General features: G+C 44.9%; 2 protein-coding genes across 5 annotated transcripts; one reads left to right on the top strand and one right to left on the bottom strand.

Annotated features, from left to right (window-relative positions):
• Positions 1-34277: 34277 nt before the first annotated feature.
• On the bottom strand, positions 34278-76557 carry MCOLN3 (mucolipin TRP cation channel 3). Of its 2 annotated transcripts, none has more exons than XM_073544415.1 (14): positions 76438-76557; positions 57968-58197; positions 56171-56338; positions 53712-53865; positions 52985-53063; positions 52810-52906; positions 50907-51006; positions 50330-50442; positions 49056-49205; positions 44401-44502; positions 43302-43424; positions 43021-43227; positions 36099-36229; positions 34278-35069 (listed from the first exon to the last, which is right to left on the bottom strand). In XM_073544415.1, the coding sequence occupies exons 2-14, from the start codon at positions 58193-58195 to the stop codon at positions 35066-35068; spliced, it is 1656 nt and encodes a 551-aa protein (XP_073400516.1). In that variant the 5' UTR covers positions 58196-58197; positions 76438-76557; the 3' UTR covers positions 34278-35065. The 2 variants fall into 2 exon arrangements, with proteins under 2 accessions (XP_073400516.1, XP_073400515.1); XM_073544414.1 differs by lacking the exon at positions 76438-76557 and adding an exon at positions 65567-65777.
• Positions 65889-137074, top strand: DNAI3 (dynein axonemal intermediate chain 3). Of its 3 annotated transcripts, none has more exons than XM_073544411.1 (24): positions 65889-66005; positions 85161-85265; positions 86065-86169; positions 87247-87285; positions 90884-91068; positions 91159-91263; positions 91802-91945; positions 93002-93201; positions 93583-93699; positions 94330-94520; positions 95868-95992; positions 96070-96159; positions 96632-96709; positions 115195-115317; positions 121777-121850; positions 123200-123347; positions 130031-130118; positions 132365-132495; positions 133203-133266; positions 133535-133665; positions 134473-134677; positions 135317-135408; positions 136412-136534; positions 136665-137074. In XM_073544411.1, the coding sequence occupies exons 2-24, from the start codon at positions 85163-85165 to the stop codon at positions 136806-136808; spliced, it is 2805 nt and encodes a 934-aa protein (XP_073400512.1). In that variant the 5' UTR covers positions 65889-66005; positions 85161-85162; the 3' UTR covers positions 136809-137074. The 3 variants fall into 3 exon arrangements, with proteins under 3 accessions (XP_073400512.1, XP_073400514.1, XP_073400511.1); XM_073544413.1 differs by having other exon boundaries at positions 65992-66014; XM_073544410.1 differs by lacking the exon at positions 65889-66005 and adding an exon at positions 66283-66364.
• Positions 137075-144179: the final 7105 nt, after the last annotated feature.

The following is a 144179-nucleotide window of genomic DNA, read 5'->3' as shown; positions in this document are numbered from 1 at the left end:
CATACTGTGTCTACATTCATCACATCCCCATGATCCCCATACTGTGTCTGCACCCATTGCACCTCTATGCTCTCCATATTGTATCTGCACCCATCACCCCCCATGCTCATCATATTGTGTCTCCACCCACCACACCACCATGCTCACCATACTGTGTCTGCACCCATCGCACCACCATGCTCACCATACTGTGTCTGCACCCCCATGCTCCCCAAACTGTGTCCTCAACATTCTTCCCCCTTCTCTAAATTACAATAAATCTTTGGTGTCTTCAGCTCCATTGGATCACTTACCACACCAATCCTCTGCCACCTATGCGGTGCCGAGGAGTGACGTCAGCAGTGTGATCATATGACCTGATCCCGCTGCTGACATCGCCTTGACCTGGAAGTGCCGGTGATCAGAGCTTCAATTGTACTCGCACCTGAAAAATGCATGGAAGGAAGGATGCATGGGAGTCTTTGAAAAAAAAAAAGGGATGATGCCTCGCAGCAGTGCTCTGTGGTACGGCAGGGAACACGAGTAAAGGTAACTGGGGGGGCAATCTGGTCAGACAAGAACTTAGAGAATCTGTATCTTTTTCCTATCTATGCAACTATGAAATGTTGGGAGATACTATATTATGAGTTTATAGAGGTAGCGTTCTGTAGAATACTGTATCCCCCCATTATTTATTAAATGGGGTGTCATAAGGGTCATAAATGTCTGATTGGTTGGGGAACAGCATCCAGGAACCCCCCTGCCAATCAGCTGTTCCCGGTGTCGGTCAGCGGCGGACGGAACTGCAGAGTTCCAGAACAACTCTGTAGACAGAATAGTGGCCGCGGTTGAGTACTGTACAATCCCCCTATTGATTTGAATAGGGGGCGGAAGTGGAGTAACCAACCGCTGCCACTATACAGTTGTGCTCTGCAGCTCTGTAACTGAGCAGTCGACACCGGGAACAGATGATCGGCCGAGTGTTGGACCCCCACCCATCAGTCATTGATGACCTATCCTACAGAGAGGTCAATTTTAAAGTCCCAGACAACTCCCTTTAAAATAGCGGAGTCTATGTGCACACAGAATGGGTTCACTCAAGAAAAAGACTGAAAACGCTGTTAAAAAATGTTTGAAAGACTCTTCCCGTTAATTTCAATTGTAAAACCACTTTGCTGTTCATATATTTAGCATTCTATGCATTTTTTTCCTCTTCAGGTTTTGAAAAACGATTGCTAGGAAAACAGAGAACGCATTTTGGTTCTTTGAAGCTGTTCCTGATAGAATCCACTCCAAACTAGACATTGCCCAATCAGAAATCTGCAACAACAAAACTGTTCAAAACTAGTTCAGAAAATAAAAAAAAAATCACCAAAAGGTTTCCTGTGCTAGTTTCAACTTTAAAAATGCATAATTTTTTGACAGTCTCAAAAAAACTGTTAGTAGCAGATGCAGGACACTTTAGGCTATATTCACACATGGCATGTTTCCAGCATTTTTTTCTGCAGACAAAACCTTTGCTCTTGGCAGTAAAAACACGACATGGAAAAACACAATTTCCATGTGGATTACACATATGATTTGTCTACAATACATGTTAATAAAGTTTGATTTATTCACCAAAAAAAAATGCAGCACAAGTGTTATGCTCCTTTTTTTCACACTTTCTCATTGCTTTTTATGGGTGAAAAAAAGCAGAAAAACACTGAAGTAATTGACATGTTGTAGATTTTGAAAACGCTGCAGTGCTCAAATTCCGACTTTTTTTTTATTCTGACTGAATTGGAAAAGTTCAGCGTTTTTTTAAATCTGCAACATGTCGATTAACTCAGCGTTTTGCTGCTTTGTTTCACCCACGAAAAGCAATGAGAAAGTGCAAAAACGCTGAAAAAAAAAGCGCAACAATGCGTTTTTTGGTGAATAAAACTATCTTTGTTAATCATGTGTTTTAGACGAATGACATAAAATCTGCAGACAAAGAAAAAAACTGGTGCAAAGTGCAATATGTGAACATAACCTTAGGTAAATTAGTTTCTTTTTCTCATTGTGTTTTTGAGGATGCTGTTTTACAACACCTTGCCTAAAACCCACAAAGGCGTGTTCCCTCCACCCTTTAGGCCCATAGTGGCCGGCATTGGAGGGGTTAATGAAAGGCTCTCAGAGTGGATAGATCAAAAACTACAACCATTGGTTTTGAGGACACCAGGTCACATTAGAGATACTAAACAGCTATTGAATGCACTCCAGGAGGTCACATGGGGGCCACATCATACAAGAAATGGCCGGACTCCCAGCCCCCCATAGGAGGTGTGGGCGGAGGCCATCATGACGGGGGGGGGGGTGGGGGGTGGAGGGTTTAATGGCTTGAGGAGTTAACAGGGAGGGGGAGCCAGGGGGTATTTAGGTGAGGGTTGGGGGTGTTCCCGCCCTCTGTTCCCGCTCTCCCAGCTCCAAAGCAGTATCACCCACTCACCGGGATGGCAGGAGTAGAAGAGACCCTTGATCGGCTGCAGGCTGCAGCGCTGGGGCAGCCTCCGGGATGGTTGGAGGCACAAGTCGCAGGCCTGCTTCCAGGTACCTCTGGGCAGGCCGATGGAAGGGAGAGCAGATCAAGGCGGGTGAGGCCTCCGGAACGGCTCTCACCCGACACCGCTCCCCGGGCCTCGCGTCGCCGCAGGAGCCCCTCCCGGGACCCTCCAGGTCGCGCGACGCTCACTCCCCCTTCCTGTGTGTCGCGGCCTGGGAGGAATCCTCGGGTGCAGCGAGGCCCTGCGGCGGTGTCTGGGCCTCCACCTCGGTTCAGGAGGGGGGCGGAGCCAGCACGCGCCGGGCATCACACTTCCCCTGCTCCTTCGGGGGGCCGCGGCGGTGACAGGCACGCCGCGCGGCCTGCCTCCCCAGCTCCGAGGGCCTGCTTCATCGTCCCCCAGCGGTGTGGGGGCATTGTTTTCGGCGGGGGGGGCGCCGCTGCGCAGGCCCCTCAGCTGTGCCTGCCTCAGAAACGGCGACCAGAACTTCCAGCTCTGGGGCTGCAGCGGGAGTGCCAGGCAGCATGGCGGGGTTGGTGCCTGCTGCAAGAAGCGTAGGAGACAGGAGGACGATTTCGGGCTCCCAGCTTTCGTGGGGGGCCCAGGACGCCCGGGTGCGACAGGACGGCACACCGCCAGGAGCCGCCGGCGGGGGGAGCCAGGAGGCTTCAGCTTTTGGGGTACCGCTGCCTGGTTCACTCCAGGGGTTCAGGCCTCCCACCCCAGTCCTCACTGCGGGGATTTTCGGGGGCCAGCAACGCGGCAGCGAGTCCACTACCGTGAGTCACGAGGTCCGCGAGGCTTCGGGGGATCCAGGCTTTCCGGCTGGAGGGCACACAGCCCCCTCGCAGCCCTGTGAGTATGTGTCCATGTCCCCTGTTTGTCACCCGCTTTTGTCTTCCTCAGTGGTGGAAAGGGGGCCCTTGGCTGAACCTAGTGGTGTTGGGGTGGGGGCTGGGTTGAGCGGTCTATGTTCTGCTAGGGGAGTGTGTGTTTTGCTTGCGGATGTGCGTAGTTTGCTGTCACGCTTGGAGTGGGGCTTTGTCGGGTCATCGCCGGTAGCAGCGTGGGTTGGGTCGCAGGTTGGGGGGTCATCTGGTCAGAGCGGTCTAGAGCCGGGCCCCCGCTCTGGCGAGCCAGTATCTCTGTTGATACAAACCGAAAAAGAGAAGGAGTGTCGCGTGCATTTAGATGATCGGGCGCATGGAGAGGTGTACGTGTGCTTTGAAGGTTCGTTGGGGGCTCACTTAAAAAAAGAGGTGAACGAGCGGATTTGGAAGGATGACTATGTGGAAATATTTTCGTTGCTGCCTCTTGAGAAGTTTAATTTAGACAAAAGCAAGAAAGAGGATAGCAAGAAGGAGGAGGAGGAAAAGTGCAGGTGGCGTTTGATTCCTCAGACATTTGTGAATTGGCAACAAGCTTTTGCCATTTTGGCAAGCGTTATTGGGGAAAAGGCCCCTGACAATTGCTCAGCGCTGTTTTGTTATCTGGACGCTATAGGGGAGGCTTACAGAGTGTATGGCGGTCAGGCGTGGCTGAGGTACGATGAGCAATTCCGTCAGAGGAAGGCTGTGCGTCCGGCTATTCGCTGGGACCAAAAAGATATTGGATTGTGGATGCGCGTGATAGCTCAAAATAAGTTTGGAAGCTCCTTTCATGGGGGGGCTGGAAGCACCAGCCAGAGTAGCGGCAACTCCAGCTCTACGGGTGGCAGAGGTCAAGGGCAGACAGGAACGCACAAGGCGGGGGTGTGCTGGCAGTTTAATGACGGCCAGTGTAAGTTCGGGGCGAATTGTAAATTCAAACACCTCTGCTCTAATTGTAATGGCGCCTGACATGGAGCGTCAAAGTGTTTCAAGAAAGGGAAGTCCAGAGCTGGGGGTGGAAATTCGCAAGGGGGAGACTCCAGTGAATCTGGAAAGGATGGTTCCCTATCTAAATAGGTACCCGGATAGGGAAAGAACGGGGTTGTTGTATACGGGTTTTAAGGAGGGTTTTCGCATTCCGGGTCCTCCGTTTGAAATCCTGTTAGTTTTAAAAAATTTGCGCTCAGCCTTGGAGCATTCCGCAGTTGTTTCTGAGAAACTCAGAAAGGAAGTTTTGTTGGGCCGCATGGCTGGCCCTTTCGTTTCCCCTCCTTTTCCAGATTTGGTGGTTTCCCCTTTGGGGGTGGTTACGGCTCATTCAACATTTGTCCTACCCACGTGGGAGGTCGGTTAACGATGGCATTGATCCGGAGATTTGTTCGGTGGTATACTCTTCGTTTGACGAGGCGGCTCAGTGGGTGCGAAAATGTGGTCGCGGTGCCCTTATGGCAAAAACTGATGTCGAATCCGCTTTTCGTCTATTACCGGTTCACCCCGAAAGCGTGAAGCTGCTGGGCTGTTTTTGGGAAGGCAGGTTTTTTTGTGGATAGGTGTTTACCTATGGGTTGTTCGTTGTCCTGTGCGTATTTTGAGGCGTTTAGTTCCTTTCTCGAGTGAGTCGTGTGCGACGTTTCCGGTTTCGACTCGGTTATTCATTATTTGGACGACTTTTTGTGTGTTGGTCCAGTGGATTCGTGGTGTTGTTTCAGGATTTTGAAAGCCATTGAGTGTGTGGCTGATCGTTTCGGTGTCCCGTTGGCGTTCGGAAAAACAGAGGGCCCTAGCATGTGTTTGCGTTTTCTGGGGATCGTCATCGATACAGTTGAATGGGAATTCAGGTTACCTGAGGACAAGCTAGTGGATTTGAGGTCTGAAGTGGTCCGAGCGCGTCGTTTGAGGAAAATATTGTTGCGAGATCTTCAGTCACTGTTGGGGAAGCTTAACTTCGCTTGTCGGGTTATGCCGATGGGTCGCGTTTTTTCGCGTAGGCTGGCTAGCGCTACTGCGGGGATTCTGGCTCCCCACCATTTTGTTAGGTTGTCATCGGAGCTCAGGGCCGATTTGGCGGTCTGGGAGTCCTTTTTGGAGGAGTACAACGGTCGCTCTTTGGTAATGGCGGAGGTGGTAGGTAACGATGCATTGGATTTGTTTACGGCCGCGGCTGGCGGGATTGTTTTTGGCGCCTATCTCAGAGGGAAATGGTGTGCGGCTCAATGGCCTGACACGTGGGTTTCGGCCGCTATGGTGCGCAACATCATGTTGTTGGAGATTTTTCTGATACTAGTGGCGGTGCATTTGTGGGGGCAGGATTTCAGGAACCGGCGTGTTCATTTTAATTGCGACAACATGGGCGTTATGAGCGCGATTAGTGGTCTTACTGCGTCATCCCCTCCAGTTGTTCGAGTTTTACAGCAATTGGTGCTATTGTGTTTGTCTTTGAATGCCCATGTAACCGCGACGCACGTGCCCGGCGTGAGGAACGAGATAGCTGACTCTCTCTCTCATTCGCAGTGGGATCGTTTTCGTTCTTTGGCTCCGGAAGCAGAGATCGAGGGTCTAACTTGTCTGGAGGAGCTGTGGAGGGTGGCTTACTGGCCGCAGAGTCGCTGATTGAATCGTCACTGGCACCAAAAACTTGGGAGGCTTACCAGGCAGTGTGGCTGATGTGGGAAGAGGTCCTTACGGCCGGCCAAACCAGTTGGGCCAGGCTTGATCAGGAGAGAATGTTGTTGTCCTGGTTGGGGCAAGGTGTGAGGGAGGGTTGGTCCCGTGCAAAGGTAACGCGCTTGTTAGCGGGTTTGTCTTTTGGTTTTCGGTTGCGCGGGAGCAGGGATTTGACGAAAACATTTTTGGTCAAACAGGCGACAAAAGGTTTCCGCCGTCTCAGAGGCTGGGATGATTTAAGACGGCCTGTATCTTTTAATCTATTGGAGCAATTGGGTCGGGTTCTGGAGTCTGTTCGGATCGATATGAGGTTTTGTTGTTTCGCCTGGCCTTCTCGTTTGCATTTTTTGGGGCTTTGCGGGTGGGGGAGCTTGTGTCTCCCAATAAAGAGTCGATGGGTGGCTTGTTAGCCAGGGATGTATTGACCTCACGGGGGGTTGAATTCTGGCTTCGACGGTCCAAAACGGACCAGTCCGGGAAAGGCCGCCGGGTGGTGTTGGGTGGCGTGTCTGGTTCGTTAATGTGCCCTGTTCAGTGCTTGCAGAGTTTTTGGGAGCTTTGTCCCAGTTTGAGTGGTTCCTTGTTGTGCCACGCAGACGGGGGCAGTTTGTCTCGGTATCAGTTTGGCGCGGTTTTTAAAAAATCCATTCGGTGTTTGGGGATAGATGACTCCCGCTTTGCCTCTCATTTATTCAGGATAGGAGCGGCGACCGAGGTGGTTTAGATCCCTCTTTAATACAGCGCATTGGGGGGTGGAGGTCCAATCGGTACCGCAGTTACGTTCGACTTTAATTTGTAAAGGGAGGGGGGGTTTGGTTGGTCGTGAACATGGGACGAACAGAAGTTTGAGTGGGTTGGCGTTAAATTTATGCTGCAAGTATATTTTTCTGTCAGTGTCGTTTTATTGTTTCAGGTGCTGAGCCGCTGCTGGTCTGGATTTTTGGTCACTCCTTTGTTTATTGGGGAGCATTGCGAGCCAATGTCAGGAACGAAGCCAGACAGCTGGGGATTCCCAGGGCCGTGACGGTGGTGCGGTGGCTCGGGTTCAGGGGCCTGGTGTGGCGAAGGGTGTTGCCGGAGATCCATGAATGATCCCGGTTGGACTGGGAACCAGATATTCTCGTTATTCACGCTGGGGGTAACTATCTGGCGGTTCGGCCCTTTTGGGAGTTGATCAAGGACATTAAGCAGGATTGCTTAAGGTTGTGGTTGATGTACCGGGGGGTCACTATTGTGTGGTCTGAGATTGTGCCACGCAGGCGTTGGCGGTCTATGAGATCGTTGGAGAAGGTTAATCGGGCCAGGATAAAAGTTAACAGCGTTAACAGGTGTTCAAGGCCCCCTCGTTGTGGCGGTTTTGGAGGAGGGGGGAGTCCTTGAAGTCGGTGGAAATTGGTTTTGGAGACTCGGTGTGTAGGGTCTCCTTCGTTAAAAGGTATGCTGGTCGTGATCTGGTGAAAGGTGGATGGGGAGTTTTCCGTCGGAAGTGGGCGGATCTCCAAGTAGTTCGTGGACAATATCTATTGGTGTGCTGGTGCTCCTGAGCCTGTGGGGTAACGGCTGGGAGCAAATGGACAGGGTTTGTTCACAGTATTTTGGACTACTTCACCATGATCTTGTGGCTTCAAGGACTACTCCTTTCAGTGCTCAAGTCATTGTACTTATGTGTTATGTGTTATTTATGATACAGTGTTTACTGTTGTTTTTTGTTGGTTTAATAAAAGGCTGCTGTGGCCATAAAAATTCCAAAGAAAATACTCGTGTCCGTGTCTTTGTTGGCGCCGATGAAGGGGTGGGGGTTTTCATGGTCACGCAGGGGTAACGGGGGAAAGTCAAGATGCTTGGTCTCCCCTGAGGTAAATCACTTGACAATACCAACGTCATGGATAACATGTGATGTTGTTGCTTTATATTCATGTATACCTCACGATTTGGCATTATCTGCTGTCTCCACTATTCTGACTGAGAGAAGCAATTTCAGTTCTGATCTTAAAAGATTCATTATCATGGCATTGCAACATCTTTTGAGCACAAATTTTTTTAAATTTGATACTCAGTATTATCTTCAGGTGTGTGGTTGCCCGATGGGGTGTAAATTTTCTCCTACTTTAGCCAATTTATATATGTCCTTTTGGTAAAATAAATACATATATACTATGGATAATCCCTTTTTGGATAATGTTCTGTGGTGGGGGAGATACATTGATGACGTGATAATGTTATGGTTCGGTTGCAGCAATCATAGAATCATAGAATCATAGAATCGTAGAGTTGGAAGGGACCTCCTGGGCCATCTGGTCCAACCCCCTGCTCAAAGCAGGATTCGCTAAATCATCCCAGTCAGATGTCTGTCCAGCCTCTGTTTGAAGACTTCCATTGAAGGAGAACTCACCACTTCTCGTGGCAGCCTGTTCCACTCATAGATCACTCTAACAGTCAAAAAGTTTTTTCTAATATCTAATCTGTGTCTCCTCCCATTCAGTTTCATCCCTTTCTTGCAAATAAGTTGTATCCTTCTAGTCTTGTATTCCAATCATGTGTATTGTCCCACCAAGTTTCAGTGATTCCAATGACATCATATTTCTTTTCCTGTGTTAGTAGTTCCAATTCTCCTTGTTTGTTGCCCATGCTTTGTGCATTAGTATAGAAACATTTTAGTTTGTGATTGGTTTCTCTTTCTCCAATATTTTTATTAATTAGATTCTTTCGTCTTTGTTCTTCCTTTCCACTTCTAATAGCAGAGTTCTCAATAGCATTTGTCAGGTGTATGGCTTTTTCTGGTCTTTTGCTTCCCTTCCCATGTTGTTCTAGTTTAAAGCTCTCCTTACAAGTGTAGCAAGGCGACTTACAAATACCTGCTTTCCAGTCTTCGTAAGGTGCACCCCATCTCTAGCAAGTAGTCCATCGTATAGGTAATTCACTCCGTGATCCAGAAATCCAAATCGTTGCTGACGGCACCATCGACGTAGCCAGTTGTTCACCTGCAGAATCTTATTCCACCTCCTTGTTCCATGGCCATCCACTGGGAGGATGGAAGAGAAGACCACCTGCGCTCCCAGTTCTTTCACTTTCTTGCCTAAGTCTTCAAAGTCTCTGCAGATGGTTTCCAGGTCGTTTCTTGCGGTGTCATTTGTCCCCACATGTAGTAGCAGGAATGAGTAGTCATCTGTAGGTCTGAAGAGTCCTGATATCCTGTCAGACACATCTTTAATTTTTGCACCTGGAAGACAGCACATTTCTCTTGAAGTTATATCCGGTCTGCAGATAGCGGCCTCTGTTCCTCTCAACAGGGAATCCCCCATGACCACCACTCTCCGTTTCTTCTTCACATTTTTCTTTCTCCATCCAGGAGGACTCTGAGGGCGTACAAGGTTGCTGTTTGTTGGCAAAGTCTTATCCTGATGTATTTCTTCATCGTTTTCCTGCGTGAGAGCCTGGTACTGGTTTCTGAGCAGTATGGGTGCTGACTGCCTCCTGATCCTCCTGCTTCTCTGGGTCACATGTCTCCATTCCTCTGTTTCTTCAGGTGCACTTCGAATTTCTTCTCTTTCTGTAACATGAAGAGATAATTCTGCTCTGTCCAAGAACTCTTCACCTTCCTTAATGATCTTCAACGTAGCTAACCTCTCTTCGAGATTTTGCAACTTTTCCTCCAACAGGGTCACAAGCTTGCATTTGTGGCATGTGAAGTTTGGCTTTTCCACTGGTAAATCTGTGAACATGTAGCAAGAAATGCAGCTCACCAAATGGCTCCTGGCCTCTTCCATCTTGAGATTTCTTAAAAACGATGAAAGATGAGCCCCGGTTTTTCCGATTTCCTCTTTTCAGCTGCAACGGCCAAAACCCAGTGATCGTTGAGCTCGCGGAGACTCTTCACTTATCCCAGAAGGCACTGGGAATATGCAAATGATCTCCTCAAGACTCTTCCCCTGTATCTCCCTCTCCTGGCATGCTTGATTTTTTCAGTTACATTGGAAATAACACCTTAAATATCAGGTTCACCTATGAAATACTCGTACATGGTGCTTGTGCCACATTTCTTGATGTTAAACTTACAGGAGATGTTAACACGGGGAATATATATACCTCCATATTTAGAAAGGAAACTAGTGGCAATGCTATATTGCATGCGGAGAGTTGTCACCCGCCACATGTGATACGTAATTTACCGTTGGGTGAACTAATCCGTGCCAAGAGAACGTGTTCTAATGATGCTCTTTAGGCTGAGTGCAGACGGACTTTATGGCCCTGCGGATTTTTCCGCGCAGAATGGAAGAAATCCGCAGGTCAAATGACCTTCATTTTTCCTGCGGATTTCTTCCATTTTTCATGCGGTTTTCTTGCGGTTTTTGTGCGGTTTTCCATCGCGGTTTTCCCCCTGCGGATTTGGTGACAGAGGAAATTAAGTGAGCACATTACTGCCTCTAATCCAGAGTCCATGTCCAGTCGCAAGAATGTGTCTGGTTTATCTAAACATTTTTTTAGAAATACATGGGGGCAATTTACGTAGTCTCAAAGTAAAGGGAATAGAACGGGTAGCGAAACCCCCCAGAGGGGGTGACTGGGAACATTTACTACATTGTCGGGAAGCGTTCTGGATACTATAGCAATAATCTCATGTATTTTTATTGAGCACTGAGGTTTTTTTTTTTATTTTGTGTTTTCTTTTTTTCTCTCTTTCTTTTGAGGATTGTGGATTTCTATGTATTATGAATAAGATTAATGTGTTATCTGTAATTTGTCATGTATTTGCATGTTTATACGTACGTAATGCATACATATTTTTGTATATTTTATGTGTTTTTTTCTATTGGTGTTCAGGTGTCTTTTCAAGCAAGGGAGTGACTTCACCAGTAATCTGAGGGTTTAATTGCCTGCCTCCTTGATTATACACATGTGCGGAGTCTCTCGGTTGGTTGAGAATGTTTATAACTTGTTTGCAATTTATTTTGTTTTATGCCTCTGAAGAAGAACCTGTTGTGGGGTTCGAAACGCGTAAGGCGTGGGGGTCTTCCTCCCCTTTCTGTTTTTATTATGAAAATATGTGAATAAAGTTTCCTGTGGATTTTATCAAGTCTTCAGTGCCGGATCTTCCTTCTCTTCTTACATTTGCTGTTTTACAAGCTTTTTGGACGCTGCATTTTTGTCTTTTTGTTATGTTGTGCTTTTAAGTGGTTACGCTGAATAACAAAAAAGAACAGCGAGGATTAGATATCTATAAATCCCATCCACTTTGCTGGAATTTTCAAGACACTGCGCAAAAAACACAGCATAAAACTCTCATTGCAGGAGCTTAAAATAATACTAAACCAATAGTTCATAGGTTAAGATGACCATACACCTTAGATAAATATGATCCAGACCCCGGCTCAGGGTTGTGGGGCAGATCCTGATTTATTTCCTCCACAATACAAGCACCTTCATCTGACGGCCATATAAGATTCTAACTTTTGTGGTAACAACATAACAAACGTTGACCCCACACAATGATGTATATATCTTTAAAATTTTTTAAATTTTATTAGACATAAAAATACGACATTACATACAAATACACACAGTAGAAGTGCTGGAACACAAAATAGAAAAGGGACTACAGTCCATGTAATCCCACATTGCGGCATCAGAAATAACCACCCACCAAAGTGGGGTTATACAAGAGGGACAAAAGCCACTATCATTATATCATTATTATCAAAATCAGATTACATGTATTAGAATACAACGTTGTAATTATTTGTATGGTTGCGCAAAAACCGCAGTTAATTAAGACCAAATTGCCCACAGTAAAGTATCAAACTACAAGAAATAGGCCATAAACACCACAGTAAGGCATGAACCCTGTAGTGCCCCCTATAGCATAACCCCCATCGGGGGCCAGTTATACATACATAAATAATGGCTAGACTGTTCCATACCAGAATGTGCCAGTGGAGATGCCTGGACGTCCCTCTGCCCCGACGCGCGTTTCGCACTGCTTCTTCGTGAGAAACGCGCGAAACACGCGTCGGGGCAGAGGGACGTCCAGGCATCTCCACTGGCACATTCTGGTATGGAACAGTCTAGCCATTATTTATGTATGTATAACTGGCCCCCGATGGGGGTTATGCTATAGGGGGCACTACAGGGTTCATGCCTTACTGTGGTGTTTATGGCCTATTTCTTGTAGTTTGATACTTTACTGTGGGCAATTTGGTCTTAATTAACTGCGGTTTTTGCGCAACCATACAAATAATTACAACGTTGTATTCTAATACATGTAATCTGATTTTGATAATAATGATAGTGGCTTTTGTCCCTCTTGTATAACCCCACTTTGGTGGGTGGTTATTTCTGATGCCGCAATGTGGGATTCCATGGACTGTAGTCCCTTTTCTATTTTGTGTTCCAGCACTTCTACTGTGTGTATTTGTATGTAATGTCGTATTTTTATGTCTAATAAAATGTAAAAAATTTTAAAGATATATACATCATTGTGTGGGGTCAACGTTTGTTATGTTGTTACCACAAAAGTTAGAATTGGTTTCTGTGGTGTATATAGATTGTATCATATACTGGGCCATTTTGTGATTTTGGCCATATAAGATGTATGACCATGAGTGGAGAACAGCTGAAAAGTCAGGAGTTTGCTAGAGGCAAATAATGAGGCCTGATAAACGGTATACAAGTCAATTGGGGCTCTTTAAATTATCTGCTCCTGAGGGCCTACACAATGGGAGAATGATAGTAAGGGAGCAGTCTGACGGCCATATAACACGGACGACAATCGCATCGCATCTCTCGGACTGGCCGGTGGTTCTGTGCAGCTGTCACATGCGGATCTAGAGAGCTGCCGGCCAGTACAAGCACTGTGATGCGATCGTCGTCTGTGTTATACGGCCCTTCAGGTGATCGTTGTGTCCCCAGAGAGCGTCACGTGCAGAAACTTTCCCACGCTCATTGGTTCATCTCCGGGCAGCCAGGGAGGCTGTGCAGAGATGAAATAATTCATTCTGGCAGTGATTTACAGCGGGCTGGTTGCATTACCACCGGTCGAGAGCTGCCGGCCAGTCCAAGCACTGTGATGCAATCGTCGTCTGTGTTATACGGCCTTTCAGGTTGTCGTTGTGTCCCCAGAGAGCGTCACGTGCAGAAACTTTCCCACGCTCATTGGTTCATCTCCGGGCAGCCAAGGAGGCTGCGCAGAGATTAAATAATTCATTCTGGCAGTGGTTTACAGCGGCCTGGTTGCATTAGCACCGGTCCCATTGTAAACCAGTTAACCCTTTCTGATGGATTGCAGCAGGGGACCTGACTGACCAGCGGAGAGGTAAGGATATTTTTGCTTTTTTGTTGTATTTTTTTTTACAGGTCGATGGTTTATTTAAGTATTAGCAGAGGAATAAATATGGTCAAAAACTTGGTGTCTTTATTTCAATAAAAGAATTTTTAATTAATGTCTGTGTGTGTTTTTTAACCCTTTAATAGTCTAGGGTTAATAATGGATAGGTGTCTTATTAACACCTCTCCATTATTAATCGGCTTAATGTCACCTTCCAATAGCAAGGTGACATTAACCCTTTCTTATTAACCCATTAGTCACCGCTACAAGGCAATGGGAATAGAAAGGATAAGTGCCAGAAAAGGCGCATCTTATAAATACGCCTTTTCTGGGGTGTCTGGAGGCAGATTTTTGTAGCCAGGGGGGCCAAAAACAATGGTCCCACTCAAGGCTATTAAAATCTGCCCTCACTCACCTGCTTTACCTCTCTGGTTGCGATTTTGCCGCCGGAGCTCACACATTTTTTTTCAACGAATTAACCCCTTAAATTAAAGGGAATCTGTCACCTGAATTTGGCGGGCTATTTAAATGACTCCTGTCCGGTCCGATGGGCGGTGTTTGCTATCCATTCCTCCTCCCCATCCTTGGCCGCCTTCTGTAATATTTTCTGGAATTTGAGTAGGTGTACGCCATAGTCCGCACGTGTGCAATGCAATCTTGCCTCGCGCACACGTAGTATGCTTTGCCCAACGAAATACTTCCGGGTCATAGTTAACCGGCGCATGCGCAGTAAAGCTTTTAGGCTTTGCCCGCAGTTGGGGGAAAGCAATTGATTTAGAGGCTATTCTGCTATGTAGATCTCTATGAAATATTAATTTAATATATATATGTGTCTCAATAACATGTATATATCTATTCTTTCGCTTCTTTATTAAACATGTCAGTGTGATTTTACTGTATTGAGCACTGAATTGCCGGCTTTTGTAAAGGACACCGGGTGCGTATTTCTCGCAAGTCACACGCACGGTCCGTGTGTAATCCGATTTTTTCTCGCACCCATAGACTTGCATTGGCGAGTCCGATCCGATAATCGGTGACAATCGCAGCATGCTGCGATTTTCTCAGACGGATTAAAGCGGCCGAGAAAAAATCGGATGATGGGAGCTGCCCCATAGATTAACATTGGGCCGAGTGCGATGCGATTTTTTATCACATTGCACTCGTCCGTTTTTTTTCGCTAGTGCGACTCCGGCCTAAGTCACATAGGCCACAGCATCATTTCATTGCAGAGATCCCAGACAAGGAATTTGCTTCAACATCCAGTTACTTACTCTCTTGCTCCCCTATTACTACATAACAAGGATTCAGCATTTAGGACTTAAAGGGTTATCTTTCCCTACTTCAGTGATGGATATTGTCAGATAGAGCTTCTAAAAATAAGCACTTTTGCAATTTACTAATTAAAATTTGCAGCTGTTCTTGAGATATTAGCACTTTTTTTATTTTGTTTACAGCTCATTACCTAGGAGACCGACCACCACTGCTGGCTAACTTGTAAGCAATGCTCTGAAATTGGCCCTGATTAGGAGGTAACAGTGCGCTCAAGTGATCCTGGTCATTTCCAAAACAATGCTTACAAGCTCATTAGAAGAAGGCTTGTAAGCGCTGCGCATGTTCTGCAGCGTTGATCGGTCTCCCAAGCAACAAGCTTAAGAAACAGTGAATTGCAAAATTACTTGTATTTACAAGCACTATCTGGCCATACCCATTTATGAAGATGAGCATAAACTGTGGGGTCGCAACCCTTGAGGAAATATCACAGCTAAAATGCTGGAATATAGGTGGTCGCTGAACTTTCCCAGAGCTAGAAAATGTGTCTGAATTCAGTCTTACTTGCAGTATCATTGTAGTTGTTACAGTGTAATCAGTTACAGATAAATTTCCATTTTTTCATGACCTTTGGAAATATTGAGTCGGGAGATTTCAGCCAGCAGAGCTCGTGTCTGTTATGTCTGAAACAATAGGAAAGGAAGTGAAAGAGAGAAATGAGACTAGTGACAGATTACGCGACAATCAGTACCGGGATTTTGGAAGTTTTCTTTAAACAAGGCAGGATTTCCAATGTGGGCGATAAAAAGGACATCATAGGCCATATACAGCTGGGGCAACAGATGTTATATATAAAGCACCACAGCAGCAGGTACGCATGTGGCACCGCGCAGATGTTACATATAAAGCACTGCAGCAGCAGATGTTACATATAAAGCACTGCAGCAGCAGCAGCAGTTACACATGTGGCACAGCAGCAGATGTTACATATAAAGCACTGCAGATGTTACATATAAAGCACAGCAGCAGATGTTACATATAAAGCACTGCAGCAGATGTTATATATAAAGCACTGCAGATGTTACATATAAAGCACTGCAGCAGCAGTTACACATGTGGCACAGCAGCAGATGTTACATATAAAGCACAGCAGCAGATGTTACATATGAAGCACCTGTGGCGCCCCTGAGGCTCAGTCGCCACAGAGGTACTGCACCTCCTCCTGAGGTGTGGTGCCCCACCATCCAGGTAAGTTGGAGGCTCCTAACCACGCTCCAACACCTGCATCCCACACAACACAGTAGTTCAGCAAAGCCACATTGTGGCTCCCTGCTTGGAGTGTAGCAGAGCACCTTTGGTGGCTCCCTGCTTGGAACACGAAACGTGCTGGGAGGCGGGTGGAGTTAGAATACATAAAAGAGCGGGAAGGGTTAGGTTTTGAAGTCAGTCAGTCAGTCGGTCAGTCAGTCAGAGAGTCACTCAGAGAGGAGTGAGGAAAGAAGATCCCTGAGAGAGGGTTGGAGGAAGGAGGTGCTGCAGCAGATCTCAGTGACCTGGGTCTGCTGGTGCGGGAAAAGAAAGAAGGAGAAAGACATTGAACTGAAGCCTGATCTTCCATAAGAAGGAAAGACTAGTAAGGAACGTAGGAGTAAAAGGGAACAGAGGACGTGGGTTAGAGGAAGAACCCTGCCTAGAAGTTCTAAGCGCAAGGCCGGGGCCCGGTCCCCGAGGTTGTATGGATACTAATGGTCCTACAGCAGACACCGGTGGAGTAGTGGGCTGTAAATGCACTACTCCCATCTAAGACTTGGGAGCACAACAGCAACATTGATAGTGAGCCGGGACTCAGGAGTAAGGAGTCCCGGAAGCAGGCTACAGCTGTCTGCCGTACAAGTAGAGTTCTTGGCAACATCTGTCAGGAGGAACTCCAGTGTAACTCAGTACTAGGAGTACTTCAGACTTAAAGGCGCTATAAGAGGAGACATTCAGAAAGGCACATGTTGGCGGAGTGTTGGAAGGGAGCATTCCATCTGGCCTGGAGGTTGATTGAGTCCCTGACCCGGAGAACACAGCACGGAGGCACGCACCTGTGTGTACTACAGACTGTGAGTAAAGCTTTGGAACTACAAGCCCCTGGTGTCCTCCATTGATTCCTGCGCCAACACCCCCAGCACCGCTACATCTGGGTACCAGCTTCTACACCGCCTATGCCTCTCCTCTACCCCTACATCTACACTACCCTGGGGCTACAGCTCCACCTGTGGGGAGCTTCACCATCTTGGCTGCAACACACCACCAGCCCCAGAGGATCTGCACGCAGCGTCGGCTCAACATCTCACTTCCCGAACACCACAGGTGGCGTCATGAACTATTCCATTAACTACATTCCATCATTCAATCCCCCCTATTAATTGGGCGCCCAGGGCCACGGACCGGGTCACTGATGCTGTGACACATCCCGCTGACACCGACCCGATACCGAGTAACCCCGTGGCCCTGGGAGGGCCACCCACACCGCAGCAGCAGACATTAGATATAAAGCTCAGCAGCAGTTACACATGTGGCACCGCAGCAGATGTTACAGATAAAGCACTGCAGCAGCAAATGTTACATATAAAGCACAGATGCAGCAGGTGTTACATATAAAGCTCCACAGTAGCAAATGTTACATATAAAGCACAGTAGCAGCAAATCTTAAATATAAAGCACTGCAGCAGATGTTAAATATAAAGCACCGCAGCAGCAAATCTAATAGAGCACTGCAGCAGCAGATCTTACATATAAAGCACTTCTACTGCAGATGTTACATAGCACTGCAGCAGCAGATGTTACTTATAAAGCTCAGCAGCAGATGTTACGTATAAAGCACTGCAGCAGCAGAACTTAAATATAAAGCACTGCAGCAGCAGATGTTATATATAAAGCTCAGCAGCAGATGTTATAAGGTACTGCAGCAGCAGAACTTAAATATAAAGCACTGCAGCAGCAGATGTTATGTATAAAGCACTGCAGCAGCAGATGTTATATATAAAGCTCAGCAGCAGATGTTATGTATAAAGCACTGCAGTAGCAGATGTTATATATAAAGCTCAGCAGCAGATGTTATATATAAAGCTCGGCAGGAGATGTTATGTATAAAGCACTGCAGCAGCAGATGTTATGTATAAAGCTCAGCAGCAGATGTTATGTATAAAGCACTGCAGCAGATGTTATATACTGTATAAAGCTCAGCAGCAGATGTTATGTATAAAGCACTGCAGTAGCAGATGTTATATATAAAGCTCAGCAGCAGATGTTATATATAAAGCTCAGCAGGAGATGTTATGTATAAAGCTCAGCAGCAGATGTTATATATAAAGCTCAGCAGCAGATGTTATATATAAAGCTCAGCAGGAGATGTTATGTATAAAGCTCAGCAGCAGATGTTATATATAAAGCACTGCAGCAGATGTTATATATAAAGCTCAGCATCAGATGTTATATATAAAGCTCAGCAGCAGATGTTATGTATAAAGCACTGCAGCAGATGTTATATATAAAGCTCAGCAGGAAATGTTATATATAAAGCTCAGCAGCAGATGTTATATATAAAGCTCAGCAGCAGATGTTATGTATAAAGCTCAGTAGCAGATGTTATGTATAAAGCTCAGCAGCAGATGTTATGTATAAAGCTCAGTAGCAGATGTTATATATAAAGCTCAGCAGCAGATGTTATATATAAATCTCAGCAGCAGATGTTATGTATAAAGCTCAGCAGCAGATGTTATGTATAAAGCTCAGCAGCAGATGTTATGTATAAAGCTCAGCAGCAGATGTTATGTATAAAGCTCAGCAGCAGATGTTATGTATAAAGCTCAGCAGCAGATGTTATGTATAAAGCTCAGCAGCAGATGTTATGTATAAAGCTCAGCAGCAGATGTTACGTATAAAGCTCAGCAGCAGCAGATGTTATATATAAAGCTCAGCAGCAGATGTTATGTATAAAGCTCAGCAGCAGATGTTACATATAAAAAGCGCACTTGGAGTCAATGCTATGTGAAAAATAACAGGGCTGAAACTATAACTTGTCACACATATTGATCATGCTCTTGTTGTGCACTTGCCATTCACGTCGGAGGTCACCCAGCTTTCCTATAAACGGATAGGATTTATATAAAATGCTGTCAGTAACTTTCTGCTGAACAACCTGAGAAGTCCTATAGATGAGAGTATCTGAGATCCCCCTGTCAGTGTTTACCCCCATTGTTGGGATCAGACAGGTCCTTGAGCCTCCTCTCAGGAATGGTTGGATTATCTAATCCTCATTATCAGGTGTGAGGGCAGGGGACATTATAATTGACCTGTCAGTGTTTATTACAGGCCCAGTGAAGGTGTAGGGCTGTAAATGAGGGGACACAAAGCCTGATCCTGGCTCTCCCAGCAGGGATCTTGTCAATCTTGTTTGCTCCAGTGAGTGAAAGTCACACAGTGATTGCACTAACAATGGAGGCATTGTTTATATGTAATGGACCCCTGGGATGAGGCAGAGAGCTAGGGGGGCCCTGGAGTCTTTAGATGGGGTTTATATCCGCCCATACACAGATAACAATAGAGAATATTGCCCCTAATGTATATAAAATGCTGCCAAATGTTGCTGCTTCATCATTTAGTCTAGAAATGACCCAGATTTCTGGGCATTTAAACCCTAATTCCTCTTGTTGAAGTAATTTTTCATCTTGTCTTTCTTTTTGCATTGGTGTGGTGGCTTTTGTACCAAATTTATCAAAACGACGCAGTAGCCTAATAAATCATTTGAGACTTTTGGTAAAGTCACAAATGTTTTGCATAATTGCACTGCAGTAATTTCGTGGAATGCAAAATCTGTGTTTTTTTTCTTTCGCGCAGTTGAAGACTAATATGGAACTTTTAAAGCTTATTGAAAAGATTGTGCAACATTTTACTCTAAGGCCTCATTCAGACGTGCGTGTTGTGTCCCGTTTCTTTTTTCCCGGATAGAACACTCACCCATTATAATCTATAGAGCTATGCACATGTCTGTGTTTAATCTAGCATCACTTATGAAAAGGGCCAATAAAAGTCTATGGATACATGAAAAACACGTACAACACGCATGGCAAAGCATAACAGAAAATATGTAATTTATTAGAAACAATGATGACCCACTGATGGTAAAAACGGACAGACGAATGACACACTAATGGTAAAAACTGACACAAGGATGGTAAAAACGGACACACTGATGGTAAAAACGGACACACTGATGGTAAAAACGGACACACTGATGGTAAAAACGGACAGACGAATGACACACTAATGGTAAAAACGGACACATGGATGGTAAAAACGGACACAAGGATTACCAGGCTGATGGTAGAAATGGACACACAGATGACCACACTAATGGTAAAAATGGACACACAGATGGTAAAAACGGACACACAGATAACAAACTATTGGTAAAAACGGACACACGGATGACCAGGCTGATGGTAAAAACGGACACACAGAAAACACACTAATGGTAAAAATGGACACATGGATGACCAGGCTGATGGCAAAAACGGACACATAGACTACCACACTAATGGTAAAAACGGACACATGGATGACCAGGATGATGGTAAAAACGGACACATAGACTACCACACTAATGGTAAAAACGGACACATGGATGACCAGGATGATGGTAAAAACGGACACACTGATGGTAAAAACGGACACACTGATGGTAAAAACGGACAGACGAATGACACACTAATGGTAAAAACGGACACATGGATGGTAAAAACGGACACAAGGATTACCAGGCTGATGGTAGAAATGGACACACAGATGACCACACTAATGGTAAAAATGGACACACAGATGGTAAAAACGGACACACAGATAACAAACTATTGGTAAAAACGGACACACGGATGACCAGGCTGATGGTAAAAACGGACACACAGAAAACACACTAATGGTAAAAATGGACACATGGATGACCAGGCTGATGGCAAAAACGGACACATAGACTACCACACTAATGGTAAAAACGGACACATGGATGACCAGGCTGATGGCAAAAACGGACACATAGACTACCACACTAATGGTAAAAACGGACACATGGATGACCAGGATGATGGTAAAAACGGACACACAGATAACACACTAATGGTAAAAACGGACACACTAATGGTAAAAACGGACACTAATGGTAAAAACGGACACACAGATGACCACACTAATGGTAAAAATGGACACACTGAAGGTAAAAACAAACACACAGACAACACACTAAGGCTGGAGTCACACACAACCATTAAAAAATTGGTCCCATTTTAACGGTACGAAATCGCACAAAGAATTCTTGGCCAGATATCCGTCTGTCATCCCATTTTCCGGCAAGGAACTAATTTTATTCGCATCTAAGCATCAAATTGACATCCAATGCCAATGCCTGATGCCCTATCCTGTAGACCTGGAGAAGTTGTGCGATTTAATCGCAAGTCACACGTTTGGTGCATTTTCCATGCGTTTTTTTATCGCATCCATAGACTTGCATTGGGGAATCCGATCCGATAATCGGTGACAATCGCAGCATGTGAGCTGCCCCATAGAATAACATGGGTTCGAATGCAATGCGATTTTTTATCGCATTGCATTCGACCGTTTTAATCGCTAGTGTGACCCCGGCCTAATGGTAAAAACGGACACACTGAGGGTAAAAATGGACACAGCGATGACCACATTAATGGTAAAAACGGACACACAGATGGTAAAAACGGACACACAGATAACACACTAATAGTAAAAATGGACACACTGATGGTAAAAACGGACACACTGATGGTAAAAATGGACACAAGGATGACCAGGCTGATGGTAAAAACGGACACACAGACTACCACACTAATGGTAAAAACGGACACATGGATGGTAAAAACGGACACACAGATGACCACACTATTGGTAAAAATGGACACACAGATGACCAGGCTGATGGTAAAAACGGACACACAGATTGTAAAAACGGACACACAGATAACACACTAATGGTAAAAACGGACACACAGATAAGACACTAATGGTAAAAACGGACACACAGATAACACACTAATGGTAAAAACGGACACACAGATAACACACTAATGGTAAAAACGGACACACTAATGGTAAAAACGGACACAGATGGTAAAAACGGACACACAGATGACCACACTAATGGTAAAAATGGACACACTGAAGGTAAAAACAAACACACAGACAACACACTAATGGTAAAAACGGACACACTGAGGGTAAAAACAGACACATAGACTACCACACTAATGGTAAAAACTGACACACTGATGGTAAAAACGGACACATAGACTACCACACTAACGGTAAAAACGGACACAAAGATGGTAAAAACGGACACAAGGATGACCAGGCTGATGGTAAAAATGGACACACAGATTGTAAAAACGGACACACAGATAACACACTAATGGTAAAAACGGACACACAGATAACACACTAATGGTAAAAACGGACACACTAATGGTAAAAACGGACACAGATGGTAAAAACGGACACACAGATGACCACACTAATGGTAAAAATGGACACACGAACGGTGAAAACGGACACACAGATGACCACACTAATGGTAAAAATGGACACACTGAAGGTAAAAACGGACACATAGGCTACCACACTAATGGTAAAAACTGACACACTGATGGTAAAAACGGACACATAGACTACCACACTAACGGTAAAAACGGACACACTGATGGTAAAAACGGACACAAGGATGACCAGGCTGATGGTAAAAACGGACACATAGACTACCACACTAATGGTAAAAACGGACACACGGATGACCAGGCTGATGGTAAAAACGGACACACAGATTGTAAAAACGGACACACAGATAACACACTAATGGTAAAAACGGACACACAGATAACACACTAATGGTAAAAACGGACACACTAATGGTAAAAACGGACACAGATGGTAAAAATGGACACACAGATGACCACACTAATGGTAAAAATGGACACACGAACGGTGAAAACGGACACACAGATGACCACACTAATGGTAAAAACGGACACACTGAGGGTAAAAACGGACACATAGGCTACCACACTAATGGTAAAAACTGACACACTGATGGTAAAAACGGACACATAGACTACCACACTAACGGTAAAAACGGACACATGGATGGTAAAAACGGACACACAGATGACCACACTAATGGTAAAAACGGACACACTGAGGGTAAAAACGGACACATAGGCTACCACACTAATGGTAAAAACTGACACACTGATGGTAAAACGGACACATAGACTACCACACTAACGGTAAAAACGGACACACTGATGGTAAAAACGGACACAAGGATGACCAGGCTGATGGTAAAAACGGACACATAGACTACCACACTAATGGTAAAAACGGACACATGGATGGTAAAAACGGACACACAGATGACCACACTATTGGTAAAAACGGACACACGGATGACCAGGCTGATGGTAAAAACGGACACACAGATTGTAAAAACGGACACACAGATAACACACTAATGGTAAAAACGGACACACAGATAACACATTAATGGTAAAAACGGACACACAGATAACACACTAATGGTAAAAACGGACACACTAATGGTAAAAACGGACACAGATGACCACACTAATGGTAAAAATGGACACACGAACGGTGAAAACGGACACACAGATGACCACACTAATGGTAAAAATGTACACACTGAAGGTAAAAACAAACACACAGACAACACACTAATGGTAAAAATGGACACACTGAAGGTAAAAACGGACACATAGGCTACCACACTAATGGTAAAAACTGACACACTGATGGTAAAAACGGACACATAGACTACCACACTAACGGTAAAAACGGACACACTGATGGTAAAAACGGACACAAGGATGACCAGGCTGATGGTAAAAACGGACACATAGACTACCACACTAATGGTAAAAACGGACACACGGATGACCAGGCTGATGGTAAAAACGGACACACAGATTGTAAAAACGGACACACAGATAACACACTAATGGTAAAAACGGACACACAGATAACACACTAATGGTAAAAACGGACACACTAATGGTAAAAACGGACACAGATGGTAAAAATGGACACACAGATGACCACACTAATGGTAAAAATGGACACACGAACGGTGAAAACGGACACACAGATGACCACACTAATGGTAAAAACGGACACACTGAGGGTAAAAACGGACACATAGGCTACCACACTAATGGTAAAAACTGACACACTGATGGTAAAAACGGACACATAGACTACCACACTAACGGTAAAAACGGACACATGGATGGTAAAAACGGACACACAGATGACCACACTAATGGTAAAAACGGACACACTGAGGGTAAAAACGGACACATAGGCTACCACACTAATGGTAAAAACTGACACACTGATGGTAAAACGGACACATAGACTACCACACTAACGGTAAAAACGGACACACTGATGGTAAAAACGGACACAAGGATGACCAGGCTGATGGTAAAAACGGACACATAGACTACCACACTAATGGTAAAAACGGACACATGGATGGTAAAAACGGACACACAGATGACCACACTATTGGTAAAAACGGACACACGGATGACCAGGCTGATGGTAAAAACGGACACACAGATTGTAAAAACGGACACACAGATAACACACTAATGGTAAAAACGGACACACAGATAACACATTAATGGTAAAAACGGACACACAGATAACACACTAATGGTAAAAACGGACACACTAATGGTAAAAACGGACACAGATGGTAAAAACGGACACAGATGACCACACTAATGGTAAAAATGGACACACGAACGGTGAAAACGGACACACAGATGACCACACTAATGGTAAAAATGTACACACTGAAGGTAAAAACAAACACACAGACAACACACTAATGGTAAAAACGGACACACTGAGGGTAAAAACGGACACATAGACGACCACACTAATGGTAAAAACTGACACACTGATGATAAAAACGGACACATAGACTACCACACTAACGGTAAAAACGGACACAAAGATGGTAAAAACGGACACACAGATGACCATACTGATGGTAAAAACGGACACATGGTTGGTAAAAATGGACACGCAAATGACCACACTACAGCCGCACACTCCGCTCCCGAGTGCCGGCGGCAGTCTCGGGAATTGAGGCGAGAGACTCGCATTGCACTCGCAAGTGTGACCCCGGCCATAGACTAGATGCGGAAATTCCGCAGGTAAAAAATGCATTTGAGTTTTTAGCACATTTCAAAAACGCGTGTAATCCACACATGAAGTTTTGTAAAAGCCAAACACCAAGGAGTTTAAAAAAGGTGTTGGGGGGGGGGGGGGGGATTAAGGGAAGGGATTAGAGTCTGGATAAGTTTATTGTTTGACAATAATGTCATATTGAACAGAATGGAAAAGACTACTTGACATGGATCTTACGACATGTTATTGGTTTGATACGCACTGTTTAAAACTAATAAGAGTTTGAAAAAAAGTTTAAAAAGCAAAGTACCTTCATTTAAAACACGACATAACAAAAAGAGACAAAAACTGCAGCATCAAAGAACGTGGTAAAAAAAACACATAAAAAACCCCTGCAAGTAACCTAATTAGCAAAATATGTGCAGAAATGCTGAAGAAAATCTGCAACATCAAAAACTCACAAAATACTCATTGTAGCTTTTTTTAAATTTGTTTATGATTTTTATAGAAAATGCACTTTGCTGTTCATATGTGAAGTTTTTTTTGTAGTTAGGAAAAATGCTACCTGGCAGAAAAAAATAAGTTCATGTCACTTCTTTAAAGTAGATCCTGATGGAATCTGTTTCAAACTAGACACTAACCAATCAAAAATTCTTCCAAAACCTCTTCAAGAAAACCAAGGGCTTATTCACCCCTATAGTTCTTCCTAATTTTTTCCATTAGTTCTTTTATGCCCAGAAAAAAATGCCACATTTTACAGCGGCACCAAAATAAACTAAATTTCTAAAATCCAATTCACACGGTGCGGTTTTTTTTTTGCTTGTATTTTTTTGAGCTAGGTGCTTGTTCTTAAGGGTATGGGCACATGTTGCGGATTGTGCTGCGGATTTTTCCGAGCGGATTTTGCTAAATCCGTAGGTAAAATGACCTGCGTTTTACCTGCGGATTTAGCGCAGATTTTCTGCAGTTTTTGTGCGGATTTCACCTGCGGATTCCTATAATGGAGCAGGTGTAAAAACGCTGCGGAATCCGCACAAAGAATTGACATGCTGCGGATTCAAATCCGCAGCAAATCTGCGCAGATTTTTCCACAGCATGTGCACAGCGTTTTTTGTTTTACATAGAATATAATGGTACTATACACCGCAGGAGAATTTGCTGCGGATCCGCAGCAGAATCCGCAACGTGTGCACAGACCCTAAGGTTGTGTGCACACGCTGCGGATTTTGCTGCGGTTCCGCAGCGGTTTTGGCCGCTGTGGACCCGCAGCAGTTTTTCCTGCGGTGTACAGTACCATGATTCCCTATGGGAATCAAAAACCGCAATGCAGACGGTGCGGAATTTTCCGCGCGGATTATCTGCGGTTTTCAATCCGCAGAAAGAATTGACATGTCAATTCTTTCTGCGGATTCCGCTGCGGTTTGCCATCTCCTCCATTGAGGAGATGAAAAACCGCAGAGCAATCCGCAGGTAAAACCGCAGGTATTTTGACCTGCGGATTTTACAAAATCCGCGCGGATGAATCCGCACCTAATCCGCAGCGTGTGCACACAGCCTTAAACCGCAGCATGTAAAGTCTTTCATCGTTGTTGCTCCATTTTTTTTTACCCATTTAATTGAATACATAAAAAAATGAATTAAAGCAGTGCATAAAAAAGTGCGTAATGTATGCAGGGGTTTTCCTGCCAAGACTCTGTGGTTTTTAATGCAGAAAAAAACTGTTCACTGTGTGAACTTCCCTAAAGACTCCTCAAACAACTGATCCAAAAATTAATGTTTTCCGCTGGAAAAACTCATTATTGTTGAATGTCCCAAAAACTCAGTGTGAACCTGTCCTAAGAAATTTGGGTGATTACATTTTGGGTAATGTTTTATCGCTTTTCCTGAGTCCGGATCTACAAATTCTGCAGTGATAGATACTCCACGACTATATTGGTACATAATAATTAGGTTGATTCTTCTTTCAGGATTTTTTGTTTTCAGTGGCGGCCATTTTGGTTGTCTCCTGGCTTTTCCAGAAATGACTAAAAAGTGCTGGAATGTGATTTATACCAATGTGATGGAAGTGACAGCGATACCTGTGGGATTTTGGCAGGATAGGTCTAATGTGCCACCTGTGATGAGTCCACACAAATCAATCACATGGTAATCGGTGCCGCGTTATTACATCCTGTGCGGCACTGTATACAGGGATCTGACAGGTCATAGAGACCCTGTGACAACGGCCTTTCATCCGCATGACAATAACGGCCATTCATCCGTATGACGTCGCATACACATTTAGGACAGGTGGACCCTCCGGCCTCACGTCCCTAATTATTTCCTCGTCACCTCATTCTTACGCAGACGTAAACATGGTCGCCTAGCAACAACCCATCCGTCATATGCAGATTGTAAATTATTTCTGTTTTTGTCCTAAACTGCACCCACATTTTTTTGTTAAAGGGGATGCGTGCCATATTTGCAAAAGAAAATAAACCTTTAATTCTCACTTTTGAGATATGAAAAATTATGAGAATACTGAGTGTGGTCTGCGATCACAGAAGATACCAGGGGTCCTATTGTAAAGCTAACCCTATTGTTTTGTTTTCCCGCTTCTTCTCAACCATATCCTAAGTCATAAATTATACTGGAAGTGTGACATGAAACATTAAGATATTTAGGAGATGCCAAGATAATTTCGCAGGTTGTGCTCCGGCCCGGCAAGCCCCCTCACGACTCGTTGTGGGAGAGCACACAGCAGGGGGGCTTTATTGGCGTTCCTTGTGGCTTGAACTGCTTAATTCAGGGGCTTCAAGGGGCTTTATTTTTGTCATTTACATCAGCTACAGTTTCTCACTGTAGGGTCAGAGAATCATTTATGTCCCCCAAGAATCCCCCCCGGGACCCTGAGTCCATTATATGCGGATCACTGTAATGATTGGAGATTTTCATGCGGCCTAGGCCGTAATTCTCACTGACAACCTTTATCCGCTGTACTAATGAAGTTGTCAGCTGCACAGAGGTTTCTGTATGTCACGTTACAGCCATAGGCCCAATGGAGAAAGATTATTGCAGCCATGTTGTAGAGACGTCGTTGTCCGTAGGAACTGAAATTCTCGTAGACCAATCCGATTCTGACTTTCATTTTGTCACCGTAGACTAGATCAGTGATCTCACTGAATATGGACTGGTTGCTATAGGCAACGCTGCTCACTGAATCTCACTTTGCAGAGCTAAGCAGCCAATCAAAATGGCCAGTCCTGGGGCCCATCTCCTCTGCATGGATATAAAACCATGCAAAGGTCTTTTTTAAGTGTACCCCACACTCAATCACTCCAGGTGTCTAGAGGGGGCTCTTGTAGGACAATTCATACTGCCATAACTAAGGGCATCATGAATCACATCGGCTCCTGCAAATTTGGAATCACAGGGACTAGTCCAAGAGGCCGGTTCCCGCAGACTCCTCCCCACCCACTCAACTAGACTGACAGGTGTCTTACTATACACACACATAAGGAAAGGCCCATTAGGCCGGGTCACACTAGCGATGAATATGGAAGAGTGCTATGCGATGAAACATTGTATAGCACTTGGACCAGTATTCATCTATGGGGCAGCTCCCATCAGCGTTTTTTTTCTCGGCCGTTTTCAACGTGCGAGTGAAATCGCAGCATGCTGTGATTGGCACCGACACACGGCTGAGTCTTGGCTCACTAGCACCCATATAAGCCTAGGAGTACAAGTAAGACAATACACATCACTCAGATATCATCCGAGTGATGTGCGATATATGCTGACCCCAGCAATGGAGGAGATGGAGAAATTCATTTCTCCGCCTCCTCCGCAGCGGTGCTCTGATCCTCTCCGCAGCAGAGCAGGAGCCGAGGTTCATTAGCATCTCGCATCGGATACCATATGCAAGTGTGACCCCGGCCTTAATCTGAGTCGGCAGGGAGAAGCCTGTGGAGACCTGAGGGTATGTGCACACATTGCAGATTCTGCTGCTGATTTTTCTGCATGAATTTGGCTAAATCCGCAGGTAAAATGACCTGCGTTTTACCTGCGTATTTAGTGCAGATGTTGTGCGGATTTCCCGTGTTTTTACACTTGCAGATTTCTATAATGGAGCAGGTGTAAAACCGCTGAGGATTCTGCACAAAGAATTGACATGCTGCGGATTCACATACGCATAGCGTTTTTGGATCTACATAGAATAGAATGGTACTGTACAACGCAGGAGAATCTGCTGCGGATCCACAGGGCCAAATTCGCTGAATCTTAGACTAGTCGCCTCCTCCCAAGCCGCACTTCCAACTGTGTTTTTCCTCTGAATAGCTATCGAGCCCAATTACTTATTGTATTTTTCACCTTTTCTTTGCATAGTTTTGGGTGTTTTTTGCCTATTTGTAATTTGCACGTAATTTTTCTATTCATTTTTTTTTTAGTTCAGGGGTCAGGGGCCGCCAAAACACGACGCATCCGTCGCACGACGGATGTGACGTGTGGCAATGCGGCGCTAATGTTAGTCTATGGAGAAAAAACGCATCATGCGGGCAACTTTGCAGGATGCGTTTTTTCCCCAAAACGACGCATTGCGATGTGCGTCGCACAACGCTAGTGTGAAAGTAGCCTTAGTACTATAGCTTGCTGAATAAGAGGGAACCTGAACAAATTCGCTCAACTCTAGTGATGAGCGGTCGCATCTTGCCATTTCTCGAGACACCATCCAGATGGAGCAGAGCTGGGATTCGTCATTAGACACCATCTCTATGGATTATTTGAGGACAGGTGAGGATTACTTTGTTTTTTTCTTTAATTTGGATCTTAATAAATGGGTAAAAGAATGTCGGGAAGGGTTTTGCTCAAATAAAGGACTTTGCTCTGTGTGTTTTTTTTACTTAAACTTCCGGGGTTAGTAACGGGGGGTGTCTTATAAACAACAGCTGACATCAACCCTAAAAACTTATTTGCAAATACACACAGTGGTAAGAGCTGTTGCTAAACGCCAGAATTTGCGCATCTAATGGATGTGCCCTTTCTGAGCTGGCTGACGGCTGATGTTATTAGACTGGGAGGGGGTCAATATCCATGGCAGCTTCCCAGCCTATTAATTTCAGCCCACAGCTGTCTGCTTAGCCTTGCTGGTTATTGAAAAAATAAGGGAGACCCCATGTCATTTTTTTGGGGGAGGTTCCTCCCTTTATTATAACCAGTAAAAGCTACGCAGACAGCTGGGAGCTGTTAATAATAATCTTGGAAGATCTACTGATAGTGGCCACTTAACAGAATAATAAAGGCCCATCTCACATAACAAGATCGATAGCGAGATCGCTGAAACGTCACAGGTTTTGTGACGCATAGCGGCGACCACCCCCCCACTGGATATCGCTGATCGTACTCGAATGTCCTAGGCCATTTTTTGATCGTTGGCGTCCTGCTGTCCAGCATGCATCGCTGTGTTTGACGCCGACGACCAACCTTGTTGGCGACGCAGAACTCAGGGAAGCAGGCATGAGTCGTCAGAATAGTTGCTGTGTGTCAAGGTCCCAACGACCGTCGAGGTCGTTATACGGATCGCCGTATCGTTGCTGCGTCGGTGAATAGATCTGCCTGTTTCACAGCTTACTAGCGACCATGTAGCGATGAACCAGTGATCCTTACCAGGTCGTATCGTTGTCGGGATCGCTGGAGCGTCACTATGTGTAACGGGACCCTAACACAGTTCACAGCTGCCTGCCTTCCCTTAGCTAGTTAATAAAAATAAGGGAGAATCCTACACTATTTTTTTCTCACTGGTCATCCACGTACAAGTTTTTTTTTTTTTGGTTTTTTTTTTACAGCATCCGCTATTTATCTTTTAGTTTCCTATGTTACAGAACTGCAATGTATCTTTAAATATTGGATGCTATCCTGCAGCTCCATATGGCATCCGATTTCTCTTTTCGCAACCATAGACTTGAATGGGCGATTCTCATCCAATTTATGGAGGAAACTAGTGCATGCTGCAGTGGTTTTTTTTTTCCCCACAAGCACTTGTCTAAACTGCGTCTGTTAGGTGTGTACAGCCATAGCTGGAGACAAAAAATACATGTACCAAAAGCCATATGGCTGTGGTTCCACCAAAAGCCTGCAGCGTCATGCAGGTCACTGGGCTTTCTTATGGATTGTTAAAAATTACATGGAAAATACTTGCTGATTCTTAATGGTAAAGCCACAATCCATTTGTAAACCACATTGACTTATATGAGCGTGAAGGTTTTTGGCTGTTAGGTAGGACCTCGCTCTAAACTTGTGGGAAGCGAATGCCCCCTAGTGGTGACTACAGGATGGTGGAATTAACCCGCTCAGTGGACAAGGTCTTCAAGTCGAGGAACAATTCACTGGTAATGAAGACATGGCTCATACATAGTTGGTCTCATTTGTGGTAACATATGGATGCAAAACCTGGATGACAAAGAACCGACGCCTTCGAAAGTTGCTGGAGAAGGATGTCATCAATACCATGGATGGCAAGGAGAACAAGCAAATCAAGCCAGACATGTCCCCCGAAGGAAGGATCACCAAGCTACGACTTGCCTGTTTTGGACACATCGTATGAAGAGAGCGATCACTGGAGAAGCACATCATGGTTGGAAGAATAGAAGGAACAAGGAGAAGAGGAAGACCAGCAACCTGATGGCTTGAAACTATCAAGATAATGGTGGAGAAGACCCTGGTGGACCTATCTAGGCTGCACAAGATCGATCTTCCTACAGCTCGTTCATCCATCAAGTGGCCATGGCTCGAGGTTGAGCCGAAGGCCATTAAATAAAAATTAGTAACCACACAAAATGTCAGATACCGGACCTAAACAATGTGTGTGGAAGAAAGAAAAAAAAAACATTAGCAATTGCTCCATATTAGGACCAATTCAGATATCCGATTTTTTCGCATACAAGGAAATTGGACTGATTATTCTGATCAGAGTGTGGTTCGATTGCCATCTGATATTCTCACATGTGGAGAAAATGAAAAAAAAGAAAAATCTCCACCTTCCCCATTCTGACAGTATGGTACAGTTACACCTAGCGACTCACCAGCGATCCCGACCAGCGATATGACGTGGTCAGGATTGCTTGTGAATCGCTGGGTGGTCGCTAGTGAGCTGCCACTCAGGCAGATCTCACCAGCGACATCGCAGGGGACGAGGATCGCTACTTACCTGTCAGACGCGGCGATCCTGCGTCCTCCCGCCCGGCTCCAAGCGTCGCTCTTCATCACAGTAGGAAGCGCCGCAGGAAGTGACCGACGAGGAATGGTCCAGCAGCTTCTCGCGCGATCAGCGAAAACCAGCGGGGGAGCCGGTCGGAGGTAAGAATCACATGCAGCGATATCGCTAGTAATATCGCTGCAACGTCACAAAATCGGTGACTTTACAGCGATATTGCTAGCGATATCGCAGTGTGTAACAGGGGCTTAAGTGAAAATCAGACTGCACTTGATGTCATCTGAATGTGATCTGATTATTTTCATGGACCCATTGACTTGCTTTGCCAATTTTGATTCAATCTTCCAATCAAAAATTGGAATGGTTCCATAGAATGTCACTCGTACGCAAACATCAGACATCTGAATGAGGCCTTAGATGTAGGAAAAAACACAACCGATATTGGCAAATAAAGCAATGTAATTTTTAAATTAATTTTCTCATTTTGCAGTTTTAACTTTATAGCTGTGTGAAAGAAAGCAAGGGATTTAGGCCTGGAGTCATCACTTGAATATTTTTAAATCACTTTCGAATTTTTTTTTTTTTAATTTGTGCTGTAGAAAATTTTATTTTCTGTTAAATTCATCAAAACGGACCGGACTAGTGCACGCTTTGATTTTTTTTTTCTGCGTGGAAAATTGGCCACTAGAAATCATGGGTCAGGGACGCACATGGACAAAATTATACACTCGTCTGAACGAGCCCTTATTCTGATTTGGGACACCATGGGCAAGTCTGGAGATCAGAGACCGGGAGATGGGACAGTGCTGTCGAGCGGATATCAAGGGAGGGGTCTCTCTGTCGGCAGCCATGTCAGCTGTTTTGCGAGGGAGGTTGGGGGTGTTGGTATTCCTAAAGCATCATACAGCACCCACAATCAAGCTATGAGTAGGACCCTCTAGTCCGAAACGCGTAAGCATCTGTCTCATTGGTGAACCATATGTTTTTTATGCATCTATTCTGTTTTTAATCATTTTTTTTTGAATAAAGTCTTTTGATTTTAACCATCCTTTGGTCGAAGTTGCTGGAACATCTCCTAAGTATTGTGCCTACAAGATTTTCCGGAATCCAAGTTCCCTGCACCGCCCAGGATTGATTGCATTCCTCCAGACTTCACATCTGCTACGGTTTGGTGAGCTGCCAAAAATTTTTTTTTCCTTTGAGCACCCACAAACATATCTGTCTACCAGAGAGCGATACACTTGTCCCTAAATGCCTTAATGGGGGTGCACTAAAAACATTTGAGGTCTTGACACTGCTAACTGCTGTTATCCAACCAAGCAGTAGGGTGGCCCTTATTTCTTTTTTGGTATGCGAGTCTAACTTAAAGTCTAAGAAAAAAAAAAAAAAAAAAAAAAAAAAAAAGAGAGGAAGTCCTTTTTTCTGATTCTCATATTTGGCCATGGTGTAGCATCTCTTGTTCTGGAGGATTGGGCTTGTCCTCTACACAGGCAACCTGTAAATGTGCATTGGTTTCATGTAATGCCCAGTTTCTCCTGAGGGGGTGCTGCATGGAAATTGAACAGTTCTTGATATATTTTCAAACACAACAGTCAATCACTGATTAGTCCTAGCAGGGGAAGAGAGGGGAGCTCTTTATGATCTTTTCTTACTTAAGAACCCCTGTACCTAACCCTTAGGGAATGTCTAATTTCAGACTCCTACCTATTGCCAATATTTTGCAGTTTGGTTCTAATAAAGTGAATGGACCTAGGCTGTAATAAAAGATGCAACCAGGTGGGCTACTGTTTTTTTTGGGGGGAAAGAGCAGCCACTTTTTATTTTAGGGATTTTTATTTCCTGTTTTTCCTTCAAATCACTGAGGCCGATTATCACGGCTATGGAGAAGAACGCTCCAAAAATTCACTAAGAGGTATGCGCTTTTTTTTTAATGAATTTGGTGCATCTTTCAGTTGCCTTGCGCCAATGCAAAAAAAAAATAAAAAGGTACTACAGCCACAGATCAGTGTACATGTCCATCATAAGACCACGATCCTACTAGATCTGCCCTGCACCATCTTGTGCGCCGAGTACATTTGACTCTTGTCACCACCACCTATAGGCAGGATACCTAAACAGTTTTACTAAGCAGAAAATGTAAAAAAAAAAAAAAAAAAAAAAAAAACCACAAGCAAAAAACATAAAAGACATGCGCCAAATTTATTATGTGCTTTTCGACATGTTACACCAACCTGAACAGTTTTGAAAATTTGCAAGAGGAATTTGTATAATGACAGGATACACCATATTTCTTACGGAAATTATTGGCATAGACAGATGTACATGAAGCGGTATAAGCGAGAGATGTCCGTCTAACATGACTGACGAGCCGCATCATTGTGATAAATTTGGTGCCATTTGTGCCATGTTTGCCCACCTGGACTTGGCATCACTAATAGAGATCCCCATTAGTCTGAATTTCTCAATAAGAGAGACAGGCAGAAAACGGAGGATCGCGTGACAGGTATTTCTGAGGACTCCACCTTGGAAGAGTTTATGCCGCCATACTGTACACAAGCCACACAATCCGATATGATCCTCGGACAGGACACAGCGCGTACACAACAGATAGCAACAATGCCCATTGGTAACGGTGTGCCGAGACCAGGGACACCAAACTTAGAGCCTATTTGTTGTGCAGTAGAATACAAGCTATCAGTCTCTGGTATCAGCCATTTCAGGTTTCTCAGAGATTGACTGTAGCATCCTTCAATGGGATGAGGACGACGGTGAGGAAATCTGGAAAAGTCCCTGCCTCCTTATTCACCACTTTATATCCCAAATCTTCAGTTCTGAGAAAGTTGTAGCAGCCCCTCTCATTAGGATGCACTTCAGGGTTTAGAGTTCCCTTTCATAGATTTTTCCGAGCTTGTATCTAGAGATATCGACAGATGGAGGCAGAAAACAATCTTCATCTTCTGGATAATTTCTACCTGCACAGATAATGCAAAAAAAAAAAGAGATGTTATATTAACGGTTTGTCTAGGAACTAGAATTAAAGGGATCAACTTTATTTTCAGGAGATGCACCAATCCTTCCCATACCGAATACCGTATTTTTTAGGCTATAAAACGCATTGGATCATCTGCTGCTGACAGTGTTATAGGGGTCATGTCCCCGAATTCAGTACCAATATCCCCCCATCCTCGTATATGTTCCCATCCTAGTATCACAGAATTTTATTTATTTTTTTTTTTAAATATACAGAGAAAAGGGGATGTTTCAAACTTTTAGATTTTTTTTTTTTACACTTTTAGCCCCTTTAAGTATGCCGGTATTAACATTAGGGGCTTATCTACAGCATTCTGTAATGCTGTAGATAAGCCCCCGATGTAACCTGAAAGATATAATCTAACGTGTTTTTCTTACTCACCGTAGTGGGCGGTCCGGTCCGATGGGTGTTGCGGTCCAGTCCGACGCCTCCCATCTTCACGCGATGCCGTCCTCTTCTTCCCTTCCTGTAGTGGCTCCGGTGCGGGCAGAGCAGAGTACTGCAGTGTGCAGGCGCCGGGAAAGGTCAGAGAGGTCCGGCGCCGGAGCCACTACAGGAAGGGAAGAAGAGGACGACATCGCATGAAGATGGGAGGCGTCGGACCGGACTGCCCACTCCGGTGAGTATAATCTAATGTGTTTTTGTCATCTTTCAGGTTACATCAGGGGCTTAGCTACAGCATTACAGAATGCTGTAGCTAAGCCCCTGATGTCAATGCCGGCAGCTGATAGGCAGAAAAAAGGATGACAGATTCCCTTTAAGGCTGGGCTGCAGAGGGAAGCCAAGATGACAGCCATGGAAGCCTCCAGCAGTCCCCATGGGGGCGGCCATTTTTTAGACAGTTAAGTAGCAAACAGGGTCCATTCCAGTTATTGCTGTTACAGGCAGATGCCGGCTGTAAAACCCAGCCAGTATATGCCAGGTATGTTGCAGGCTCCGCTCACCCCCCAATAAATCTAATGAACCTCACCGTTCACAGCAACACAGCAGTGACACAGACATGTCCTCCACTTCTCTGTAACGTCCAGAAGTTGGTAAATCCTTACACTCCGACACAAAAGCGTGAAGCTCGGACTGTGGAAAACCGTCTTTTTGGTAATTCTAAGGAACAGCAAAATGAAAATCTCATCATGCAATGCATTTTATGTGAAACGATAAAAGTTCCAAATAGGAAGATACAAATTCTACAGATCTACACTGCACAATTGGTTGTTGATCCCTATAGATCTGTTATGGAAATGCTCCTTTAGGATATGTTCACACTATGGATCTTTCTGGCAGTAAAAAGTGACAATTTTTTTAAAAGCAGAAAGTGCTTCAGGAAACACCACCACTAAGTTTTAAATATATTTTCATTTAATGACTGTTATTGAGTTGGAGTGTGACCCTAATAAAAACAGGATTTTTGGGTTGCTTACCGTAAAATCTGTTTCTCGGAGCCTTCACTGGGGGACACAGAGACCATGGGGTGTATGCTGCTGCCACTAGGAGGCTGACACTATGCACAAAAAAAGGCTAGCTCCTCCTCCGCAGTGTACACTCCACCGACCGGCAGTGAATTCCTCAGTTAGTGAGAAAGCAGTAGGAGAAGTAACAATAGATTGAAAACAGAACAAACAACTCAACTGTAACCAACCAACGTAAGAACAGGAGTTGTAGAACATGGGAGGGTGCTGTGTCCCCCAATGAAGGCTCCGAGAAACAGATTTTACGGTAAGCAACCCAAAAATCCTGTTTTCTCGTTCGCCTTATTGGGGGACACAGAGACCATGGGACATCCCAAAGCAGTCCCTGGGGTGGGAAACAAACTTCCATCAGGCCAGTGGACTCACCACCGCTGCCTGCAGGATCCTTCTACCTAGGCTGGCGTCCACCGAAGCGTAGGTGTGGACCTTGTAGAATTTCACAAACATGTGAACCGAAGACCAGGTTGCAGCTTTGCAAAGCTGCAGCGCGGAGGCTCTGTGGCGTACCGCCCAGGAAGCATCCACTGCCCGGGTAGAGTGCGCTCTGATCCCCGGAAGGGCCACTCGATGCTTAACCCGGTAGGCCTCCAAAATTGCCGATCTGATCCAGCGAGCAATAGTAGCTTTGGAAGCCGGGTGACCTTTCCACGCCCCATCTGGAATGACGAAAAGAGTGTCTTTCACAAGGAAGTCGTCCTAGACAGAGACTCTCATCGCCCTGACCAGATCCAGCTTGTTCAGGGACCGCTCCCGAGGGTGAGTTGGACTCGGACAGAAGGACGGCAGAACAATATCCTCATTGAGGTGAAAGGAGGACACCACCTTCGGAAGAAAAGAGGGCGGAGGCCGCAGAACTACCTTGTCCTGGTGAAGTACCAAGAAAGGAGAGCGGCAAGAAAGAGCCGCCAATTCTGACACGCGCCGGATGGAAGTGATGGCCACCAGAAAAGCTACCTTCCAAGAAAGGAGAGAAAGGGAAACATCCCTGAGAGGTTCAAAAGGAGAACCTTGCAGAACCTCAAGAACCAGATTAAGATCCCATGGATCCACGGGCGCTCGATACGGAGGAGCCGTGTGAGCCACGCCCTGAAGAAAGGTTTTGACCTGAGGGCGGGAGGCCAACGTCTTCTGAAACAAAATGGACAGCGCCGACACTTGACCCTTCAAGGAACTGAGAGCAAGCCCCGCATCCAGCCCTGCCTGAAGAAACGCCAGAACGGAAGGGAGCGAAAAGCACATGGGCGCGATGTTATTGGCCTCACACCAAGTGAAATAGGCCTTCCAAGTACGGTAGTAAATTTTGAAAGATGATGGCTTCCTGGCTCGGATCATGGTATGAATTACTCGACCGAAGAATCCTGCTCGTTTCAGAACCTCGGTCTCAACAGCCACGCCGTTAAATTGAGCGTCCGAGAATTGGGGTGGCAAAATCGGGCCTTGAGACAGCAGATCTGCCCTGTCTGGAAGCTTCCAGGGGGCATCCGCGAGAAGGTTGACAATGTCCGCGAACCAAGACCTTCTGGGCCAATTCGGGGCGATGAGAATGACTGGAATTCCTTCTGCTTTGATCTTCTTCAACAGCTTGGGAAGAAGAGGCAGGGGAGGAAACAGGTAGGGGAGCTCGAACTGCGACGAAGGAATGGCCAGGGCGTCGGCGCCCACTGCGAGAGGATCTCGAGCCCTGGATACACACTGTGGGACTTTCCTGTTGGAGGCGAGAAGCTAGCAGATCTACGTCCGGGGTTCTCCAACGACGGCAGAGCTGAAGAAATACCTCCGGATGTAGGGACCACTCTCCTGCCGCGAGACCCTCGCGGCTGAGAAAATCGGCAGCCCAGTTGTCTACGCCGGGAATGTGTACCGCGGAGATTGTCGGTACCGAAATCTCTGCCCACTGAAGGATCTTGGACACTTCTGACAGGGCTGAGACACTGTGTCCCTCCTTGACGGTTGACAAATGCCACCGCTGTGGCATTGTCTGTCTGAATCCGGACAGGCAGGCCCCTGAGGAGCCTCTCCCAGTGGACGAGAGCCAGATGGATCGCTTGTATCTCTAGGACGTTGATCGGCAGAGCAGATTCTTGAGTCGACCAACGACCCTGAACAGTGTGATTGCGGAACACTGCACCCCAGCCGAGGAGGCTGGCATCCGTTGTTACAATCTGCCAGTGAACAGGAAGAAAAGACCGCCCAAGAGGATGAGAGGTGACATCAACCACCAGTTGAGTGACCGCTTGATCCGGCATGAAAGGCGAACAGGGCGATCCAGGGACAGAGCCGACCTGTTCCACCTCGACAGAATGGCCTGTTGGAGAGGCCTGGCGTGAAATTGGGCAAAGGGAACTGCCTCTATCGCCGCCACCATCTTTCCCAGGACCCTCATAGCTGTACGGAGGGACGGAAATCGTGTGGTCTGCAGCGATCGTACATCCTGCTGCAGGGAGAGAATCTTCTCGTGGGAGAAAGACCCTTGACCGACGAGTGTCGAACAGTAGGCCCAGAAACACAAGACGTTGAGTAGGGACCAGACAGGACTTTTTCCTGTTGACGATCCACCCGAAATTGGAAAGAGTGTCTAGGACGATCGCCAAACTGAGGCATGCCTGTTGGAGAGCGGGAGCTTTGATCAGAATATCGTCGAGGTATGGAAAAAGAACGAGACCTCTGATCCTCAACAAGGCCATCAACGCAGCCATGATCTTCGTGAAGACTCTGGGAGCGGTGGCGAGACCGAAGGGCAGCGCAACGAACTGGTAATGTTCCTGGCGAACCGCAAAACGCAGGAACTTCTGATGTCCGGAGAATATGGGAACATGTAGATAGGCATCTTGGATGTCTATCGAACACATGAATTCCTGCTCCTCCATGGAAGCGATTACCGAACGAACCGACTCCATCCGGAAGTGGCGAAGGCGAACTCTCTTGCTGAGCAGCTTGAGATCCAAGATGGGTCGGACCGCCCCGTCTTTTTTCGGCACGACAAACAGGTTTGAATAAAACCCTGTAAACCGCTCCGATTCGGGAACGGGCACAATCACCCCGGAACTGAGGAGAGAGTCGATGGCCGTAAAGAACCCCGGGATCAAAGCTGGATCTTTTGGAGGATGGGATTCGAAGAAACGATCCCGTGGAAGAGAGACGAACTCTATCTTGTATCCTGACGATACAACCTCCCTGACCCAAGCGTCCTCTACTGAGGCCAGCCAGACGTCCTTGAAGAACAGGAGTCGACCTCCCAATTGGAAGGGACCCTCGGGAGTCCGAGGATAGTCATGCTGATGAGGACCGTCCAGATCCGGATCTGGATGGTCTGCCCTGCGAAGAGTGGGAGCACCAGGAGGGAGTGGGTCTGAAGGAAACTTTCTTCCTATCTTGGCGTGCCTGCAGTCTTTGTTAGTTGGAGGAGGTCTCTGCCGTATTGAAACGGCGGTAAGCCCGAAAGGGTCGAAACTGACGCCTTATTGGGGGCCTGCGAGGCTTGGCCTGAGGCAGGAGAGAACTCGTGCCTCCGGTGGCGTCCTTAATAATCTGGTCCAACTGGGATCCAAAGAGGCGCCCTCCCTGAAAAGGGAGATTAGTAAGAGACTTTTTAGAAGACAGGTCCGCCTGCCAGGCCTTGAGCCAAATTGTACGTCGGATTGCCACAACGTTACTTGACGCCTGAACTGCGCAGGATGCGGCATCCAAAGAAGCTGAAAGCAGATAATCCCCCGCATAAGAAATCTGATTGGCGAGATCGGCCAATCGATCTGGTTGTGCTTTCTCTAGGATGCCCTGATGAAGATCCTCTGCCCAAGTGGCTATGGCCTTTGCTGCCCAAGATGAGGCAAAAATTGGGCATACCGCCGTCGAAGCCGCTTCGAAGGCAGACTTCGCTAGGGATTCTATAATCCTATCATTAGAATCCTTCAGAGACGCCCTAACAGCGGGAGAACAGTGTTATTAGAAAGCCTGGACACGGGCTGATCGACCGAGGGGAAAGCAGACCAGTTGTCCGTGAGCTCTTTAGCAAACGGGTACAGAACGCCGAGACGCTTTCCTCGTTGAAAGCGTCTGGTCGGATCTCCTCTTTCCCTGGTAAAAATCTTTCCAAACTCGGAATGTAAAGGGAATACCCTGGAGGGTGTTTCCTCCCGTCTGAACGAAACCTCCTGATCTGAGGATTTCGCAGGGGGGTCAGCAATGTCGAAGGTCTGATGGATCGCTGCAATGAGGTCCTGCACAGTAACCCTCATGTTCGCATCCTGGTCCGAATCCAGCTCTAAGATCCCCTCAGATGACCTGTCCGAGAGAGCTTTACCTGACTCTGGTGAGGAGGCCCGGGAGGGAGGCTGCCGAGGACTATGTGGAGACATGGGGCGAGGAGAGGATTCCGGCTGGAGATCCTGCCTGGGTCTTTTGCGACTAACGCTGGCCGACTAAGATGGAACCTCTTGAGGCCTGCTGGACCCTGTAGGAGGTGTCCAGGGGCAACTTATCCAGAACGGCTACCAGTGACTGAGACACCCTGGTGAGGTCTGCCACTGACTGTGATAGAGACGAGGCCCAGCCGGGCATGGGGGGGGGGGTTCACTCTCGCCTGGGGCCCTAGATGGCTCCTGGGCGGCGTCAGGTTGAATAGGATTGCTACAATCCAGGCAGAGGGAAGTGGACTGACCTGAGGGAAGTTTGCGATTGCAGGAAGAGCATGCAAAGAACTTGACTAGAGTGCAGGGGGGAGCCGCAGGGCGGTTACGGTCAGATTTGGAGTTAGACATAGTGAAAATCTGAGGGAGAGCAGGAAGGTTGGGGGACAGGGTGCAGAGAAGGGTGTCAGCCTGCAGATGCAGAGCTACTCACGGTCCGGTGACCCCAGAGACGAAGGTATCCACAACGCTACAGATACAGGTCAGAGAAATATCCCGCGGACAGGCCCAGGGAGCGATATCTGGCTGACAGGGGCGTCCGGCTGTGCGGCTGCAAACATGGCGACCGCCTGAAGGAATCAGGGAAAACGCGCTCCCAGGGGAAGAAGGGCGGAGCTAACTGCCTGCTGAATCCGGCACCGCCCCTGGCCAGGAACAGGCTAAGAAGGGCGGTGGGAGGGCCTGGAACGGGCGGGAGAGAAGCCCGCTTAGTAGAAAGGGGCGGGGGGCGTGGCCGCGATACCGGAGTAGGCCCGAACTGAAGCCGGGGCCTAAATTACTAGCGGCGGCCGCCTGTCAGCACGGGGTTGGCGCGGAGGTGCCGCAATGCGAGCGCCGCCGCGAGAGGACCCTGGGATACCCGATCGGAGTGTCAGGGGAGAAGAGGACGGTGAAGGGGCTGGCTGTAGGAGCAGGAGATCGCAGCGCCACCGCATCCCTGCTCCAGGGAAGACGCTGCAAACGCGCCCACGGGGAGGAATGCTGCTGGCCAAAGGGTCCCAATACTTACCCGTCCCCGGACCCGCTTCTTGAAGAAAGTACCTGTACATGAAGAGCCTGCGTCTCATCCAACCGACAGGCTCTGGTAGGCGAGTGGGTGGGAGACTGGCGACGAGGACCCTCTGGATCGCTGACACATCTTCGTGTTGGCGTCCGCCTGGAAGGCTGGTGGTCCTGCTACAGAGAACTGTGAGGATACGGGGTCGCAGTACACGCCGCACTCACAGACTCCTTGTGGGAGTACAGTTGTGACCATTCACACTGTATCCCTCCGGGAAAACCTGAAAAGGAACGACGCACGTCGAGGTAGATATGGGTCTAATTAAAGACCCGTGTCCACCTCCTACTGACACTAAGCTAAACTGAGGAATTCCCTGCCGGTCGGTGGGGTGTACACTGCGGAGGAGGAGCTAACCTTTTTTGTGCATAGTGTCAGCCTCCTAGTGGCAGCAGCATACCCATGGTCTGTGTGTCCCCCAATAAGGCGAACGAGAAAAGGTGTTCAGTTTAGAAAGCCTACTGTCATAACCATATCCTCTATTCAAGATCCTCATCTGTTCTGAAAAGCTGACCCAATTTGTTCCAATATCTATTTTATCTTAAAATCAGAAAATGGCAATAAAAAGTAACTAGAGAAATAAAAGGAGAAAGATGGAGCAAATAAAAAACGTCAGGTAACGCTTTTATACAATGGGGAGTAAGCAGGGGTATGCATAGCATCCATTGCGGTCCCTAATATTGTTCAATCACCAAATCAACCCCTTTTTAGCCTGTCAGAGTGGACAATGGCGGTAACTTGGGCCTGTAATAAATTATGTTATGGTTGTTATAATGTATCATGCGGAGGCACTGCAAAGAAAACAAAAACCTGCTGGCAGTGTGTCCTCACAGATTACTGTCCCACAAGAGGTACACTGTGATCAGCCTATTGTCAAAAGACCATCCTAACAAGTGGAAATTGTCTAAAAGGTGGAGGAGCTTCTTTAACCATTACAAAAATCGAACACCGAATGCCACCCACCTTAATGGTTTCATAGGTGTCTGTAATGAGGGCGATAAACAGACTGAGGACCATGTAGATGAACAGACTGATGAAGGAGTAGAGATAAACCCGGCTGAATAACCAGACCAAGTAACTTTTCTGCTGCATGATGGAAAACGTGGTGAACATGTCATCTCCATTAATGAGAGAGAACAGACACTCTGAGACCATGTTCAGGGACCTAAACTGAAGGAGAAGCATATACAGGTTAAAGGGGTACCGTGTAAAGGATGGACAAGGGCTGACGTGTAGATAATTACCTTGGTGTGATACGGCCCCAGTACAATCCAACCACAGAAGCAGTAACCCAGATAGATCATGGCTGCGCAGCAACAGAACCGGATCACATTGGGAAGAGCCGCCCTCAGCGTCAGGATCAAGATCTGTACAAAGCGGAGGAAATCAACGGCTTCCTCAATATACAATCTGAGCCAAATACTAGAATGTAAAGGTTTTATGAAGAGCCTAAATTCTGGTTTTGGGAAAAAAAATATTTACATTTATTTTTTAAGCTATGGGTGATAAATGGCTGCTCAGATATAAACATCAATCACAGAAAAATCAGTTAAAAAAAAAAAATGTACGTCACAGCGTATCAATCGCCAGATTTCACAATACAAGCTAAATATTTTATCATCTCTTGATCTGATGAGACTGGTTTGCTTACATTATAAACTTATGTCAGAATAATTGTTTAATCTTTTGTGAAAGTTTTTCTTCCTAATGTAAAAATGAGCATTTATGAATTCTCTACCTGGACTAAAATTAGCACTTTCATTATTATGCATCCATTCTGAACGTGGATTTACACAAAGCAAGCACACCAGCCCCATCAGATGTGTGGACTTCGGTGATTTCACAAAACAAACTGCATACCGTATAAAATAGATCTCGCAGACCTGATGAGGCTTACTTTGAAAAAAAAAAAAATCCATTTGGAAATAGCTGTATAATGCTTTACGAAAAGTTTTCTCACTTGAAATTACCATTTTAAATGTCCAGCTAGAAGCTCATCAGGATTATTCAGCTAATCTGACAAGGATTTTCAGTGTAAGTGCATCAGCCTCATCAGGTTTAAAATGTATTTAATAATGTATGCCGTTTGTACCGTGAAGTATGGAAAAAATGATCTTGGCGATTCATTTTAAAAAGATTGCTGCTTGCATAGATTTTACCATTGTGCGAAGTCCCTCAACATGTTCTGCATTGGACAGAAAATTAAAGCTAAATCTATGCTTGTTTCTGTCATCAGATCTCAGTAGAGGTTGCCAGCACCCATAGATATGAGACTGTTAAAATGATTTGCAAAATTTGTCAAAACCTCACAAAAATTAAAATCTGGTAGAAGTCGGCTCTTACGTTGTATTTCTGAAAAAACCCTAAATAGCGAATAACGCCGAGCCAGACCAGCATGGTCGATGTTCCCAGAAGAATACTGCACACGTCATAACTTGTCAGACTCTGTTGGAGAGAAATATACTCATTACTAATGTACATACTATATACTTTGACAGGCAATATGAATATTGATCATTTTAATATATTTGATAGATGATGTGTAGGTTAGCAGAATAAAGAAGCAGAGGGCGTGTAGTAACACATGACCTCAGGATCAGAATGTACACGGTCTGTTTGCCTTTTGTAACCATAGAATAGGGTCTGGAAGCACAAAACCGGCATTATCATTTAGAAAGCTATTAAGTGCAAAGTTGCTACAATTTATATTCATCCAAGATTACTCAAAAGCCCCTGTCAGGTTACAATTTCCGAGTGGTCGTTTTAAATGTCTGCGTCTGTATTGGAAACACCGTCTTTGTAACAATAGGATGCATAGGTCCGGCACAGGCATCAGATTAAACTTAAATTTAGTGACAAAGTAAAGCAAAACATTAAACATTGGGGGCATTTACCGGTTAATAACAGAAGGCATAAACTGAATTTTTATACAGTAAGATTTTGGAGGAGGTTGTTCTTCAAGCAAGGAGAAGATTGTTCTGAAAATCTGACCCGATTTGTTCCCGTATCCATTTTATCTTAAAATCAGAAAGTGTCAATAAATATTGACTAGAGCAATAAAAGGAGACAGATGGAGCAAATAAAGAAGGTCAGGTAATGCTCTTATAAAATGGGGAGTAAGCAGGGGTCTGACGGTGCCCATTGCGTTCCCTAAAAGGTTTCAGTAACCACAGCAACCCACTTTTATCCTGTCAGAGTGGCTGGTCATGACTGGATTTTCTCAGAGGTGTCTGCGGTATTATTGGCAAAGCTCCACAGGGAAAAAAATAAAAATAAAAAAAAAATATGCAAATTATCTCTATCCTTTAAAGAAGGAATACCATCTCGCTACAGTCACCCAGTAGAGTTAAGCCCCCGTCACACACAGCGATCTCGCTAGCGAGATCGCTGCTGAGTCACAAGTTTTGTGACGCAACAGCGATCTCACCAGCGAGATTGCGGTGTGTGACATCTATCAGCGACCGGCCTGTGCTTAGAAACCCGCTGTTTACCTGGGTTACCAGCTCCCTGCACCAGCACACTGGTAACTAAGGTACACAGCGACACGCGAGCTCGTCGTCGCTGGTGCTGATCGCTGGTGACATCTGACTGTTTGACAGCTCACCAGCGATCATGTAGCGACACACCAGTGATCCTGACAAGTTCATATCGTTGTCGGGATCGCTGGCGAGTCGCTATGTGCGAAGGGACCCTTAGCCACCTCAAAAGGATGGTACTAGTGAAAGTTTCTTTTCTTTTGTTAAAAAGTGCTAATTTGCCTAGAATAAAGTTAGACTGTCAACTACTTACAATGGGTCCAATTGCAGAAACAACCAGATATAGAATTTGTTATCACTGGGAAAACGTGTGGGGCCTTATGATTACTTTGCCTCTACAGTGCAAGTGTAATATTACATGCCCACCATTCAAGTGGCCACCTACGCAATACATAGGTTGGGTTTACTAGAGCCAGTCTTTGCAATGGCTCAATGGGCAGGGTCCAAAACATGGGATCATACCCTATAAAGATTATATGCCTTCTGAGTGTACTTCTATTTCTTTTTAATGGCCCGGGGCTTGATCTCAAACCATGGCGACTTGATGGATGAACACTGTAGGAAGATCGATCTTGTGCAAGTCTAGATAGGTCCAACAGGGTCTTCTCCTGAGTTCATATAGTTCAACAAATGTAGAAAAATGTTATAGTGCCAAACAATCAGCACACTAGCTCTGCCTTGTATCTGAGATATGGGAACACATGAGCAGATGGTCTCGTTAATAAATGGTGCTGCAACAAACTGAAATGACAAAATGTGTAAAAAAAAAAAACAAAAAAAAAAACAACAAAATTGGGTCAGGGAACAAGAGAGGGAAATGAATCTAATGGTGAGACAGGATGAGATTATTGAGCAGGTGGTAGGAGGAGGTAGTTCTGGTAATGGGCACTATGCACAGATATTAGAGTCGCTGATGCAGGGAGACAGGTACAATAATGGATAACAACATCTAATAGAACAAGTCATGCAGCGACTGGTGGTGATAATGTCAGTCATTAACCGTAATCAAGTGACCTGCACTCTCATCATACAAGTACAACGTGTACAAAATCCGCTGCTCTCCTGATATGGCGAGATCATGGTTTTACAGATAAAAAAAAAGACGTTCTACAATCTTAAACTGACATTTCTGTGAAAATAATACTTTTTTTGTGTATATAGAATAAGTGCAACTGGACTGTGGTCAGAAGAATATTCAGAATTGAGAGTCCTCAGTGGTTGATACCTTTTAATGGCCAACTGAGAAGATGGTAAAGCCCCCTTCACACATAGCGATCTCGCTACATGTGACACTTAACCTCCCACCGGCTCCCCCTCTGGATATTGCTGATCGCGCGAGATCTTCCTGGTCCATTTCTCGTCGTCGGCTTCCTGCTGGCGCCGACGAGTGACTCCATGGACGCGGGAGGAAGTCGTCACCAGAGCTGCCGTCTGACAGGTGAGTAACGACCGCTGCTACGTCGCTGGTGAGATCTGCCCGTTTGGCAGCTCACTAGCGACCATTTAGCGATGCACCAGCGATCCTGACTGGGTCTTATCATTGTCAGGATCGCTGGTGCATCACTAAATGTAACGGGACCCTAACAAATTGCAAGCTTTCAAGACTACTCAGATCTCTTCATCAGGCATTGACTAATACAAAATCTGAAGAATCCCATATTTATGCACATCACAGCACATCTTTCCTGTATCTGACTGGTCAGCCATTGCTGTAAATTTCTTCCCAACCTGAACCGAAATCTGGCCACAGGAAGCCGGACGTTATCCTGCACCCAGGAGGAGCCCGATGCCCACTGCACCTAGGAGGAGCCCCAGCATTATCCTGCTCCAGGGGGAACCCGGTGCCCACCGCACCAGGAGGAGCCCCAGCATTATCCTGCTCCAGGGGGAACCCGGTGCCCACCGCACCAGGAGGAGCCCCAGCATTATCCTGCTCCAGGGGGAACCCGGTGCCCACCGCACCAGGAGGAGCCCCAGTATTATCCTGCTCCAGGGGGAACCTGGTGCCCACTGCACCAGGAGGAGCCCCAGCATTATCCTGCTCCAGGGGGGCATTATCCTGCTCCAGGGGGAACCTGGTGCCCACTGGACCAGGAGAAGCCCCAGCATTATCCTGCTCCAGGGGGAACCTGGTGCCCACTGCACCAGGAGGAGCCCCAGCATTATCCTGCTCCAGGGGGAACCCGGTGTCCACTGCACCAGGAGAAGCCCCAGCATTATCCTGCTCCAGGGGGAACCCGGTGCCCACTGCACCAGGAGGAACTCTGTGCCCACTGCATCAGTGTAAAGTCTGACAATGGCTCTGAAGATTTCATCCTTGTGTCCAACAGTCAGGGTACAGCTGGCTACAAAGCAAAGGTTTATGTGACCCTCCAAGGATATGCCAGCACCAAACATCATTAACCCACCGCTAAACCAATCATGCGTTCCACCATGGCATTTCCAGACTCATGTGGTCATTGTGAATTTGCTCTCATCTGTGAAGAGAACGAGGTGGATCTGAAAATTCTGGTGTTCTCTGGAGAAGGAAAATCAAGTTGCAAAGTGCTGGGATGTGAGCACCGGTCCAACCAAATACAGGACGTTGGGCCTCATGGAGTCTGTTTCTGGCAGTTTGGTCAGTATGTGCACTCGAGCACTGAGGAGGCCCTGTCCAGCTCTTCTTGTACCATGACATCTGCTCCATGTTCTTGAGACTTTGTTGGAAGACAAGGCAAACCTTGCAATGGCACGTATGGATGTGCCCTCCTGGAGGAGCTGGACTACCTGTGCCAACTGAATGGGCTACAGGTAACTGTTCAAGAAACCAATAGTGACAGGAACACAAACAAAACTAAGCAAGAATCAGTCCAGAGATAAGGGGAGAGGCATTGTCTACGGCCATCACCAGGGCAAGGAGTCTTTTTGTTGGGGGAGAGTGTTTGGTCGGATTGCTGCTCCTTTCCAGTGATGCTAAATGGACAGTGAGATCTCTGTTCATATTAGATGATCTAATATAGCACTATTATGTAAGCAGTGTAAGGCAGTATTACCTTGGCACTTTATGATGGGATGTTATGGGCATTATACGATTATATAGCAGTGGTATCTATACGGTATAAAGGAAGTATTACCTTGAACTAAATGGCAGTATTATGTGTACAGCACATGGCAATATCTAATATGGCAGCATTATGGAAACAGTATAAGGCATTATTACCTTGGCACTATGCAGCAGTATTATTAAGTCTGAATATGAAAGTTTTTCCTGTAATTTTCAGCCTAAAATGGTTAAAAGTCTGCAGAATTGTTGCATTTTCCAGTAGAATGGCCTCAGAATTTATAAAAATTAATATCTGGAAAATATTTAAGTCATAAAAAAACAAAAAAAAACAAAACACGTTCTTCCGTAGTACATGAGGTCCACCAGATCCTTCACCCCGCACACATCTCTCTCTACGTACAGTGTGCGCTGACACTCACCTTTGCCTGGATTTCCATCTTGAGAATGGAGCCAACGATGGATAGAATATCACTCACAATGATTAGGATGTACCAGCCATTGACAAACTCCATCTGGTCTGACCAGGGCACCGACTTGGAGAAACGTTGATGGACAAAGCCTACATATTCCTTAGGGTAATAAAGAAGGTTATAAACAGGATGTCCTACACACTGGATGGGATGTGTAATGATGGATCAAAAAAAAAAAAAATAAATAAAAAAAATAATAATAATGTTTCCCATTTAAATGCTGTTTAAATAAAAGTGATCAACTGACGAGTTCTGACATTTTCTTATATAGTGTAGCGCCAACTAGTGTTCATAGTGTATAGCAATGTATACGTCCGCCTCATGACCCGAGCGCCGGTGGTCACACATGCTCAGTCGCTCTCCCTACACTCTTGTTCCCTGCAGAGTAGCCAATAAAAATACCTTTCTGCTTTGCTTCTCATTTCTATTGGCTCATCCGAAATTATTTCAGTCTCCTATAAGGGATCTAGATGGTGATTTACCACAATAAACAGAGACTCACGACTAAGTGCTGCAGAAAAAAAATGCCATTTATATATCCAAAATGAAAAAACAAAAAAAAAAAAAAAAAAAAAAAAAAAAAAAAAACACTTTTGGATCTTTGGAAAAATTTAGCACAAAAAGATTTCATCTTCTGGAGGTACAGTACCTTTACAAACATGCAAATTTTTTTCACGTTACAATTTGAATAAAATAACAGTTGAAATCCTGCAATTTTTAGGTTTTAAAATGATACATTTAACATAAAAATCTGATTTTAAAGCAGCAAGTCTTACTGCATTCCCTTTAATTTACCTGCAGTTCCACTCTTAACCACATCCGTGGACAGGTTATTTCCATAGACAACAATGCAACAGCGCCACCACCAGTGTACAGGGTGGGCCATTTATATGGATACACCTGGATACACCATATATACGGATACACCTAAATAAAATGGGAATGGTTGGCGATATCAACTTCGTGTTTGTGGCACATTAGTATATGGGAAGGGGGGAAAAACTTTTCAAGATGGGTGGTGACCATGGCGGCCATTTTGAAGTCGGCCATTTTGGATCCAACTTTATAAATGGCCCACCAAGGTGTATCCATATAAATGGCCCACCCTGTATATAGCAAAACAAACAAGGCAACCTTTCAGTTTCCATGCAGGGTGACCAATGTTTTATTCAATGGGATATAAGCTGAAATGGTAAATGATTGATCTTATCATTAAGACTTACCCTCTGAAGGTGAATACCTCGAACCACTGATCGTATGCAGAGACTTATGGAAGATATACAAGTTACGATTATGACTGCATCAAAAATCATCATGTAGTGGGTATTCTTCTGTACTAAAAGTGACGACAAACACAAAATTATTATTTTCATAGAGGGGAAAAAAAAAAAAAATTATACACTGAATCGTAGAAATTTTGGTTAGGGAGATGGCTACACTATAGACGCATGTTCAATGCAGACGATGCCTGCGCACTGACACTGTATGATCACGGCGTCACGCTTGTAGCGTCAGTGCAGGCGCGCTCTGACATCTGGCTCCTGCCTGTCTGTGGCCGCCACTCGCTACATCTGGAAGCGTGTACACCTACAGCTGTTGTGTGTGCGCCAACACCGACACTGAGCGCGCCTCCCCGCGATGATCCAGTGTCAGTGCGCAGGTGCAGACAGGAAAGACAGCATTCGCTCTGGTCCTTGCAGATAAAGCTGGAACCTCACATTGGTTGACTTATTACATAGGGGTTGAGCTTTGGGAAGTCTCAGGGATAATATATGTCTCACAAAATACACTTCTACTTACTGGACCCGGACACGTGCCAGTCTCTGCATTCCTGGATACCAACATCATTATCTAGGTGTATTTTAATACGGCCACTGTGCGCTTTATTGTCGAAGGTGATCTGCATAGAACAAAGCAAGGCCTGATTACACCTTTTTATAAATGTACGTATAGGGGTATAAGGATACCCTTCCCCTGGGGGAAAAGAACAAGCTTGAGTTTTTCAGTCCTGAGGAACTGAGTTTTACAATTGCTATTAGATCCATGAAGACTTGTCTGCACCTTAAAGGGCTGGCATACCCATAAGATATACCTACATTGTGTGATTGGTGTCAGTCCAACAGGGGATACATTGCAGACAAAGGCATTTTTAAAGGGACTATGAGAACAACATCAGAACTTTCTGTAAAAAAAAAAAAAAAAAAAGAAAAAAAAAAAAAACAGCGCTACTTCTGGCTGTGTTTGGTATTGCAGCTCAACCCCATGCAAGTAAATACAGTAGAGTTACAATATCAAACAACCACGCACAAGAGCGGCAGTTTTTGGAGTATAGCAGACATGTCTTTCTTACCATATAAAATAACTTAAAGGTTATGCACACAGTCACACATTTTTTACTGTTCATTTGCTTTCCAAAAGGCAAAATTAAGCAAAGACTCTATGCTGAAAATTTGCTATCATCCTGCTACTGCTCTTGGTGGCTCTCTCTGCCACCCTCCCCTCTCTATCAGTATTAAACCGATATTGGAGGAAAAAAACAGTACCGGCGTCACCAGTGTTTTGGATCGGTGTGTGTCATTAGTGTTTTTAAAGTATAGCAAAAGAAAAAGAAGGGACAAAGCTTCTCCTATACTTTGCAATGTTAAACAAGTACAGCACACGGATGCGCTATTAAGCGTTTTACGCGGATCCACAGATCTGTATAGGCCCTTGTCATCCGTGCTGCTGGACAAATGCATAGCAAAATCGATTATAAAGGGTACATGTGGCACCTGTGACGAAAACGGATGCCACAAGTAATGAACACATGGTCATGTGAAAGGGGCCTTAGAGAGCAGAAAGAAAGGAGTTGAACATAGATCTCCACAGAATGCAAAAGGGGAGAGGCAGAGTAAATAGGATATAGAAGAGTAGGAAAAAAAAACAAAACAAAAAAACAAAGAAAATCAGGACAGGATAGAAGCTGTGCTAAATCTAATGAGGACCGCAGCACCCTGGATAGATACCAAGATAACATCCAGTCTATACTACTGAGAGACACTCCCAGAAGAGAAGATTCTGAAACTTGGATCAGACTGCAAATGGCATATCAAGAGTAAAAGGAATGAAGACTGCAGACTGAAATTATTAACAGTTATTCCTCCTAGACAATAATTCAAAAATAATAATAGTAAACCTATAACGAGCTGAAAAATATCAGAAAACATTGGCATAATAGAAATGCAAGTTAAAACGTTATGCATGAATGTGACCTAAATGATCGCCTTCCCATGATACAAACACTGCCTGCAAGTGTACAGACGCAGCGTTAGGCTAGGTGCCCACGTCACGTTTTTCAAGCAATTTTTTCCTGAGCAGAAAAGCATGCCCTTGCCAGGGAAAACGCATGCGCTTTTTGACGAGATTGTCAAGCGTTTTGACATGTTTTCCCATGCGTTTTTGCCCATATAATTGATGGTACGCGGAATCCCGGGCGATTCCGCAAAATTAATGAACATGCTGCGTTTACCGCTAAGCGATTCCGCAGCGGTAAAAAACGCACCATTGGCACAACGTGCATTTTCTACTACAAATGCTTGGATTCCTTTTTTTTTTTTTTAAAGCGTTTCCGCGGCAGAATCGCGCGTTTAAAAACACTACGTGGGCACACAGCCTAAATGTGCGTTTACGGGTGACTAGAGGGCGGCACATCACACGTACTCACTGTGACGGTAAAGTCGTAGCAGTCAGGGAGCTCGTGGTGACGGATGGTCTGTAGATTGATCGCCTTCAGTTTGAACATGATCTCCAACGAGATGAGCCTGGAGGAGTAAATAATTCACATTAGCAGCTCCGTGAACTGGGGAAACTGGGACGCTACCTGTGAAACTGGGACTCACCGATAGAAGTCCAGGGTCATGTTCCAGAACTTGTCATCCAGATCACTTATCGGGGTCATTGGTTCCACAGTAAAGCATTCTGGAAAGAGAGAGGCTCTCACCAGCTGTACAGGACTTTCTGTCTCTCATGACCCGCTAATCTCCCCATTATATCAGGTTATTCTGTCCTCCCCACATGTTTATAGGAGAATCTACAGCAACAATCGCTCTATAAAGAAAATACTACTATATAGGAGACCCCAATGTCCCATAAGGGCCCCAGGAAGAGAGAGGGCGAGCTGTTTGGTAAGTTTTGGAATTTTCCCAGAGTGACGAATTTAGGGAACAAAGCAGACATGGAGATTTGGGGGCTTTAATAGTAGAGGTGGGAAGTATAGTAATATGTCGGAATATAAGCATAAGGGTCAGTATATTAATATGAGATGGGCATATAGAAATTAGTGTCCATGTGTTTAAGGACAAGAGAGGAGCATTTTTAGCAGGAAAATAACAAACAAAAAAAAAACAGAATGGTTTGGGGAGTCATTAATGTGGTGTATGGTACGGCAATTTCTTTGATCCATCATGCGGAAGTCGAGACAGTGGAGGGAAGTCATGCATTAATTAATTGCCCCCATTAAACAGTGTTGATGTTGATCCATGTGCAGATCGGTAGTTGTGCAAACTACAAAATCCGGTTTCTTTCTTTAAAGTCAGCAACAGATTTTACACCTTCAGGTTACATTACCTGTCTCAATTTTAGGATCAATATCAAATGTTTCATTTCCAGGAAAGATGCTCCCCTGTTTATAGAAGTACTTGCAGACCGTCATCCCGTGCTGTCCCTCTGCCATCCTCTCATAGGCATGGTTCCCGACTGATATATTTCTGAGCTCCAGGTACTGTGAAAAGAAGAATAAACGGTCAGCACAACCTCAAAGGGGTTGTGCCAAATTAATAAAGGGATCACTTATTGATCACTGGGGATCAGACCGCTGGGGCCTTGTCTGAATGGAGATCTGACTGAAGAGCCTAATGTGAATGGAGCAGAGGTCGGACATGGACCTCTGCTGCTCCATATTTTGTCAATGTGACTGCAGGGGATGGCCAAGCATGGCACTCTTATCTCCAGTCTGGCACCTTTATCATAAGCCATAAAGAAAAATATTTGGTCATTGAAATATCTTGTCCTAACCTGAGGCATAAAATCATCCTACATCATAACGAGGGACAGTTATCATCCACAACAGACATGATGAAACCCCCCAAAAATGAGAAATTGCCAGATCTTGTGGTGTGAAAATAAAAATGGATATTTTGAGTCCATATTGAAATATACAGAACGCATTCAGACCATGACAGAGGAGCATTGCTGGTCACACATTTACAGACAATGTTCATAGTAACGCAATCTTGAGAACTGTTTACTTATTGTCTGAAAGCTTTTACCTCACAAATAGTTCTATATTTTTCTATGTTTGTTATTGTAAAACATGGAGGTTTATTTACCCTCTGTCTGTTGTGGACTTATGTAATCCTTGGGAGCTTTTATATTCTATGGGTTTACTGCCCCATTGTCTGATGTTTGCCTGGTATCTCTGATTCATCTTATCCCAAAAGCTGGCCAGTAGAGGCAGAACCAGAGTTAGGGGTATTTCACACTAAGCGAGATCGCTGCTGCGTCACGGATTTTGTGACGCAACAGCGATCTCGCTGTGTGTGGCACACATCAGCGACTGGCCCCCCGCCGGGTATCGCTCATCGTGCAGGAATGTCCTGGGTCATTTTTTTTGATCGCTGGTCTCCTGCTGGCCAGCACGCATCGCTGTGTGTGGCAGAGGAAGACCAATGATCATTGAGCTCCCAGCGCTGTAAGCAGATGCTGGGAGCTGGTATCCAGGGTAAACGGGTAACTAAGCGTGCCCGGCGCTTAGTTACCCACTGTGTACCCTGGATACCAGCGTGCTCGCGCTGGGAGCTGGTATCCTAGGTAAACAGCGGGTAACTAAGCACCCCGAGCACCCAGTGGGTAACTAAGCGCGCGCTTAGTTACCCACTGGGTGCTCGCTGGTCCTGATCGCTGGCGAGCCTGCCTGTTTGACAGCTCACCAGCGACGATGTAGCGACGCACCAGCGATCCTGACCAGATCGCATCGTTGTCGGGATCGCTTGTGCGTCGCTAAGTGAGACAGGGCCTTTACAGTGTAAATCACTATATGAAGGCCAGAGAAACATGACTAATGGCCCCGTCACACATAGCGATCTCGCTAGCGAGATGGCTGCGGAGTCACAGCCGGTATCGCTGATCGCTCTGGGAAATCTCTGGACATTTCTTTCGGCGCTGATCTCCCGCTGGCCAGCACGCATCGCTGCGTGTGACAGGCAGGAGACCAGCGATCAGTGATAAAATAAAAAAATATACTATTCTCACCTTCCGGCGACAGTAATCCTTTGCAAGAATGACCACGAGACTTCGCGATCCCGTGAGAACGGACGTCATCGCGGTAATTCTCGCAAAGGATTACTGGGACCGGACCGTGGAGAGGCGGGAATGCTGTGCGGGACGTCGGAAGGTGAGAACAACAACATTTTTATTTCCATTCTATTTTTGACAACAATCAGAGCTGAACACAGTGATGCCGCACGCGCGGCATCGCTGGTGAAGCTGTCTGTTTGGCAGCTCACCAGCTATCACATAGCGATTCACCAGCGATCCTGACACGTCGATATCGTTGTCGGGATCGCTGGTAAGTCGCTATGTGTGACGGGGCCTTAAGACAGAAGCAAAAAGTGGTCTACCTTTACTTATACATGTACAGTATTGTGATATCTGCATAAGTGGGGACGCCCATGCAGTGTTACAAATTTTCCAGGAGGTTCTCTGTCTTGGTGAATGCTTCTCTGATATTCCAGACGGATGATATTTTAAAGCTCCTTGGTGATAATGTGAGTATATGTAGTTGATCTTTAAATGTATTTAATCTTTAGATGTACTTAACCTTTGAATATTAAAATATACAAAAGTGTACGCAATCATACTATTCCTTTAATTTTGTATTTTGAAACAAAATTGCGTTATATCACAAGTATTAGCCTTCTTTAAAGTCGTATCCGAACCTTGGGTGTTAAAAACTTGGCAACACAGATCTTTAAGAGCAATTCTAGCTGCCGAAAGTCAAAAGCTGTGAAATTACCATATGGACTCACCCGCTGAATTGTAAAAGCGATGTGATCGTAGACGTCCTCCTGCCGATAGACGGCGTACGTATCATCTCTTGCATCCTTGTAACCCTTGAGAAACAAGTGTTTGAAGGCCACCGTGTTCTCCTCCTTGAAACTGACGACCAACTCATTGCTGAGCCCAAATAACACCAACTACGGGAAAGACGGGCACACAATGCAGGCATTCACCAGGACAGGAGCTCATTACAATTACAGCTTTGTTATACAGAGGTGAAATAAACTTGGCTTAATTCCCTGAATGTGCACTTTTGTTCAGTAATGCTCAGGACATATCTGATCTTCAAAATGACCACCCCCCTCCCCTCCGAAGCTGAGATTTACTAAAAAGTAGATTTCAGGGAAGGTCTGAAACATTAAGATATTAAATTATCTGCTGCTAATAAATCCATTGCCGCTGCAGCCCCGATATCTGGTGGTCCTTGGTGGGCTTTGCTTACTTTTCTAGAGCATTGACGTGCTATAACAGCAAGCAACCGCTGCAGCCAATCAATGGCCCCAGTGGAAATGCTATCATGTAGAGGATATCGAAAATAACCAAGACAGTCCGGGACCACCAAAGCATCGGCACAGGAGCAGCCTGCCATTTATTAGGTGAATAGTTTTTTTTTTTTTCTAGTTTTCCTACAACTAGTTTTAGTTCTTAAAACTATCGGGCAGCTACTTTAAATCACCATTATATTTCTCTGGTGAAACTCTTGCCTGTAGGTATCTGGCATTGCAGCTAATCCCCAATCATGTGAATTGCAGGTTGAACTGCAATATCAAACACCCCCCCATGGACAATTTTTCCTATTGGGTAACCCATTTAGTCATGCTTTGTATTTAAAGGGTTGTTCCGGCACTGCTTACTTCTGCATCGGGAGGTCAGAGGCACTGATATCCTGTTGGACAGGTGCCAGCCAGTAGGTATACATGGCCAGCAGGTATTGTGCATCCTATTCCATGGGCAGAGATACAATTGGTGCAGCCTCTCAAGAGTTAAGGGGGCCAACTTGCACCTTCAAAATCAACAGGCAGCCCGTCCCAGACACAAAGAGGTGCCCATATATTGTTCTTGCACAGGGGCCCTCTTGTCTGTGTTTGCCACTGTCCTATTCCAATGGATAGGACTGGTGCACAACACCTGGCAGCCAAGCACACGTCCTCATCGTCAGGGCCACTCTCCTGATGAAGTAGTAAGCTTTGACGAAGCAACTCTAAGTCCTGTTTTTGGATGGCTTTTCAAAGCTGTGCAGAAAAACTGAAATTAGACTGCACGCGGTTTGATTAAAGGGGTTGTGTCATCATTGATCTCCAGCAGCGCACCACTCCACTCCCATGGGGAAGTGCTCTCTTGATTGACAGTTCAGCCAGCAGCACGAGTGCACAGGTGGCCCGAACGGTGCGCTCTCTAATGATGCAAGACGACGCAGCTTTTCATCTGATCAAAGTAGCACAGCGATATTGAAAGAGTGGAATCATCGATATGTCCAACTTCAGAGCAGCGCTCACAACCTTTATTGCAAGTAGCTTGGAAGACCTGTGCCCCTTGCCTAGGAGTCGGACCACTGATTATACACTGCAGTGGTGGCCGAAATCCTAGGCAACATACCGTAAATTATAGGCAAATTGCAAAATTGATTGTCTTTACATGACTTTGCATTTTTACCCATTAAAGAACTTTGGAAATGCCCTTAAAAAGGTCCAACAGCTGCAAAAAATAAATATATACTGTATACAACAGAAAAATACAGGCCCTTCCCATCTCATTTCTGCGCTCACCTGGATTGTCACCAATGCAATCTTTAAGATCTGGATGCAGAGTTTCCACGGCTTGCGACCACGAGCTCGAAATTTTTCACAGGGGTTCATAAAATAAAATTTTAGTTTCCTCTTCAGCATGTCTTCTAGGAGGAGCTCCTCTGTAATGGAGCAGGTCTTACTGAGGTAGGGACTTTCACGTTCATCCAGGGAAGGGGACGGCTTCACCGTTATATCTGGGGTCTCCATTACTTTAACAGAACAGACCGTAGTGTTACAATGTGTGACAACTATGTAGCCCATTTAACGACAGAAGGTTTGAAGGGAATCTCATTTTTAACTAGAAGATATAACGGAATGGCAGATTTCTAACCGACTAGGTCAGAAGGTCACATTGGTGGCTATCGGACTGCTCAGGGGCTGAGTCCAGATGCTCAGGGGTGGGGCTTAAATATTAGGAGGTATGCAGTAGGACCTTCAAATGTATAAATAAAACCTCATTAGTTACTAAATTTGGAAAAAACCCTTTTCACACTTAAGAAATCAACATCCCCGTTTCCCAACGGTTGTAGTACGAGGCAGAGAAGAGGCTCGCTCCACTGGCCCAGGATTCGCTCCATAAAAGCTGAATTATCATTGTAGCAGGAAGTATAGAAATCAGGTCTAGAACTCTCCGATACAGAAACTTTTATTGAAATAATTAACCCCATAGCATGGTTTAACCCTGCCAAGGTCAAATCCAATTTTATGGTCACAATACTTTTATATGCGTTTCCATCACTGCACTTGTATGAGGGCTCATATATAGCTGGAACAGGAATAATAAATAACAATAATAATTACGTAGGTGGGGATGCAAAAAATGTGCAATCACCCCAAAAGTTTTTCCCCCCTACAACCTAATGCTGTTGCACTGGCATCATCACATTCTGAAAGCCATAAACTTGTTAACCTTTAAAAGCATTATTTCAGGGAACAACTTTAATCAATTTCTATTACTTTAGTGTGGAGTGAGGTGCTAAATGAAGAAGAAAAAAGATTTTTTAATTTATTCTACCATGTATACACACACTGGTGTTATATGGTGTGCGGGGTATTATTCTGTCTATAATCATATTTGTCACGCCGTGCTCACCTGGGGGCGGGACCTCGGTCCCGACGTCATCTCTTCCGGAGCTGCGGTCACTCCGGGGGTCCCGTAGGGTGCGCACGCGCAGCTCTCGTCCCCGGGCCTCCTCCTACATGTCACGTTTGCGCTTGCGCGCTCCTGTCAGTGCTGTATAGGGCTCGGTCCTCTCTATGGTAATGGAGGACCTGACCCGGAACCTGTAGTGGTCATGTGCTTTCTGGCTAGGTCCTGACCCGGAACCAGTAGTAGTCATGTGCTATATCAGACGACCTCCCCCTAGGGGAGGCGCCTGATTATTGTTGTGCTTCCTGGCTTGGTCTGCCATGTCCCTGCCTGGCTGTGCGCTGTACTCAGGTCCTCTGCCTTGCACTCTGTTGTGCCTCTTGGCACACGCTCTGAATCTGCACTCTGCTTTGTACTCTGTTGTGCCTCCTGGCACACGCTCTGACCCTGTGTTCTGTCTCGTACTCGGTTGTGCCTCCTGGCACATGCTCTGACACTGTACTCTGTCTTATACTCAGTCGTGCCTCCTGGCACACACTCCGATTCCGTGCTCTGTCTTATACTCAGTTGTGCCTCTGGGCACACACTCTGATCCTGTACTCAGTCTCTTACTCTGTTACACCTCCTGGCACACCTGCTGCCTGACTCAGTGCTCTGACGTGCTCCTTGCACGCTTCCTGCTTCACTCACACCCGGACGAACGAAGTCTCTGTATACCACGTGTTCCCGTGTCCACACTTTACACGTTCCTGCAGACACCCTCACCCACTCGTGTCTCCTGTGAGCCGGCCGCCTGGTGCCAGCAGTCGTGGTGCCTCACCCCCTGGGGCTTGCCCCTGACACTCCCTGTATAGGGGGTGGTCTTCACTAGGTCAGCTCGCCCTGGGAGGGTTGGTGTCACGACCCAGAGGGTCCACTCCAGGAGTCGTCACAATATTTTTACTGATTTTAGCAGTGTTGTCTTGATGCTCTGCATTATTTTGTGCATTAGGCCTCTTTCACACATCAGTTTTTTGCCATCAGTCACAATCCGTCATTTTTTGAAAAAAAAAACGGATCCTGCGACTGATGCCGCTGGATCCGTTTTTTCTCATAGACTTGTATTAGCGACGGATGGCGGCACGTTTCATCAGTCGTTCAACGGATCCGTCGGAAATTCTTTGTCCATCTGCCGGAGACGACGGACAAGGTAATGTTTTTTGTGTACATCGAAAAGTTGGACAGTGACGGATCCAGCGCCGTCCGTTGTTGGCTATAATGGAAGCCTATGGGCGCAGGATCCGTCGCTGTCCGTCAAAAGACGGAATCCAGAGACGGATTCTGTTTTTGGTATGTGCACACGTTGCGGATTCTGGGGGGGGTCTCTCTCCCCCCTCCTAAAACATGCCCGGAATAATTTCTATTCCTTTAATTTAACCCTTACAGCTGCTGCGACGGATCCGTCGCACCAGTTGTTTACAATCTGCGCAGGATCCATTTTTTTCACACAGATTGCGGCTGATTCTAAAAAAAACTGGTGTGAAAGAGGCGTAACCCATCTTGTCTGGCGTCTTAATTACCTTACAATAGGTTCAATAATTGAATTGGCTCAGTTATCATCTGGATCCTGAATGTGCCCATGCTTCTTGATGAACCCCTGATTTTTCCTGCTCTCCAAATGTGCTGCAAGTCACCCCCTGTAGTGCCTTGATTTTTGAGGCACTGCTCCCAGGTCTGGGGGGCCTTTAGTTTAAACCATCCTATGTGTCTGCCTATCCCTGGATATAAGGAGGGGGCCCGAGGAGGACATGTGGACCAGTAAGGTAGATCTTTTGTGGGATGCTGATGCTAAGGCCAGCACCCCCAGAGAGACTTGGAGAAACACTGATTACCCTGGAAAATACTGCTGGAGAAGTATCTGGAGCTGCACTGCCGTGTCGATCTCTTAAGAGGAGGATTGTGACTCCTCTCCAGGGGGAATTTATCCCATTACTGGACTGGATCCGCATCCTTTACCCTATGGATGAAGGTACTGTCACACTTAGCGATGCACCAGCGATCCCAACCAGCGATATGACGCGGTCAGGATCGCTGGTGCATCGCTAAGTGGTCGCTAGTGAGCTGCCACTCAGGCAGATCTCACCAGCGACATAGCAGGGGTCGGGGGTCGCTATTTACCTGTCAGACGAGGCGATCCCGACGTCCTCCCGCCCGCGTCCACGCATCACTCGTCGGCGCCACAGGAAGCCCAGCAGGAAGCTGACGACGAGAAACAGTCCAGGACGTTCTCGCGCAATCAGTGATAATTAGCGGGGGATCCGGTCGGAGGTAAGTATCAAACACAGCGATATCGCTAGTAATATCGCTGCTACGTCACAAAATCAGTGACGTTATAGCGATATCGCTTAGTGTGACAGGCCCTTAAGGATAACGTCTGACCTGCCACTCCAGATAAAAGTTCCCTATTCTGCCAATGGGTACAGGTCCTAGTGGTCGGACCCCCACCGATCAGGATGTCATCACCTGTCCACAGGATAAATGATAAACCAGACACCTCCTCTAAAAGGAACACCTGAACAGATCACCGACAGATGTAACATCCTTATGCTCAATATCAAAAGGGGTAGTCCTGATGGTGCAGCCCCTTAAAGTTGCATCCTTAAAGGGTTAACATGTTCTCCACTGTCCATCTCTTCAGTCATTGGGCTGAGAAAACGATCATTTTCTTTTAATAAAGCCATCAGACGAGGACAATGAAGCTCTTGTCCTTAAGCCTAAGAAACGTCCAGTCTCCTGCTGGTGACTCCGATGTCCCAATGATAACTTCCCATAACCGAGAGTTATGTTATCAAATTAAACTTTGACAACTTTACATCACTTTTTGCTATTTTCAAATCGATAACGAACACAGAAACTTTAATTTTTACTGATGAAGGTTGGGTTCTGATAATGACCTGAACGTGTATATCCCTGACCTCCATAAAGGGCATTTCCTTAATATACTCGTATCCCTGGGATGGTGCCCCCTATAGGGCGAGCAGTCTGATGACTGAGAAGAGTCACAATTTAACACTGGGTTTCTGCCATCACTTACCTACGCTGGCTGGTTGGACTGAATATCCGGTATAAAGCTGCGTTCTGCCCTTCTATTTACTATGCGATACTGATATTTCTTAAAGGGAATGTGTCTGCAGGGTTTTACTATGGAATCTGAGAGCAGCATGATGTAGGGACAGAGACCCTGATTCCAGCGATGTGTCAGTTACTGGGCTGCTTGGTGCAGTTTTGATAAAATCCCTGTTTCCTCTGCTGTAGATATTGCAGAGCTCGGAATGCTGAGCTGTGTGTGTAGCCCCGCCCACACTCCTGATTGGCAGCTTTACAGGAAGCTGACAATCAGTGGTGGGGGCGGGGTTACATAGAGTGGACTACCTGTGTCACATGACAAGTCTAGCAGTGATACTCTGCTAAAAAAAAAAAAAAGGATTGTATTGAAACTATAGCACACAGTCTAATTAGTGACATCTCTGGAATCAGGTTCTCTGCCTCTACATTATGCAGGCCTCAGTTTACATAGATTAAAACCTTTAAAAGGGAACCTGACAGTACAATCATGACCCATAGGCAGCATGCAGATGTGTATGTCTTAGGACTCGCTCACACTGGCGTATCATACGGAGAAGTGCAAGGAGCGAGAACATCGCATTGCACTCTGACCAGTGTTATGAATCAATGCACATCTGTGAGTTTTTGCCTTCAGCAGTAGTCGGGCTGAGGAAAAACTTGTGGACTACATTGGAGCTTCGTGGGAACATATTTGGCGTACTAGGGACTGTCTTATGTTTTGTCTCTTGTTTTTATTTCTGTCCTTTCATGTTTTTCAGGTATCCATTTCTGGACTACATCGTATTCGGTGAATTACTTCGGGCTTGCATAGGATTTGTTTTTAAATAAATTGGTGAATGAGGGCTAGTGTTGGGGAATCTTTATTCAAATAAACTTTGGGAAGGGCCCAATAACCTATGGACCTTCCCAGCCTGATATCAGCTCACGGCTGTTTGCTTTACCTTGGCTGGTTATCAAAAACAGAAGTGACCCCATATTGTTTAATAATTAATTTAATAGGTTAAATAAGGCTAAAAACTCTTTAGTGCTACATAAAACGCACTAAAGGGTGCCAGTATATTACATGTAGGGGGCTTGTGACATTAAATGTATACAGGCTATTCTATCTATATGTTTATATAAGATTGCATTATTACATTTGTAAACTAGATTTAAGTTACATAGCGAATTACAGTATGTAAAGGATGATTGTTAATACATTGCATATGATGTTACTGAATGCAATTGTTTGTTTGGATTTGTGTCCAATTGTTAAAATATTTATTTTACTCACTTATATAGCACTATTAGTTCCACAGCACTTTACAGACATTATCATCACTGTCCCCGATGGGGCTCACAATTTAATTTCCCTATCAGTATGTCTTTGGCATGTGGGAGGAAACAGGAGAACCCGGGGGAAACCCACGCAAACACGGGGAGAACATACAAACTCCTTGCAGATATTGTCCTTGCTGGGATTTGAACCCAGGGCTCCAGCGCGGCAAGATTGTAGTGCTAACCACTGAGCCACTGTAAAAATGTAGCTATAAGAAAAAAAAAAACAAACAAAAAATAAACAAAAAACCATGGCATACGGACGTCATACAGATGGTAGGTGGGGGGGGAAAAAAAAAAAAAAAAAAAAAAAAAGGGGGGGGAGCGGAGAGTTGGGACTAACTTATACTGAATAACCCTATCTTCCTTTGAGTCTTTCAAGCTACACTTTCTGGATATTGTTATGTCCTTCTCTGTCTTTGTATGCTATGTATGTCACTGATTCTTATCTTGTTTACAGACGGTTATAAATAAATATTTTAAAAAAATAAATATATATAACACTCGCATGACGGAACTTGAATCCTACGGATTCTACTTGTCCAACTTTACATGAACAATATTGGAGCTATATTTTATACACCAATGTGAACGAGGGCTTAGTCTGAAACTCTGCAGACTACTAGGAAAAACTGGCCGGGATTATGTGTCTCAAAACACTTTTCCAAGAGGCCGGTACCTGGCGGCTTCCCCCTGTGTCGCTCATCTACACAGCCAGGTCTCTCTGTGTATGTGAGAATAAGGAGGCACCTGTCATTAAAAGGGAGCAGGGCCAGGAGAAGCCGCCGGGGACCTGCCTGGGACTGCTCAGGAGACTCACGGTCCCCAGCCAGGTTACAGCAAAACACACATGACCGCTGGAACACAGCCGGGCTCTGATCAGTGCCGCTGGAGAAGGGAGACAGGAATGACAGGTCTCTTTTTCAAATAGGACAAGAATCGGGAAGAAGTTCGTGGTCGACGTAAAAAAGTTTGTCACACAGATAAGGCTATGTGCACACGATGCAGATTCTGCTGAGGATCCGGAGCGTTTCTGGCCCTGCGGGTCCGCAGCAGATTTAGGTGCGTTGTACAGTACCATTGTTTTCAATGGTAAACTGGAAAACCCTGTGCACATGCTGTGGGTTCAAATCCGCAGCATGTCAATTCTTTGTGCGGAATCCACTGCGGCTTCACACCTTCTCCATTGCAGAGGGGCTAAACCGCAGGACTTTTTGACCTGCAGATTTTCCCAAATCCGCAGCACCAAAAATTACGTGTGCACATGGCCTTATGGTTCTACAGCCGTCCCGGTCAATCATTACATTTGTGAGATATAGATATATATTCCTCAAGATGAAAGCAGCAAAAGAGTCCCAGTCAGAGTGGGCGGCACTGCAGCCTTGCAGTGCTGGGGTCCTGGGTTCGAATCCCACCAAGGACAACATCTGCAAGGAGTTTGTATGTTCTCCCCGTGTTTGCGTGGGTTTCCTCCGGGTGCTCCGGTTTCCTCCCACATTCTAAAGACATACTGATAGGGAATCTAGATTGTGAGCCCCATCGGGGACAGTGATGATAATGTGTGCAAACTGTAAAGCGCTGCGGAATATGTTAGCGCTATATAAAAGTAAAGATTATTATTATTAGCCCATCTGGCTAGTTGCCCATACAGCAATGTTCCGGTCCTGGGAGTTGTGGACTATTCTTGAGGTTTGGTATATGCCTGGAAGGCTGGCACCCGCATTGTCGGCTCATTTTTTGTGCTGCTTTTTCCTTTTTCACACACACACACACTAGTTCTTGATGCACAGGTTGCAAATTTGCACCAGCCTCCAAAACAAAAAAATAGAACAAGCAAGAAAAAAAAGAATAGATAATATTAAAATAGAAATTATATATAATAAAATTAAGACAAAAAAAAAGAAGAAAAAAAAAATATATATATATATATATATAATACAATTAAAAAATAATAATTTACAAATAAATAAGGAAAATAAATAAAAATAAGTAACATTAAAATAACTAAAATGAGTAAAAATAAATGAATGTCATATGAGAAGTATCAGCACGGCGTGGCCGCTCACCTGGAATAACCGGCGCCTTTGTTCCCGGATCTTCCTAGTCCTCCTCATCGTTGCAGCAGGCAGCGGCCTCCATGTCTCCGGTGCGTACCGTGCGGCAGCTCGGCGGGCAGTGCGCTCTCCCCGGCTCACCCTCCGCCAGTCTCCCCCTCTCTCGCTCTCTGCGCATCGCTTGTCAGATTCTCCATCACGTGACCCGCACTGCTGCTGCTGCAGAGGTCGTGTCCAAAAAAGCCGGGTAAAAATCATTGGCTCGTACCGCTGTCAATCACTTGTTGTCCCCGCCCATCAGGCAGGAGCGTACGCTATTGGTCGGGGAGGGAATCGTCTTCCTCACGTGGCTTGGTGACAATTACTAGGGACGCGGGAGGAGGACGCGACTGATCCCGGTTTCTCTCCGAGGACCCCCTGAGTCTGGAGAAGCCCCCACTATAAGACTGAGGTATTTCTGGTCAGTTATTATTCCTGGCAGATCTGGGAGTTGTGGGGGATAAATAGAGAAAAGGAGAGAATTGTCCCTCAAAATTGAAAACTTAGACGTAAACATAAGTTTATCTCCTAGTTAAAGGGATTGTTCACTACTCGACATCCTTTCGTGTCCGAAAAAAATAGCAAAAATCATATTTTTACCCCTCCTCCCCGAGCCACCAGCTGCGATTTCCAGTGACTTTGTTATATCACGTGACCCCTGCAGCCAATCAATGGAAGCCTTCATTATTCCTTAAGAGCTGCCGATTGGCTGCAGCAGTCACATGACATTGATGAATCACAGCGCCCATATCGCCGGAGTGGTGCCGGAAGGTAAGGATGTGGTCTTTCGACTTTATGAGAGACAGTCAAGAAGGTGGACAATCCCTTTAAGAGCGCAGTCACACATGGTGGAGACGCTCCGGGCTTTTTGTCCAGATTCGGTTAGAACCGTAGTTCCAGATCTGTTTTATTATGGGAAAATTAAGTATTTACTAAAAGACATGTCAGTAGTGGCTTACCTGGAGTTCAGTGGGCCTTGGTACAAAATTTAGATCTGGGCTCCCACATGCTTGTTGGCCAGATGTATGGGCCCCTGTAGTGTTTTAGATCCTATAAACACATAAGTGTTGGCCCACCATGTAATAATGTCCCCTATCCTGGCCCCGTTCTGTTATAATGTCCCTGATCCTGCCCTCTTCCTTTAATAATGTACATCTCCCGTAATAATGTCCTTTCCTGTTATAATGTCCCCGAACCTGGTATGATATCTCCTATCCTGAGTCCCTCCCTGCTATAACATCCCTCATTCTCTGCCATTTCCTAGTATAACGTCCTCATCATGGTATAATGTCTAATGTCTCTCATTCTGCACCCTTTCCTGGTTTAATGTCCCCGATCCTGGGCCCCTTCCTGGTTTAATGTTCCCCATCCTGAGCCCGTTCCTGGTATAATACCCCCATCCTAGTATAATATCCCACATCATGCGCCTCTTCCTGGTATAATGACCCCCTTCCTGATAAAATGTCCCCATCCTCGTCCCATTGCTGGTGTAATGTCCCCCATGCTGGGCACCTTCCTATTGTAATGTCCTCCATCCTAGGCCCCTTCCTGGTTTAATATCCATCATCCTGTGCCCCTTCCTGGTATAATGTGCCCCATCCTGTGCCCCTTTCTGATATAATGTCCCCATCCTGGGCCACTTCCTATTATAATGTCCCGCATCCTGAACCCCTTCCTATTATAATGCCCTCCATCCTTTGACCCTTCCTGATATAATGTCCCCCATCCTAGGCCCCTTCCTATTATAATGTCCCCCATCCTGGGCCCCTTCCTGGTATAATGTCCCCCATTCACTGTTCTGCCGTTCTTCTCCAGCAAATAATAATAAACAATTCTTCCTACCTTCCTGTGCTCCCACGACGTGCAGTGTCCTCTTCCTTAGCCGACACAGAGGCCAGCAGCTGACTTCAACGTGTGGGCAGCGCATTATGTCAGCTGGGACCTCTGATTGGTCTGCGGCGTGTATTGCAATGGAGGGAACCGGCGGATCTCTGTGCCGCAATACATTTCAGCTGGATGTGGGTTTGTAGACACATGTCTGACTGAAATATCTCCTCCATACTGTGTTTCCAGCAGGTCTCCAGCAAGGGGCATCACGTGACCGCTGCAGCCAATAAGCAGATACTGATCAGTCGCAGCGGTCACGTGATGTCAAGGGACCCCAGTGTAGGATGCAGTGCAGAGAAGAGGCGCCGGCCCAGGAGGGAAGCAGAGGAGTTTTTCGTCCTCCACCACCCTGGGCTCAGTGAGATTAACTTTTATATTGGGAGAGAATCCGTACAGTAGTAGAGTTCCTGTTTATGCCGCCCTTGTAGCCCTGCTCTTACACTGCCCTGTTTTATTAATCAGTGACATTTCTTCTTATATCACACATTGCATAATTTCTGATTCAATAAACAAACAGTCCACACAAAAGTCATGGCTCTGCAGCGCCCGCCGCCCAGGCCAGTGTGTGCCAGTGTGTGTCTTGGCTGAAGATAAATGGTGGCCTCTCATATGACCTGGAGGATGCACGAGAAAGGGAAATTTCTAAGAAAAATACTATAACACAGCACTGAACCGCATTATAGCCTTAGGTCTGTAATTATGGCCAGGAACATAGGCATGTATTCTATGGCAAGTCATCACATGATGGTCAGACTTCTTATCTATTCTCATAATATAACATGTAATTGATGGAGACTATGTCCCAATAATACACACAGTCACAGCTTAAAGTACAACTTCAGACAGTTGATTCGTGGCAGTACTGAGAGTCGGACCCCTACAGATCTAATAAAGTATGTGTAGGTTAACGCATTATGCAAGTGATGTGTATATACAGTATATATATATATATTATATATTTATTGATTCATCAAAAAAAAAGTCTGAAAGCTGTGCTACTGCACAATGGCAGTAAGTGTTCTCAGTTCTCATAGGGCATTCTGTGCACTTGAAGGAAAGATTTGAAAATGTAGACTTTATTATCAAGAAACAAAGATCAAGGATGGTTAATATGTGGTGATTAGTGATGAGCGAGTATACTCACTCGGGTTTTCCTGGGCAGGCTCGGGAGTCCTCCGAGTATTTTGGTGTGCTCAGAGATTTAGTTTTTGCCGACGCAGCTGCTTGATTTGTGGCTGCTAGACAGGCTGAATACATGTTGGGATTGCCTGTTTGTTAGGGAATTCCCACATGTATTCAGGCTGTCTAACAGCTGCAAATCATGCAGCTGCGTTGGCAAAAACTAAATCTCAGAGTGCGCCAAAATACTCGAAGGACACCAGAGCATGCTCGGGAAAACCCGAGCAACGAGTATACTCGCTTATCACTAGTGGTGATCTTAACCCCTTCCCGACCAATGACGCCACATCGGCGTCATGAAAAGCTGTGCAAATCCGACCAGTGACGCCTATGTGACATCATGAATTAATTGCCCTCCTGCGGATCGGGTGACCAGGGTAACTGAAAGGTCACCCAACCCGCACTTACAGGGGGCTTTGTACTTTACCACAGGGGGGGTGGCTTAGCCCCCACCGTGGCTACGATCGCTCTGATTAGCTGTTGAAAGTGAAAGTTGCAATTAAGGTTAGGGTTGCAATTAAGGTTAGAGTTGCAATTAGGGTTAGGGTTGGAATTAGGGTTAGGGTTGGGATTAGGGTTGGAATTAGGGTTAAGATTAGAGTTAAAAATTAAAAATTTGAAAATTGCAAAATTTTCTACATTTTTGCCAAATTTCCGATATGTTCGCAAATAAACGCAAAAATTATCGACCTAAATTTACCACTATCATGAAGCCCAATATATGTCACGAAAAAACAATCTCAGAATCGCTACGATCCGTTGAAGCGTTCTAGAGTTATTACCTCATAAAGGGACACTAGTCAGAATTGCAAAAAATGACCTGGTCATTAAGGTCAAAATAGGCTGGGTCATGAAGGGGTTAAAGCTCTCTCTTGCTCATTGGGCATCAAGGAGGGTACAAAGTACCCATGCTTATTGTGTGAATGGGACAGCCAGGATAGGATTTATTACTGGAGCCCAAAAATTTGGCCAACAAGAACATTTTTGCAACCTGGACTCAAGAACATAGTTGCGGAAAGTTTAGTTGATCCTACTAAAGTTCTCCTGCCACCACACATCTAGCTTGGACTGATGAAGTAGTTTATGAAAGCTCTACCGAAAGAAGGAGAGACTTTTAAGAACCTGTGTACCAAGTTTCAGGGACTGTCCGAAACAAAACTGAAGGAAGGCATCTTTGTTGGTCCAGATATTCGGAAACTCATAAAGGACGACGTGTTCGAAAAAAAATTAAAGCTGTTGAGAAAAGGGTTTGGGATTCTTTTAAAGAAATTGTGTCGAAATTTCTAGGCGTTTCAAAGCCTTGGGTTGTCTGATGAATTTGTAGTTACATTTTTTACATTCTCATTTGGACTACTTTTCCGAAAACCTGGGTGCTGTTAGCAAAGAGCAAAGAGAAAGATTTCATCAGGATATGAAAGAGATGGAACGATGACACCAAGATAGATGGAATGTGAACATGATGCTGGGGGTACTGCTGGATGCTTCACAGAGAAGATCCGCAGGCCTTCTATAAGAGAAAATATATCAATTGCAGCTTTGAAGAGTAAAGAAAAAGGTGTAAGAATGAATATCCAATAAAGTTTTAGAATGAATGTTCAATAATTTTGTATATATAATATTACGTGCATTTTTCCTATAGTAAAGGGGTTTTTTTTTGTTCATCTCACTTGTACATGATTTCACACTCGTTTTGTGCAAAATCCATACTTGATTGTTAAAAATAATTGTTTTTTTAAATCAGGGCATAAGAAAACATAAGAATCAGTCATTGAATTTGAAAAAAGTTTCATAAACCCAAATTTTTCATTCGGTTGTATTTACCCAAAAATTACATTCATGGTTTTACATCTCCCGTCATGAGATGGACCCTCAAAGCCCTTGGTTTGGATGACACAGCCATATATCAGAGGCGACTCAGGAATGAGGAACCACTGGGGAAGTGGCAAGCCAGCCCCTGAGTTTTATTCAGCAAAGCTGGCACAGTGAGGTAGCAGAGTTGACTCAGCTATGAGAAACCAATGTAGCAGAATTGTCAACAACTCCTTTCAGTTTATCAAAACAGCAATGTAACATGGTACAGAGTAACAGCTAAGGCTCCTAGTACCTGAATACTCAGGTGGCGTCCCACCACCTGAGCCGAGCTATAAGGTCAGGTGCTCACGATCCGAAACTAGAAGCGCTTTGGATGCAACATATGTTCTCTGCATCCAAAGTGCTGTCTTCTATTGAACACAGGTAAATCCGCATGTGATAACTGAACCGTGCAGATTTACTGCATCCGATACATTCTATTGATGTAACTTTTCTTATGGAGACTAGTGTATCCGCAAGAGAAATTAACATGTTGCGTTCTGGAAAGACGCGCCACGTGTCAGTCTCTGGCAGCGTCAAACCCACAGCGTCAAACCCACAGCAATTCCTGGGTTTGTGGGGACACGTACCCTAAGGCCTGGGAAAGTGACATTCACAGAGGAGCAGAGGGATATGAAAACACAACACTGTGGATCCTCAGCGCTGGATCCAGAAGAGGTGAGTGACAGATGGAAGGTCCTTAGGAGAATGAGGTGAAGGACAAGTAGTAATGCCTGCAGGGACATCCATGCCTATATTGTAGCTCCTGTGAGTCTCACGGAAAACCAGGAGACATCCCCGACTCCTGATAGCGTTGGCCAATCTCCCAGATGCTGACTAAGCCTCACAGAAAACAGGCTTTGAGATTCTTTAGTGGCAGCCAAAGCACATTCAAGAGCAGGCAAGGGCCTTGGAAAATGCCTAATGGGCCGAGACTTGTAAAACAAGATGTGCCCGTTGCAAAAAATGCCCAGCAGAGTTGGGCTTTAAGCTGTGTGAGCCTTTCGTAATAAGTGGCACGACACATATATATATGGTTGCCACTTATCCCCTTTTTAGTGTTACACATTTGAGTTAGCCAAACTTGCAAATTAATTGAGAAGTTGTAATAAATTCGTTTTTTGGTGTAATTCGAAGCTTGTAGCCTCGATGCAGATCCCCAACTTTAATAGTATTGTTATTCTCGTTTGGACCAATGGACCTTTTGGGCCCCGCCAGGCTCCAGGGCCCTGGGGCAGCTGGAACATTTGTAGTTATGTCCATGAGTGTTGGGTCAGTAGATAATTGTTCTTAGACACTAGCCGTGCAGTGAGCCATTGATCCTCAGTAGCAGCACACGGTGCACATTTTGGCTTTCTGTCCCTGGACTTCATATTTCACAATTGCTTTTACAGCCCTGCGCCAACAAACATTGCTTCTCTCTTTGTTTCCTCCGCAGCTTGTTAGACAGATGAAGCAACCATGTTAATAAATAATCAAATCAATCTTGAATCCCATGCATCCAGTGAATGATTTGTAATGTCGATAAACTAGAGGCATGGAATTCATAGTGACGATGCAAAAGCATCGCGGCACTTATATAAGGCGGTAATGCCTCACTAAAATGTACATTTTTTGCAAATAAACAAATTATTCATGAGTGTGCTTGATCTGATTTTCATTCATTTTTGGCAAGTGTGTTAGTACTCACATTGTGTTTCTCGAATGCAAAATAAACAAAATTCCAAACTTCTCCTGTCCATTCAATAGACAGCACTCAGATGACACGTGGATGGTGTCCATTATTTTTTTTCTTTTTACTAACCCAGTGATTTGAATGTAAGAGTTTGATCTTTATTTCGGACGAAGATAAGACTCATCTACATTTTTTGTCGCCAACAATAAAATATTACGTATCTGTGAACAGCTACAAAGACTATAGTGGGTACATGAAAAATGAACGTCAGAGACCGAAAAATTACAAGTGTTTCTCACAATATTAGAATATCATCAAAAAGAGAATTTATTAATTTATTTCAGTTCTTCAATACAAAAGTGAATCTCATATATTATATAGAGTCATTACAGAGTGATCTATTTCACGTGTTTATTTCTGTTAATGTTGATGATTATGGCTTACAGCCAATGAAAGCCCAAAAGTCATTATCTCAGTAAATTAGAATAATTAACAAAAAAAAAACACCTGCAGAGGCTTCCTAAGCTTTTAGAAAGGTCCATTATTCTGTTTCAGTGTGGGTTCCACAATCATGGGGAAGACTGCTGACCTGACAGATGTCCAGAAGGCAGTCACTGACACACTCCACAAGGAGGGGAAGCCACAAAAGGTCATTGCTAAAGAAGCTGGCTGTTCACAGAGTGCGGTATCCAAGAATATTAATGGAAAGTGGAGTGGAAAGAAAAAGTGTGGTAGAAAAAGGTGCACAAGCAACCAGGATAACCGCAGACTGGAAAGGATTGTTAAGAGAAGGTCAGCCAAAAATTTTGGGTTAGATTCACAAGGAGTGGACTGCGGCTGGAGTCATTGCTTCAAGAGCCACCACACACAGACGTCTCCAGGACATGGGCTACAAGTGTTGCATTCCTTGTGTCAGCCACTCATGACCAATAGACAACGCCGGAAGCGTCTTACCTGGGCCAAGGAGAAAGAGAACTGGACTGTTGTCAGTGGCCCAAGGTGTTGTTTTCATATGAAAGTAAATTTTGCATTTCGTTTGGAAATCGCGGTCCCAGAGTCTGGAGGAAGAGTGGAGAGGCCACAATCCGAGCTGCTGGAGGTCTAGTGTGAAGTCTCCACAATCAGTGATGGTTTGGGGAGCCATGTCATCTGCTGGTGTAGGTCCACTGTGTTTCATCAAGACCAAAGTCAGCGCAGCCGTCTACCAGGAGATTTTAGAGCCCTTCATGCTTCCCTCTGCGACAAGCTTTTTGGAGATGGAAATGTAATTCTCCAGCAGGACTTGGCCCCTGTCCACACTGCCAAAAGTACCAATACCTGGTTTACACACAACAGTATCACTGGGCTTGATTGGCAGCAAACTCTCCTGACCTTAACCCCATAGAGAATCTATGGATTATTGTCAAGAGGAAGATGAGAGACACCAGACCCAACAATGCAGATGAGCTGAAGGCTGCTATCAAAGCAACCTGGGCTTCCATAACCCCTCAGCAGTGCCACAGGCTGATCGCCTCCATGCCACGCCGCATTGATGCAGTAATTGATGCCAAAGGAGCCGCGACCAAGTATTGAGTGCATTTACTGAACATACATTTCAGTAGGCCAACATTTCAGATTTTAAAATCATTTTTCAAGCTGTTGTTATAAAGTATTCTAATTTACTGAGATAATGACTTTTGGGTTTTCATTGGCTGTAAGCCGTAATCATCAACATTAACAGAAATAAACACGTGAAATAGATCACTCTGTGTGTAATGACTCTATAGAATATAGGAGTTTCACTTTTTGTATTGAAGAACTGAAATAAATTCACTGTTTGATAATATTCTAATTTTGTGAGAAGCACTTATATCTGAGCTCCTTTAGGACTGCATACTCTGTTTTTTTTCAGCATTTTACGTAAAAAAAATGCTGCTGATGGCAAGTGTATATGATGTTAATCGAATCTGTCAGTCGGTTGTTGCTAATTAATATAACCATAAAATAGGGCAACAGAGTCTGATTCCAGAAATGTGTCACTTATTAGTAGTCTCAATACAGTCAGTATTTTATCAGCAGGAGATTATCATTAAAGGACTATATTTTCTGTGCCAGACAGTCCAGCTAATCTTTATAACCCTGCTCCCACCACTGATTGGCAGCTTCCTAACAATGTGCCGTGTACACAGGAAGCAGCCAATCAGTGGTGTGGGTGGGGTTAAGCAGAGCTCAGCATTCTGAGCTCTGCTACACCTGCAGCAGAGTAAACATTGATTCTATCAAAACTGTACCTAGAAGCTCAGTATGAGACACGTCTCTGAAATCAAGATTTCTGCCCCTAAATCATGCTGCACTCAGATTACAAATCAAAAACCTGCTGACAGATTCCCTGCAAGTGAAACTTTTACATACACAGCATTTTTTTTTTCTGGCGTTTACGGCATCTTTTTCTGTCTTTTTTTTCCCCATAAGCATTGACATAGTTCTTTTTAGGCTAGTTTCACACTTGCTTTTTTTTGCAGCGCGTTTTTCCCGCAAAAAAACGCATTGAAAAAACGCATACAAAAGCATACAACTGCTGCGTTTTTTTTCAAGCATTTTTATGAGCATGCATGAAAAAAACGCAGCGTTTTTATGCGTTTGTATGCGTTTTTAGTGCGTTTTTACCGCGTTTGCGTTTTTTTCCAACATTAGGTGGCCCCTCACACTAACCCAAACCATGACTTTACTAACCCTAACCCTGACCCTAACCCTAACCCAAACCCTAAACCCTAACTAACCCTAACCCTGACCCTGACCCTAACCCTAACCCTGACCCTAACCCTTAACAAAACCATACTTAACCCTAACCCTGACCCTAACCCTAACCCTGACCCTAACCCTTAACCAAACCATACTTAACCCTAATCCTGACCCTAACCCTGACCCTAACCCTTAACCAAACCATACTTAACCCTAACCCTGACCCTAACCCTTAACCAAACCATACTTAACCCTAATCCTGACCCTAACCCTGACCCTAACCCTTAACAAAACCATACTTAACCCTGACCCTAACCCTGACCCTAACCCTTAACCAAACCATACTTAACCCTAATCCTGACCCTAACCCTGACCCTAACCCTTAACCAAACCATACTTAACCCTAACCCTGACCCAAACCCCAACCCTAACCCTGACCCTGACCCTAACCCTAACCCTAAACCCCCTTAACTAACCCTAACTCTAACCCAAACCCCTAAATTCCATGGTTAAAAAAAAAAAACGCATATGCAAAAAAACGCATACATGAGCATGCCAGTGCGCACATATGCGCATCCATAGGCTATAATGGCCATTTTTAGCGCAAAACGTGCGCATATGTGCGCATGCGCTTTTTTGCAGGGCCAAAAAATGCAACATGCTGCGTCTGGAAAATACAAACGCACACCCCAAAAAAACGCAGCGCATGAAAATCGCATACATGTGCTTACAAGCGCGCAGGTATGCGCACCCATGTTAAATATAGGGGAAAAAACGCATGCGCACATATGCGTTTTTTTCCAGCGCTAAAAAACGCAAATGTGAAACCAGCCAACATGGCAGAAATATACAGTTCATGTTACAAATCTCCGGAATAAATTAACTCCCACCGAAAAGCTTGTAAAAAAAAAAATATATATATATAAGGAAATAAGCTGAAAAAGTTGTGCGAAGAAGGCCTCGTGCTGTGCTGTTTTTGCAGCAAAAAACCACAGCAATTTGCCAGGATTTTCCAATATTGTGGCACAAACATTGCAGAGAAAAAAAAAACCCACAATGTAGTTGCATTGTGTGAATGCAGCTTCATTTACACTGGCCGATTATAGGGAAGTGAGCGTCCCCAGTCCCAGTGATCGCGAGCGTCCCAGTGTGAACTGTGCGCCAATCGCCCCATGAACAAGCAGAATGCTCGTTCGTCGGGTGAAATGATTTTTAAGCTCGGCTAAAAGTCATTGTTCTCGGTAGCACATTGAAGATATGCTGCTGAGAACAATGATATCCTAAACGCACAGATCAATCATATTAACGATCTGTCTGTTAGCACGGACGTGCAGTCGTGAGGTCTTAACAGGCTACTAAGCGTCTGCCCATCTGATTCCATGCAGCCGATCGGCGATGGATAAATGGCTGCAGAGCGGACCAGTGTAAATGCACAATAAGTCTGATTTCATTCTAATTACAAAGTAATATAGTAATGCTCAATATTGGAGATCCAATTTTAAACCGGCCGTAGATCAGGAGGTGTTTATACCTTGTAGCTGAATCCTTTGGATCTGGTCCCATATTCATAGTGACCGCGAGCAGCACCCGGAGCAGACGCCAGTGCATACACCAGTGTACGGCGCCCTTATTGCTCCTGATCTCAGTTCTGTTGCACAATGTCACCCAGATCAGGACATGCTGAGCACAGCGTTATTTGGTTTGGTTAATTATTAGTAACTAACGGTATGTTCTTTTTTTGAGCCCTACATTTTGCACTGTTTTGCCCTTCATCAGGCTGGTAGACTTTTTTTTTTTTTTTCTAGTATATATGAAAGTGCAACTTTCCAACATATTCCACTTTTTTGTCACTGGCATACGATGCCCACTGACAATACTAAAAAAAAATAAAAAAAATATATATTTTTTTTTAAATTCGGTAGGTATGAATAGGGTACCAATATGACACGAATAGGGTAACAATATTGCAAATTCAGATTTGGCGACCGATTCTGAACATATTCGCTCAACTCTAATTGTGACATTGACCCCTGGATTTAAAATAGTTTGAATAAATAACTTAGTAAAACTATTTCTGAGTGAACTTTGCCCATATGCACTCACAGTAGAAACTCAATCAGATCCAGAGACCCGAGGTGATCCTAAATCCTAAATGATGTCCAAAGACTTTCAATGAGCATATTTGTGTCAGTAGGAATGGGTCCAATTATCCATCATTTCCTCCATGAGGATGGGGAAATCTAATCTGGGGGTTATTTAGGGATGACTCGTCTAGTTGCTACCGAGAACTTTTGGAAAAGACCATCCTTCATACATGAGATGGAGGGTGTATCAAACCGTTTTTTGACGCTGTTTTAATGTATGGGGCATTTTTTCTAAGTGTCCATTGATGTAGAGTTTTTGCACCAATTTTGGCGCAGAAAAGGCACATTACAAATGAGTCATCCATCTGGATTAGGATGCTTAGGCCTCAAGCACCTGGACTGCTGCAAGTCCTAACTAGATAAATGGGAAAGTTGTAGATATTCGTGCAACAAATCTACTGCATGTGAATCCACCCTTAGACCGGTATCACTCTTCTGACATTCATGGTCTGAGTGTGGACTACAATGTCTGGACCTGGCCGCAGGTCTTTTCACCTGAATTCTACAACCTAATTTTTGACTATAAGGCTGTTAAGTCAAGACAGAAGATCGTCAGCCGGTCCGGACATCATTGTCCTTACTCGGGCCGTGATTGTCGGAAGTATGAAACTGACCTTAGTGCTTACTCATATCCTAGTTTTCTAGTTGGAGCCAAGGAACAGTAAGTCCTGACCCTAATTCACGTGTCGTCTACCACTGAGGCCAGCAATCACATCCCATCCACCACTGGTCAACAACTTGTCTACACATTACAATGCTAAGGGGGAAAATAACACATATTCTTTGCAACTGAAATCAATAGCATAATTGTGTAGCCATATGGTTCCGAGTACTTTACAGGCAGATTTCACTAGGTAACGGGGCAGATTACCATTAATATTGTATTACTCTACAATTGGCTTTGATGATCCACTTTCGTCCTGTTTTTGTCCCATAGTTAAGCGCTATGAGTTTATTTCCTCTCTTGCCATTTTCTGGGCAGCTGTGAAGCAGATACGTATTTTCCATCTGATGTCTGCAGCTTTCCAATATACAGATATGAGTCACCGTCACAGTCTGGTGAACACTCAGCGTCCGCTATAATCACCGTATGTTTTACTTCTGCTTACAGACAACGACTAATACACATCTCACTTCATAGAGGATATGCAATTATTTTTCTCCAAATATTTTACATAGTTGTTTACTTATGTACAGTACAAATTATTCTATATTGTGTCCTCGGAGGAAAGAATATATTGGAAATCGTCTGTCTACAGCATTTAAAGGGGAGTTTCACACTAGTAACTGGGGCTTTTTATACTCATACTTTAGGTTGTTTCAGAAAACAGCACATGTACATTGGCCACCATGTTTGTATCTGGACCTTATCTTTTGTATTGAAGCATCTAATGAGTGTGTGCAAATATAATTGTGAAGGGAGGTGTCATGGGTTTCCCACTGCAGAGAGGTCTCAGTGTCTCATTTCCCGCTCTCCTACATTGATTAGAAGCACCTATGCAGGGGTTAAGTTGGGAGCTTCTAGTGCCTTCCTACATTGATGTTCTCAGCTGTTCAGTGTTGGCCATTACCCTCTCCTATATATACTTGCCTCTGGCAATCAGGGATGCCAGTGTTAGGTTTGTTCTGTGCATATCCTAATCCTCTCCTATTTGTTTTTTCCCTCCTTTACTTCTCACTGTTCTCTGTTTGTGAGTGCATATTTGTATGATGGATATTTTCAGCTATTCCTGTATGCATTCCCTTGTAAGTCTGGGTTCTGTATTCTTATATGCTACTACTCCCCACTTCCCTGGGTGGTTGAGAGTACAGTTTAATGCTGACCCAGGAGGTCAGCAAGGTATGTGCCTCTCTGTTTTCATCATTAAAAGTAATCTGGGGATCAGGGGTAGCAGGGCAGCCCTAGATTTAGGAAAAGGGAAGGAGCTACTAGTCCCGGGATATCAGACCACAGAACCATGACAGGAGGACGTGAGCTCTGACATTTCATATTGTGATTGGTGGATCCTGTGTTATCAGCTGTATATAGTAGCGTGTACAGTCTATATGTTGTCTATAGAGAAGAGTAGCGTGCACACAGTCTGTATGTCATCTATAGAGAAGAGTAGCGTACACACAGTCTGTATGTCGTCTGTAGAGAAAAGTAGCGCGCACCCAGTCTGTATGACATCTATAGAGAAGAGTAGCGAGCACACAGTCTGTATGTAGTCTATAGAGAAGAGTAGCGAGCACACAATCTGTATGTCGTCTATATAGAAGAGTAGCGTGCACACAGTCTGTATGTCATCTGTAGAGAAAAGTAGCGAGCACACAGTCTGTATGACGTCTATAGAGAGGAGTAGTGTGCACAGTCTGTATGTCATCTATAGAGAAGAGTAGCGTACACAGTCTGTATGTCGTCTGTAGAGAAAAGTAGCGAGCACACAGTCTGTATGTCGTCTATAGAGAAGAGTAGAGAGCACACAGTCTGTATGTTGTCTATATAGAAGAGTAGCGTGCACACAGTCTGTATGTCGTCTGTAGAGAAAAGTAGCGAGCACACAGTCTGTATGACGTGTATAGAGAAGTGTAGCGAGCACACAGTCTGTATGTTGTCTATATAAAAGAGTAGCGTGCACACAGTCTGTATGTCGTCTGTAGAGAAAAGTAGCGTGCACACATTCTGTATGTCATGTGTTGTGAGTTCATTTTCCCCTTCACCATTGAGGTCTGATGAACTCCCTCTTCTGGTGAAGGAAGGTAGTGAGGCTGATTACCAAGCACCTGAGCAGGATGATGATGACTGGGTGATGGGAATTGCTGACTGGATATAAGGCAGCCGACGCCCTTCTGCCTTGCTGGTGATTTCTCTGAGGGATTCTAGGAGACCAGTCTGATTCCTGCTCTGAGCCCAGACAGGACTAGCATGCACACACTGTGTATGTTGTCTATAGAGAAGAGTAGTGTGCACACAGTCTGTATGTCATCTATAGAGAAGAGTAGTGTGCACACGGCCTATATGTCGTCTTTAGAGAAGAGTAGCGAGCACATAGTCTGTATGTCATCTATAGAGATGAGTAGTGTGCACACGGCCTATATGACGTCTGTAGAGAAGAGTAGCGAGCCCACGGCCTATATATGTCGTCTGTAGAGAAGAGTAGCATGCACACAGTCTGTATGTCGTCTATAGAGGAGTAGGGAGCACACAGTCTGTATGTCGTCTATAGACAGGAGTAGCGTGCACACAGTCTGTATGTCATCTATAGAGAAGAGTAGTGTGCACACGGCCTATATGACGTCTGTAGAGAAGAGTAGTGTGCACACAGTCTGTATGTCGTCTATAGAGAAGAATAGGGAGCACACAGTCTGTATGACGTCTGTAGAGAAGAGTAGTGAGCACACAGTCTGTATGTCGTCTATAGAGAAGAGTAGCGAGCACAGTCTGTATGACGTCTGTAGAGAAGAGTAGTGAGCACACAGTCTGTATGTCGTCTATAGAGAAGAGTAGCGAGCACAGTCTGTATGACGTTTGTAGAGAAGAGTAGTGAGCACACAGTCTGTATGACGTCTGTAGAGAAGAGTAGTGAGCACACAGTCTGTATGTCGTCTATAGAGAAGAATAGGGAGCACACAGTCTGTATATCATCTGTAGAGAAGAGTAGGGAGCACACAGTCTGTATGTCGTCTGTAGAGAAGAGTAGCGTGCACACAGTCTGTATGACGTCTGTAGAGAAGAGTAGTGAGCACACAGTCTGTATGTCGTCTGTAGAGAAGAGTAGGGAGCACACAGTCTGTATGTCGTCTGTAGAGAAGAGTAGTGAGCACACAGTCTGTATGACGTCTGTAGAGAAGAGTAGCGAGCACACGGCCTATATATGTCGTCTGTAGAGAAGAGTAGCGCGCACACAGTCTGTATGAAGTCTATAGAGAAGAGTAGTGAGCACACAGTCTGTATGAAGTCTATAGAGAAGAGTAGGAGCACACAGTCTGCATGACGTCTATAGAGAAGAGTAGCGAGCACACAGTCTGTATGTCGTCTATAGAGAAGAGTAGGGAGCACACAGTCTGTATGACGTCTGTAGAGAAGAGTAGTGAGCACACAGTCTGTATGAAGTCTATAGAGAAGAGTAGGGAGCACACAGTCTGTATGTCGTCTATAGAGAAGAGTAGCGCGCACACAGTCTGTATGAAGTCTATAGAGAAGAGTAGTGAGCACACAGTCTGCATGACGTCTATAGAGAAGAGTAGTGAGCACACAGTCTGCATGACGTCTATAGAGAAGAGTAGCGAGCACACAGTCTGTATGTCGTCTATAGAGAAGAGTAGGGAGCACACAGTCTGTATGACGTCTGTAGTGAAGAGTAGCGTGCACACAGTCTGTATGTCGTCTATATAGAAGAGTAGGGAGCACACAGTCTGTATGACATCTATAGAGAAGAGTAGCGAGCACACAGTCTGTATGTCGTCTATAGAGAAGAGTAGGGAGCACACAGTCTGTATGACATCTATAGAGAAGAGTAGCGAGCACACAGTCTGTATGTCGTCTATAGAGAAGAGTAGGGAGCACACAGTCTGTATGACATCTATAGAGAAGAGTAGCGTGCACACAGTCTGTATGTCGTCTATATAGAAGAGTAGGGAGCACACAGTCTGTATGACATCTATAGAGAAGAGTAGCGAGCACACAGTCTGTATGTCGAGGTGCCAGTGGACAGGATGTGGAACCCAAAGTATCAATATAGAGTAAGGCCGGTGTCACACTTGTAACTGCAGTGCAAGAAACTTGCACGAGTCTCTCGCCTCAATACCCGGCACTGCCGCCGGCACTCGGGACCAGAGTGTGCGGCTGCATGTATTTCTATGCAGCTGTGCGCTCTAGCAGTGCCGGATATTGAGGCGTGAGACTCGCGTGAGTTTCTCGCGTTGCAGTTACAAGTGTGAACACTGCCTCTATTCGCTGCATGTACTTGTTTCAAAATGCAGAAGGATTTCATCTATTTGCAGATGTGAAGTAGACACATATTATGGTGCAGTGAGAAGTGCGACAAGGTATATAAAATGTTACGACCCTTCCTGTGTCTTGTGTGCAATGTTGGTTAAAGCAGAGTTGTATGGAGGCGCTCCCGCCACGGTCTGGTCTGTCTGCCGCTGCACGTGTGACTGACGTCGCTATTTTTCTGCGTTACATTTCCTGAGAACTCCAAATCTACCGCTATCCGCTGCAGGTCTAAGGTTTAGGACCAAAACCTTAATATTTTGTGCAGTTGAATTGTCCATGTATTCTACTACTCAGTGCCGAGTTTTGCCTTTATAGTTGTCTATATCCGGGGAGGGGGGCATTTCTGTCTTGTACATTACTGGTGCATACCGCAGTCATCCAAGTCATTAGATGCTTGATATATAAGCCGGACCCAGTGATTACTGAGTCACGCGCACAACCAGGTGCATTTCTGCTTCAGTAGCTCAAAAATAAGGGTTTACTTGCAGATAAAGTGACCACTGTTATTAGTGTTCGGACAGAACAGTCCCTGCGGCTCAGCGTTATAGGGGCAGTGTATAGTATATAGTACGTACATGATGGTGGGATATGCCACCATTCATCTAATGGACTGACAGCATGTGGAAGTACACTGTGACCCCAGAGACTAAGGCTGCTGTAAATAACTGCATCTGTCACCTCTCCTGACTTGGTGTCTTTAGTAAATATATCTATTCCCCATATACAGGGGGGGAAAAAAGTATTTAGTCAGCCACCAATTGTGCAAGTTCTCCCACTTACAAAGATGAGAGCGGCCTGTAATTGACATCATAGGTAGACCACAACTATGAGAGTGAAAATGAGAAAAAAAAATCCAGAAAATCCCCTTGTCTGATTTGGCAAGATTTATTTTGCAAATTATGGTTGGAAAATAAGTATTAGGTCATTAACAAAAGTTCATCTCAATATTTTGTTATATATCCTTTGATGGCAATGACAGAGGTCAAACGTTTTCTGTAAGTCTTCACAAGGTTGGCACACACTGCTGGTGCTATGTTGGCCCATTCCTCCATGCAGATCTCCTCTAGAGCAGTGATGTTTTGGGCCTGTCGCTGGGCAACACAGATTTTCAATTCCTTCCAAAGGTTTTCTATGGGGTTGAGACCTGGAGACTGGCTAGGCCACTCCAGGACCTTCATATGCGCTTACGAAGCCACTCCTTCGATGCCCTGGTGGTGTGCTTGGGATCATTATCATGCTGAAAGACTCATTCACGTTTCATCTTCAATACCCTTGCTGATGGACGGAGGTTTACACTCAAAATCTCACGATACATGACCCCATTCAATCTTTCATGTACACGGATCAGTTGTCCTGGTCCCTTTGCAGAGAAACAGCTCCAAAAGCATGATGTTGCCACCACCATGCTTCATAGTAGGTATGATGTTCTTTGGATGCAACTCAGCATTCTGTCTCCTCCAAACACAACGAATTTTGTTTCTACTAAACAGTTCTACTTTGTTTTCATCAGACCATATGACATTCTCCCAATACTCTTCTGGATAATCCAAATGCTCTCTAGCAAACTTCAGACTGGACCGGACATGTACAGGCTTAAGCAGCGGGTCATGTCTGGCACTGCAGGATCTGAGTCCCTGGCGGCGTAGTGTGTTACTGATGGTAGCCTTTGTTACGGTGGTCCCAGCTCTATGCAGGTCATTCACTAGGTCCCCCGTGTGGTTCTGGTATTTTTGCTCGCCGTTCTTGTGATCATTTTGGCCCCACGGGGTGAGATGTTGCGTGGAGCCCCAGATCGAGGGAGATTATCAGTGGTCTTGTATGTCTTCCATTTTCTTATTATTGCTCCCACAGTTGATTTCATCACACCAAGTTGCTTGCCTATTACATATTCAGTCTTCCCAGCCTGGTGCAGGGCTATAGTTTTGTTTCTGGTATCCACAACAGCTCTTTGTTTTTCAGCATAGTGGAGTTTGGAGTGTGAGTGTTTGAGGTTGTGGACAAGTGTCTTTTATACTGATAACAAGGTCAAACAGGTGCCATTACTACAGCTAATGAGTGGAGGACAGAGGAGCCTCTTAAAGAAGAAGTTACAGGTCTGTGAGAGCCAGAAATCTTGCATGTTTTTAGGTGACCAATTACTTATTTTCCACCATAATTTGTAAACTATATCTTACCAAATCAGACCCGTTTCTCCATTGTAATAACAATTCTGGATTATCTATGGTATTTAGTAAACCCTGCACTGTATTTGGTCGGGATAAAGAAATCACATCTCCAGCGATCCTGGCCAGCTTCAAAACTGTGCTTACAAGCTCAATAGAAAGTGTAAGCACTGCGCCTGTGATCTGCTGTCTAGCAGCAGTGGCTCGGTCTCCAAAGCAAGGAGCTGAAAAAAAGTAAATAAAGTGTTATTATCTCCAGAACAGATGAAAATGTTGAGAAACAGTAAATGGCAGCATTGTTTGTTGTTACAAGCATTATCCAATAATTTATGAAGATGGGAATAACCCTTTAAGTTCTGCATGGAAATCACCTGGAGTGCGTGGATGACATGCTTGAAATCTCCTTTGTTTTGGTGCTACCGCAGATCGCTGAGGATTTTCTTTCCCCAAATCCCAATGGAAAATCTGCAGCAAATTTGCAACGTGTGAACAAGCCAATATAGTAAATAAGTATTTTCACGTTTCTCTTGGACGGATGGGCGGACTACTAAGAACAATAAGAAGGTCGCCGTTTTTTTATTTTATTTTTACAGTGTACATAGACATTAGATTTTTTTTTCCAATGTTATGTCGGCAACTGAAGCGCCGTTGGTCTAAATTATGTGTGATCCCACTAAAGTCAGATACGTTGGATTTTAAGCATCTGATCCTTGGGGATAAGCAGTGTCAGAGGTGCCGCACTGCTGCTTTTCGCCCCTAATAATAGATATGTCCTCAGGATGTCTTTAGGGTGTGATAGGAACCCGGAGGAAACCCACAAGGATACGTGGAGAACATCCAAACTCCTTGCAGATGTTGCCCTTGGTGGGATTTGAGGCCAGGACCACAGTGCTGACCATACAGATGTGCCATGTATGGAGCCATACCATTGTGCCTCCAAGCTAATGTCATGTGTTTTCTTGTTTCGCAGACATGTCCGACAGAGATTCATCCCGCTCTCCATCTGGAGGTTCCAGGTCATCGTCTCGTAAAACCAAGAAGAAGGGGAGCGCAGAGCGGAAAGCGAAACGTTCAGGTGACTCTTCTCATAAGATCTCGATATTAAAGTCATGCATCTATGTATTAGATTTTACAGAAGTCATAGGACACTTTCTGCTCATCTGTGCTCTTAGAGTAACGGGAAAGCTCCACGTTGCGCACAGTCTGACCACACGGAGGCGATGTCACGTGAATTAGCCATAACGCGAGACTACACTGTGTGTGAACATAGCCTTACGCATAACGAGAGAGACTGCGCTGCGTGATATTTGAAATCTCATTCACTTTGCTGCTAGCGTAATCTCTGCAGATTTTCTGTACCAAAATCCGAATGGATGCACTAACAACTCGGCGTTACATTGATTTGATCGTGGAACCAGTGTTGCGGCCATTTCTTCAAGGTGTCCCAAGTACGACAACACCACGCCGCATGTTGTTGGTGCTACCTTGAGCAGCCTGCGTGACCCGAACCTGCTACCATGTCCTGCAGCGTCTCCGGACTTGTCTCCACATCTGGGACGGCATTGGTCGGCAGTTGCACGGTAGCTGCCAGCAGAGGATCTTGATGATTGCCCAATTGCATTCAGAGCCATTAATAACCTCTTTGAATGCAGCCAGCACTGTAAGTGCGGGGATATTCTCCTACTCCAGACCGAATACATCGAGATGATGTTTGAACATTTTCTTTCCATTTTCATCATTTGCTGATCACTGGCATGTCTCCATCCTGTGATTTCCATAGATCCGCCACTTCTTCGTCTTGTTGTTGCAGTTTTCACGTTTCAGATTGTATATTTGCGTTTCATGGATCTCACCAATTGTTTCTCGATTCTCAGATGTGTCCAATAGAGATTCATCCCGATCTCCGTCTGGAGGTTCCAGGTCATCGTCTCGTAAAGGGAAGAGGAAGGAGAGCGCGAAGAGGAAAACAAAACTCTCAGGTGACTCTTCTCCCAAGATTCCGTGTCTGATAGACGTCAGTGGATTTTCTCGCAGACCTTTTTCATTAGTGTTTTTGATCAGATCTTCGTCAGTATTTGGTCAGTGTTTTTACCATCAGTTCCATCAGTTTTTCTCATATAAAAAAAATAACTCTATCAAACAGGGAAAAACGGACAAGACACAGATGAGTTCTAGTTTTTATCCAATTTTTTCACAGTCCCAGATTCATCAAAGTTTTTACTCCATAAATCTTAAAATACAGAAATATTGAAAAACTTGAGGTTGCAGAAAAGTTTTGCGACTTTTTTATCAACAGTTTTGACCAGTTACGCTAAAATTGGGCAGAGTTGGGACAGGATGTGGAAATCCATGGCTACACCACAAATCTTACTCCAGTCATTGGACTGGAGTAAGATTGATGGTGAGCCGCACACTATTTTTAAAGAGGCTCCTGATTCATTAAGAAGCACGCACCACTTAATAAATCAGGAGCGTTTGACCCCCAACCCGTCCTCTCATCAAGACTGGGTGTGAGGAATTGGTGCCATAGACTTGCGTTTGGCGAGCTTGATCAAAATCGGACACTTTTCCGTGTTTTTGATGACGACCGATCAATCTACAAAAATACACGGACATGTGAACAGCGCCATAAATTATAGTAGGTACGAGTTTGATTCGAAAAAAAATAAAACAGAGATAGGGCTGGTGCATGAAAAACTGACTGAGCCCTAACAGGAGTGATTTCATGTTGTACATTGTGTGACCACATGGTGGCGACGTGTAGCCGAATTTGTGAGTTACATGTATCGTGAGACTGCACTGTATGTAGGGCGAGAGGATGGGGAGTGAATGTGAATCTATGAATATGGGCGCAAGTTACATATATCAGACCGTAGATTCTTAATATTTGGTGTTGTACCATGTTGTGTCTGCAGTTATACAGCTGTGTGTTTGTTGCATCATTGGGGACTACTACTCCCATCATGTACTGTTACGATCATTAACCACTTGACTCCCTCGGGTCTCGGTATCACACTTTAGATCGTCTGATTCTTGCTTTTCATTATTACCTTTAGCCAAAAAGCGCGAGGACTCGGCATCTTCCGCCCTGTCAGGTAAGTCGCCTCTGAAAAACGGTTGGGATATTCGAAGAGGGATAGCCCAGCTTATTGGCACCTACTCAAGTCATTGACCGAAGCCAAAGAGGACCTGCCTGCTTTCCTAATATCTATTTTAGTAACTAAATGCATTCCCCATAAATAAAAAACTTGTACAGAATTAGAGAAATGCTTTCTTCCAGGAACAGCGCCCCACCTGTTTATGGGTTGTGACTGGTATTGCAGGTCAAGAGGAATAAAGGAGGCTGATCAGCAATACCACACACAACCTGTGGACATGAGTGGCGCTGTTTTTGAAAGAAAGAGGCCACGTTTTTCTTATGTTTTACAACCTCACTTTAAATGAGACGTGAAAAAAAGACATTTATTGGATTTAATGGGCAGTAAAATTGTGAAAACTATCTGTCTTCTATGCTGGAACTACAGCCTCAAAGCCTGAGGCTGCACTACTGAGAGAGGCTGCCTCCCTAGCATTTTGGTCAGGTTGATAGTGTTACGGATATCTTGTTTGATCTCAAATAGCCATAACAAACCCGATATCCACATCCCTAAAAAAACGATATCCACAGCCTTCCTGGGTCACATGGAGACAATTAAAGCAGATCTGTCACAATGCGTACTCTACACACTAATAAATAGATCACGTAGACCTGGTGAGGCTGGTGTACTTACTATGAAAGATCAGGGTTCACAACACAGCTGTGCAAGGGTCCGGTCACACTGTATCGGAGACATAAACCTGGAGGATTTTACAGTGTATCCTTTGAGAAAAATTGAGCTCGTCGCTATAAGGCTGTGTTCACACCTAGCCTTTTTTGGTGATAAGCCATTTTGATCTCAAGAAGAAAAAAAAACCAAACTGCAGTAAAAACGCTGAAAGAAAAAAAACAGAAGAAAAAAATAACGGAAGAAAAAAATAACGGAAGAAAAAAATGCCCAGTGTGAATTAGATTTTTTTTGAAATTTTACTTGTTTTGCTGTTACTCTAAAATGTTGAATTTGGACCACACAAAAGAATTAATGGAATAAATAAGAGGTAGGTGTGAACAAGCCCTAAGGGAGAGCGGCCCTCCTGATGTCTTTGTAGTCCGCAGCCGCTAAGGATTGTCCGACGTGCCGATGTGTACATTCAGATTTCATTTCTTACAAGTCATTCTCAGGGTAAAATCCCACATCAGACAGAATTCCCATATAGAAAACAATAGAGATTTTTGTGCGGTGCATAGACACCGGCAGCGAGATGAACCTTCTCATTGTTCCACATCGCCCCGAGCCGGCGGGATCAAACGAGAAAGCAGCGTAGCATCGTATCACACATATCATGTGCGGAGACCAGAGGGGTCTGCAAAAATGACTTCATTCATCCGTCACCCCACACCGGCCGCCAACACATTACAGATGAGCCGCTGCATACAGATACTGGGGCGCACGGATCACTGTCCACGTCGCCTGCTGGATTCACCTCCGGATCGGTGATTGCATTCAGTTTGATGCTATGAGTGAAGGAAATGTTACCGCCACGACAGGTGGGAAAAGCACAGCAAAAACATAAATTCACAATTATTGTACTAAGTAATAATTAAAAAAAAAAAAAATACAGAAGTCTAAAAAACATAACAGGAACTAACATTTATGTCTATGTAATGGAAAACTGATTGTAGATGCCAAGACTAAATGTAAAGAGTCCTAAACTGAGGATCTGCAGATTACACCCAGCACTATGTGTACCTCTACACCAGGGACCCGGAGGATGAGGGACCTAGAAATAATAATGCCCCTTAGTGCTCCCTTGACAGTACTAGTCCCCCTATGTGCTTCTTTGCATGTTATTAAGCCCCCTATGTGCCCACTTAAATCATAATATTTTTCACTTTTAATGCCTCCTTAGTGCAACTGTGCACCAGATAGCGAGCAGTAATGCCCCCCTGAGGACCCACTAGACTGTACTAAGGCAATAATGCTCCCTTAGGACCCTCTAGACTGTAGTAAGGCAGTAATGCCCCCCGAGGACCCCCTAGACTGTATTAATGCAATAATGCTCCCCTAGGACCCTCTATACTGTGCTAAGGCAATAATGCCCCCCGAGGAACCTCTAGACTGCGCTAAGGCAATAATTCCCCCCTAGGACCCTCTAGACTGCGCTAAGGCAGTAATGCCCCCCGAGGACCCCCTAGACTGTATTAATGCAATAATGCCCCCTGAGGAACCTCTATACTGTGCTAAGGCAATAATGCCCCCCTAGGACCCTCTAGACTGCGCTAAGGCAGTAATGCCCCCGAGGACCCCCTAGACTGTATTAATGCAATAATGCCCCCCGAGGAACCTCTAGACTGCGCTAAGGCAATAATGCCCCCCTAGGACCCTCTAGACTGCGCTAAGGCAGTAATGCCCCCCGAGGACCCCCTAGACTGTATTAATGCAATAATGCCCCCTGAGGAACCTCTATATTGTGCTAAGGCAATAATGCCCCCCTAGGACCCTCTAGACTGCGCTAAGGCAGTAATGCCCCCCCGAGGACCCCCTAGACTGTATTAATGCAATAATGCCCCCCGAGGAACCTCTATACTGTGCTAAGGCAATAATGCCCCCCTAGGACCCTCTAGACTGCGCTAAGGCAATAATTCCCCCCTAGGACCCTCTAGACTGCGCTAAGGCAATAATGCCCCCCGAGGACCCCCTAGACTGTGCTAAGGCAATAATGCCCCCCGAGGACATTCTAGACTGTACAAAGGCAATAATGCCCCCCTAGGACCCTCTAGACTGCGCTAAGGCAATAATGCCCCCCCCGGGGACCCTCTAGACTGTACAAAGGCAATAATGCCCCCGAGGAACCCCTAGACTGCACTAAGGCAATAATGCCACCTGAAGACCACCTAGACTGTATGAAGGCAATAATGCCCTCCAAGGACCCGTTAGTCTGTGGTGATGCCCCTTTTTGTAAGTTATAACGGCCCCTAAGTGCTCTTCTGAATGTCTTAATACAGCCCCCCAGCATCCCCTTAATAAAAAGAAATATTGCCACCTGAGAACCCTTGTATAAAGTAATGATGCTGTTTACCCTTTTGCTGTACGCAGTTCCTCCAGCAGGTGTCGCTGTGCCCTTCCCTATGTCCTGGCTGTAATTACAGACCCAATGATAGGCTGATATTTTGGTGACCACTGAGTCTTATTGCCGCCACAAAACTTCCTTTCACCTTTTCTTATGTAATTTAACCCTCCTGGTCCCGATTCGTAAGGAGCAGACCCGACGTCTGTATTTTGCATCACTTTTATTCATAGTATCAGTTGTATAGAAGAAAAAAATAAATCCAAGAGATATTTTGCAATAAGTCTTCAGATGTTAAGGAGCTACTCCAAGAAAAGACCATGCATAGTAATGGATGCTGCCGCCATTGGGTCCATGGAGTCGGGGCTTTAGTCATGCAGGGAACATAGGGACCCCCAGTCTTGTGATCAGTTGGGATTCCAGGGGCCAGACCCCCAGGAATCAGACACGTTACCTATCCTTTAAGGATGGGACCCCCGTTTCTGAATGGGGGTAGTTTGATGAAATGAACAAGATTGCACCTAATGGGGTAACTTCCTATCGGCACAGGTCACCCCGAATATGTCGTTCCTCTGGTTCTAACTTCAAAGACTCAGGAGATCTTCAGCTGTCGAATCGATGAGGACGTCACCAAAGAAAATCCATTCAGACTTTTAAAGAAAGACGACATTGTCAGCGATCTGAAGAGCAGAGCGGCGGTTTCTGACTTCAGCCCCTTTAAGTCCATAATTACGGTACAGTCGATGGTCGTCGTCTTCTTCTTCCAGCCTCGTGGTGAATGCTCTGCGTTGCGATAATTTCCCGTTTTCTCTCTCAATATAAAGGAGTACCCCGGAGAAGAGCTGCTGCTGGTGTATGATAGAGACTTCACCTATGGTCAGAACTTCTATCTCATAGTAACGGAGGAGGCCAAAGAGTCTCTGCTGAGGGTAAGCTAAGGATACGTCCGCCAGGTGGTGGTCCACGTGCCCATGGCAGCACCACAGAAGCGGCGAGCCATCTCATCTCTGGGCGGCCCCCTTTTGGCTATTCTTTTTTGGCTAATTCATGAGAAATAGAGAAGCTTCGTCCATAGTGTTCCGGTGCACTCTTCAGTTTTTGCCGAACCATCATACACATGCACACTCTTCTTAGCTGAGTGTGCATGTCATTTAAGTTAAGGCAGAGTAAGTCACTACCGGACATTAATGGAAGCTGCTTATCTACTTTGGAAACAAAAGGATCAGGCATATTAAATTTATCTATACACATTAGATTGCCGCCCGGTCCCACCATATCAGCAGATTGGGACGACTTTAATGTGCACCGGGGGTCTTACTGCTGAGTCCTGTCCGGTGTCGCAGAGGATATCACTTTCTTCTTTATGACCGAGGAGCCGCCATTAATGTGGCTACCCAATGGAAAGAGAAAATGTGGACAATAGAAGCCGTGTATCGCTGAGGTCATTGATTTGTCATTGATTTGTAGCCACCGGAAGCCGTAACCGATGAAGAAGACAAAGATGATGACTCTGAAGATTTCACGTACCGCTCTCCAGTCCCCAGACCTTGGGTCTTTTTAGGCAGCGATCTGGAGGTCGAGGAAGAAATGGTGAAGGAGTCTCAGACCAAGGTCAGATGATTTACATGAGGTGATATACGGCATGAGACGTCACTTTATGTAAATGTAATTATAGCGGTAAGATCAGGAATCATTATTTATCTACAGTGTCCTCACCAGATCCTTCCAGTAAGGGCTCATTCCGACGTCCGATATTATCACGTACAACAAAAATGGTTTGTTTTTGTTTAGACAAGTAACCGATATTTTATGTTTGGAGTTAAAAAGTTATTCTCAAAAAATCAAATATATCCCCGATCGCTGTGGCTGTGAATACTGGGTTTCCAGTGATACTGGAGCTCCGAGAGCGATGCTCTGCAGCTCTTTTCTGAGGGGTGCGAAGGGGCAAATGCTCAGGCTTCGCTCCATTCATTGTCTATGCGACTGTTGGCTATGTCCGTCAGTCCCATAGATGATAAATGAAGCACAGGCTGAGCATGTGGACCTTCGTTCAGGAAGGGTCTGCAGAGATTCCAAACCACCGTTCTCTGGATCGCTGTGGTCCCTGCAGAAGAACCCCCATCGATTAGCAAATGATTCCGTATCACATGGCGATGCAAAGCATTTTCAGCGGTGCATAGAAAGGCGCTGCTCTTACGTGTCAATATTAAAAGTTGCCAAGTCTCCTTCCTCTCCTACACGAGATATTGAGAAGGCTGGAGAAACAAATATCAGCTTTTCATCCCTCCAGCAAAGGGCATCCAGGACATTGGGGGTCCGGCTGTTGGAACTCCATGCACAGGTTTTGGTGACGCTCGCACGCTATTCTTGTGTTAGGAATGGCCCTCTATGAGGAAACAAAGTATACAAGAGAAAAAAAAAGAAAAATGTATAAGCAGCCGACACTGACAACGGCATCTACTATAGGCTGGGGTCAGACTTGCGAGAATCTCGCACGAGTCTCGTGTCTTAATACTCGGCACTCGGGACCGGAGTGTGCGGCTGCATGTATTTCTATGCAGCTGAGCGCTGCAGTCCCGAGTGCAGGGTATTAAGATGCGAGACTCGTGCGAGTTTCTCACATGTGTGATCCCGGCCTAAGACTCAGCCGTCCCATTTATTTCACAGATCAAATTCATGATTTCGCGGCTGCACCGAGAGTTCGGCTCACGAGTCACTTTCAGTGATTGCAATGCGTCAGATGTAAAGGACGGGTACATGGAGTGCACCTCTTACCGGGACAAACGGTTCAGCGTTAAACCCAAAGAGCGGGACACCGGCATCCAAGCAGTGCCGTTATTACAGGAGCAGAGCACCCAGACCAAGTGGTAAGACGTCAATCACTTCTGTCCGCAGAGATTAGATTGTACTAGGGAAAATAGGAATATAGCAGCTCTGCGGCCGATTAATTCAGAGAATTGATGGGGGTCCCAGAGGTTGGATCCTATCGCTATGCCATCACTTACTGAGATGACACTGACCCTTTATATCTTTATAGTGGACAATGATGTCACAGGGACCCTCAGACTACTTCTTCGCTCTACTGACAATATTGAGAGCGGTTGTTTAAGGCTGTAATTAAGCATCTAATTACATGTAGCTTGCGATGTCATTCACAACATACACCAACCCATTCATCGAGAGGGCATAACGAGAACCCCCCGAGACTTCGTACTAACACCCCCTAATTCTGTATTTATTTGATTTAGGACTTACCCTCGAAATGCCTGTACCCAGTACACGCCGAGAGAGTTCACCGAAGAGCAGAAGCGGGAATATCTCTCATCTAAGGGTCTGAAGGACTTCACCAACTCCGTGTCATTAAGGTAAAGCTGCAAGATTAAAGGGTTACATGGGGTTTAGAAAATGAATGACGACTGCAACGGATAGGCCATGAATACTAGACTGATGGGGTCCGATATCTTGCCAGTCAGCTGTTTGGAGGACCATGACACTCCCCTATTTGTATACCTCTTTAGTAGCAGCAGTGCCTGGGGTTGCAGCCCGTCTATGTAGGCACGGTCACAAAATACTCCGGTGCCCCTTCAATCAGCTGATGGGCACGGTTGCCAATAGTCGGTCCCCTCTGTTGTGGCTGGGATCACACTACCATGTGTGATGCGAGAAACTCACACGAGTCTCTCGTATCAACACCCGGCGCTGCCGCCGGCACTCAGGACCGGAGCTGAGACTGCTTGTATTTCTATGCAGCCACAGCTCTGGTCCCGAGTGCCGGCGGCAGCGCCGGGTGTTGATACGAGAGACTCGTGCGAGTTTCTGGCATCACACACGGTAGTGTGATCCCGGCCTTAATATGAGTCTCAGGTGTCTGCTACCTGTTGTGAAACTACAACTCCCATCATTCATCTGCCAGGTTGCAGAGGAGCCCCCCATACACAGTGGCAGTGCATCCTTTTGTGATTCCTCACCCGCATCCCTCTGTTTCTTTGCCACAGACTGGAATTGGCTTTACAGCAAAACGAAATAGTGAACGCCTTTGTGGATGACTGGAGAGCGCTGTGCGAGCAGGAGAGCACTTTCGGGGGTAAATCTGACTCTCACCTTAAAGAATATCAGTCTTTAACAGAACACCAGTCAGGCAAAGATAAAACCATCAGCTGCATTAGCTGGCACCCGACGCTGCAGGGTAAGTGCTGAACCCTCCGTCTTTTCTGATATTGTTTTCTCCCATGGTTTCTCATGACTTAAAGGGATCTTACCAAGTTTTTAAGTTCCTATATGGAGCGGAGAAGCACGTGTTCATACTAAGGTGTAGCTGGGGGTCCTATTGGGTAAGACCCCATAGATCAGTAAATTATCCCCTATTTTATTTATTTTAAAAATTGGGCGAAAACCCTTTAATGTTATATTTAGTAGATTTATACTTCGTAAAAGTAGTGATGAGCGAACGTGGTTGGATAAGGCGTTATCTGAGCATGCTCGGGTGCTGCATGTCTTCTGCGTGCTCAAATAAAATGTTCGAGCCCCGCGGCTGCATGTCTCCAGCTGTTAGACAGCTGCAACACATGCAGGGATTGCCTAACAAACAGATAATCCCTGCATGTGTTGCGACTGTAGAATAGCTGCGAGACATGCAGCCGCGGGGACTCGGACATATTATTCGACCACCACGGACACTTGGTTAGCACCTGAGCATGCTCAGATAACGCCTTATCCCTGCACGTTCACTCAACACTAGTTATATTAAGTTTAAATCTCCTACCGTTTTGTGCTCACAGGTTTTCTGCAGAGCTGTGTGTCTCCGTGGTTGCATTATGCTTAGTCTGATTTTTCCATCACGTCTCTGCTCGTTTCCTGTATCAGGTTTTCTTGTTCAGCTGAAGATGGCAGATGAGGAGGAGCACACGACTGCAGGATCAGACTACACACAGGGATTTTTTGTAGTCTGTAACCATGGAAACACACAAGTTTGTTTAGGGGCTGTATACACAAAACAATAGGACTATTTGCAAATGTTCCTGTTTTTGTTTTAATTTTAGATGCATCCGATGAATAATAATTATTAGAATAAATGTGATAATAATACATATTCACGACTGTGATAACATGGCCGTAAACATTGTCGCATTGTGGCGTCGCATCTAATTATTTCCTGTCGGCTGCCTGCAGTCTCATCACACATGATCAGAGGTGATGAATGAGTGATGGTCACAGCAAGCACCAGCAAATTCCAGCAGTCAATCGGACCAAGATCGGAACACAGTGCTCGGACTGGCCAGCAGCTCTCCCCACCAGAGCGTGACAGCGTCATATGCCGTACTTCTGTGCAGCTGTAATGCTCGGGTCAGAAATGCCGCCAGCCAGTCCGAGCATTGTGTTCCGATCTTGGTCCGATTTATCTGACAGCGCCCTTAGTGGCTGATGCCGGTCGTATTACACAGCCAACACCGCCTGACTTAGCTCCTGCCCTCTTTGCAATCCATTATACATTATATAATAATAATAAGTATTGTACTTCTCATTCCTTCTCCAGGTTTAGTTGCGGTCTCGCTCACAGAGCGGCTGTCACTGGAGGATCGAGTGAACGCTTCTTCTAAACTCATCTTGACGCCATCGCTGATTCTCGTTTGGAGCCTGAGTGATCCCATCCACCCGCAGGTCGGACGTCATTTCTGGGGCTCCGGAATCCTGATGCGATCCCTTCTCCTCTTGACTTGTTATCTTATTCTCTCTAGCTGATGCTCGAATGCCCCGATGACATTTATTGCTTCCAATTCTGCCCGAGTGACCCCAATATCATCGCCGGAGGATGTATGAACGGTCAGGTACTGAGAACAGCAACATTACAGAAGGCGCATTAGTAAAGGGAAGGGTCAATCATTTGTATCACAGCTACAAATTATCAACGATCGTTCCATAGTCATAGTTAATGTAGCCAACAACGGCCTAACTCATCCAACCTCACCCGTCACATTTCTGGCAAATGGAAGTTTCCCTGGATGCGACTTAGGGGGAGCACAGACATCAGCAGTCCGGAATCGGACATGTCGGATCCTTCTGTGTCCGAACATGATCTGTCGGGGAGAGTCAGGAGGATCCTATTCACATTAGACTAATGTCAGGCGATACTTCTGATATCGGCGGATTCGGCTGCCATGAGTCTGAAGTGTATGGGGGCTGTAGGGTATGTTCACACTGAGTTTTTGGAGGGGTTTTAGCGCTCAAAAGTGTGAAATAATTCTTAACAAATGGCAGATCGCTTGTTCGAGGATGTTGACATTGTGTTTTCCCTGTAAGGTTGTGCTGTGGGATATCTCCGCTTACTATAAGCTGCTGTCAGCAAAAACGTCTGTGACCAAGAACACCGCCTCAAAGGTGAGACATGGAGGACCTGCTATTTAGTATTTTTAGAATTATTCTCCTTCTGGCCAGTAGGGGGCACTACTTCCATACATTTGCAGCACTTAGCATTGTGAGATTGAGGGCTCAGATTACAGAATGGCGGTGTGCTCTCGGCATAATGTGATGAGATGGAATATGGTGAAGAGTTACTATCACATTTTGGAACATTTTTTGCATCATTTAATGTGACATTATGTTTTAGGCCTACCGGTATGTGATTTAGACACTTTTTTTTATGCTTCAGAGAATAAGACGCAAGTCCTAGATCAAAGGGATATGATGTAACGTGACACCGCGGCAAAATGTGCACAATATTTAGTTGCGCAAATGTGACGCAAAGTAAGAGCTCATCCAGATGTCCGTTTTTCTTATCCGAGTGCTATCTGTATTTTTCGCGGACAACACTCTCACCTATGATAGTCTATGGGGTCTTCACATGTTAGATGATTTTCCCTTGGACTGAGTGGTTGGCACAAAAGAGCGGAGACTTCTCCAAAATTGATGCAATTCCGGCTCTGGTGAGCTAACTGCTGGGGAGGCCGGAACGGACGGCGGGGGCCTGCACGAGGCGGCGGCCATCGTAGACGCGCACTCTGGCAGTGAGAGCTGCGGTGTCGGCCTTCACAGCTGCCACGCCACCCGGGTAGTGAACATCCATTCTGAGGACTAGAGGGGACGCTCGGTGAGTGCCCTGAAAGATTGGGCCCTGCGTTTTCTCCCCCCCTACTGTTATACTCACTATACCCGTTGGCGCCATTACTGTGGAAGCTTGTGGACTCCCTTCACTGCTGCTGCCTCTGTGGGTGCTGTGGATCCCCCTCCCCGCCGCAAGAAATCCTGTTGACTCAGCACCGGACGCTGTCCTCATAAGCTCACGTGGCTCCTCTGTGTGGGAATTATTCTTGGGCTGCAATCATTTAATAATAGCCCTGCTGTGTTTATCATCTGACACGGGAAACCACCGGAGGATATACCTCCAGTTATCTTGCTGTACCATACTGCCACTGACAATGAATCGTTCTAGGGGTTCAGGAGAAGCAGAAAAGTTGAAAGAATATGCCACACCCGATCCCTCTGAAAGTGCACAATCTCTTAGAACCAATCCCTCTCAAGCTCAGCGTAAAAATCGTCCATCTGGGGGAGAAGAAGAATCTGAGCAGGAAGAACTGACCCTCAAACAGACGTCTGAACAGTTGATGCAGGCCATCTCATTGACTAGGACATCCCTGACTGAGAAAATAGATGACTTATATACTGAGGTGGGCCGACTTCGACAGGATATGCAAACCATGAGGGAACGCATTACAGAAGTGGAGACAAGAGTGTCCCAGGTGGAGGACACCATCGCGCCTATGGAGGCCAAGTTAACGAAAGCGGCAGGTTCTGTGAACGCCTGGAGGCAGAAAGTGGACGACCTGGAGAATAGAATGCGTCGGAACAACATTCGTGTCATTGGTCTGCCGGAACGCTCAGAAGGTCAATATCCTGAGCAATTTCTGGAAGGTTTGCTTAAGGCTTCTTTGGGAGATGAATTCTCTCCAATGTTTGCCGTCGAAAGGGCTCACAGGGTCCCTACAAAACCCCTTCCTCCGGGAGCCCCACCTAGACCTTTCCTGGCACGTCTCCTCAACTGTAAAGACAGAGACACTATTCTGCGCCTTGCACGGCAAAAATGCCCCATCAAGTTCAACAATGCCATGATCTCGATTTTCCCGGACTTTTTCATGGAACTTCAGAAACAGAGGGCACAATTCATCGATGTAAAGAAGCGGCTCAAAGAGAGAAATGTTATATACTCAATGATCTATCCGGCCCGGCTTCGGGTTGTACATGGGGGCTCCTCTTTGTTTTTTACAGATCCAGCGGAGGCGACTGAGTGGCTGCGGTCTCATATGGGATCCCCTGCAAAGGAATCCTAATATACTTGCTACTAACCTAAATTCTCTTATTAATGGTCTAATGGGGGCTCTCCTTGCAGGTACCCAGTTTACCAACTATACCGAACACTGTGACCAGTGATGGTGTCCCCCTGCTTGTGTTTTGCTAGGAGCGTGAGACTTTGCTCCACTAACATTTGGTTCCTGTTTTGTTTTCTTTCTTACAATAGTTTTGATTGTTACTTAGGTAAAAGTCGCAGCCAATGGCAATTTCAATCTCTATGTGGTGCCTCTAAATTCTGCTCGGGTAGTAATGTATGCCATATTCAATGGAGTAAGTATGGGGCCCCCCGGAAAAAGATCAAGGTTTTCTCGCAGATCAGACATTATCATCCTCACATTGTGGCCTTGGTGGAGACGCATCTGACCAGAGATACTGCTCGGTGCGTGCAGAAACCTTGGGTACAATGGTCTGTCCATGCATTTCACACTAGTTATTCGAGAGGGGTCCAATTGCTGGTACATAGAGATGTTAGATGGGAAGCCAGGGAGACCCGGAGGGATCCTGAAGGTCGCTTTGTCTTTGTACATGCACTGATACTTGCCAGGGAATATGTAATCCTATGTGTTTATAACCCCTCACCGGCCAATACGTCCATTCTTCAAAAAGCAATGAGCTTTGCCTTAAATCATCCAGACGCGGATGTTATCTGCATGGGAGACTTCAACATGGTCATGAATACCCACCTTGACAAATTGAGATTAGAGGGAGGCACGTCTGGGGGAGTCTCTTCGTTGAATGTGACCCAACTGTCATTATTTGAGGGTAGCGGGTGGCTAGATTTATGGAGGATGCGTCACCCTGAATCAAGGGAGTATACCTGCCACTTATCCACTAAGCGATCTCTATCGCGCATAGATTATATATTCGGATCCAGCGGTCTGGCGATGTGGGTAGACAACATAGAACATGGCAGTAGGGGGATCTCAGACAATAGTCCGGTTATTCTTAAACTTAAATATGGGCAACCAAATAATAGGATGTTCTGGAAGCTGAATCCTTTTTGGTTAAAGTTAATGGCGACTCCAGATAGAACGATCGATCGGCTGCATTGCTTCATCTCGTCCCACCCAGAGCCTCAAGATATCAATTTATTTTGGGATGCCCTTGGGCATATCTGAAGGGTTGCTTATCTTCCACAATTTCTTATATTAAAAGGGTAACCTCAAGGGAGGATGATGAGATGGAGCGGTGATTGAAAGATTCAGAGGCTACATATATATCTAACCAAACTAGCGGTAACAGGACTGAGTGGTTGGCTGCTCAGAGGTTATATGCTCAGCATAAGGACACTAAGTCCAAGCGTAAACTATTCTTTACTCGCCAGTCGTATTTTGAGCTGGGAAACCAGGCAAGCAAACTCTTAGCCTATTTGGTGCACCAACATAACACCTCAAATACAATACTTCAGATTCGTAAGCCGGATGATTCATTGGTATCTTCAACCGAAGAAATACTTGGCTGTTTTTATGATTATTACAGGTCATTATATGAATCTAAAAGTGATTGTGGCAGCTTGGGGTGTTTAGACTGTCAGATGTGACATTCCCTACATTAGATCCTGAACAACGGGCCCTTATGGACGCTGAATTTACTGCGGAGGAGATGGAAAATGCCATAACAGACATGGCCTCCAGGAAGGCCCCAGGGCCAGATGGATTCCCTATTGAATTGTACAGGAAATATAGGGATATATTAACGCCAATTTTGGTTAAAGTTTTTCAGGGAATTTGGGAAGGGAAATCTATGCCTGAATCCTTTTACGAAGCTAATAGAGTGCTTAAGAAGGATGTGAAGGACCCTTTGGAATGTGGATCCTACCGCCCTATCTCGTTAGTAAATGTGGACTATAAAATTTTTACTAAGATTCTAGCTACCAGACTGAATTCAATTATATTGAGCCTTATACATTCTGATCAAACAGGTTTTATGCCTGGTAAGAGCACTTCCATTAACATCAGATGGGTCCAGTCAGTGGCGGATTAAGTGGACTATGGGCCCGGGGCTGTTCATAAAACCTGGGCCCCTGTACCCCCCTTCCCACCTGAGCGCTGCGGTCCCCGTGCGGGAATTGACAGCCGTACGGACCGCAGCACTTGGTTTGCTGCGGGTCCATACGGAAAACCCGCCACCATTCCACCACGTGTGGACATGGCCTAAAAAGACGTTGCACATAAGCTGTAGGCCTACGGCCAATACACACAAAATCGCCCAACGTGATCCTGGCCATAGGGGATGCACTTTAATGTCCCCACTTTAATTTGAAGTCCCCTTACTTCATCCATTGCAGTCCCCTATCACCCACTCACTTCATCTGCAGTGCCGCTTCATCATTTGCAGCCCCTTATCCCCCCTTCCATTTTATCATGTGCAGTCCCCTTCCCCCCAACTTCATGTGCAGCCCCACTACCCCATCATCATGTGCAGTTATTTACCCCCACATCATGTGCAGTCCCCCTTACCCCAATTCATCATGTGCAGCCCCACTCACCCCCCTTCATCATATGCAGCCCCACTCACCCCCCCTTCATCATGTGCAGCCCCACTCACCCCCCTTCATCATGTGAAGCCCCCACTCATCCCCCCTTCATCCTGTGAAGCCCCCACTCACCCCCTTCATCCTGTACAACCCCAGTCACCCCCCCTTCATCATATACAGCCCCCAGTCACCCCCCCTTCATCATATACAGGCCCCAGTCACCCCCCCTTCATATACAGCCCCCAGTCACCCCTCCTTCATCATATACAGGCCCCAGTCACCCCCCCTTCATCATATACAGGCCCCAGTCACCCCCCCTTCATCATATACAGGCCCCAGTCACCCCCCCCCTTCATTGTGTACAGCCCCCACTCACCCCCTCCCCCATTTAATTCATTTTATAAATAAAAAAAAATAAAAAAAGTTCCCCATACTTACCTCACAGCCGGCTCGCTCCCCAGCAGCGCCTCTGCTTTCAGCATCCTCCGGGACATGTCGGCGCGTGCACGATGACGTCATCGCGCACGCCCGACATCTGACCCGGAAGTACAGCCGGAGCTGAGCAGCCGTCAAGGTGACGGCCGTGCACAGCTCCCGGCCCCTCATAGAATGTGACGCGGGCGGCTGTCTGCTGCCGGCGGCGTCACAGCACAGGGCACGGCCGGCCCTGTACAGGTGCTGGGGGAGCGGTCCGTGGGGCATTTGCCTCTCTGCCACCCGGCCCAGCCCGCCCCTGCCCCTGGGCCCCTGCCCCTGGGCTAGAGGCGTATCTAGGCTTTCTGGCACCCGGGGCAAGAATTTGGTTCAGCGCCCCCCCCCCCCCTCCCCAAGTACATATGCGACTTGCACAGTTAGTCATGTACCCACAAGCTGCTCTCCCTAATGCTCTCAATGTTCAGTAAAAAACTGAAAGCAGGAAGAGAAGCTCGTTGTCACAGGACCATAACTATGAAAATCGCATATGAGTGAGGTGTCCATGTGATGAGTACTGGAACCTGCAGAGCTGAATCCTGACATTGCAGCTTCTGAATTCTCACAACGAATGCACTGCACACATTTAGGATTCTCCCTTGCCGATATACAGTCATGTCAACACAAGTATGTGATTTGTATACTTCTGGCCACATTCCAACTAGACGTGCCCGGCCTCGCTCCGTTCACTTTCATTGAGTGAAGCCACACATGTCTAGTCAGCATGTGACCGCATGTATGTAAATTACCAGCACGAGAGAATCCTGACAGCATTCAGTGAGCACTGTGAGAATTCAGAAGTCTGCAGTCACATAGAATGTCTGCAGACTCAGCACAGACCTGGACAACCCCTGTAATGCTCCTGACATAAATAAAAAACATGAGAATTAGTCAATATCACAAATAATATTTACATCCAGGTACCTTATAGATGACGTCATCTCTGGAGTCGTTCTCCTTTTCTTTTTCTTGTCCAGACCCCATGATGAGTTTTCTCATCCACATCTCGTCTCTGCAGACTTCCATCTTCAACGGTCTTCTGCAGCAAATCCCCACACGATGCCCTTAAAGATAGAAGTGTCATTATAATGCCCCTAAATACAAATATCTGCAATATACTGTCTCCTCACACTATTCCCCTCCTTCCTCATACTGTCTCCTCATATATTTACCCCCTCACTCTCTATACTGTCTTCTCACACATATCCCCGACTCCCCATACTGTGTCCACATACATTCACCCATTCGCACCCCTTACTGTCTGCACCCATCCCCCATACTGTTTCCTCATACATACTCTTCATTTTGTGTCCTCAAATCTCCCCACATACATTAAATACCATCCCCACTCCAAATCCCCCCCATCCCCAATCCCCCACACACATTAAGTACCCCCCATCCCCACTCAATAACCCCTCGTCCCTACTCCCAAATCCCCCCACACATTATGTACCCCCACTCCAAATCCCCCCACACATTATGTACCCCCACTCCAAATCCCCCCCACACATTATGTACCCCCACTCCAAATCCCCCCCACACATTAACCCCTCCACACATTAACCCCCATCTCCACTCATTAACCCCCATCTCCACTCATTAACCCCCATCTCCACTCATTAACCCCAATCCCCACATTAACCCCCCACATTAATCCCATCTCCACTCATTAACCCCCATCTCCACACGTTAACCCCCATCTCCACACATTAACCCCCATCTCCACTCATTAACCCCCATCCCCACATTAATCCCATCTCCACTCATTAACCCCCATCTCCACTCATTAACCCCCATCTCCACTCATTAACCCCCATCCCCACATTAATCCCATCTCCACTCATTAACCCCCGCACATTAATCCCCATCTCCACTCATTAACCCCTGCCCATTAACCCCCATCTCCACTCATTAACCCCCATCTCCACACATTAACCCCCATCTCCACTCATTAACCCCCATCCCCACATTAATCCCATCTCCACTCATTAACCCCCATCTCCACTCATTAACCCCCATCCCCACATTAATCCCATCTCCACTCATTAACCCCCGCACATTAATCCCCATCTCCACTCATTAACCCCTGCCCATTAACCCCCATCTCCACTCATTAACCCCCATCTCCACACATTAACCCCCATCTCCACTCATTAACCCCCATCCCCACATTAATCCCATCTCCACCCATTAACCCCCATCTCCACTCATTAACCCCCATCTCCACATTAATCCCATCTCCACTCATTAACCCCCGCACATTAATCCCCATCTCCACTCATTAACCCCTGCACATTAACCCCCATCTCCACTCATTAACCCCCATCTCCACTCATTAACCCCCACCCCCACATTAACCCCCCTCTCCACTCAATAACCCCCATCTCCGCTCATTAACCCCCCCACTCATTAACCCCCATCCCCACATTAATCCCATCTCCACTCATTAACCCCCATCTCCACTCATTAACCCCCACACATTAACCCCCATCTCCACTCATTAACCCCCTCACTCATTAACCCCCATCCCCACATTAATCCCATCTCCACTTATTAACCCCCGCACATTAATCCCCATCTCCACTCATTAACCCCCATCTCCACTCATTAACCCCCTCTCCACTCATTAACCCCCATCTCCACTCATTAACCCCCACCCCCACATTAACCCCCCTCTCCACTCATTAACCCCCATCTCCACTCATTAACCTCCCTCTCCACTCATTAACCCCCATCTCCGCTCATTAACCCCCATCTCCCATCTTCGGTGGTTCTTCAGCTCCATAGAGGAGCACACTTACCACCAGCGTTCGCTCTGGGCGCCGGGAGTGACGTCAGCAGCGTGATCACATGACCTGATCACGCTGCTGACGTCGCTCTGACCCGGCGGTCAGAGCTTCAATTGTACTGGCGTCTATAGACGCCAAGTACAATTGCTGCCTGGGAGTCGGCGCGGCCTCCTTCTCTGCGTCGGCTGTCAGCTTGACAGCCGACACAGAGAACCGCCGACTCCCAGGACTGGTAGCGGCAGAACACAGCCGCCGGGGGGGGGGGGGGGGAGGGAGAGTGATACTGGCATACTGCGGACCACTGCATTAGGCGGCCGGGCGGCTCGACTGCGCCCCCCTGCTGCCTGCCCTCCCTGGATACGCCACTGCCCTGGGCCCCCAAAAAACCTTGGGCCCGGGGCGACCGCCCCATCCGCCCCTATTAAGATCCGCCATTGGGTCAAGTCAATAGCCCAATATAGCTCTCTAATGCCAGACAACAAGTGGGCACTGGCATCGTTAGATGCTGCCAAAGCTTTTGACTCTCTTGAGTGGCCTTTCCTCTCCGCATGCTTACAAAAATATGGCTTTGGGGATACATTTATAAAATGGATCAAATGCAGATGATACAAAACTATGTAAGGTAGTTAACACAAAGGAGGACAGTTTGCAACTACAGACAGATTTGGAGAATTGGGCTGAAAAATGGCAAATGAGGTTTAACACAGATAAGTGTAAGGTTATGCACATAGGAAGGAGAAACAGATGCTACAATTACTTACTAAATGGGAAACTGCTGGGGAAATCAGACATGGAAAAAGACTTAGGCATCTTAGTCAATAAGAAGCTAAATTGGAGTGCCCAGTGTCAGGCAGCTGCCACCAAAGCAAATAGGGTCATGGGATGCATTAGAAGAGGTCTGGGGAGACGAGATGAAAACATAATTCTCCCTCTGTATAAATCACTCGTCAGACCACACTTGGAGTATTGTGTGCAATTTTGGACGCCGGTGCTCAAGAAAGACATTACTGAACTTGAAAGGGTTCAAAGGCGGGCTACTAAAATGATAAATGGAGTTGGTTCACTACAATACCCAGAAAGGTTATCAAAATTAGGTCTATTTATTCTAGAAAAGAGAAGACTTAGGGGAGACTTAATATATATGTACAAGTATATCAGAGGGCAATACAGAGATCTCTCCAATGAACTGTTTGTACCAAGGACTGTGACAAGAACAAGAGGGGGCGTTCTCTTCGTTTGGAGGAAAGACAATTTCTGCACCAGCATAGAAGAGGGTTCTTCACGGTAAGAGCAGTGAGGCTCTGGAATTCTCTTCCTGAGGAAGTGGTGATGGCCAACTCACTGAATGAATTTAAGAAAGGAATGGATGCTTTTCTTGTGAGTAACAGTATAGAAGGTTACGAATAACAGAATATTATAGGTAGATGGTTGACCCAGCTTAGGGGAAGGAATTTTTTTCCCTATGGAGAAAATTGGCTTCTACTCTGTGGGTTTTTTGCCTGAACTTGATGGACATAAGGTCTTCCTTCAGCCTTCAAAACTATGTATGTTACTATATATGAAGCCCAAAGCCCGTATCATAGTGAACAACTCCGTGTCGGCAGGGGCTGGCTGGCACTTTTCAGCCTGGGGGGTAATCACAAGGCAGTGGCCCTCGAGTTGCGCTGGCCCTCCTTTTCCCTGCTTATCTCTGGCCATTGCATTAGGGTACCGTTACACCTAGCGACTCACCAGCGATCCCGACCAGCGATATGACGCGGTCAGGATCGCTGGTGCATCGCTAGGTGGTCGCTAGTGAGCTTCCACACAGGCAGATCTCACCAGCGACATCGCTGGGGACGGGGATCGCTACTTACCTGTCAGACGCGGCGATCCTGCGTCCTCCCGCCCAGCTCCACGCGTCGCTCGTCGGCGCCGCAGGAAGTGGCCGACGAGGAATGATCCAGCAGCTTCTCGCGCGATCAGCGATAACCAGCGGGGGAGCCGGTCGGAGGTAAGTATCACATGCAGCGATATCGCTAGCAATATCGCTGCAACGTCACAAAATCGGTGACTTTACAGCGATATTGCTAGCGATATCGCAGTGTGTAACGGGGGCTTTAAAGCAGCAGAGATAACAGGATTTAAAACTAGGCTGGTACATAGATATGGGAGATATGGGAACAGAAAGGAGCTTGCTGCATAGATATGGGAGCAAAACCGAGCTTACTACAGAGATATGAGAACAGAACACAGCTTACTGCAGAGATATGGGAGCAGAACCAAGCTTACTACAGAGATATGGGAGCAGAACAGAGCTTACTCCAGAGATATGGGAGCAGAACAGAGCTTACTCCAAAGATTTGGGAGCAGAATGGAGCTTACTCCAGAGATATGGGAACAGAACAGAGCTTACTCCAAAGATTTGGGAGCAGAATGGAGCTTACTCCAAAGATTTGGGAGCAGAACCAAGCTTACTCCAGATATACGGATCAGAACGGAGAATACTCCAGAGATATGGGAGCAGATCAGAGCTTACTCCAGAGATATGGGAACAGAACAGAGCTTACTCAAAAGATTTGGGAGCAAAACGGAGCTTTATCCAGAGATTTGGGAGCAGAACCAAACTTATTCCAGAGATATGGGAACAGAACAGAGCTTACTCCAAAGATTTGGGAGCAGAACCGAGCTTACTACAAAGATATGGGAGCAGAACTGAGCTTACTCCAGAGATACGGATCAGAACGGAGAATACTACAGAGATATGGGAGCAGAACCGAGCTTACTACAGAGATATGAGAGCAGAACCGAGCTTACTACAGCGGTATGGAAGCAGAACCCAGCTTACTACAAAGATAAGGGAGCAGAACCGAGCTTACTACAGAGATTTGTAGCAGAACTGAGTTTACCCCAGAAATATGGGAGCAGAACAGAGCTTACCACAGAGATATGAGATATATACAGTGCGATGGCCCCAGTTCCCACCATAAATATAGTGCGTTGGCCCCAGTTGCCCATATATATAGTATGATGGCCCAAGTTCTCCCCACATATCTAGTATGATGGCCCCAGTTCTCCATATATATATATTGTATGACAGTCCCAGTTCTCCCCATATATATAGTAGGATGGCCCCAGTTCTCCATATATAATATTGTATGACAGTCCCAGTTCTCCCCATATATATAGTAGGATGGCCCCAGTTATATATATATATATATATATATATATATATATATATTGTATGACAGTCCCAGTTATCCCCATATATATATATATATATTGTATGACAGTCCCAGTTATCCCCATATATATAGTAGGATGGCCCCAGTTCTCCATATTAAAAATAATGAAGTTTGTACTCACCTCATCCTGATTCCCGGAATTGCAGCCTCCATTTTCTCTTCTGGTCCGCAGAGCGTCATGAGATATGCCTGCGTGAGCACACTGAAGTCTCAGGAAGCTGCGGTCTGCAGCTTATGAGACAGACCGGGCCTTCCATTTGGAATTTCGGGGCCCCATACTGGCAAAATTTTTGGGTTTCCTTGAGAATCCACAGTCCCACCGCCCACTCTTGGAAAAACTCAACTTCACCACAACATCCTCACCAATCAGATATTAACAGTTCCCATGAAACACCAGATCACATTCATAACCAGCAGCTTTTGTTCTGGCCAAAATAATTTATAAGCTGATACCACGACACGGTAAACTCTTTCGGCCGGGCCCTACTCTACACTATTAAAAATAAATATATATTTAGGTATTTTTCTTTAAGGGAATGAGTCGCATACATTTACATTTTTTTTTAAACAACCATTAATACCACATACAAGGGACAAACATCGTCACACCATGACCAGACCACATATTACCGCCACATAGTGACCGAGTAATACCACATACAAGGAACAAATACCGCCACACCTTGGCCAGATCAAATATTACCACCACATAGTGACCGAATAATACCACATACAAGGAACAAATATCGCCACGCCATGGCCAGACCACATATTGCCACCACATAGTGACTGAATACTACAATACTGATCATTAATTAAAAAAACCCACAATACTAAGTGCCATTATATGCAGGAACTCTGTATTTACTGTCAGTGTACAGGTAATACAGGGATCACCAGTGACATTATACACAGAAGCTTAGTATATAGTGTACAGGTAATACAGTGATCACCAGTGACATTATACACAGGAGCTCTGTATATAGTGTAAGTGTACAGGTAATACAGGCATCACCAGTGACATTATACACAGGAGCTCTGTTTGTAGTGTCAGTGTACAGGTAATACAGCGATCACCAGTGACATTATGCACAGGACTGCTGTATATAGTATACAGTGTATAGTGTCAGTGTACAGGTAATACAGTGATCACCACTGCCAGTGACATACACATGAGCTCTGTATATAGTGTATAGTGTCAGTGTACAGGTAACACACTGACTCACCAGTGACGTCTCAAGCTGAAGTCCTTCATCTTTGCTTTTCTTTTTCATCCAGCACAGACCGCCATCACTTCTTCCAGCCAGGACTTGTGTCTGCATAAAATAGCACAGTTGCCTAGAGCACCACTTCCAGAGCACATTCCCCACTTTTCCCCTTTCTTCTACACTACACATCTGAATACAGAGGTGCACCCACAATCAACATATAATTGGTTATTATGCAACCCACCATTCCAAATATAAATTATAATCCACCACTGTGCACCCACTAACTATAAATGCCACTTCCCCATTTAATATATAAATTAATTAGCACCTGTACTCTTTCCCCCAATTCATTACCAGGCACTTCATTCTCAAGGCCCCCCACTATGTACCTCCTGCTCTAACCCTAACCCCGATTCATTATATTTACATGCCCCTCCCGCCTCAATTCATTGTCATGTCTTTCTCTCCCACCCTCTATTGGGAGAGAAAGACATGACAATGTGGGGTAAGTGCTCTACCCCACATTCAATTCATCATTTACTCCCCCACTCTCAAAATTCATTATTTGTTCTCCCCATAGATCATCATTTTCTCTCCTCACCCCCCACCTTCAATTAAATTGCTGTGCCCCGTCCCTAACACTGAATTTATCATTTGCAGTCCCCGTCCTATCCCCCACTTCATCATTTGCAGTCCCCCCACTTTAATTTTAAGTCCCCTTACTTCATCCATTGCAGTCCCCTATCACCCCCTCACTTCATCTGCAGTGCCCCTTCATCATTTGCAGCTCCCTATCCCCCTTCCATTTCATCATGTGCAATCACTCCTCAGACACACTTCATCATGTGCAGTCCCCTTCCCCCCACTTCATCATGTGCAGTCCCCCTTACCCCCCACTTCATCATGTGCAGTCCCCCTTACCCCCCACTTCATCATGTGCAATCCCCCTTACCCCCCAGCCATCACGTACAGCCCCACTCCCCCCTCCATCATGTACAGTCCCACTTACCCCCCTCCATCATGTACAGCCCCATTCCCCCCCTCCATCATGTACCGCCTGGTGTATTACTGTAATTATTACCGCCTGGTGTATTACTGTAATTATTACTGCCCGGTGTATTACTGTAATTATTACCACCTGGTGTATTACTGTAATAACTACCGCCTGGTATGTTACTGTTATTATTACCACCTGGTGTATTACTGTAATTATTACCGCCTGGTGTATTAGTGTTTTACCATCTGGTGTATTACTGTTATTATTACCACCTGGTGTATTACTGTTATTATTACCGCCTGGTGTATTACTGTTATTACCGCCTGGTGTATTACTGTTATTACCGCCTGGTGTATTACTGTTATTATTACCACCTGGTGTATTACTGTTATTATTACCGCCTGGTGTATTACTGTTATTATTACCGCCTGGTGTATTACTGTTATTACCGCCTGGTATATTACTGTTATTATTACCGCCTGGTGTATTACTGTTATTATTACCGGCCGGTGTATTACTGTAATTATTACCTCCTGGTGTATTACTGTTATTTTTACCACCTGGTGTATTACTGTTATTATTACCGCCTGGTGTATTACTGTTATTACCGCCTGGTATGTTACTGTAATTATTACCACCTGGTGTATTACTGTTATTATTACCGCCTGGTGTATTACTGTAATTATTACCACCTGGTGTGTTACTCTTATTATTACCACCTGGTGTATTACTGTTATTTTTACCACCTGGTGTGTTACTTTTATTATTACCGCCTGGTATATTACTGTTATTATTACCGTCTGGTGTATTACTGTTATTATTACCGCCTGGTGTATTACTGTTATTATTACCGCCTGGTGTATTACTGTTATTATTACTGCCTGGTGTATTACTGTTATTATTACCACCTGGTGTGTTACTCTTATTATTACCGCCTGGTGTATTACTGTTATTGTTACCACCTGGTGTGTTACTCTTATTATTACCACCTGGTATATTACTGTTATTATTACCACCTGGTATATTACTGTTATTATTACCGTCTGGTGTATTACTGTTATTATTACCGCCTGGTGTATTACTGTTATTATTACCGCCTGGTGTATTACTGTAATTATTACCGCCTGGTGTATTACTGTAATTATTACCGCCTGGTGTATTACTGTTATTATTACCGCCTGGTTTACTACTGTTATTATTACCACCTGGTGTATTAGTGTTATTATTACCGGATATTTGTGTTTTTTGCTTTCTGTTTTCTCTGGTTAATGGTCATGTGTTAATATGCACTTACATTGTGCATACACATTAACTTACTTTCTCAGTTCAGATTTGTTTTTTATTCATTTCATTGTGCATTCAGTGCATATATGGGTGTGACCGCCCTCTTTCTGAGCTGGGAAAACCATCCTGTCTGGCCTAAGCTGTTACTAGTGGTTCAGTTGCTCGATCCTTGTTCACATTCACGTCACTTGGCAAGTGAAAAGGTTTTAAATACTAGAGTAGGACTGTCCCACAAGGGTTGCCGTGACGTGGCGGGATGGCTTGTACATTATTTTGTTCAAAATTCTGTTTACTAAATACCCTTATTATTATTATTATTATTATTATTATTATTATTATTATTATTACCTTTATGCATTATTTTCAGTTTATTTTTTTACTTTTTAGTTCAGGATATTTGTGTTTTTTGCTTTCTGTTATTATTACCGCCTGGTGTATTACTGTAATTATTACCGCCTGGTATGTTACTGTAATTATTACCGCCTGGTATATTACTGTTATTATTACCGCCTGGTATATTACTGTAATTATTACCGCCTGGTGTATTACTGTTATTATTACCGCCTGGTATATTACTGTTATTATTACTGCCTGGTGTATTACTGTAATTATTACCGTCTGGTATATTACTGTTATTATTACCGTCTGGTGTATTACTGTTATTATTACCGCCTGGTGTATTACTGTTATTATTACCGCCTGGTATATTACTGTTATTATTACCGCCTGGTGTATTACTGTAATTATTACCGCCTGGTATATTACTCTTATTACCGCCTGGTATATTACTGTTATTATTACCGTCTGGTGTATTACTGTTATTATTACCGCCTGGTTTATTACTGTTATTATTACCGCCTGGTGTATTACTGTAATTATTACCGCCTGGTGTATTACTGTTATTATTACCGCCTGGTGTATTACTGTTATTATTACCGCCTGGTTTACTACTGTTATTATTACCACCTGGTGTATTAGTGTTATTATTACCGGATATTTGTGTTTTTTGCTTTCTGTTTTCTCTGGTTAATGGTCATGTGTTAATATGCACTTACATTGTGCATACACATTAACTTACTTTCTCAGTTCAGATTTGTTTTTTATTCATTTCATTGTGCATTCAGTGCATATATGGGTGTGACCGCCCTCTTTCTGAGCTGGGAAAACCATCCTGTCTGGCCTAAGCTGTTACTAGTGGTTCAGTTGCTCGATCCTTGTTCACATTCACGTCACTTGGCAAGTGAAAAGGTTTTAAATACTAGAGTAGGACTGTCCCACAAGGGTTGCCGTGACGTGGCGGGATGGCTTGTACATTATTTTGTTCAAAATTCTGTTTACTAAATACTATTATTATTATTATTATTATTATTATTATTACCTTTATGCATTATTTTCAGTTTATTTTTTTACTTTTTAGTTCAGGATATTTGTGTTTTTTGCTTTCTGTTATTATTACCGCCTGGTGTATTACTGTAATTATTACCGCCTGGTATGTTACTGTAATTATTACCGCCTGGTATGTTACTGTTATTATTACCGCCTGGTATATTACTGTAATTATTACCGCCTGGTATGTTACTGTAATTATTACCGCCTGGTATATTACTGTAATTATTACCGCCTGGTGTATTACTGTAATTATTACTGCCGGTGTATTACTGTAATTATTACTGCCGGTGTATTACTGTAATAATTACCGCCTGGTGTATTACTGTTATTATTACCGCCTGGTGTATTACTGTTATTATTACCGCCTGTTGTATTACTGTAATAATTGCCTCCTGGTATGTTACTGTTATTATTACCGCCTGGTGTATTACTGTTATTACTGCCCGGTGTATTACTGTAATAATTACCGCCTGGTGTGTTACTGTTATTATTACTGCCCGGAGTATTACTGTAATAATTACCGCCTGGTGTATTACTGTTATTATTACCGCCTGGTGTATTACTGTAATTATTACCGCCTGTTGTATTACTGTAATAATTGCCTCCTGGTATGTTACTGTTATTATTACCGCCTGGTGTATTACTGTAATACCGCCTGGTATATTACTGTTATTATTACCTCCTGGTGTGTTACTATAATTATTGCCGCCTGGTGTATTACTGTTATTATTACTGCCTGGTGTATTACTGTAATAATTACCGCCTGGTGTATTACTGTTATTATTACTGCCTGGTGTATTACTGTAATAATTACCGCCTGGTGTATTACTGTTATTATTACTGCCCGGTGTATTACTGTTATTATTACCACCTGGTGTATTACTGTAATAATTGCCTCCTGGTATGTTACTGTTATTACCGCCTGGTGTATTACTGTAATTATTACCGCCTGGTGTATTACTGTAATTATTACCACCTGGTATATTACTGTTATTACCGCCTGGTGTATTACTGTAATAATTACCGCCTGGTGTATTACTGTTATTATTACTGCCCGGTGTATTACTGTTATGATTACCGCCTGGTGTATTACTGTAATAATTGCCTCCTGGTATGTTACTGTTATTATTACCGCCTGGTGTATACAGTAATACACCAGGCGGTAATAATTACAGTAATACACCAGGCGGTAATAATAACAGTAACATACCAGGAGGCAATTATTACAGTAATACACCAGGCGGTAATAATTACAGTAAATTATTACCACCTGGTATATTACTGTTATTACCGCCTGGTGTATTACTGTAATAATTACCGCCTGGTATGTTACTGTTATTATTACTGCCCGGTGTATTACTGTAATAATTACCGCCTGGTGTATTACTGTTATTATTACCGCCCGGTGTATTACTGTAATTATTATTGCCTGGTGTATTACTGTAATTATTACCTCCTGGTGTATTACTGTAATTATTACCTCCTGGTGTATTACTGTAATAATTACCTCCTGGTGAATTACTGTAATAATTATCGCCTGGTGTATTGCTGTTATTATTACCGCCTGGTGTATTGCTGTTATTATTACCGCCTGGTTTATTACTGTTATTATTACCGCCTGATGTATTACTGTAATTATTACCGCCTGGTTTATTACTGTAATTATTACCGCCCGGTGTATTACTGTTATTATTACCGCCTGGTATATTACTGTTATTATTACCGCCTGGTGTATTACTGTTATTTTTACCGCCTGGTGTATTACTGTTATTATTACCGCCTGGTTTACTACTGTTATTATTACCACCTGGTGTATTAGTGTTATTATTACCGGATATTTGTGTTTTTTGCTTTCTGTTTTCTCTGGTTAATGGTCATGTGTTAATATGCACTTACATTGTGCATACACATTAACTTACTTTCTCAGTTCAGATTTGTTTTTTATTCATTTCATTGTGCATTCAGCGCATATATGGGTGTGACCGCCCTCTTTCTGAGCTGGGAAAACCATCCTGTCTGGCCTAAGCTGTTACTAGTGGTTCAGTTGCTCGATCCTTGTTCACATTCACGTCACTTGGCAAGTGAAAAGGTTTTAAATACTAGAGTAGGGACTGTCCCACAAGGGTTGCCGTGACGTGGCGGGATGGCTTGTACATTATTTTGTTCAAAATTCTGTTTACTAAATACCCTTATTAATTATTATTATTATTATTATTATTATTATTACCTTTATGCATTATTTTCAGTTTATTTTTTTACTTTTTAGTTCAGGATATTTGTGTTTTTTGCTTTCCGCCCGGTGTATTACTGTTATTATTACCGCCTGGTGTATTACTGTAATTATTACCACCTGGTGTATTACTGTTATTATTACCGCCTGGTATATTGCTGTAATTATTACCGCCTGGTGTATTACTGCTATTATTACCGCCTGGTGTATTACTGTTATTATTACCGCCTGGTATATTGCTGTAATTATTACCGCCTGGTGTATTACTGCTATTATTACCGCCTGGTGTGTTACTGTTATTATTACCTCCTGGTATATTGCTGTAATTATTACCGCCTGGTGTATTACTGCTATTATTACCGCCTGGTGTGTTACTGTAATTATTACCGCCTGGTTTATTACTGTTATTATTACCGCCTGGTACATTGCTGCCTTTCTTTCTGCAGACGTCCCTGGAGCTGAAGCAATCCAATGGTTGCCAGTTGGTGAGATTCTGCGCAGTGTCCTCTATAGAGCACGGCCACCGGGAGGTGATCACTGACCTTCACTGGCTCCCGGAATACTTTGAGGTAAATTTTGACCACCAACAATTGTTTAATTTATGGGGGTTTGTTTTCAAAAACTGCTGTGACGAGAGCCCGAACCGTCAGGAGGAAGAGTCCTGGATCAGAGGACTTGTAATGTGTCAGGTTCCTTTGCAGAATATTGGTAGACGTAGCTGCACCATGATGTGTCATAAGGAAAAGACACTCGGCGAGTCCAAGAACCGCGACTCCGATCACTTTACTGTAATTTTATGTCAATATTTATATGTCAAAATTCATTTATCTTCAAAAATCTACAAAATGCTACAAGTAAATTACAGAAAAAATAAACATTGTATATAGACACAGTGACTGCACCAGCAGAATAGTGAGTGCAGCTCTGGAGTAAAATACAGGATGTAACTCAGGATCAGTAATGTATGTACACAGTGACTGCACCAGCAGAATAGTGAGTGCAGCTCTGGAGTAAAATACAGGATGTAACTCAGGATCAGTAATGTATGTACACAGTGACTGCACCAGCAGAATAGTGAGTGCAGCTCTGGAGTATAATACAGGATGTAACTCAGGATCAGTAATGTATGTACACAGTGACTGCACCAGCAGAATAGTGAGTGCAGCTCTGGAGTATAATACAGGATGTAACTCAGGATCAGTAATCTAATGTATGTACTGTGATAAAACACTCCGGGATCGCCTTTGCTGGGGTCAAAGGTCACGTGCATTCAGCATGAAACTCAGGCGCAGAGCTGGGATTTGGGTGTAACTGACCCTGGGTCAGGTTTATTAACGGTGAAAGCAATGCAAAAGGAAATAAAACATAAAACAAATCCTTGCCTGTCCGGCACTAACTAAACAATGGACAACCTAACTACCAACTGGCGGGCTTCTCCCGTCCAGCCAAACCACAGTTGCAGTGGGCACTGCTTCCACTCACGTGTGTCTCTCACACAGACAGGCTCTCTGTGTTCCCAGGCTGAGACACTCACACAACCACCTTGCATCCTTTTATATCCACCTCCCATTATTCATTAGCAAGCAGGTGCGATACTGACCAGACTAGGCCACATAGGAAAGGAATCTGGGCGAGATATACCTGCCCTCATCCACTATTCCCACATGATTCTCACATATCCCCCCCCTCTGCTCAGACCACTCCGGTCGAGCAATGACACCCGCCAAACAGTGCACTCGGGACAGGGCATCTGCATTTCCCATCTGTACCCCTGGGCGGCGCTCCACCGTAAAAGTGTAGGCCTGCAGGGCAAGGAACCACCGGGTCACCCGGCTATTCCGTTCCTTGTTCAAGTGCATCCACTTGAGAGGGGCATGGTCAGTGATCAGCCTGAACTTTCGGCCCACCAGGTAATATTTGAGGGCCTCTAGAGCCCACTTAATGGCGAGGCACTCTTTTTCTACGACTGCATACCTTTGCTCGTGTTCATTCAGCTTCCTGCTGAGATAGAGGACTGGGTGTTCCACTCCGTCCCTCACTTGTGAGAGTACGGCCCCGATACCGGTATCAGAGGCATCCGTTTGTACCACAAACTCACTGCGGAAGTCCGGAGTCACCAGTACGGGCTGAGAGCAAAGTGCCCGTTTTAGGCTATGGAAGGCTTCTTCAGCCGCTAAACTCCATTTAAACATGACGGAGTCTTTCCCTTTTGTAAGATCCGTCAGGGGGGTAGCGATGGCTGCAAAATTGGGTATGAACCGGCGATAATAACCGGCGATCCCCAGGAAGGCTTGCACCTGCTTCTTGTTGACAGGTTGTGGCCAGTCCTGAACCGCCTGAATCTTATCAACCTGGGGTTTAACAACACCCCTCCCAATTACATACCCCAAATACCAGGCTTCTTCTAGCCCGATGTGACATTTCTTGGGGTTCGCGGTTAGACCTGCCTCCCACAGGTCGTCAATCACAGCTTGTACTTTCTGGAGATGAGTCTCCCAGTCCAAGCTGTAAATGACAATGTCATCCAAATAGGCCGAAGCGTACCGCCTATGTGGCCTCAAGACTCGATCCATCAGTCTCTGGAAGGTCGCCGTGCCCCATGCAGTCCAATCGGCATATACACATACTGAAATAAATCTTCCGGCGTAGCAAATGCTGTCTTTTCTCTGGCCACCTCAGCCAGAGGGATCTGCCAATACCCCTTTGTTAGATCTAGGGTCGTAATATACCGGGCTTTTCCTAACCGATCTATTAACTCGTCGACCCGGGGCATAGGATAGGCATCAAATTTTGAGACCGCATTCAGTTTCATGAAGTCATTGCAGAACCGGATGGTGCCGTCCGGTTTAGGAATTAGCACAATCGGTCTGGACCAAGCACTTTGCGATTCCTCAATGACTCCTAACTCTAACATTGCCTTCACTTCTCGGGAAACGGCTTCACGGCGCGCTTCCGGGATTCGGTAGGGCTTTACGTGAACTGTGACACCAGGTTCCGTTACGATGTCATGTTTCATTAGCATAGTCTGCCCGGGTTTTTCTGAGAAAAACTTTTGGTTGTGAAGTAGAAACTGCCTGACCTCAGTCTTTTGCCGCTCCGAGAGAGTCTCTGCAACCCGTACCTCCGGCACGGTATGCGGGCAGACAGGACGGGCCAGCTCCGCTGATAAGGCAGACCGATCCTTCCAGGGCTTTATCAGATTTTCATGATAAATCTGTTCAGGTTTCCGTTTACCTGCCTGGTATACTTTGTAGTTTACTTCACCAACTCTTTCCTTGATCTCAAAGGGGCCCTGCCACTTTGCCAGGAACTTACTGTCCACCGTGGGGACCAGGATCAACACCCTATCTCCGGGTGCAAACGTACGGATCTTGGCGCCCCTATCATAGATTCTTTTTTGGGCTCCTTGAGCCTGTACCATGTGTTCTTTGACGATAGGCATAACAGCCGCAATACGGTCCTGCATTTGTGTGACGTGATCTATCACTGTTTTAAACGGAGTGACCTGACCCTCCCAGGTTTCTTTTGCAACGTCTAACAGTCCACGAGGACGTCGGGCGTACAATAACTCGAAAGGCGAGAATCCCGTGGAAGACTGGGGTACTTCCCTGATGGAAAAAAGCAAATACGGAAGTAAATAGTCCCAGTTCTTCCCATCCTTGTCTATCACCTTTCTCAGCATCTGCTTCAGAGTTTTATTGAACCGTTCAACCAACCCGTCTGTTTGAGGGTGATACACGGATGTGCGTAACGGTTCGATTTGTAACAACCGGCAGAGCTCCTTCATTATCCTGGACATAAAGGGGGTCCCCTGGTCGGTGAGTATCTGTTTTGGTATACCGACCCGACTAAACACATGCACCAGTTCCTTGGCAATCGTCTTGGTGGCCATGTTACGCAAAGGGATGGCCTCTGGGTAACGGGTGGCATAATCCAAGATGACCAGGATATGTTGGTGTCCACGTGCAGACCGTGGAAGGGGCCCAACTAAATCCATCCCAATCCTCTCAAACGGGACTTCAATAATAGGTAGGGGTACCAAAGGGCTACAGAACCGGGGCTTAGGTGCAGAGGCTTGGCAGTCAGGACAAGACTCACAATATACACGAATATCGTGATGCATGCCTGGCCAAACAAAACAGTGTAATATCCTTTCGGTGGTTTTCTGGACTCCCAGGAGACCTCCCAGGAGACCTCCCATCACATGTCCGTGGGCCAGGTCCAACACCTGCCGCCGGTACGGTTTTGGCACGACTAATAGTTGCACCGTATCTTCCCCCTTTTTCTCTACCTGATAGAGTAAATCATTCTCCAGAACCATGTAAGGATATGCCAGCCTAGAGCCAGGTTCTACGGGTACCCCATTTATCACTTTTACATTTGTCCTAGCCTGAGAAAGGGTAGGATCCTTTATTTGCTCGCTTTGGAAGTCATCTTTCTGAACTTCTAAATCCGGCAAACGGGGAGGTGGACGGCTGTCGGCCTCCTCCTCTTCCCCGGTCTCCTCCGTATCACCCGCCATGACTGAAAACGGGAACGGCAGGTCATTTCCCGCAGACTCTTCCCCAGAGTCTTCCGGGGAGACCTCTTCCAGGGGTTCGGGACCCACACGTGCCCTGGGAGAAGAATCATGTACACTATTACCCTGGGGTATCAACTGATTCTCCCACAATTGCCAGAAGTGGGGAAAATCCCGGCCCAGGATAACATCATGCAATAACGCCAGGACGAGTCCCACTTTATGTTGCACAGACCCATAGGAAGTTGTAATGCATATGACCGTGGTGAGGTACGAACAGGTGTCTCCATGCACACACGTTACAGAAAATTTGTCTGATGGTCCAGTCGGGGCTGACACCAGACTGGCCTTCACCAGAGTCACCACACTTCCTGAGTCTAACAATGCCACCACATTTTTGCCATCAACAGTTAAATCACACAAGTGTTTTTCCACATCCTTTTGACCGGCATTCACACTCACTACCCGTGCAACCATAGACATGCGGTTTTTAGAGTCTGTGACGTCGCACTGCATGGGTTCAGTAGTGACCGGACAGTTCACAGCAATATGTCCCATCTCTTGGCAGCGGAAACACCTAACGGGCCCCTTGCTTAGACCATAGTTCGTTACTCTCGGCCTCGCCGTGCGGGCAGTCCCGTTTTCCTCCCCCACTGTCTTAGGGATTTTTCCATCTCCCCTACTCCCTGGAACAGTCTTACCGGTTCCACGTGGAGATGATGAAGAACGATGTGGGGTAGCGTCGTCTCGGAGTCCTTCCGCCACGGAGTAACGTTCAACCAGATCCACCAGTTGATCTGCCGTCGTAGGATTTCCATGGCTTACCCACTTCCTCAGGGCTGGCGGTAGAGCTCTCAGGTACTTGTCCATGACGACTCTCTGGATTATCTCTGGCGCTGTCAGCACCTCGGGTTGTAGCCACTTCTTCGTCACGTGGATCAGGTCGAACATCTGTGACCACGGTGGTTTATCCGGCTGATAAGTCCATTGATGCACTCTCTGTGCACGGACAGCGGTCGTCACTACCAGCCGGGCCAAGATCTCGGCTTTCAATTTGTTAAAGTCCTGCGCGGCTTCAGGCTCTAAGTCATAATAAGCCTTTTGGGCCTCACCGGAAAGAAACGGGGCAATCAGGCCGGCCCATCGTGCCTTCGGCCATTTTTCTCGCACCGCCGTCCATTCAAACGTGGTCAGGTATGCCTCGACGTCATCTTCGGTCGTCATCTTCTGCCAGTACCGACTCACGTGAATCACTCTCGACTCGGCTTCCAGGTTAAGCTCAGGTAAGCTTGCCAAGCGCTGCGCCACCTGCTGGAGAAGCGAACGATCGGTAACTGTCATGTCCACCAACTCCTTCAGCTGGGCCATCATCACCGGATTAGCTTCTTGCTGGACGGCGGTGGACTGTACCAGCGCTTTCACCACGTCCTCCATGCTCATGCTTGCAACGTGTTGCCCGCATTCTCCACCACAATGTGATAAAACACTCCGGTATCGCCTTTGCTGGGGTCAAAGGTCACGTGCATTCAGCATGAAACTCAGGCGCAGAGCTGGGATTTGGGTGTAACTGACCCTGGGTCAGGTTTATTAACGGTGAAAGCAATGCAAAAGGAAATAAAACATAAAACAAATCCTTGCCTGTCCGGCACTAACTAAACAATGGACAACCTAACTACCAACTGGCGGGCTTCTCCCGTCCAGCCAAACCACAGTTGCAGTGGGCACTGCTTCCACTCACGTGTGTCTCTCACACAGACAGGCTCTCTGTGTTCCCAGGCTGAGACACTCACACAACCACCTTGCATCCTTTTATATCCACCTCCCATTATTCATTAGCAAGCAGGTGCGATACTGACCAGACTAGGCCACATAGGAAAGGAATCTGGGCGAGATATACCTGCCCTCATCCACTATTCCCACATGATTCTCACAGTACAGAGTGACTGCACCATCAGAATAGTGAGTGCAGCTCTGGAGTATAATACAGGAAGTAACTCAGGATCAGTACAGGATGAGTAATGTAATGTATATACACAGTGACTGCACCAGCAGAATAGTGAGTGCAGCTCTGGGGTATAAGGCTATGTGCACACGCTGTGGATTCGTCTGCGGATTTTTCCGCACGGATTTTGCAAAATCCGCAGGTAAATCCGCAGGTCAGAAGACCTGCGGTTTATCTGCGGATTAGCCTGCGGTTTATCACCTCTACAATGGAGGAGATGGCAAACCGCAGCGGAATCCGCAGAAAAGAAGTGACATGTCAATTCTTCCTGTGGATTGGAAACCGCAGCAAAAACCGCACGGAAAATTCCGCACCGTCTGCACTGCGGTTTCCATTTTCCATAGGTTATAATGGTACTGTACAACGCAGGAGAATCAGCAGCGTGTGCACACAGCCTTATACAGGATGTAACTCAGGATCAGTAATGTAATGACATGTAATGCTGTGTTCATACAAACAATATTTTTTTATACCTTCATGTTTGTTTGTGTGATTTTTACTTTTCAGATAACTCGGACTGGATATCCGTATGAGAATAAAAGCGGTTACTGCGTCCAGCTCGCCACGTGTTCCCCTGACTGGTATGTGGAGTGACTTTTGTTTTCTGGGCTTCCATTAGCCGATGCTCTGGATCTCCCTTGTAGTAAAAGTCATTGCGTTGATGTTTTCTCTTACGATGTAACATCCACCATTTTTGGAAATCTGGGTGATCCTAAATCTGGCTGCCATTATAGAAATCCTCATCCAACTTACTATAATCTGTGGTGACACAGCGGTAAGGAGAGCAGGGTGAATTGCTGCACAATTTGGCACATTCTCTATTCAGAAGTTTCGGAAAGTTGCAAAAACTCTGACAACTTTTTTCCATATTAGAAAACAATGAGGTTGTGCAAAAGCCGCATGACCTGTGATTTACTGAAACTCTTCTGGAATGAAACTCAGAGGCTATAAGAATGTCCTGATGATCGCCAGACGACACCACTACTTCTATACGCTGTAGGGCCACATTCACACGTTCAGTGTTTGGTCAGTATTTTCCATCAGTATTTGTAAACCAAAACCAGGAATGGAACAATCAGAGGAAAAGTATCAGAGAAACCCGTCACCACTTCTGTATTTTCCTCCCACTCCTGGTATGCCATGTATACAACATACGACCTGTGTGTTCCGCTGTGTTAGTGTCACAGTAAGGGTATGTTCACACAGCGGTTTTTTTTTTTTTAAGCATTTTTTTTCTGCCTGAAAAACTCAGAGTGTTTGTAGGAAAACCACTTGCATACATTATGCTCATTTGTAATGCATTTGTCTTGCGTGTCTTTTTATTCATCCGATTTAACGGTTACGAAAACGCAGCAAAATCTTTGAAACAATTGACACGCAGCAGATCAAAAACCGCAAGGAAAAAAAATGCACTGTGTGAATGAGATTTTAGAAATCTCATTTATTTTGCTGCTGCTAATATGGATTTCCTTTGATACAATTTTCATTTCTTTTTTTTTTTTTTCCTATAATTCTTTATTTATTTTATAAAATAATAATAACGGAAACAAATGTATAACAAGAATAATATGGATCAATGAGAATGAAAGGGAAAAACTAAATTTAGATGAACCAGAAAGTGGGTAAACTTAAATGTTCAGATCCAGATAAATAAAACGAGGCCATAAGGTAACCAAGGATTGGATAATGGGGGATCAATGTAAGTCAGTGTCTCAGGATAAAGAATACAGCCAAGCAGTCATAAGTGAAGAATGGCCAACAAGGGAAGTTTTAAATGGGACAATGGATAAAGTCAATTTAGCATCAGAGCCAAATCTTCGGCTCTGAGGAGAGCAGGTCTTTTGGAGTAATGTCTGCTTGTGTGTTTCCGTTCTTGATGGTTCTTCCAATCTATAGGTCAATCGTGACACAATCTCATTTCTACCTTCAGCTCTGTGATGTTCTGGGACATCCGCTCACACAAGTCCCATCTACAGACGCCGACGAGCAGAAAACAAGAGGAGAACCAGCACGCGGCTCCTCTCGGGGTGCCGGATACCTTCAAGCACCTCGATCTAGTCTGGAGGCCATTACTCAAGGTACAGGTCCACTATCATACAAGATCAGACTTGATTAACAGCTTGTTGGTCACATTAGGGCCTCCGTACACATTAGAGAAAGTCATCCGAACCTGTATGGAGACCCCTGACTCTCCCCCCTGAAGCACAAGTGTACGGGGTCTGGAAGGAATAGCAGGCGGCTGATCTGCAGATACCTGGACACTAGTTATGAGCAAGCATGCTTGCATAAAGGTGTTATCTGAGCATGCTCGGGTGCTAACCGAGTGTCTTCGTCGTGGTTAAAAAATATGTTCGACAGCCGCAACACAAGCAGCAATTGGCTGTTTGTTAGGTAATCCCTGCATGTGTTGCAGCTGTCTAACAGCCACGAGATATGCAGCTGCAGGGACTCAAACATATTTTTCGAGCACCCCAAAGACACTCGTTTAGCACAGGAGCATACTCAGATAACGCCTTATCCCAGCACTTTCGCTCATCACTCCTCGGCACCATTATAGTTGCAGTAATTGCATCTTAATACCTTAGTATTTCTCTGCCTCTCGATAGCAGACACATGCCTTCCAGTCCCGGCCACCACCATTAAATGTGGCTACTGGATGTTCTGTAAGTGCTGTACAATACACTGCCTCTCTGTGCGACACAGACTTGCTTTAGGCCTCTTTTACAAAACAGCAGTAAGCCTGAGATGATTGTATGAGAAATCACAGGTCGTATGCCGAGCACAAGGGGGAAAAAAATGGGCAAAAACAAGAACGATTGTGAAGGGATTTTTGCAGCTCAGCTGCAGTGAGTCTCTGCCGCTGCTCCCAGTGTCTGTTATTGTCAGCAGCGCCAATGTCATACCGCCAGCACTGCAGACAATCACTGAACTCAGCGGCTTTTCCCAAGTTGATGGCATAAACCTCTCAGAGGGTGATTACCTGCAGCGCTGGCGGCATGACATCAGCGCTGCACAAAATAAAAGACACCGAGAGCAGCGGTGGAGAGTGACCGCTGGACCCGGGGAAGATGAGAAAAGAACACCGCCCGGTCTGTGTGGCGCTTGTGATGCCTGGCAAGCAGGGGGCCGACACTGACATCATTTGTGTATTTCTGTAACTACAATGGTGGTTCCCTTCACATATATACATTTGTATCCCCACATACCCGGGTATATACTGTATATATACATTTGTATCCCCACACACCCGGGTATATGCTGTGTGTATATATACATTTGTATCCCCACATACCCGGGTATATACTGTATATATACATTTGTATCCCCACATACCGGGTATATACTGTATATATACATTTGTATCCCCATATACCGGGTATATACTGTGTGTATATATACATTTGTATCCCCACATACCGGGTATATACTGTATATATACATTTGTATCCCCATATACCGGGTATATGCTGTATATATACATTTGTAACCCCACACACCCGGGTATATACTGTGTGTATACACTCACTGGCCACTTTATTAGGTACACCATGCTAGTAAGGGGTTGGACCCCCTTTTGCCTTCAGAACTGCCTCAATTCTTCGTGGCAGAGATTCAACAAGGTGCTGGAAGCATTCCTCAGAGATTTTGGACCATATTGACATGATGGCATCACACAGTTGGCGCAGATTTGTCGGCTGCACATCCCTGATGCGAATCTCCCGTTCCACCACATCCCAAAGATGCTCTATTGGATTGAGATCTGGTGACTGAGGAGGCCATTTGAGTACAGTGAACTCATTGTCATGTTCAAGAAACCAATCTGAGATGATTCGAGCTTTATGACATGGCGCATTATCCTGCTGAAAGTAGCCATCAGATGTTGGGTACATTGTGGTCATAAAGGGATGGACATGGTCAGCAACAATACTCAGGTAGGCTGTGGCGTTGCAACGATGCTCAATTGGTACCAAGGGGCCCAAAGAGTGCCCAGAAAAAATTCCCCACACCATGACACCACCACCACCAGCCTGAACCGTTGATACAAGGCAGGATGGATCCATGCTTTCATGTTGTTTACGCCAAATTCTGACCCTACCATCCGAATGTCGCAGCAGAAATCGAGACTCATCAGACCAGGCAACGTTTTTCCAATCTTCTACTGTCCAATTTCGATGAGCTTGTGCAAATTGTAGCCTCAGTTTCCTGTTCTTAGCTGAGAGGAGTGGTACCCAGTGTGGTCTTCTGCTGCTGTAGCCCATCTGCCTCAAAGTTCGACGCACTGTGCGTTCAGAGATGCTCTTCTGCCTACCTTGGTTGTAACGGGTGGCAATTTGAGTCACTGTTGCCTTTCTATCAGCTCGAACCAGTCTGCCCATTCTCCTCTGACCTCTGGCATCAACATGGCATTTCCGCCCACAGAACTGCCGCTCACTGGATTTTTTTTCTATTTCGGACCATTCTCTGTAAACCCTAGAGATGGTTGTGCGTGAAAATCCCAGGAGATCAGCAGTTTCTGAAATTCTCAGACCAGCCCTTCTGGCACCAACAATCATGCCACGTTCAAAGGCACTCAAATCACCTTTCTTCCCCATACTGATGCTCGGTTTGAACTGCAGGAGATTGTCTTGACCATGTCTACATGCCTAAATGCACTGAGTTGCCGCCATGTGATTGGCTGATTAGAAATTAAGTCTTAACACACAGTTGGACAGGTGTACCTAATAAAGTGGCCAGTGAGTGTATATACATTTGTATCCCCACATACCCGGGTATATACTGTATATATACATTTGTATCCCCACATACCCGGGTATATACTGTATATATACATTTGTATCCCCACATACCCGGGTATATACTGTATATATACATTTGTATCCCCACATACCCGGGTATATACTGTGTATATATACATTTGTATCCCCACACACCCGGGTATATATTGTATATATACGTTTGTATCCCCACACACCCGGGTATATGCTGTATATATACATTTGTATCCCCACATACCGGGTATATACTGTATATATACATTTGTATCCCCACACACCCGGGTATATACTGTATATATACATTTGTATCCCCACATACCCGGGTATATACTGTATATATACATTTGTATCCCCACACACCCGGGTATATACTGTATATATACATTTGTATCCCCACATACCCGGGTATATACTGTATATATACATTTGTATCCCCACATACCCGGGTATATACTGTATATATACATTTGTATCCCCACATACCCGGGTATATACTGTATATATACATTTGTATCCCCACATACCCGGGTATATACTGTATATATACATTTGTATCCCCACATACCCGGGTATATACTGTGTATATATACATTTGTATCCCCACACACCCGGGTATATATTGTATATATACGTTTGTATCCCCACACACCCGGGTATATGCTGTATATATACATTTGTATCCCCACATACCGGGTATATACTGTATATATACATTTGTATCCCCACACACCCGGGTATATACTGTATATATACATTTGTATCCCCACATACCCGGGTATATACTGTATATATACATTTGTATCCCCACACACCCGGGTATATACTGTATATATACATTTGTATCCCCACATACCGGGTATATACTGTATATATACATTTGTATCCCCACACACCCGGGTATATACTGTATATATACATTTGTATCCCCACATACCGGGTATATACTGTATATATACATTTGTATCCCCACACACCCGGGTATATACTGTATATATACATTTGTATCCCCACACACCCGGGTATATACTGTGTATATATACATTTGTATCCCCACACACCCGGGTATATACTGTGTATATATACATTTGTATCCCCACACACCCGGGTATATACTGTATATATACATTTGTATCCCCACATACCCTGGTATATACTGTATATATACATTTGTATCCCCACACACCCGGGTATATACTGTATATATACATTTGTATCCCCACATACCCGGGTATATACTGTATATATACATTTGTATCCCCACACACCCGGGTATATACTGTGTGTATATATATATAATATATATATACATTTGTATCCCCACATACCCGGGTATATACTGTGTATATATACATTTGTATCCTCACACACCCGGGTATATACTGTGTATATACATTTGTATCCCCACACACCCGGGTATATACTGTATATATACATTTGTATCCCCACATACCGGGTATATACTGTATATATACATTTGTATCCCCATATACCGGGTATATACTGTGTATATATACATTTGTATCCCCACACACCCGGGTATATACTGTATATATACATTTGTATCCCTACACACCCAGGTATATACTGTATATATACATTTGTATCCCCACATACCCGGGTATATACTGTATATATACATTTGTATCCCCATATACCGGGTATATGCTGTATATATACATTTGTATCCCCATATACCGGGTATATACTGTATATATACATTTGTATCCCCACATACCCGGGTATATACTGTTTATATACATTTGTATCCCCACACACCAGGGTATATACTGTATATATACATTTGTATCCTCACATACCCGGGTATATACTGTGTGTATATATACATTTGTATCCTTACACACCCGGGTATATACTGTATATATATGTTTGTATCCCCACATACCCGGGTATATACTGTATATATACGTTTGTATCCCCACATACCCGGGTATATACTGTATATATACATTTGTATCCCCACATACCCGGGTATATACTGTATATATACATTTGTATCCCCACATACCCGGGTATATACTGTATATATACATTTGTATCCCCACACACCCGGGTATATACTGTGTATATACATTTGTATCCCCACATACCCGGGTATATACTGTATATATACATTTGTATCCCCACACACCTGGGTATATACTGTATATATACGTTTGTATCCCCACACACCCGGGTATATACTGTATATATACATTTGTATCCCCACACACCCGGGTATATACTGTGTATATACATTTGTATCCCCACATACCCGGGTATATACTGTGTATATACATTTGTATCCCCACATACCCGGGTATATACTGTATATATACATTTGTATCCCCACACACCCGGGTATATACTGTGTATATACATTTGTATCCCCACATACCCGGGTATATACTGTATATATACATTTGTATCCCCACACACCCGGGTATATACTGTATATATACATTTGTATCCCCCACACACCTGGGTATATACTGTATATATACGTTTGTATCCCCACATACCCGGGTATATACTGTATATATACATTTGTATCCCCACACACCCGGGTATATACTGTGTATATACATTTGTATCCCCACATACCCGGGTATATACTGTATATATACATTTGTATCCCCACACACCTGGGTATATACTGTATATATACGTTTGTATCCCCACATACCCGGGTATATACTGTGTATATACATTTGTATCCCCACACACCCGGGTATATACTGTGTATATACATTTGTATCCCCACATACCCGGGTATATACTGTATATATACATTTGTATCCCCACATACCCGGGTATATACTGTACACACAGCCACTCTATAACAATATCCGATGTGACAGCGTTCTATGTGGAACATGTATTACATAATGAAGAAAAGCAGATCCAGAAATGACCGGAAGAAGGATCTGCGGATAATCCCCGCCCGGGATTATGATCATATTACAGCAGCTCCGAGTTCTCCATTATCTCTGGTCGCTGTCACTTCTGCTGGATGCACAAAAAAAAAAATAGCATTTCCTCCTTATTTTCCTTCCCCGACTTTTTTCTTTGCAGCCAAATAACTGATTGCAATCCGGACGTCGGGAGTTCAGGCATTGCCGACATTTCAGCTCAGCATGCGGAGTGTCAGCGCTTGCCTGGGATTTCTGAAATCTCACGCACTCGCGGCTCATTCTCTCCTTGCAGATTTGAACCATCAATGCTTTTTTTTTGCAGCGTGTTAATTTTTACAGCATTTTTCGCAGCATTTTTCACCTATTCAGTCAAATGGGGAAAAAAAATGCAAGTGTGTATTTTACTGTTTTTTGCTGCAGAAAAATCTGCTGTAAATATTCAATGTGTGCGCAAGACCTTATTCTCCAGAGCTGCATTCATAATTCTGTTGGTTGATACTGAAAACAGTCGACAAGCTGAGCTGCTGCGCTGCAGTAATAGTTTTTTTTCACATACTGCGAATGAAAATTATTATTCTGCAGCATGCTGGGAGATTTCAGCTCTGAAAGCTACAGAGTTGTGAATTCAGCACTTTAACTTAGCATTAGTATAAGATTCTTACAAAGTAACTCAACTTTTTCGTTACCTGAATTGAAGGGAATATCTGCCTTTTAACACCATTTCATTTGAAGGTTTAACATTTCTAATTGCTATAAAAACTTTATGTAAATCAGTGCCCCATTTTTTGTTTATAGCTCCTATTGCCCTGCAGTTATATGACAGCATTGTGATTATACGCTACCCCCACTAGGGGGAGCTTGTGAGCTCACTGTATACTCACTTTTTGTTGAGTTCTATGTATGGACAGTATTCTCTGAACTCTTGAGCTCCCTCTAGTGGTGGCTTTAAGTAGACAGATTTGAGAACTACAACTGTGCATGGTTTGGAGCCTCATCTTATGTAAGGAAATCATTTGAATTTTATCAGTTTTCTACTTCTAATGATCATTTGCTGTTATTTCTTTCTCTTTTAAGACTTCAATTCCTAAGATTGAGACAGGAGGAGAATTCAGCCCCATTAAAATCAGCCTAAGAGACGAGCATCATCACAGCAGGACAGCAGGTAAGACCAGATCTGTGCTCTCTCATGTGGAACCCACCTCGATTGGCGGCTGGACACATAATGTGATTCAAGTACCTAATGATTTACGAGTGACGCAGTCTCTAACAGAACACTAGGGACATGTCATAGTCCAGGGCAGGATCTGTGGAGACTACTGCCATTTTTTGTAAGGAGAGAAATAGCCAGTAATACAGTCACAATACAGTGCAAATAATAGTGTCACACTGTGCCAAATATAATAATACCACCATACTGTTCCAAATATAATACCACCATACAGTGCCAAATATAATAATGCTGCCATACTGTTCCAAATATAATACCACCATACAGTGCCAAATATAACAAGACCGCCATACTGTTCCAAATGTAATAATACCACCATACAGTGCCAAATATAATACCGCCATACTGTTCCAAATGTAATAATACCACCATACAGTGCCAAATATAATACCGCCATGCTGTTCCAAATTTAATAATACCAACATACTGTTCTAAATATAATAATACCACCATACAGTGCCAAATATAATAAGACTGCCATACTGTTCCAAATGTAATAATACCACCATACAGTGCCAAATATAATAATGCTGCTATACTGTTCCAAATATAATACCACCATACAGTGCCAAATATAATAACCTCCATGCTGTTCCAAATATAATACCACCATGCAGTGCCAAATATAATAATACCGCCATGCTGATCCAAATGTAATTATACCACCATACAGTGCCAAGTACAATAATACTGCCATACTGCTCCAAATGTAATAATACCACCATACTTCTCATGTACAGCACCATGGAATCAATGGCGCTATATAAATAAATATTAATAATAATACTGTTCCAAATATAATAATACCGCCATACTGTGCTAAACAGTACAAACCATTGTTTGAGCAGTGTTGTCCCTAGATGCGTCCTCTTCTGTCCCTCTTTATCTAGGATGCGCATGCGCAGTTCCTCCTTTACATTCCCTATAGGACATCTAAGATGTTAGTGGCTCTACAGATATGTGACTGAGCGCAGGGAGAGGTTTGCTCTGTTTTCTGGATGCCATGTAGGCATATGAGAAAGCAGCTAAACTAAATTTTGCATTGCAAAGTGGGTGGTAATAATAGCCCTTTAAATTGCGGCGCCCCAGGCCAGTTGCCCCATTTGCCCATTCTATAGTCCAGATCTATTCATCTATTGAATGAGTCGACTTTTCTGCAGTATATTTCCCTGTCTTATCACCCTAGGTCGTATATGCTGAGACATTACATTTTGTGGCCCCACAAGTCCCATTATTGGGGCCCATATACAGTGAGGGCTCTGCCCCCCCAACCGGCTCCTGTTCCTGCACTTCTGAGCTGTATCCCCGGACCGTGCTCCTACTATATGAGCACAATGGGGTCTTCTTTTTACGGGGAAATGCTGCAGCCTCAGGCTTGTTTTACAGCCAGATTGTGACATTCCAGAGCTGCGGCCAACGTCTCCCCTGGCACACGCCATTCTCTTCCTGAATCTAATTCCGCCATGTTGTCATTCAGCCTAAACCTCAGGATATCACAATACAGGAACTCACAGCTTCTGCAAGTGACACAGATCCAATCTGCCGCCTTCAGTGGCCTGATGCTGGCCGTCCTCGCAGGAACCGCTAGTTCTTAGATTTGGGATAATACATCCCTGGTGCAAAAGATAAAGGTTGAGGAAATGATCTATTCTGGGCCGCCAGTGGCCTGGTCATAAAACTACATTTAGGATGTCCCTAAGTAGGTTGTCAATGGGACTGATGGAAATAGCCGAGCGACATACTCTTCCTTCTCCGTCAGTCCCATAGACAATGAATGGAGCGGAGGTTGAAGATGTTCACCTCTTCATTCTGGACAGGGCTCTGCATGGGATCCCTGATGTCAGGTATCTCCATGGGATAGGGTGACCACCACCCATCAAACAATGGTCGATCCTAAAGACAGGTCTTTCATCGCCTTGGAGGATTCAATGTGATATGTTCTTAAAAGGCTTAAGGTGAGAGTGCTCTATAGTCAGTGATGGTGATGACCCAGGAAGAAGCGAGCAGAACCATTGCTGCCACCTCCCGGGATCCCATACTCTGCTGGTGAGGTGGCCTCTTAGACATGACGATTTCTGGCTGTCTTGGTCTCGCGGATCGCTCTGGACTCACACAACTATATATCTTCCTAGCACATCTGTCATATTACTTATCCTCTCCTTTTTCCCCATTGTGTGTAGATAAACTACAGACTGCGATCAAAGAGGAGAAATCCGAGGGAGCCATTCATTACGGCAGTTTAAGAGCGACCTCCGCCAAGAACAGCAAAATTTTGGAAGACATCAACACCTGTTATTTTGTTGGAACTGAAGTGAGTGCTTCCATTTCTGGAGATATAGACGGTAGCGCTTGGTAAATGTCAGCAGATCACACAAAATAAGTAATCCACGAAAGGAGATAATGTACGTCGCCCAGTGACCGCACAACGAAATCCCGACTATTCATGGTGAGCAGCACATCCCGCTATGGGAAAGGTCCCAGTGACCACCCGTGATTACTACCTTTACCACCAGCATTAGTAAAATCAATAAATTGTAAATGAGGACAATTATATATATATATATAGTGGAAATGGATGTACGGATCATTCAGCTGCTGGTCAAGAAGATATCCAGCGAGATGATGGTGTGCAACAAAGAGAAGTTTTCATAAAGCGTTTCAGAGTTGATCAAACTCCTTGATCAGGAGAAAAGAAGCGAAGAAGGCAATGACTGAAACGCGTGAGGATGTGTGAACTCTTTCCTAATGGCAGATGTTAGGGGAAAGCGGGATCAAGTACAATGGATTCCAGCATGGCCGAACCTTTATTCTCATGGGAGATTAGCCGTTTTGTTTTTTTTTTGGTGAAACCACCCGTGTATTGAGGGGCCAGAGGGAATGGGTGTTGGGTGCCAGCAATCTAACATGAGCGGCCATCTTATCTGCCGTTCATTGGATCTCTGCGCTTTGGGAACGGTAAGACTCGTGTAGAAATCAGTGCAATATAACAAGCCATTGTCCGCCCTTTCCCTGTTACAGGACGGGGAGCTGCTGTACACAGACTGGAAGATGGAAAAAGACGGAGACACCGGAAGACTCATCAGTAAGTTGTCTGTATACGCACTATATACATCAGTGGTCCATACACCCATCCTGGACCCTCCGCCATTTTCTTGGGTCTAGAACCTTTGTTATAGACTGTTAGGTCAGTTTCAGGATTATAGTCTTTGTATAGGCAAACTCGCCATATGGACACGAAAGCAACATTTTACAAGCTGCACAAAAGTCTAATGGAAGTGCATGTAACGTCTCCCATAGGATTATCTCCACTGTAACCCCTGACTGGGAGGATTGGTTTTTGCCATTTGCAGGTGCTAAACCCTCGCAGAGACACAGCATCCATGATGGACTGGTCCACATGGTGCAAAGATCTCCATTTCTAAAGAACTTTGCACTCACCGTCGGGGGCTGGAACTTCGCTATTTGGAAGGAAGGAGTCACTGTGAGTATTACTATTCTGGGCAGATGGACCACGGCGGGCGCTCGTATCCCTACCACATAATATAGGGGATCAGGGAAGTACGTCCTCCCAGAACTTACTCCGGGATCCATAAATGGCCTCAGATTTTGCCTCTATTGCCCTTGGGTCCTAAAAATCCCAGAGGTTTCTCCTTTTCTTCTGCTTCAGATGGCAGAGGAAGGGAATAACACAACACGCTGATGGCGGTTTCTATTTTACAAACTGACAAATAACGAAACCAAGATGGACCCCGTAAGAGTCTACGCGGCCGCTTTACTTCCATTTGCCTCATTTATGCAACGGATCCGTTTTCGACATATATTCCATTTATCTGTTCCTAAAAATCGCGCAAAAAAAAGGAAAGTGTGAACGAGAGCCTGAGGTGGCATCTTGGGGTACATGTCAGTGTTTGATCATTTTTAATTTTGGGGGGAAGGTGGGATGAACACAAAACAGCAAGCCTGACATTTTTTCTTCAACTGTGCTGACCATGCAGGATCATTTTAGGCCATGACTAATGACGTGTCTGTCTGAAACACGTACGACGGTGTGATGAGCTCTGGAATTATAGTGAATGGACATCATTTTATAAGGATTTCTCTTTGCTGCTCTAATTTCAGTTTTTCATACACCGTGAATGGTAATTTTATCAATCTTGTTGTTACGGATGCAGCAATGTTTTTTTCTGTATATATGTGTGTGTGTGTGTATATATATATATATATATATATATATATATATATATATATATATATATATATATAATTTTACTGCATCCTTCTCCTCCAGAACGGGCCGATCCTCCAGTCGTGTTGCACTCAGAAGAGGTACACTGCAGCCCACTGGTCCCTGTCCAGGCCCGGCGTCTTCTTCATCGGAAAGGAAGATGGAAATGTAGATATCTGGGACTTACTGGAGAAGACACATGAGCCGTCTCAGACGCAGAACATATCGGCAGCAGCCATTACCTGCATTAAACCCTGGATCATGTCAGGTAGAAGCCTAAATAATACAAAATGATAATATGGCCATTTCGTGTATGAGGTTGCAGTGCAGATCGATGTGTCTCTATGGTTACAGACTACAAACAAACTATGTGTAGTCTGATCCTGCTGTCTATCTATCTATCTATCTATCTATCTATCTATCTATCTATCTATCTCCTTTTCTTTCTCATTAACAAACAGAAGGGGGAAGACTTCAGAGAGTAATAAATGACCAGATCAGTCTACACCAGTAAACCTCAAACAACTAAGTGAACGTCTCTTTTCTTGAGTCTGAGTGTTGGATGCGGACAGCTGGGATAGGGTGGGATTGGGGGTGAAAGTTGGTTTTGAAACTCAGTTATCTGATTTATATAAAGCCTACACACCCGTGACTTCTTTGCAGTCGCAGGTCTGCCGGAGAGGGAGCTGCTTGTACAAATATTTTGGCCCATAGATGGGGAGGTTGTCCTCATTTGCTGACCCCCCATGCACGATGTCCATATGCCCTAACAGGGGTTGTTTTTGTGAGACAACCTCCTCAAGGATTTCTAGTAAATCTGACGCACAAGCCCAAAGATAAGAAATGAATTTGTGAGACCAAAACCGATACAGACTCAAGATAACGAATTGCATCTTTATTATTGCAGCAAAGCAGCATTTCCTGGCCGTGGCCGACGACAGCGGGACCCTCCATGTGTTACAGATCCCATGGACCTTACATCACCCGTCTGCTAATGAGGTTGGTTCGGGGACAGATTCTTCAGTCGTTTATTAATGTGTCATTTTATTGCTGCCGATATTATTTGATCCGGCCTCCTATAGACTTCCACAATCTTTGCTTTTCTGCCTTTTTTCTATTACATTTCACTCTTGTCTCTTTCTGTGGTGGTACAAGAATGTTTTGACTACCATTTTTCGATGTCTGTACCAGCCTCACCTGCCATGTTAGATGGTTCTCGTGTATTATGTGCACCGACACACGCTGGCGTTAGTACTGTACGTACTACTAGTCATACTTCATTTTGTCTTATGGTTTTGTCTATTACCACTGATCAATAGTGGTCCGAGTATGGGACACCATGTTATCAGGGTATTTTCATAGGATCCTTGTATGGTAAAGGGATTATTGAGGTTGATAACCCCTTTCAAGCCTTTTTAGGTGCTTCACCATACACATATAATGACTGTCAGACATACTGATCAGTCCTGATTCCTCCTGGTTCTTTCCAGGGAATATAAGGGGATTGAACAAGAAAAGGGGCACCTTGTCTGGCCCAAGGAAAACCAAGATCCCCATATACTATTGGTAAATCCTCTAGAAATACATGTCTGTGTGTCTGTGCCCAGCTTCACAACTTGCTCTTTGGCCCTGGTTCCTACGTTGAAACCATTTAGGTCCAGTTTGCAGCTGTGACTCGATGGCACCATGCCAGAGAAACATGGCCACTAGTAGAGTAAGTGAAGTAGTATTGACCCCAACAACTGTGAACAGTGGAGGGGTCCAATATCTGGACTCTGTGGTTAATTGAGGTCCTCTGCTAACTATAATGGTTGCTGTTGAATTGGTGAATTTGTTTTTCTTGACCAATGGCTTCTTCTACCACTACGAGGACATTTGCAGCCATGGCATTGGTAGCTTGCGTTGCAAGACCCGCTATGGGACAGTTCACCATTGCTTTGAGTTGTCCCATCTGCAATTGTTGGAAATTGTCCGCATCAACGTTCTCCTTTCTCTTGCGCAGAGCACAGCCGTCCTGCATTACTTGGACAGGGAGGTCAGTCATCTGGAATATTATGAACAGAGAAAGACATTTCAGGCTACAGAGAAGAGAACGCTGGAGCTGAAGGACCACAGCAAGAAAAGGGTAAGTGTCTCGCTCCACACTTCTCGACCGCTGCACTGAGGTCACTTTTACTTGCTTTTATATCCATGAATGATCACGTAGGATGAGAGGAGAAAGTCGCGGAGTATAACTTTGTCCTGCTTATGTCTAGGAAATCTCTCCACCGGTGAAGTCAAAGGAGCAACTGGAAGACGAGATAAGCCAAGAATACGGCACATACTTGGCGCTGGAGAGCTCCGTGCTGATCAGTCTGGGGTTGAAGAAAGACAACAAAGAAGGAACTGTGAAAACCTAATTCTCATAAGGAAGATGTTTGTATTCTGGAAAGATACATAATGGTAAAAGCCCAGTGTATACATTGTACCATGGTGTACTGCGGTCACCCCCAACCTGAGGCTCTACAGATATCACAAAGACTACAAGTCCCAGTAGACTGTGCAACTCTTGGAAAGTCACAGGTTGAAAATCACCCGTGTGTTACATATCATTACATCCGTCACTGGTCTGATCGTATAAAGTGTGTCCATGTGGACTGTATAAATAAAGTTGTGTTGGAAAGAATTTGTAGTGTACTCGCACTATTTAAGGTGAACCTGTCACGTCCTCCCCAGGTCTCTACCACCCAATGTGCTGGTGGAGTCTTCCCGTCATCCAAGTAGGGAGATTTTTGTCTCAATTAGTTTATTAAAATTAGAGTTGAGCAAAAAAAAAAAAAGAAAAACTGTGGTCCAGTGGCCACATCAGTAGTCCATGGCCGCTGGGTTAGAGCCCTGTGAGCCTCCTCCTATCTGCTGACATCCTTGGTGCTTCTGCTGATTATTAGGCCCTGCAATGCTAGGACGCCGAGGCACGAAGCAAAAGAGGTGTACACGATATCAGAAGGAAGAAATAAATTAGCAGGAATCAAAAACTACCAGCAAGACCTCTGGATTTTGTTGACTGTCCAATTTAGGTGGAATCTGATCCATCAGACGTGTATGGTGGTACACTCCATCCACTTCTATGGGAGCAGTACTGCATGTGTGTGACCACCACTCCCATGAACAGTGAGTGGAGCAGTGGCATTACCCCACAATCAGGGGACTAGGAGACTCCCATTCTCGTGATCACTGTGGGACTCTGCCATTCTGATCCCCATTGATTATACATTGATGTTTATGGCACAACCCCTTTAAGAGCGACCTAGTTCAGACAATGCTGTCAAGGCTCAATGTGCATTAGCATAAGCTGTGCATGCAAGGAATTTCACAGATGTGGCCCACGTGGCAATATCACATTATCATCTATATGATTGATTTATTTCTTTAGTACGAGGGTCCGGAGCTTTTTTTGATATGTAACGGGTGCGTGGATGTACATACACGTCTGTGGGTAGGTGGGCATTTATCCTCCCATCACTATCTCGCGGTATCCGGCCCTCTGAACCCTTCGCATAAAAATCCTTCTTTGCTGCTCGCTAATTCGGGGTCTTCTACGTCTTAATGGTGGTAATGAGTCTAGTGGGTTTGTAGTGAAACCTGTAGGGAATTAATATTACAGTTATCATCTATGGAGGAACATACACCAGGAATAAGGGGTGTCTTCTGCTTACACAAGGTATTTGTTGGCTACATCCCATGTGGATGGCCACAAGTTAGCCACAGAATGCCCCATGGGCCTTTACCTAACCCTCTGGTTGTGGTGCCTATGGAGAGGGGTGGCCCTATGTGCGTTCAGTCCATAATGAAGAGGGATGAACTTCCTGAACTGTACAATGTACTGAAGCAGAACTGTATGGCAGGGGTGATTGTTTGGGGGGGGCAATAAAAACTGGAGTAGTTCCTATATTTTTCCAGAAACAGCTTGAATGGGACTGAGCTGCAATACCAGACCCAGCCTATTAACTAAAATGGTGCTGTTTATAGAAAACAAAAGACAACCCTGATACTGTTTCACATCCAATCTACTTCCCATGTAAACTGTGTTTTTTTAAGTAACCAAGTATCATGAATCTAAAACTATTTTGGTCCGATTATGGCCACTCTTCCGCTCCCTGTTAACACCAAAGACTTTTAAGAAACTTTCCAAAGTATCGAAAGGCAAGTAAAGTTTCTAATATTTCTACACACATATGATGAACACCAACATTTTGGCTTTTTTTAAGGCACAAATATAAAAAAAAAAATTCCCCCATATATTCCCTTTACTTGGGTAGGTAATTGAATGTGTATCTAGTCTCTGATCACCCCATGGAAACCTCGAGCGAGTGACCATCCGAGTGCATGAGCCAAAGGCTAACGGAAACATGGCGGCAGTTAAAGACGGTTTAAGACCAACCCAAGCAAGAAGGAGAATCCTCTGCTCTGAGGAAGGAACGCTGTACTTATTTGGAAGGTTAGAGGGGGTCCTAGACTCCATGATCATCCCATGAAACTTCTCAACCGAGAGTAGAATATCTAGAACGGTTTTCTTCTTCGATTTTAGAGGATGCTAATTCTTATATTGGGCCAAGATGTTTTCGGGTTGTGGAATTTTAAGACCATGTAAGAAACCTACATAACCATGGAGAGATCATACAAAGTCAAGGACGATGATTTTTTTCACCTAATTTTGGAGGGAGATCCCAACATTTACTAACAGCCTCCGTTCATGAAGGGCATCTAACCACAACATTTCTGTTTTGGCAGAGATATAATACTTATAGGCGGATTTTCTCCTCCCAAATATTTCGAAATATAATGTACGGTACATAAGCGGCTAAAGATCTGACCTGACGTGATGACGTACTGCCCTTCTGAAAGCTTCAAGACATTCAAACACAATTCAGCTATAAAGCAAAACATTTTTCAAAATTTGGGAAATCACAAAACGAGATGCTGTCCCTCCGACCTCCGTCACTGCATCGATAGTTTGATTCCACGGTGATCATTATGACTATGAGCGTTCTACTTGAGCATTCTAAATGGGAGGGACTTTCAGTAGCCAATAGGAATCAAGTATTAATTTTTAAATGTAAACAATGCTTATTTTAGTTTTTTTTTGCAAAGCAGCCATTTGACAAATTGACTTATTGTAAGAAAGTTATCAAAATATTAAAAAATGATGACTGTAACTGCTGCCGTGAGTTCTATGTCTGAATCATGACCTCTGACCACTACAATAGAGCCAACGTGATGCCCTTTTACATCTACCATAGATGCGGCCCGTGGGCTGCTATGGGGCCATTGTTAACACGCACAACTGGTTGATGTCATCTCCATTGGTGTTTGATACAGAACTCCCCTCTATAGAGGGATGGCATTTTTAGCAAACAAGGTGGTGGAAAATTGACCAAAATAGTCCTAGAAAAAGCATGAGTGTCACAACCTGGCATAATAGTCTTTACTATAGAACACAAAATATGGAAGCTGTGCTGGGATTGTTCTCCAGACATTTTTTTATTTTTATTTTTAATCAATAGTAGCAGTGAAAAAAAAAACAAACTTTGAAATGTTTTCCTTTTCGCTTCTGCACTGATCTTTCTCTCTCAAATTCACATTACTGAGATAGGAGATGACAGTTGGTGCTCACGAAAGTCTATGGAGGGGGAGGGGCTAAAGGCCGATATGGACATTAAAGGGAATCTGTCACCCCTTTTTTCGAGATATCATATAATGATATCATTCAATTGTGTGTCACATAAGGATTCTCTTAGTACTTTTGCTTCCCCCTGACCCCGCACCTTTCATGCATAAATACCTTTTTTATATCGGTTCAGATGTATGTAAACTGCCGCAAGAAGAAATGCGTAGAGCAAGACAGGGAGGGGGGGGCAGGTGAATAAGCCCCGCCCAGCGGACCGGACCACGGCAGTTTACATACATCTGAACCGATATAAAAAAGGTATTTATGCATGAAAGGTGCGGGGTCAGGGGGAAGCAAAAGTACTAAGAGAATCCTTATGTGACACACAATTGAATGATATCATTATATGAGATCTCAAAAAAGGGGTGACAGATTCCCTTTAAGCTGCAAGTTTTCCTGAAACAGTTATACATTAACCCCTTCACGTTGCGGCCAATTTCCGTTTTTGTGCTTCCGTTTTTTTCCTCCCCTCCTTCCTAGACCCATAACTTTTTTATTTTCAATGGGGGAAAATGGTGGGTGTTTTGAACTTTTAGGTTTTTTAGGGGTTTTTTCTCCATATTTTTTAAAACATTTTTTTTTTCTACTGTTCTTGTTAGCCTCCTCAGAGAACTTGAAAAACTGAGATCGTTCGTGCTATATAGAGCGATGCTTCAGCATCTCTGCATGTAGCAGAAATCACCGTCTCGCTTGAAGCCCGGCCACAGGCAGAATTTCAAAGGAGCTCTGTAATGACAGGCACAGGGGTCATCAGCTGAACCCCACCTGTCATGACAACCCATTTGGCGACAACATGTACAGCGGAAGTCATGAAGGGGTTAAAGAATGTAATGTCTGACATCATATCCATGTCTTCCCCATCATCAAACATCTTGTAATTCAGGCATAGAATTGCTGGCAGCCATGACACATCCATCTTTTTAAATGTATTATTATTATTATTGGACCATTTCCTTTTTACGCTAAGTCAAGTTATCAAATGGCCATTTTGGAAATGACTAAAGCTTGCACCTGGGTACATTTAAAAACTAACACTTGATTCCTATTGGCTGCTGGATGTCCCTCCCTTATAAGGAGATAGAACGCACAACTAGAGACCTAACAATCGTCGCCGCAGAAACAAACTGTTGATGCCGTAACGAGGGGTTAGAAGGACAACGTCTCTTTTTGCGGTTTCCTAAATTTTGGAAATGTTTCACATTTTAATTTGTGTTGGAATGTTTTGAGATTTTCAGAAACGCAGTACGTCATCACGTCAGCTCAGATCAGGTTTAGCTATTTATGATGGTGATTAAAAGTTTGTGAACCTTTCAGAATTTTCCATATTTTGGCATAAATTTGACTTAAAATGACATCAGGTTTTTCCCACAAGTCCTAAAAGTAGATAAAGAACCAAATCAAACAAATGAGTCGAGCATATTAGACTTTGTCAACTTTTCTAAATGAGGAAAATGATCCAATTTCACATATCTGCAAGTGGCAAAAGTATGTGAACCTTTGCTCTCAGTGTCTGGTGTGACCTCCTTATGAGGTCCCCTGGTCAAAAACCAGGGGAAGAGTCTTGAGGAGATCATTTGCATATTCCCAGTGCCTTCTGGGATAAGTGAAGAGTCTCCGCGAGCTCAACGATCACTGGGTTTTGGCCGTTGCAGCTGAAAAGAGGAAATCGGAAAACCAGGGGAAGAGTCTTGAGGAGATCATTTGCATATTCCCAGTGCCTTCTGGGATAAGTGAAGAGTCTCCGCGAGCTCAACGATCACTGGGTTTTGGCCGTTGCAGCTGAAAAGAGGAAATCGGAAAAACCGCGCGCCTATTGGCGAGCGAATTTTGGCTCATCTTTCATCGTTTTTAAGAAATCTCAAGATGGAAGAGGCCAGGAGCCATTTGGTGAGCTGCATTTCTTGCTACATGTTCACAGACTTACCAGTGGAAAAGCCAAACTTCACATGCCACAAATGCAAGCTTGTGTCCCTGTTGGAGGAAAAGTTGCAAAATCTCGAAGAGAGGTTGGCTACGTTGAAGATCATTAAGGAAGGTGAAGAGTTCTTGGACAGAGCAGAATTATCTCTTCATGTTACAGAAAGAGAAGAAATTCGAAGTGCACCTGAAGAAACAGGAATGGAGACATGTGACCCAGAGAAGCAGGAGGATCAGGAGGCAGTCAGCACCCATACTGCTCAGGAACCAGTACCAGGCTCTCACGCAGGAAAATGATGAAGAAATACATCAGGATAAGACTTTGCCAACAAACAGCAACCTTGCACGCCTTCAGAGTCCTCCTGGATGGAGAAAGAAAAATGTTGTGAAGAAGAAACGGAGAGTGGTGGTCATGGGGGATTCCCTGTTGAGAGGAACAGAGGCCGCTATCTGCAGACCGGATATAACTTCAAGAGAAATGTGCTGTCTTCCAGGTGCAAAAATTAAAGATGTGTCTGACAGGATATCAGGACTCTTCAGACCTACAGATGACTACCCATTCCTGCTACTACATGTGGGGACAAATGACACCGCAAGAAACGACCTGGAAACCATCTGCAGAGACTTTGAAGACTTAGGCAAGAAAGTGAAAGAACTGGGAGCGCAGGTGGTCTTCTCTTCCATCCTCCCAGTGGATGGCCATGGAACAAGGAGGTGGAATAAGATTCTGCAGGTGAACAACTGGCTACGTCGATGGTGCCGTCAGCAACGATTTGGATTTCTGGATCACGGAGTGAACTACTTATACGATGGACTACTTGCTAGAGATGGGGTGCACCTTACGAAGACTGGAAAGCATGTATTTGGAAGTCGCCTTGCTACACTTGTAAGGAGAGCTTTAAACTAGAACAACATGGGAAGGGAAGCAAAAGACCAGAAAAAGCCATACACCTGACAAATGCTATTGAGAACTCTGTTAATAGAAGTGGAAAGGAAGAACAAAGACGAAAGAATCTAATTAATAAAAATATTGGAGAAAGAGAAACCAATCACAAACTAAAATGTTTCTATACTAATGCACAAAGCGTGGGCAACAAACAAGGAGAATTGGAACTACTAACACAGGAAAAGAAATATGATGTCATTGGAATCACTGAAACTTGGTGGGACGATACACATGATTGGAATACAAGACTAGAAGGATACAACTTATTTGCAAGAAACAGACTTGATAAACGAGGAGGGGGTGTTGCATTGTATGTTAGAAACGCATATATCTGCACAGAGATTGAAGCTTCAGAGACTGGGAGTTCTGTGGAAACTGTTTGGGTAAGAATACAAGGACAGAACAATGGAAAGGACACCATTGTAGGCATTTACTACAGGCCGCCTGTGCAAGCTGAAGATATGGATGAACTCTTTATGCATCAAATGGCCAAGTTCTCCAAAAAATATGACATAGTTGTCATGGGAGATTTCAACTATCCAGACATTTGTTGGGAATCTCTCTCAGGCAAAACTAACAGGTCAAGGAAATTCTTATCCTCTCTTGCTGACAACTTTATCTTCCAAAAGGTAGGGGAGAAAACAAGGGGAACTGCTACCTTGGATCTAATCCTTATAAACAGGGAGGAAATGGTTGAGGAGGTAAAAGTGGCTGGAACCCTAGGAGGTAGCGACCATGCTATTTTAGAATTTTGGATAACTAGAGGCGGAAGACCTGTGAAGACTCAGACGTCAAGGTTAGATTTCAGAAAGGCAGATTTTAAGGGATTCAGAAAGATAATTGGAGGAATCCAATGGCTGGATATCCTTAAAGACAAAAATGTCCAGGAAGGATGGGAAATCTTGAAAAATGAAATTCTCAAAGCACAGTTGTTAACAATTCCGAAAAGAGGGAAGAATAGGAAGCATTTAAGGAAACCAGGATGGGTGAACACAGAACTTAAGCACATGCTAAAAAGGAAGAAAAAAATGTTTATAAAATGGAAAGAGGGAGGCATATCTAAAGAAGAATGCTGTCTGCAGAATCTGCAGGGCACAAATCAGATTATCTAAAGCTGAAAATGAATTGAGGCTTGCAAGAGATGTCAAAAGCAATAATAAAGGATTTTGGGGATATGTCAAAAGTAAAAGAAAAGTCAAA

Source organism: Dendrobates tinctorius, unplaced genomic scaffold (assembly GCF_039654945.1).
Source record: "Dendrobates tinctorius isolate UK_male_01 unplaced genomic scaffold, ASM3965494v1 ptg000138l, whole genome shotgun sequence".
NCBI lineage: Eukaryota > Metazoa > Chordata > Amphibia > Anura > Dendrobatidae > Dendrobates > Dendrobates tinctorius.
Note: the sequence above shows the minus strand (reverse complement) of the source record. Positions and strands in the feature narration are given on the sequence as shown.

Bases quoted from the DNA above. Each gene is read 5' to 3' on its own strand.
- MCOLN3 (XM_073544415.1), bottom strand. From the start codon at position 58,195: ATGGAGACCCCAGATATAACGGTGAAGCCGTCCCCTTCCCTGGATGAA. The intron at 49,206-50,329 runs GTAAGTCTTAAT...TATTACCCTAAG, and splicing joins GAGGTATTCACCTTCAGAGG to GAATATGTAGGCTTTGTCCA. The intron at 43,425-44,400 runs GTAAGAGCCGAC...CGCTTTGTACAG, and splicing joins GGTTTTTTCAGAAATACAAC to ATCTTGATCCTGACGCTGAG.
- DNAI3 (XM_073544410.1), top strand. From the start codon at position 66,316: ATGACATTGATGAATCACAGCGCCCATATCGCCGGAGTGGTGCCGGAA. The intron at 86,170-87,246 runs GTGACTCTTCTC...TATTACCTTTAG, and splicing joins GAGGAAAACAAAACTCTCAG to CCAAAAAGCGCGAGGACTCG. The intron at 133,267-133,534 runs GTAAGTTGTCTG...TGCCATTTGCAG, and splicing joins AGACACCGGAAGACTCATCA to GTGCTAAACCCTCGCAGAGA.